A 107997-nucleotide genomic window follows, 5' to 3' on the forward strand; every position below is an offset into this window, starting at 1 on the left:
TAATCAAAATTTTTGTAGTGATATTGAAAATGGAATAGTATTTTGTTATATAGATGATATTGTTATTTGTTCTGCTGATTTTGAAACCCATTTAATTCTATTAAACAGAGTTCTGGATAAACTAAAAATGGCTCAACTATCCATAAATTTTGATAAATGTAATTTTTTTAGAAACTCTTTGAAATATTTAGGGTATATAGTGGACGAATTTGGTTTACGCACAGATCCTGGAAAAGTTGCCGCAGTTTTGAACTTTCCGACCCCAAAAACTGCACAGGAGGTAAAGATTTTCCTAGGCACTTGTTCTTGGTACAGGCGCTTTATTAGGAATTTTTCAACCATCGCTGCACCACTCAATAGACTAACGAGTAAAGGAAAGAACGCACCTAAATTTGAGTGGAGCGAACAGGCAGAGGTAGCATTTAATACATTGAAGAATGCGTTGGTAACCGCACCTGTTCTTGCGGTACCGAATTTTGAAAAACCATTCAAAATACATTGTGATGCTTCTGCATATGGTGTTGGCGGTATGCTAACGCAAGAAACCGATGGTTGCGATCATCCCATTGCGTATGTCAGTAGGAGCCTAAATAAAAACGAAAGGAATTACAGCGCGACGGAACGCGAGGCTCTAGCTGTGATTTTTGCAGTGGAGAAATTTCAGGCTTATTTTGGTTCCAAGCCAGTTACAATTATCACAGACCATGCATCCCTAAAGTGGTTCTTAAATTTAGAAAATCCCTCAGGACGACTCGCCAGATGGGGTTGTAGATTATCACAGTATAATTTTGTTATCGAACATAGGAAGGGTTGTGATAATGTAGTTCCGGATACCTTGTCGAGACTCATACACGTAGATGTAGTTGGTGATCGTAATGATAACTCTAGTCAACAAGTTTTGGTAGATGACTGGTATGACAAAACATTTAATGGCTGTAAAATCAATCCAGCAAATTTTCCGAATTTTTGTATTTTGAACGATAAACTATATCGTTACAGTAAATGTAAATACCAGCTTCTCAGTGAGTTCGACTGGAAAGAGGTAGTCCACAAGAACGACATCCTTAGAATTATGCAACAAAACCATGCAGATGCAACTGCAGGTCATTTTGGTGTGTTCAAAACTCATCGCAGATTATCCCTCAGATATTTTTGGCGTGGTATGTATAAGGACGTGGTTGAGTACGTTAAGAATTGTGATACTTGCTCTGCGTATAAACACACGACATCAGCCACTCCAGGTCTGCTAGGGAAGCCTAAAGTCTGCGAGAGACCTTTTCAGGTCATTTCGGCTGATTTAGTCGGACCTTTGCCTAGGTCTAAATCAGGATTTACATTTCTTTTTGTGGTGACGTGTTGTTTTTCGAAATATACAATGTTGTTTCCGTTACGGCGTGCCACAGGTGCCGCTGTTGTTAAAGCGCTAGAGAATTTTGTATTTTTGAACCATAGTGTTCCAGAGACTGTGATTGTGGACAATGGGTCCCAATTTACAGGATCTGAATTCCGTAATCTCATTAAGCGTTATAATATTCCGAAATTACACTACACACCACTGTACACTCCGCAAGTTAACCTTGTTGAGAGGTACAATAAGGTTGTTATGACTGCTGTAGCCGCTTTTGTGAAAGATAACCACAGGTCCTGGGACGAAAACCTGTACAAGGTCCAGTTCGCCATAAACAGTGCGGTTAATGAATCCACTGGATTCTCCCCGTTCTTCCTTGTCCACGCTAGAGAACCGGTTTTAAATGGTTCCTTCTATAAGGACACGGATAAGGAGTACGAGGCCGGAATTCCAAGGGAGGAATACGCAGGAAAGTTTGGAACTTTGGAGGACATATTTGGTCAGGTTAGGAGAAATTTGTTTCAGGCTCATGCAGAGTATGCAACGCATTACAACTTAAGGCGTAGGTCTGCAAGCTATTCTGTTGGGGATATAGTGTGGAAAAAGACCTATCCACAAAGCGACGCTACAAATTTTTTCACAGCTAAGCTGGCACCTAAGTATGAAAAGTGCGTTGTCAAGGTTTTGTCACCTTTGGTTTATGAACTAGTTAGAGTAGCTGACAACCACCCAATAGGCACTTGGCATATTAAGGATATTAAGAAGTAGATATTTGCCATTACTTAGTTTGGTCTAAACTGTTTGAATATTTAAGTTATCAATATTCAATTAGGAATTTGTATGAGTGTAGTGATGTACTGAGTTAACAGTTACATTACCATGGTTCAGTTGAGGATGAATGTAGTGGTTGTATGTAGGGATGAATATGTGATAATTGGAATGCTTGTGGTAGACCAACCGGATGAGAAAGTAAAAATGCAAATATCGTACTTTGGGGATAACAAAAAGGGGGGGGGTTTTGTGTTTTGTTTTCGTTTTCCTTCTAGATAATGGATCATTTCTGTTATTTTTCCGATTCTGTTCCGAGATCTATTTTCTAGGAGAGTTATTTCGTTTTTTTTTTTTCTCATATTCCGATTTTGATTCGGTTTTATTTTTCCGAATGGGATAGAGAACGGTTGCCATATCAGATGGACCCGTTCACAACCAGATTTTCCGTATTTGTTGAGTAACAAATATTAAGATGGTAGTTTAAAAGAGTGAACCACCGTAGGCCTAGACGCATTCTATCAGTCAGCTGAAGAATGATGCCAAGATGTTTCCACTCAAGTGTCTTAGACACCATGAAGTTTTTTTGTATATATTCTTTTTAGAAGTTAGGGTTGTGTAGTTAAGTATAATGTATAAAACCTTACACTGTTTTCAGTATATTTATTTTGTTAGACAATTTTCCTTGTTAGTAGTAGATGTGCGTTCACGCGTAACTTCTGTGTTTTTTTATTTTGTTTGTTTCAGGCAAATTGTTAGTAGTTGTTGGATGACGCTGAGGGCAGCGTGGTTCAACCTGTTGAACCTTTTCGTAGGAGGGCAAGTATTGTGACGTTGTAAATTTTGAACTACTAACTAGCGTCTCGCTTTTAATAAAAATCTATTTTGTTCAAAGTATGTTGGTGCCACCTAGCATCAAGGTGCAGAACTACGCGTGGGTCGATGTTCAGAGTTCATTCGAGCCACAATAGATGGCGTTTGCTTCGTTGTCAATTGTCGTAAAAATAAAACAAAATAATTAAATAAAACCATAATATCATTTGTTTATTGTTAAGTCATTAACAAAACGGTTCTTATAATATATCCTTAGGTTCCGCAAATATTCAAAAATGAATTGGCTTTATGATCAAACTAACTGAGAGCGGCCACACTCGGGTTGCGTCTGGCAACACCGATTGGTGAGATTTAGAATTTTTCTGGAGTCAACATGTGAAGACGAATTTTTTCGTTCCAGGAAAATCTCACTCTCTTTCGCCCATGGCTTCGCCTGGGAAAATACAATTGTTATAAATTTAGTCATCCTAACGTATTTCAATATTTCATCAGTTATGGTGAGTGAAAAATCAAGTAATGTGGATTCGACAAAATGGCGGTTTGGTTAGAGAAAATCCTAATTTCATGATTTCCTTTCAGTTCCAGTTATTTTACTTTCCCAAATAAATGAGGAAAATGGGTTGTGGGTGGACTCCTGAAAACCATTGGTGGCCAGGAGTTCAATAGGTGAGTTGTGTTTGATCGGAAAATTCCACGTGTCGAAATTTTCACACAGCACAAATTATAACCTTGTTTTCTTTGTTGCAGGGTTTTCGTTTTCGTTTTCGTTTCGTTTTTCCGTATTTATTTCTTTTCGTTTCTTTTGCGTTTTGCAATTTACGTTTTACGGTTTTGCACATTCACGTTGGCAACTTAATTTCTGTGGATAAGACTTGGTGAAAATCTTTGTAATGAAACATTTCGGTGGTGAAGAATCAAATAAATTGAGTTTTGGATCTTGGCCGATGCCGTCCAGCTACATTGCAGTCTTCGCACCTACAAGTAAGCAAATGTTTGTATCCTGGAACAGTTTAGTGAACCTTCTTAGTGTATGTGTACAGTAAGAACCCTGTCTTTACTACTGAGCTTTTATTTTGAAACAATTTTATGAAATTTACTGTGTCATTGTCTATTCCATGCCAATGGCATCTTAAATTTAAAACATAGATTTTATGTACTATCTACCTAAGGCATTCTAATGTATCTAAATTAAGTCTTGGCATTAAGCTAGAATAACTAAGCATTATTAGCCATCATTATGTATTAAGCGACCCCGGTAAAAGTTACATTAAAAACAATTTTGCCTAACATCTAGCAAATTTCATTTATAACACCTCATATACATTACAAGGGAGTCGAAGGCTAGCTTCTATTCTTTACTAGGTAGATAGATCAAGTAAAGTAAATTATTTTTTTTTCCTCTAATCTTTGTAAGGTGGTAGATTATTCCGTATCCGGGTATATTTCCATTCCGCCCAATTTACCACCCTTACACGGCCGGCAGGCTGAAGGCCTGGACGGTGCTGGATGCTACCGGAGTCTCTCAACCTCTTCACCCTGGCCGAGCAGCGAGAAATCACACCGGCCGCCGTGGGCGAAGGCGCTGAGAGACTGTCCTGGACTCGTGGACGTTGCCCTATTTATAGTCTGGGGGGCGTGGCCTACTCGGTGGTGTGATCGCTCGGCGGCGGTCGGCGGCGGTCGGTGGTGTGTTCGGTCGCGGCGCCTCCGAGATGCTTCCCCAGCGCGTTGTTCCCAGGCTGCCTGTGACTTCCTCGTCACACTCCCCTCCTCCGCTGGAAGATTTTTTCCTGTAAGGAAAAAATCCCTGAGTTAAAAAGAAAAGGACAAAGGAATGTGACTCCCTGTAACAAAAATCCTTTCTATCTTTTTGTACCCTTACTTTGCTTAAATGGGTTTTTTGTATTTGGGCAACCTAACTATGCCTTTTCTATGGTTGCCCAACCGTTTCCTTCCTCTCCGCCGCTTCCTTCTAGGCGGGGGTGAGGCTTCGGCTTGGGTCACGAACGCCTCGTATTCCCCCGACTGGATGTGGCCGTCGAGGTCGAGGCTTTCTTCTTCTCTTTTTCTCACCCTGTCCCCGGAGCCACCCACCGAAAGCATAATCTCACTGGCCCTTCCGTCCACCCTTGGGCCAGGTTGGTACGTCACTTGCTCCTTAATCCCGTCCAGGATTATTTTGTTACTAGTAATGTGCACTCTGTGCTCCATTTTTGCTTAATGTGACGTGTTTGGATGCGTTTCCGCTATTTATTGTGTTCCCGAAAAAAAAAACGATCCAATTGCGGGTAGGTCGTAGCATTTTGCTTTGTGCCTACCTGCTCCTTGATATTTCTTTTATGACGGGTTATTGATATGCGACCTGCTAAGATATGTTGGATACATTGTTTGAATCTTTCTTACGGTCCGATATTTCTTTAGTTGTCCCCTTTTCCTCTATTTTGTATTGTGTGGGGGTTGTTTTTGCTGCCGTTCTGATGTACTGTTTATCTATTGGACTCGATGTGTTGTTTTGTTTCTTTAGGTATCTGGTTACGTCATATCTTTGGTCGCTTGATATCAATGTCCTCGCTCGGTGTCGCACTCCGGCTGTTATTGTAGGTATCTGTGTTCGCTGTCTAACGCTAGTTATGTTGCTTGCTTAGCAATGGAATGTTTTTATACCTTTAATGTGTGCGGTGCACACTTTGCCACCTTGTACAGCTTGGAGTAGGTATATTACTGGCGATTTTTGTTCGATTATTTTATGCGGACCGGAGTACTTGGGGGCTAGTTTGGCACAAAACTGTTTGTTTGCATTCGAAAGTGGATATTCCCTTTTTAATACGAGATCGTTTATCTCTGGTCTCCAGTCCCGCCTTGACCTATCATAGTACTTCTTTTGTAGGGTTGATGCTAAATTTTGATTATTTCGTACTATTTCGTAAATTTCCTCGAGTTTTTGCTTCTCTCTTAGTGCTGGGGTGGGAAATTGGTTGTCGTCGCGGAAACTTCGCAGTTCTCTGCCAAATAGTAGGAACGCGGGGGTGTATTTAGTCGTTTCGTGAATCGATGTATTCAATGCCAAGTTGAATTCGCCTAGATACTCGTCCCATTTTTTGTGGTTTTTTTCTATATATGCGGATATCATGGTTTCTAACGTTCTATTTACTCGCTCGGTCGGGTTACACTGTGGGGTGTACGGTGCGGTGAACTTCTGTTCTATTCTATACTTTGCTAACATGTCCTTAAACATTTTGCTCGTAAATATTCTGGCGTTGTCGCTGAGTAACGTTTTAATTCCGCCATGTCTGGTTAATATGCACTCTTTGAGTGCACTCGCGACGGTATTGGCAGTCGCTGTTCGTAAGGGTTTTATTTCTGACCATTTGGTGAATTTGTCGTGAAATACGATTATCCACTGGTATCCCTTAGAAGATCGAGGGAGTGGGCCTATGAGGTCCGTTGTAACTACCTCCCATGGTTCTTCGGCGTTTTTTATGTGCATGAGTCCTGGTTTTTTTCCTTGAGACGGTTTATGTTTTTGACAGATTTCGCATTTATTCACGTACTTTGCTACATCCCTAAATATTCCTGGCCAGTAATAGCGTTGTGCTACCTTGTTAAACGTTTTTGACGTCCCTAGGTGGCCCGCGTCTGGTTCGTCGTGGTTTTTTTTGATAATATTTTCTTTTTCTGAGGTTCTCACGCATAATTTCCACTCTGTGGTGGGGTCGAGTTTTCCTCCATATTTTGGGTTAATTACTTTCTTATATAGTTTTCCGTCTTTTATACAATATTCCGGGTCTGTTTCCGGATTTTCACTTATTTTGTCAAGTTTCTTTGCGTACCACTCTTTACCCTCTGTCGTTGTGGTGTATACGGGGTTCCTCGACAGCTCGTCTGCTATAACATTTTGTTTTCCCGGTCTGTACACAATGTCAAAGCTATATTGTTGTAGTTCCAGTGCCCATCTCGCTAGTCTGCCTGAAGGGTTTTTTAAGGTGTTTAGCCATTTGAGCGCTTGATGGTCTGTTATAATGGTGAAGTGGTATCCTTCTAAAAATGGTCTCATTTTCCGTATACCCCATACCACCGCTAGACATTCTTTCTCTGTAGTTGTGTACCTGGTCTCCGGTGGTTGTAGCGTGCTGCTAGCGTACATTATTACTTTCTCTCTTCCTTCGTTTTCCTGCATTAAGACGGCTCCTAGGCCTGTATCACTTGCGTCTGTTTGTAAAATGAATGGTTTCGAGAAGTCTGCTCGGGTCAGGATTGGGTCTTGTATTAGCAATGTTTTTATTCTCTCAAAGTGTTGTTGTTGCCTCTCTCCCCAGTTGAATTTGGTATCCTTTTTTAGTAATTGTGCTAATGGTGCGGTTAATTCTGCGTAGTCTGGAATAAACTTCCTGTACCACGATGTCATTCCTATGAATCGCCTTATATCTTTGATATTTTCCGGTGGTTTGAGTTGTTTTATTGCTTGAATTTTCCCCTCGTTCATTTTGAGACCTTCTTTTGTTACTACGTGACCTAGGTATTCTACTTGATGTCGGGCGAATTCGCACTTTTCTTTGTTTATTCTGAGGCCTGCTTCGCGTATTCTTTTAAATATCTCCTTCAGGTGAGTTAAGTGTTCCTCGAACGTTTTGCTACACACTATTATGTCGTCCAAGTACACGTACGCGTTTGGTTCCAGATCTGGTCCTATTACTCTGTCGCTCGAGTGTAGTCCGAATGGCATCACTTTAAATTGGAATAGGCCTCTTCCCGGTACTGTGAACGCTGTGATTGGTTTACTTGCTTCGTCTAGCTTAACGTTCCAATATCCGTTTTTCAGGTCGAATTTCGAAAAATACTTACCTTTATTTAACTTTTCCAATGTGTCGTCTATTTGAGGTATCGGATACGCATCTTTTTCCGTTATTTCGTTTATTTTCCTAAAATCTATGCAGAATCTGTATTGCCCATTTTCCTTTCTAGCCATTACTATCGGTGAGCTGTATGGACTGCTTGATTTCTCAATGACTCCGTCTTCTAGCATCTTGTCCACGTGTTCATTGATTTTTTCTTGCATCTTTGGATTTCTCGGGTAGTACCTACCTTTGTTTGATTGGTTCTTTATGTGTTAATTTTATTATGTGTTTTACCCATGTATTTCCTTTCGGGCTTTTATCGGCTTTTTCAAACTCTTCGTTGAGAAAGGTTTGTAGCTGTTTTTCCTGTTCGGTTGTTAAGTTTTTTGTACTACTGGGTTCTTTTTCTAGTTTTCCTGTACTTGTTTGCTCACATGTTGTTTCTGTCCACCCTATGGATAATCCTATTCTTGTTAGTAAGTCCATTCCCATGATCATTACCGTCGTTGCTGGTAGGTATATGACTTGGTGTGTTAATTTCTTTCCGTTTGCTTCTATGTTAATATTGATTACTTTACTCGTTTTTGTTCGGGATCCGTCAGCTAGTTTTATTGTGTTTTGTTTTTCTGTGATTCCTTTAATATTTTCCTGAATTTGGTCCATGATCTCTTTGTTTATGTAGGTATTTGTTGACCCTGTGTCTACCAGTGCTCTGAATGTTTTTCCGTATATTTTGACGTTTATAAACATTCTGTTATCTCCCCTATTCTGGGCGTTCGTCGTGTAAGCTTGTGGTCTCCTTGTGTAACGGACCTCGCCTGTCTTTTTACAGCAGTCCCGTGTTAGCTTTCCCATTAATCTCGAGTTTTTTAACTCTTTAAATCTAGCATTACAGGAAATGGTCCTAATGCACTAGATTAAGCCTTAAATATTATCTAAATCTAATTAATATATTAAACTAAAAATTAAAAAAACTTATATTAAACCCCCACTATCGTAGCAGATAGTCCCCAATGCAACTCTTGTGAATTCACTCAGAGCACAACAAAACAGGTCAGTTTTCCCCGCTATGACGTTAAGGGTGCGAAGCGCGCGTGACAAATTTATATAAAGAGAGAGAGAAGTTAACACAGTGGGCTTTAATAGTGATGATAAATTAAATCCAATGATTACTAATGAAAGTTATCATTTATCAATTATTTGTCAGGTAAGGCCAAATACTAAGTAATTAAAAATCAAGCAAAGCATCTGCTGTATTATTTCAAAGTAAGAATCCTAATCATCTAAACAGGCTTCTATAATAATTAGAAGCTAACAACCTAGTGTTTACTTTTATCTCAATGTATAAAATAAATAGCACAAGAGGGTAGGTGATAAATAAAGAAGTAAAACCAACCAAGTCCAATAATAATTGAATTGTATTGTTCAGCATTGATCTATTTATATTAAAATGAATCTACCACCCATTTCGCTAAGGTGTTTAGTCATGGAGAAGAAAGGGCAAAGAAACTCCATAACACACATCTTTTAAAACATTAGAACGTTAAGTAAAGTAGTAGGTACATATTTGGTACACAGTTACAACAGGTAACCTATAAAAGGCAAATGATTACATTACATTATAATAAAATATAAGAATACTTAACTTCAGTAAGGTCCGCTGTGTTTGCTCTGGGCTGTCGATACAAGACTGTCCCCTCTCTGTCGAGGTAGGGTACTTTTATAACACTGCCATCGCAAACAAGGCGGATATCGACTATCACATGATCTTAATATTAATCATTATTTATTTTAGGTTTGTTGACAAAAGGTATGTTGACACACCCAATTTACAATAATAAAATCAGTGACATTGATGGTCTACGTATTAATAATTTACAATAATAATAAGCGACTTAAATTGTCAGTTTACACAACATTATTATTTCACATAATAGCTATTGCCAACTGTATGTTGACAATAGCTTAGTATAATGTCACTCTTAGTACATTGACAGTATTTAATTTACAATGAATAATTAGTTACCAGTATTGACAATTCACATAATATTATTTATCGTATTGTCACATTCCTAGATATTAAATTGGACAACAATTAAGAATATTTTTATATTCTTAATTGTTGTTGTGTTCACTATTAAATCATAATCCTTCGGGCTGGGTAACATTGACGTTGATATCCTGTCGCGGGATAACGATTCTGTTTAAATTATTACTACAAATATTTATTGTAGACTCCAAGTTTATGATTGGGTCAATTTTAGCATAATAATTTGGATATATTTTTATCCTGATATGACACGCGCGTCAGCGGCGCCTTGCTGAGCAGGCTGGTGCGCCCCACCGGTACCCACAGCAGCGGCGGCCTGCGTCTCCGACCCACGTATCCATCCGGGACTAGAAACCTGACTTGCCCTAAAACATCCGGGCTATGCAGCGCCCCTCTTATTACTTTAAAAATATATGTAACAAGTGCTAGTTCCCGCCTAACTCTCAGCTCATTGTACCCGACCATACCTAAAACAAATAACGTAGGATACATTAAGGGGTAGAACGGGTATACCCCATACAGCTTCAGGTAGAGGAACCTAGCAAATTTGTTTTGCACCCGCTCCAACATGAGTCTATATTTAGTCTCATGCGGAGACCAAATGACTGCGTTCCCTTCCAACTGACTCCTAACTAACGCATTATACAGTGCGACCACAGCGTTCATGTTGGTAAAGCCACCGACGGTACGAAGTAAGAAACCTAAATTTCTATAAGCTTTCTTGCAGCATTTCACAATATGCGTACGAAACGTTAGCTCCTTATTCAAATTAACCCCTAAGTCCCTAACTTCGGATACTCGAAGCATTGGCACCCCGTCAACCTTATACTCGTAATGGACAGGGGAGTGCGCCTTAGAAAAGGTGATCACTGCACATTTTGAGTGATTAAAGTCCAAAATGTTGTCCTTGCTCCATTTGACTACTCTGTCTATATCCTGTTGCAGCCTCACACAGTCACTCGTGTCGCGTATATCCAGAGATAGCTTGAGATCGTCCGCGAACAACAAACACTTAGCGTCCTTGACGACTTGTGGCAGGTCGTTAATCATCAAAATAAATTGCAGGGGTCCTAGGTTACTGCCTGCTGAGTTGTGTGGTTTCTCTTGCCGCATTTCCAGCAACATACTTGTGGGTCATAGTTGGCCTGTATTGGTTTTCTTTCAGTCTTGTGGTCCTCAGGCTTCGGGGCTCCGGAAGGTGTTCCTGTTGGGGTCGGCGGGTTTTCTTTCCGTTGATACGTGGGTCTTCTTGCTGTCTCTTTGAACCGTTCTGTGTTTATTTTTTCGTAATCTCCCGCTAACTGTATTAGTTCTTCGGTTGTACTGAAGTCTTTTCGTTTTATATAGTATTGGTAGTTTGGCTTCATGTTATCGTAGATTCTTTCTAGTTGTTGTTCTGGGGTTAGTTTTCCGTATCTCCTTAACAGCGTTTGCATGTCGGTTAGGTACTGTACGAAATTTTCCCGTAATTGCTGTCTCCTATTAATGATTGTTTCTAAAAGGTTTTTCTCATAGTTTCTAGGGTAATAAAATAATTTGAAGTTGTCTGTAAAGTCCTCCCAAGTTCTCCATCCTTGGCTATTATTTCTGTACCATAATGAGGCTTTGCCTGTTAGACATCTCGGTATTACATGAATAATTTTGTTTTTATTGACACCTAAAGTTTCGGCGAGTTCTTCTATTCGCTCTAGGAATTCGACCGCGTCGCCTGTCGTATCGAACTGTATTTTCCATCGGGAAATGGCTTTGTCAAACTCCTTTGTTTCGTTTTCGTTGGAAATTGTCTTATTTTGTATTGTTTTGTCTTCCTCTTTGATTATATGGGCTAGCTGTTTGCGTAAGTCGTCAACCGTACTTGTTATCGCAACCTGTATATTTCTCTTTTCTAACTCCTCATTCAATTCTTGTTTATTTAGGGTATAAATCCAAGCCGTGGGCATTGCCGTATTGGGTTGATTTATTTATTATATTTGTCGGAGAACAGGAGGATGGCTGATAATTATTATTCATCTTTAGCCGACATCAGAAGGTAGTAATTAATAAGTAGGTACTTTAATCCATGTTCTTTACAAATAGTTCTCAGTAACGTATCGCACATGGAATCCATCAACGTAACACAACCAGATCACCCTAACCTAACCCTACCTATGGTCGCCTCCAACCACCCCTCACAGCGACCCCTCACCTCACTCTAAACTAGCTAACCTAAGCTAAACACTACATCGTGTGATTAGGGCGCAATTGCTATTGCAACCTCTCAATCAAGTCACGACCTACTCCGTTATCTAATCATCTCAAGGTAATCAATCACAACTTCATGAACGCTCTTAAAAGGATCATTGCATCGACTCTCTTACGATCTAAACCAGATCTTATAATTGACTTCTCATTACTAATTCAGAATATCGCAATAGCTCTACCTTCTCCACTCTGTGCACATCTGCATACAGAACACCATAGCATCGTGCGCCACACGCGCCACGACTACTATATCCACCCAAATAAGCGATCACAACAGAAACCAGGTAGAATGTAAGCTATTCGATCTCATGGGCAACTCATTGTCTAATCCATTTCAACATTACACGAGAGTCATCAATGATTCTTTACCAACCGGGTTATACGATTCTAAAGCGGGTACCTACTATCAAAGTTAACTTCAAGTTACTATCACACTAAACTATCACATCAAACTAATCATTAGCTCAACTGCCGGTATATCTCCAATTACACTCTAAATCACTAGCGTCTGCAGAAATAACCTTAACGGATGTCCTTATAATAATCTATCCACTGAGCCAAACGTTAACTCACGAATTACTCTAATATTCACCAATAATTAGTATTCCATATTCGTCAAACAACTACGCGAACATTATTAATAGTGCTTTGCAAACAAAGTCACTATGTCATATGGATGGCACTAGATGTTACGATTTAACACAATGTACTTTAGCATCGAACAATTACTGTTCTAACTATATCACAATCACCGAATTAAATATCACGATTAAGAAACTACCTACCTATCTCAAAGAATAATAATTAGCTAAGCTATAATCTGATACTTAATTAATTTAACGCGAGAGAAAATTGTGAACGACAACAAAATTCGTGCGTGTCAAAGTCCAACTCTGACAACTAAAATAAAGATGGCTACCTTCCGTAGAGTAAAGCTCATACGTTTCTTTTCACGGAGTGTACATACAGTAAGAACTCTTTCAATATCGACCCTCCAATACGGCCATTCTGACATGCGACCGTCCTCGGGCGCTAGTATGTATCAAGCACAAACATTTTATAAACGTCAGAACATCCGCTCGTTCATCCTGACAATCAGCACAAGCACACAAACCACATATTCTAAAGCATGCATATCACAACCATTACAAATAAAACAAGCATGACACAACTAAAGCATAGCCCAACTTTATCCATAGTAGCAACTTCTAAAACACACTGCACCATTTGCCATAATAGACTCACCGCTCATAATTATGTCTCATAAAACCCGAACTCCAGCAGTACCCCGCTACTGATCCTATCACCTGTTCCAAATACCCACCACACTATACACCAAGCTAACTCCCCTCAGCTGAAACGGCCACGCCGCCGTCCATCCATCATCGGAACAGCCACCTCGCCGTTTATATCATCTAAATGGCCACCTCGCCTTTTAGACAACTCCCTTTTTTTCAAAACAGCCACCTCGCCGTTTATTATCTAAATGGCCACCTCGCCTTTTAGACAACTCCCTTTTTTTTCAAAACAGCCACCTCGCCGTTTATTATCTAAATGGCCACCTCGCCTTTTAGATAACCCCCTTTTTTTCAAAACAGCCACCTCGCCGTTTATCATCTAAATGGCCACCTCGCCGTTTAGACAACCCATTTTTATAAATCAAATACTCTTTAACGTCGCAATAGCACTTTTCCAAAAGCAATTCACTAAGCTCTTCCTTATACACATCCAAACTCATCCTTTTGAGGTCAATCGGCAGCTTATTGTTCATTTTTTTTTACAGCCATAGCGCAAATGCTTTTCATGCATGTACCACTGTGACATTCTGAAATGCATAGCTCGTTCGTGCATCCAACCGACCCACTCATCTTTACCTCATAATCTCGTTGGAAATATTTTTGACATCTCCTAATAAATACGCCCATATCCTCTATGCTCATACATCACAGTGGAAGGACCCCCCACGCATACACAAATTCGTCCAATTCAGCACACACACCTAATGTGCACCCTCAAATTAGAGTTCCTGTCGCAAATTATTCCCAAAAACTTTAACTCATCAACCCTCTCCATCGTCGCATGATCATGAACTGCATCATTTTAGTTTTATTTAAGCGCACTTCCAAGTCATTATTACTAATTCAATTAATTATCCTCCAAAGCGCCGTTCAATTCCCATTCCTACATTCCTTCAACATTATTCTATCATCTGCAAACAATACACAACGAACAATGGTCGCTATCGTAATGTCACCAATACAAGTTACAAAAAGAAAACAAATATTCCGGCGAATTTAAAAACCTCCTCCGTTTTTGAAGTCAGTTCAAACGGAAGGATTCTAATACACCACACATACCATACACTCTGAGGTACCCCCCGCTTATCACATTCCAGTGGAGATTCGTACACCCTTTGGTATTATTTTTTATTCTAGCAATCCCAGCGCACATTTTCAGTCCATTCAAATACGACTCTATCCATTCATAAGCTCTTCTTGCAACACCATATCCATCTAATTTATCCAATAATATTTTATGATTCACAAAGTCAAAAGCCTTAGTCACATCCAGAAAAATAATAGCAATAGGTACCCTGTCATTCAGGCTATCATTATCTATTCCACTTAAACAGAAACAATCCTCGACAGTGGAGCTGTCATTGCAAAAACCAAATCGTTCATCCACGAGCACACCATTGGCATCGAATTTTTTTTTTTGAGACGTTTCACCATTACCTTTCCAATCATTCCCGCTAATATTGGCACCAATGTTATAGGACGGTGCCACATCAATCGCCTTTTTTTTGAACACGGGCTACAGGAATGGTAACTATAGAAATTTTTAAGTTGCTAGGGAAAACCCTTTATTCAAACGACTAATTCACTATGTCTGCAAATACACTGCATAGGCGAATAGCGCACTCCTCTACAGAGCCAGTCCTCATCTCATCTTAGCCCAGCTTCAGTGTCACTCGGTGACTCTATTATACCAAAAATCCCTTCAGTCAACCATACCGTTTTATTATTACAATTATCCACTTTCACCTTCTTAGAGGGTAAACACAGCACATAGAAAAGTTATACAACATCATGAAAGGAATCAAATGCCTCGCCGACGCTTTCCGAATATTCGAAAATGTAAGAGACAAGATAAATTTCATGAATAAAATTATTTCGTACTATCCCCGTTGTAGTCCCTCCCATATTAAGACCATGCAGACCTATATCGCACTTTTTTTTCAACCCTTGCTGCCAATGCCCAAGTAGCATCATGATCTGAGAGTGCTAGATAGTCAATCTCAGCAGCTGAAAACATCAGACCACTAGCTATTAAATTAGTTGAAAACCGTGCTGGGACATCACACTCCCAATGCTATAACCATTTAGTAAGGAAACCAAGTAGTTTGGAACCCTCGTAGCCTTAGCTCCAAGCTTACGCAATTCACCATCACCACCATACCACATAACTCCAACAACTGACAGTCAAAATTGTAAATTAACTAAACTTAACTATTTTGAATAAATGATTCGAGTTTGAGTTTAACTCCATTAAATCACGGCCACTTTCACCACTCCTTAGCGCATCTCTACACAAAATAATCCTTCTTTCTTTCTCTTTTTATTCAAAACACACAAAAGTAAATCAAGCTTTTCAAGAAAGACCACGTGTGGGTATTAAAATTGAAAACATGTCTTGCACAAATAAATAAATAAAAAAAAAAAAAATCTTGTAACTTTTTTTTTTTTTTTTTAAACAAAGCTAGTGTTGCAATGATTTTCAAAAATGTGGGCATAAATCGTGTATCCCACTTCTGATGTCGGAGAACAGGAGGATGGCTGATAATTATTATTCATCTTTAGCCGACATCAGAAGGTAGTAATTAATAAGTAGGTACTTTAATCCATGTTCTTTACAAATAGTTCTCAGTAACGTATCGCACATGGAATCCATCAACGTAACACAACCAGATCACCCTAACCTAACCCTACCTATGGTCGCCTCCAACCACCCCTCACAGCGACCCCTCACCTCACTCTAAACTAGCTAACCTAAGCTAAACACTACATCGTGTGATTAGGGCGCAATTGCTATTGCAACCTCTCAATCAAGTCACGACCTACTCCGTTATCTAATCATCTCAAGGTAATCAATCACAACTTCATGAACGCTCTTAAAAGGATCATTGCATCGACTCTCTTACGATCTAAACCAGATCTTATAATTGACTTCTCATTACTAATTCAGAATATCGCAATAGCTCTACCTTCTCCACTCTGTGCACATCTGCATACAGAACACCATAGCATCGTGCGCCACACGCGCCACGACTACTATATCCACCCAAATAAGCGATCACAACAGAAACCAGGTAGAATGTAAGCTATTCGATCTCATGGGCAACTCATTGTCTAATCCATTTCAACATTACACGAGAGTCATCAATGATTCTTTACCAACCGGGTTATACGATTCTAAAGCGGGTACCTACTATCAAAGTTAACTTCAAGTTACTATCACACTAAACTATCACATCAAACTAATCATTAGCTCAACTGCCGGTATATCTCCAATTACACTCTAAATCACTAGCGTCTGCAGAAATAACCTTAACGGATGTCCTTATAATAATCTATCCACTGAGCCAAACGTTAACTCACGAATTACTCTAATATTCACCAATAATTAGTATTCCATATTCGTCAAACAACTACGCGAACATTATTAATAGTGCTTTGCAAACAAAGTCACTATGTCATATGGATGGCACTAGATGTTACGATTTAACACAATGTACTTTAGCATCGAACAATTACTGTTCTAACTATATCACAATCACCGAATTAAATATCACGATTAAGAAACTACCTACCTATCTCAAAGAATAATAATTAGCTAAGCTATAATCTGATACTTAATTAATTTAACGCGAGAGAAAATTGTGAACGACAACAAAATTCGTGCGTGTCAAAGTCCAACTCTGACAACTAAAATAAAGATGGCTACCTTCCGTAGAGTAAAGCTCATACGTTTCTTTTCACGGAGTGTACATACAGTAAGAACTCTTTCAATATCGACCCTCCAATATATTTATATATTATTTATTATTATATTGATTTTTTTTTTTTCGCCGGTAATCGGTTTATCTTATTATTATTATTTTTTTTAGACGGATTTTGATTTTCATTTGTTAGTCTTTTTTTTGTATTTTGGTTAACTGTGATTACTTGCAAAATCTGAGTCCCGGTTGGTCTGAATGACTTTGGTCCCTATGCGTTCCCCTTTGATCCCCTCGTGAGGTCGCGTTTCGACGTGAGTTCTTTGGTTATTGTGTATGTATCTCGAGTGTGCTTTGTCTTTTGTTTTGACGATGGGATGCTTACCCTTTGGCTTAATAGCTAAGAGTTAGCATCCATTTCGCGTTGTTCTTTATTCGTGTACTTAAAGTTTTCTTAGATATAACCGGATCAGATATTTGCACTCACAGTCGACACGAGGGTAACCGCACCGACTTACCTGCGAGGACTCGTATCTGTTTTGTTTTTCAACACCGCGGGTGTGTCTCTTATTCAATGTGGTGTGTTTTGCTATTGTGCGCGGGTCAGATATTCACTCTCCCATGCGAGCAGCGAGGGTAATCGCACCGCCTGTGAGGGTTTGTATCTGTAATATTTCGTAAAAATACGGTCTTGTGTTTGTGTGTGTTACACGCGGGTCAGATATTCACTCTCCCATGCGAGCAGCGAGGGTAATCGCACCGCCTGTTAGGGTTTGTATCTGTAATATTTCGTAAAAATATACGGGTGTAACAAAATCGTCAGGTTCCCTATGTCTTCGGTACGGATTTTTTTTTTTTTTTTTTTTTTTTTTTTTTTTTAATTTTATTTTACTTTTAACGGACGCGGCGTTTCTTTACGCGGCGTGGAACCCGGACGGTGGGTTATTTACGTGGGCGCCAATGTAACGTAGCAAGGAGGTTGGGGTTGGCAACGTCCTTACTACGTACATGAGATAGGAATTATACCTGACTTCGACTGATCGGGAGGTCTTTAAAGCAAACACGAATCGCACACAAAAACATAATCATTTATTTACTTCTAATTGTTAAGATTACCTTTTACAACAGTTAATCTACATGACCGCTTTTATTCGGCTACTAAGGAATGATGATTTATATAATTCTACAACATACAATTCTATATACGGAGGGAAGGTTTCTTAAACACGGACATCGGTACGCGGGTACCGGCGGCGGGTCTATAACGCGGATCGCGTCGCGGACGGCGGAGGGGAGCGAGACGCGCTGGGGGGAACGGACGGTAGCTGCGGCCGGCAGGCTGAAGGCCTGGACGGTGCTGGATGCTACCGGAGTCTCTCAACCTCTTCACCCTGGCCGAGCAGCGAGAAATCACACCGGCCGCCGTGGGCGAAGGCGCTGAGAGACTGTCCTGGACTCGTGGACGTTGCCCTATTTATAGTCTGGGGGGCGTGGCCTACTCGGTGGTGTGATCGCTCGGCGGCGGTCGGCGGCGGTCGGTGGTGTGTTCGGTCGCGGCGCCTCCGAGATGCTTCCCCAGCGCGTTGTTCCCAGGCTGCCTGTGACTTCCTCGTCACAAAGATAAGCGAGAGATAACAGTCTATTAATGTTCTGGAAATTCGTTTTGTCGTCTTTACAAAATATTCTAGTCTAAATTATTAAACTGTACAGATTTTATTATATTTGTCCTCGAACCTCGAACAATAATTTTAAATCTGTGTTGAATATGCTCGTAGGTGAATTACAACAGGTAGGTGTTATGGTAGCATTTGAAATTACTGTTAATTAGTGTACACCCCATAAGATAAGACCAAAAGTATCTAAGAGAACACTATCATCTATCTTTTTATTTAAAAAAATCTTTATCCTGTAATCATTTGAACCATGAATAAAATATGTCCAAAAATAAATCCGTAATTGTAATATTATGTTACAATTGGAAGCAAAAATAAATTTAGACAAAAAAATGTACATGAGGATTTAGAGTTTTGAAATTCCCGTTAGAACAGTTTGATTTTCTGGGATACAAAGTATCCTATGATTGGAGGACAGACCAACAAACAAATAAACAAACCAATAAACCAACAGTGATACATATTTAATATTATAATGTAAATTTTTGTATTGGTACACATTTATTACCAACACTTATTATTAATGTTATCCTAGTAATCATGTATTATTTCCTGATGATGTACCTAAGTGCTGTGTAAGTTGTTCTGTTATAATAACTTAGTGATATAAGTGTTCTGTTAGCTACCTTGATGTATCATATTTATGGAGTACCTATCTGTTATTAAATGTTTTAGTCAATGTTACTACAGCAAACACATAAATGAATCAGTAAAACTAAATAAAAACAGACATCTAATGTCGACTAGTGTTGTATTATTTACCTGTACCTACTATACTATACTTTCGAAATTGTAGACGAGTGACTTGATATATATTATATCAAGGACACTTTGCCACCGCTACAGCTCTGCCCACCGCTGTCGTCGAGACCATGGCTTATAATACCAGTTCTAGGTAATTTTTATACTATGTTATGGTGCATGGAAATAGAAAAAAAATTAATCAACTATCATGTAAATGAGTAAAATTTATTCATTGGCTTTGACATGGTTTTACAAAAATATGCTTTGCTAGAGACTCTTCTTTTATTCTATGATGCTTCCAGCTTCCTGGCAGTAAACTCCCTTATTTCGTAACGAACGGACGTGTATAAATCGCAAACCTGGCACGGTATTCCGATTCCACCACAATGGTAGTTGCGGACCCCTCCAGTGAGTATGATTATTAAAATAAATTTAAATGATTTTTTTCAATAATAATATTGCAGACAAAAAATAGTATGTTTGAACGAAGTTATATGGTTCGAATGGTCATATTTCATTTCCCATATAAATTTTTAATAGCCTCATAGCCTACTATGGGACTCGGGTCAGTCAGGGAACAAATTACCTGTGGTGTGTTACATATTTCGTAATTATTTTACGATCGAAGTCTTTTTTTAGTCCATTATGACCACTTTGCTCGAAATGTCCAGCCGACAGCAGTTATATCCGACTATAGCCATTGAAAGTAAATATCAAAAATAATATTAAAAGCGAGGAATAAACCATTGGACCTTATTGTTTTAATTATTATTTGCTTTTGTTTCTCTCAAGCAAATGATGATGCGGACTCGGAGTCCAAAACATGCGGAAAGATCCTGGTAGTATTATCCTGGATACTTGTCATCGCGACTATGCCGTTCTCACTCTTCGTATGCTTTAAGGTATGCTTCGTATAAAACAAGTAAACTTATAAGTACATTTGCTCTGCGAAATGAAATATATGGAACAAATTTACGCTTTGGTAAGCAGCAACTTATTTTTAAAGCCTTTTGTTGTAGACCTTTTTCGTGTCGAATGAAAAGTATGGCATTAACTTTCGAGTAGCATAGAATTCCTTAATCTCTCTTTCAATAACCTCATAATGGTCCCATTTTGGACGCTTTGCGATGATGAATAAAATTAATATCGTCTCATGCTATAAATTTTTAATTTTATTACTGCGAAAAGCTTAAATCGTACGGTATACGATTTTATTTTCCTAAAGCGAAATGCTCCAGGGAATTGCGCCAAATTTTTGATTCCAATTGAATATAAAGTAACAAAAACTAAGTAGGTATCTACGGATTATTATTTATTGTAATTTGTAATATTTATGACCCCATTATACAATTTGTTTATTATACCTACTCAATAAGCTGTAAGTAAACTCAACGAATTTTTAGATCACTAGTTTATTACATTATACTTAGGTTTTAAATCAAATAAAATCATTTATTTGGTTATTGTTAAGAAATAAAAATGTGTGTAGGTAGGTACCTTATGCTAAAAATGTATTTTAGATTACTATACCTATAGTAACCAACAAGCTGTGGTAGAGTTTAATTGTGCTTACACTAAGAGCTTACATAAAATAAATGATTTTAACTTTTCTATTTTGCAAGGCTATTTTCAGCCATCAGCTGAATTTAAATTGTGCTTTAATATTGTTTATGATATTATGTATGTTATTATAATCCGTGAGCTTTTAAAGAGAAATTTAAACATTTCCCACGCGATTTTTAAAACCTAATCCACGCAGACCAAGTCGCGGGCATCATCTAGTATACACATATATACATCTAGGCATACCAATATGTACTTACAACAAGAATTCATAAGTAGGTCGCAGTCACATTACCCTCCGGCAAAACTTTTAACAGAGATGTAGAGTCAAATAACTCTGGTTTATGGATTGCGAGTGTTATATTTTATACAAAATTTGGAATTTAATTCAACGAAGTCGTGAGTAAAAGCCTGTGGTAAAAGCTATCATAAATATTTACCAGGTCCCTTAGCTCCACCGGATAGCAGTCTTCCCAAACGAAATCTATTCTAATAATCTATTTAGGCTTTATTTACCACTAGCGACCCGCCCCGGCTTCGCATGGGTGCAACGTAGATACTAATGTGGTGTCATTGAGGTGTCATTGCCTCGGAAACTCTCAAATGAGAGGATTTCCGACCTAATTCACATTTTTTCAATTTTTCTAGGTACGTTACTTTTATTACGGAACAGTTATGAGCAAGAATAACTTTCCATTAAACAAAAAAAATCGTCTCGCGTAAAAGTTCCAAATTTTGTATAAAATATAACACTCGCAATCCATAAACCAGAGTTATTTGACTCTACATCTCTGTTAAAAGTTTTGCCGGAGGGTAATGTGACTACGACCTACTTATGAATTCTTGTTGTAAGTACATATTGGTATGCCTAGATGTATATATGTGTATACTAGATGATGCCCGCGACTTGGTCTGCGTGGATTAGGTTTTAAAAATCGCGTGGGAAATGTTTAAATTTCTCTTGAAAAGCTCACGGATTATAATAACATACATAATATCATAAACAATATTAAAGCACAATTTAAATTCAGCTGATGGCTGAAAATAGCCTTGCAAAATAGAAAAGTTAAAATCATTTATTTTATGTAAGCTCTTAGTGTAAGCACAATTAAACTCTACCACAGCTTGTTGGTTACTATAGGTATAGTAATCTAAAATACATTTTTAGCATAAGGTACCTACCTACACACATTTTTATTTCTTAACAATAACCAAATAAATGATTTTATTTGATTTAAAACCTAAGTATAATGTAATAAACTAGTGATCTAAAAATTCGTTGAGTTTACTTACAGCTTATTGAGTAGGTATAATAAACAAATTGTATAATGGGGCCATAAATATTACAAATTACAATAAATAATAATCCGTAGATACCTACTTAGTTTTTGTTACTTTATATTCAATTGGAATCAAAAATTTGGCGCAATTCCCTGGAGCATTTCGCTTTAGGAAAATAAAATCGTATACCGTACGATTTAAGCTTTTCGCAGTAATAAAATTAAAATTTATAGCATGAGACGATATTAATTTTATTCATCATCGCAAAGCGTCCAAAATGGGACCATTATGAGGTTATTGAAAGAGAGATTAAGGAATTCTATGCTACTCGAAAGTTAATGCCATACTTTTCATTCGACACGAAAAAGGTCTACAACAAAAGGCTTTAAAAATAAGTTGCTGCTTACCAAAGCGTAAATTTGTTCCATATATTTCATTTCGCAGAGCAAATGTACTTATAAGTTTACTTGTTTTATACGAAGCATACCTTAAAGCATACGAAGAGTGAGAACGGCATAGTCGCGATGACAAGTATCCAGGATAATACTACCAGGATCTTTCCGCATGTTTTGGACTCCGAGTCCGCATCATCATTTGCTTGAGAGAAACAAAAGCAAATAATAATTAAAACAATAAGGTCCAATGGTTTATTCCTCGCTTTTAATATTATTTTTGATATTTACTTCCAATGGCTATAGTCGGATATAACTGCTGTCGGCTGGACATTTCGAGCAAAGTGGTCATAATGGACTAAAAAAAGACTTCGATCGTAAAATAATTACGAAATATGTAACACACCACAGGTAATTTGTTGACGACTGACCCGAGTCCCATAGTAGGCTATGAGGCTATTACAAATTTATATGGGAAATGAAATATGACCATTCGAACCATATAACTTCGTTCAAACATACTATTTTTTGTCTGCAATATTATTATTGAAAAAAATCATTTAAATTTATTTTAATAATCATACTCACTGGAGGGTTCCGCAACTACCATTGTGGTGGAATCGGAATACCGTGCCAGGTTTGCGATTTATACACGTCCGTTCGTTACGAAATAAGGGAGTTTACTGCCAGGAAGCTGGAAGCATCATAGAATAAAAGAAGAGTCTCTAGCGAAGCATATTTTTGTAAAACCATGTCAAAGCCAATGAATAAATTTTACTCATTTACATGATAGTTGATTAATTTTTTTTCTATTTCCATGCACCATAACATAGTATAAAAATTACCTAGAACTGGTATTATAAGCCATGGTCTCGACGACAGCGGTGGGCAGAGCTGTAGCGGTGGCAAAGGCGGGGCGATTAGGTACAATACAAAACCCTTGCAAAATACCAGAGTGAACTAGTATAATATTATGACTTATTTCAATTTGCTGGCAGCGCGTGCGATCCAACTAGTACTTACTTACCAAACTAATTTTTAGTGAACTAAGTACTATTGTTTCTCACGCTTTTGAATCGGTGATTTTTTTTATAATTATTTAGAAACAAAATCATTTTTTATTTTTCCAATTTAATTCTATATTTCTTTATAAACAGTGGGAAAATTGTGCTGCTGCGAGAAGACAACCATTATTTCACGCTATATGGTGCTGCCCTGTCACAGTGAACTAGCACTTATGGATGTAGGAAGTAATAATTCTCTAGCTCTACCGCAGGATGGCACTACATCACTGCCCCGCTCTCGCTGTCGCTCCCTCCCCGTCCACCGCTTTTGTCGAAACCACGGCCTTACATTATTAATGTAAGTTGTAGGTACATAGCTCGCGTAATTCCATTGGGAATTCCGCGCGAATAGACAGCTTTATTTAATTAAAAAGAATAAACAAACTTCATACGTGCTTACTTAGCAGATCATTTACCCTTCCTATTTGTACTTATCACAAATATAATACTAAGACTTATATATTCACAATAAACATCAAAAAAGTAAAAAAAGATGGTGTAAGTTATTGAGTTTTATTTTTAGTATTTCATACCTACTGGAACTGGATGATAAACACTGGAAAACTTGTGGAGTTACCACAGCGTCTGGCTGTCTCAGACGTTTTATTAAGAAAATAAATTATTCAGAAAATATAGAAAAGTTTTGAAAACAAAGATATTTGCATTTTTAAAATCATTATAATATGAGAATTATAATTTTGGTTTACGGTGAGAAGTTTTTTATTATGGGATTCTGGAAAAGGTCTCAAAACTTACAATTGAAAATGTACATAATCTATATTAAAAATTTATCCGATTTAGTTCTGAGAGTAGAGTTTATCGTAAATTAATAATTACTACTAGGCACAATCTATTAATGACATACATTTTTTAATAACATGCGAAATAGTTAGGTATTTAAATAAAACATATTTGCTGTAAATGCAGATGAGAATTTAAATAGGTAGTTCATGGGTAGTTCTTAATTTAATAAGAAAAAGTTTTATAATATATCCACGAAAATGTTAGGTATATTTTTGGTTATGTAAATAATATTGCGCCAGAAATTTCTGTTTATTAAATAAGTAAATAAATAAAAATATGTTTAACTCAATTAAACTTTTATAAGTATTTTGAATCGTCAGATGCATCTAAGTATAACTATTACTTATTCTTTGACCTGTTTCGATTGTGATCCGCCCCATGCCAACGCGGAGTTTGGGCAAGTGATAACACCCTTATCTTCTTGGAAGGAACAATAGACCAAGTTTTACGTTCGAAAATACTAGGTATTTAAGCATATTCTGCACCAGAGTATTGTAATAGAATGCTGAAACTGAGTAGGTACCTACTTAATAACCTTTTGTGAATTCTCCCTAAGCTGGATATTGACTTGTAACATTTTGGTGTAATGTACCTATGTACTTATCGAGTTTTTGTAACTCAAATCAAAAACTGACTTGTAATGTTAGTTTGAATAAGTCCTGCAAATTGCTATTGCGCTGGAACCATGTCTCATTAATATCGAAATGACGTCATTTGACGTGTATTTATGTAAAAATATACCATCAGCTCGAAACTTCAGTCTAGTGCTGACGTCACTAAAATAGCGGCCACGCGCATTAGCAATTTGCGGGACTTACAATGTATCTCGCGGCAAGCGCCGCGTGCTCCACTCGACTGTCTCGACTCGAATTCAATTTGAGCGTTATGGTCTAAGAGTCAGCACGTGCCAGGCCTTCCTTATTTTATAAAAGCTGAAAGTTCGCTGAAAACTAATTATCTAAAATCGGATATAAGATAATTAATTTTAAATAATTAATTATGGATCATGGTGGTTTTGAGAGATAACAGGTAATAAATCTCACGTCGAAGTAGGTATAAAGTCTAATTTTTTACATTTCCTTTAGAAATCACGTCATGCATTGCCAGACACTTAGTATGGTTACAACCCACAGCCATTTTATACTTTGACGTAGGTAAGATTTTTACACCTTTACTACCTGTTATCCCCCAAAGCCACCATGATTCAAACAAACATCCGAAAAAAACGTTCCTCCTATTGTTGGGGACAGTACGCAGAGAAACTTTCAGCTTTTATAAAATAAGGAAGGTCTGGCACGCACTGGCTCTTAGGCCATAAGCTTAAATAGGAAATTTATAATGTGTGTTATTGCGATTATCACAGTGTTATAATGACGATTTCCGTGTTAGCCACGCTGTTATGGATACTGGCTATTTATCTATAGGTGTGGTCCATTCTTGACCTCGATAAACCTGGTTGTTATAAAATCGATGGACCTAATGACATCAAAGCTATATATCCACACAACTAGCATTATAACAGAGGTTGAAGTGTTTGTTTTTCGCAGCTAAACTATATTTACCTAGTAAGGTATTATTATTAAAACGTGTTTTAATGTAGTGCAAATTTCTTATAGGTAGGTCCAGTTATCCAAAACTATGGCAGAATCATTACCTACCAAATGACTGGAAAAATAGGAAATATATATTTTACCGGAAATATTTTACCGGAATTTTTATGCTAGGAACTGTATAAAAATCCGGGCCGATTTAAGCAGTGTGTATCTTTCCTAGGATTTATATACAACTAGCTGATTCCCGCGACTTCGTCCGATTTTTAAAAAACCCGTGGGAACTCTTTGATTTTCCGGGATAAAAAGTAGCCTATGACACTCTCCAAGTCTTTATCTATACCCATGCAAAAATCACGTCAATCCGTTGCACCGTTGCGACGTGATTGAAGGACAAACCAACAAACAAACACTTTCGCATTTATACTGAGGGTAAGTACTGATAAGGGTACTGATTCCTGAATCTTCTTCTTCTAGTGCCATCTACTATCGAAGATTTACAATCATAAAGGCTAACTGGATTTTGTTCACCGCTTGTCCTTAACATTGACCTTGTACCATGTTGAACCACTGCACTGGTGAAAGTTCTTCTGTCAGGATGTTCGTCTACGCCAGCGTTTCCCATTTGCCGGGTCGCGAGCCGGTACCGGACCATCAAAATAAAATCCCGGGTCGCAACATTCCTGCATTGTTTTAAAGAAATTACCAACTATCGATAATATTACCATTAATAAATGTGTATTATTTTACCTAATGAAACCAGCTTGGGTCAATAAATGTTAAGTGGGTCACGAAGGGGCAGTGTGAAAATTTTGTAGTAAAGGATTTTTTAAGATTTGGAGACCCCCTAGACCAGATACCCGAGGCCGACCGCTCCTCGCGCCATCCTAAATAATTCGCCACTGGGTATAGATACCTACCCTTATTTTACGACTGTATACGTAATTTATAACCCCGGCATGATATCGCGGGTAATTTACGCCGGGTTCCAGTGATCCATTATTTATCATTATTATTTATTTATTATTTAATTAGTACGGCCATAAAGCCAATTACACTAATTAAACTACGAGTACAAACTAACATAAACATACTTACAAAAATTGTTAAAATTATGAATTTGAAAATTAACCTTTGATGTTAATAATAATTTTTAATACAAAAATGGTTTAGATGATATTTTCGATTTGTAATTTTTATGTTCTAGAATAAGTTTGGTATTTTTAATTATAAATTTTAAAAAGCAAAATTATAAATTTTCACAGAAGTGCAAGATCTGACCCATGAGGTCAGCCCATTTGTCAGCAAATATGTCACAGCGAGGGGACTCCTTCAGCAGCGTGTTGAGCGCAGCCAAAGTGCGCGGTATGGGTGACCTGGAACGCGCTACCGTGCGACTAAACGGACTTACGAAAAATTTGGAGCGGTGGCGGAGATAGCTAGATAGATCCATAAAATACGAATAAAGGAATATGGGTCATTGCATTTTTATCATTCGATTTTAGAAAAGTTTCCAACTATTCCTTATCTCCCTTTATTATGACGCAGTTTTATCTGCCCCTAGAGTGTTTTTCTTAGAGATCCTGAATGAAGCGAGTCTACGAGGCCAAATAGAGCATAGGGGGAGGTGGCGAGAGACGCGAACCAGTAACCTCCACAACGAACCATAGTGAGATGAAGGTAGAGTAGATGAAGCTGAATGAAGGGGTGAAGAAACGAGTTTTCTGGTGTAGGCCATCTTTAATCATTATCATCACCATCATCTCACCATCATTATTACCATCATTACCAATAACATATAATCATTATTAAAATCATGATCATCATAATCGTGATTATGGTTATGGTGAGTATCATCAATCATCATCATAATCATCACGAGTATCAGTTCATCTGATTTATTTTTATACATTTCCTAGGAGCATTTAGAAATAATACAGGGCAAGATAAAAGGCGAAGACCAGTGTTTCCCAAACATTGTTCTGCCATGGCCCGGTAATTTTCACACTGCCCCTTCGTGACCCACTTAACATTTATTGACCCAAGCTGGTTTCATTAGGTAAAATAATACACATTTATTAATGGTAATATTATCGATAGTTGGTAATTTCTTTAAAACAATGCAGGAATGTTGCGACCCGGGATTTTATTTTGATGGTCCGGTACCGGCTCGCGACCCGGCAAATGGGAAACGCTGGCGTAGACGAACATCCTGACAGAAGAACTTTCACCAGTGCAGTGGTTCAACATGGTACAAGGTCAATGTTAAGGACAAGCGGTGAACAAAATCCAGTTAGCCTTTATGATTGTAAATCTTCGATAGTAGATGGCACTAGAAGAAGAAGATTCAGGAATCAGTACCCTTATCAGTACTTACCCTCAGTATAAATGCGAAAGTGTTTGTTTGTTGGTTTGTCCTTCAATCACGTCGCAACGGTGCAACGGATTGACGTGATTTTTGCATGGGTATAGATAAAGACTTGGAGAGTGTCATAGGCTACTTTTTATCCCGGAAAATCAAAGAGTTCCCACGGGTTTTTTAAAAATCGGACGAAGTCGCGGGAATCAGCTAGTTGTATATAAATCCTAGGAAAGATACACACTGCTTAAATCGGCCCGGATTTTTATACAGTTCCTAGCATAAAAATTCCGGTAAAATATTTCCGGTAAAATATATATTTCCTATTTTTCCAGTCATTTGGTAGGTAATGATTCTGCCATAGTTTTGGATAACTGGACCTACCTATAAGAAATTTGCACTACATTAAAACACGTTTTAATAATAATACCTTACTAGGTAAATATAGTTTAGCTGCGAAAAACAAACACTTCAACCTCTGTTATAATGCTAGTTGTGTGGATATATAGCTTTGATGTCATTAGGTCCATCGATTTTATAACAACCAGGTTTATCGAGGTCAAGAATGGACCACACCTATAGATAAATAGCCAGTATCCATAACAGCGTGGCTAACACGGAAATCGTCATTATAACACTGTGATAATCGCAATAACACACATTATAAATTTCCTATTTAAGCTTATGGCCTAAGAGCCAGTGCGTGCCAGACCTTCCTTATTTTATAAAAGCTGAAAGTTTCTCTGCGTACTGTCCCCAACAATAGGAGGAACGTTTTTTCGGATGTTTGTTTGAATCATGGTGGCTTTGGGGGATAACAGGTAGTAAAGGTGTAAAAAATCTTACCTACGTCAAAGTATAAAATGGCTGTGGGTTGTAACCATACTAAGTGTCTGGCAATGCATGACGTGATTTCTAAAGGAAATGTAAAAAATTAGACTTTATACCTACTTCGACGTGAGATTTATTACCTGTTATCTCTCAAAACCACCATGATCCATAATTAATTATTTAAAATTAATTATCTTATATCCGATTTTAGATAATTAGTTTTCAGCGAACTTTCAGCTTTTATAAAATAAGGAAGGCCTGGCACGTGCTGACTCTTAGACCATAACGCTCAAATTGAATTCGAGTCGAGACAGTCGAGTGGAGCACGCGGCGCTTGCCGCGAGATACATTGTAAGTCCCGCAAATTGCTAATGCGCGTGGCCGCTATTTTAGTGACGTCAGCACTAGACTGAAGTTTCGAGCTGATGGTATATTTTTACATAAATACACGTCAAATGACGTCATTTCGATATTAATGAGACATGGTTCCAGCGCAATAGCAATTTGCAGGACTTATTCAAACTAACATTACAAGTCAGTTTTTGATTTGAGTTACAAAAACTCGATAAGTACATAGGTACATTACACCAAAATGTTACAAGTCAATATCCAGCTTAGGGAGAATTCACAAAAGGTTATTAAGTAGGTACCTACTCAGTTTCAGCATTCTATTACAATACTCTGGTGCAGAATATGCTTAAATACCTAGTATTTTCGAACGTAAAACTTGGTCTATTGTTCCTTCCAAGAAGATAAGGGTGTTATCACTTGCCCAAACTCCGCGTTGGCATGGGGCGGATCACAATCGAAACAGGTCAAAGAATAAGTAATAGTTATACTTAGATGCATCTGACGATTCAAAATACTTATAAAAGTTTAATTGAGTTAAACATATTTTTATATATTTACTTATTTAATAAACAGAAATTTCTGGCGCAATATTATTTACATAACCAAAAATATACCTAACATTTTCGTGGATGTATTATAAAACTTTTTCTTATTAAATTAAGAACTACCCATGAACTACCTATTTAAATTCTCATCTGCATTTACAGCAAATATGTTTTATTTAAATACCTAACTATTTCGCATGTTATTAAAAAATGTATGTCATTAATAGATTGTGCCTAGTAGTAATTATTAATTTACGATAAACTCTACTCTCAGAACTAAATCGGATAAATTTTTAATATAGATTATGTACATTTTCAATTGTAAGTTTTGAGACCTTTTCCAGAATCCCATAATAAAAAACTTCTCACCGTAAACCAAAATTATAATTCTCATATTATAATGATTTTAAAAATGCAAATATCTTTGTTTTCAAAACTTTTCTATATTTTCTGAATAATTTATTTTCTTAATAAAACGTCTGAGACAGCCAGACGCTGTGGTAACTCCACAAGTTTTCCAGTGTTTATCATCCAGTTCCAGTAGGTATGAAATACTAAAAATAAAACTCAATAACTTACACCATCTTTTTTACTTTTTTGATGTTTATTGTGAATATATAAGTCTTAGTATTATATTTGTGATAAGTACAAATAGGAAGGGTAAATGATCTGCTAAGTAAGCACGTATGAAGTTTGTTTATTCTTTTTAATTAAATAAAGCTGTCTATTCGCGCGGAATTCCCAATGGAATTACGCGAGCTATGTACCTACAACTTACATTAATAATGTAAGGCCGTGGTTTCGACAAAAGCGGTGGACGGGGAGGGAGCGACAGCGAGAGCGGGGCAGTGATGTAGTGCCATCCTGCGGTAGAGCTAGAGAATTATTACTTCCTACATCCATAAGTGCTAGTTCACTGTGACAGGGCAGCACCATATAGCGTGAAATAATGGTTGTCTTCTCGCAGCAGCACAATTTTCCCACTGTTTATAAAGAAATATAGAATTAAATTGGAAAAATAAAAAATGATTTTGTTTCTAAATAATTATAAAAAAAATCACCGATTCAAAAGCGTGAGAAACAATAGTACTTAGTTCACTAAAAATTAGTTTGGTAAGTAAGTACTAGTTGGATCGCACGCGCTGCCAGCAAATTGAAATAAGTCATAATATTATACTAGTTCACTCTGGTATTTTGCAAGGGTTTTGTATTGTACCTAATCGCCCCGCCTTTGCCACCGCTACAGCTCTGCCCACCGCTGTCGTCGAGACCATGGCTTATAATACCAGTTCTAGGTAATTTTTATACTATGTTATGGTGCATGGAAATAGAAAAAAAATTAATCAACTATCATGTAAATGAGTAAAATTTATTCATTGGCTTTGACATGGTTTTACAAAAATATGCTTCGCTAGAGACTCTTCTTTTATTCTATGATGCTTCCAGCTTCCTGGCAGTAAACTCCAGGCCCTGTCAACTGAGGCCCATAAAAGATGCATCAGTCCATTTCTTTCGCACTTTCTATTCCTCTTTCGAAATCCACAGGACTATCTCGCTCCACTCACACAGTATTAAAGGCACATGTACATACAGCACACCTATGATATTTTTGCTTAAATCTTATTGGTCGGTGATTAGATCCAATCGGCTTTCATTACATAGAATTTCGAAATAAAAACATGTCGGTTTTGAGAGATTTTATAACCTAACCTAAAAAACTCAATTTTTCTAGTCCTTAATCCATTGCGAGAGTTTAAACCTTGAAGTGTGCTGCAGTTATAACAGGATATTCATTTTATATTTCTATTTTCAGTTTTTTATGTTTTTGTTTTAATTGAGAGATATAGTGATGTGCTCTTTAAACTTGCCTGCCTAATTTAGGCTTAGTAATAATTGTTAGTGTTTCTAAATACCTAGTATCCTTTTTATCTGATATGAGGCAGTGTAGTGTACCTAAGTGTAAAAGCACCCTACATTTACACGCCGTACCTTTTACCGACACAACTAGATGGAAAGCATGGTTGATTAACTGTACATATTTGCGTAAGTACTCCCTTAGGCAATTAAAAAATGTCAGGATTTGCGAATCCCATTTCTTACCTCGGTATATCGTAAATAATAGATTGACAAAAGATTCAATTCCCACGCTGAATTTGCATATTACACAGTCTTCTAAAAACCCTGGTATAGTACATTTTAAAATTGACAAATTTCTAGAGATATCCCCTTTACAGACTGGTAAACCCCTCGATGTTAACATAGTCGATATCCCATCGACTTCACAAACAGACAAACAAAGTAGGAATGAGCAAGCTTCTGTTATTTCAAGTCCTATATTTTAGAGCCAACAACTTCTATTACTCATTAGTCTCAACCACTGAGTCTTAAATATATCATATATATGATGTCCCACATTTACTGAAATGTTTCCACAATAATTTTCAGAAGAAGGACTTGCTCATCGGGAGTCAGCGTGCTCAGTGGGACTACATCGAGAAGCTGTTTGCTGTTGATGGTGTGGCAGGTGTTGGATGGTCTACCAAATTAACAGACAAGCATGTGAAACCAAATTGATATGACAAGTTGAAGGCAAGTAACTGAACATTTGTTTTGTAACAATAGCTTTGTGATAAAGTCCTTGCCATGGAAAAAATCCAATAAAACTATGGTGCGCAGACCTTAGTTATTGGTACTAAAACTTCTTGTTTTCGTGGTGTCTATGTTATCACGTTTTTGAAAGCACTGTCTCTGAAACTATGGGTTGTAGACCCTGTTGTTGGTCAATTTTAAGTTTCAGCTTACAAAAATCTCTTCACGTGATCACATAGACACCATAAAAACAAGAAGTACCAATAACCAGGGTCGGCGCCCAATAGTGTCGAAGATAATTATGAGCATACTAGGTGATGCCAGAGACTGCGTGGATTTTCATTTTTCAAAATCCCGCGGGAACTCTTTGATTTTCCGGGATAAAAAGCAGCCTATATGTTAATTCAGGGTATAATCTATCTCCATTCCAAATTTCATCCAAATCCGTTCAGCTGTTTTTTGTGATTGAGTAACAAACATCCAAACATCCACACTACTAATATTATAAATGTGAAAGTGTGTCTGTCTGTCTGTCTGCTAGCTTTTCACGGCTCAACCGTTCAACCGATTTTGACGAAATTTGGTACAGAGATAGCTTGCATCCCGGGGAAGGACATAGGCTACTTTTTATCCCGGAAAATTGAAGAGTTTCCACAGGATTCTTAAAAACCTAAATCCACGCGTACGAAGTCACGGGCATCGGCTAGTTTATAATATTAACATTAGGATTAGGATAATTAGGTTTAGGATAGTATAATTATGAGCATAAAAGATAATTTTTTGAACAAAAATTTGAATCCTAATGAATTTCCAAACTACTCATTTAAATTCTTTAATTATATTTTAAACCCAATGTGGCTGATTCCGTTGTACACAATCTCTTAACTTAACTAAAATGACACGTCTAAATATATTGCTATCCCTTTCATAATGTTACTTGCGGAAAAGGGTGGCACTAGATTTAGACCTGTTAATTTAGTTTAGTTTAGAGATTGTGTACAAGAGAATCGGCCTCAATGTGGCTAATTCCGTTGTACACGATCTCTAAACTAAACTAAAATGGCACGTCTAAATCTATTGCTATCCCTTTCATAATGTTGCTTGCGGAAAAGGATAGCACTAGATTTAGACCTGTTAATTTAGTTTAGTTTAGAGATTGTGTACAAGAGAATCGGCCCCAATGTCTACTTTAAATCTAAATTGCATTATCAAATTTAGTTTATTAACATAATTATCTATAAAAAATAACTATGCATTACAGGTGAAACTTGCTGCGCAAGTCTTCAGCAGAGATGTGGCCCACAGCTTAAGAATACAGATGAACACTTATCGTCAACTACAACTGGAACATGGTTATTGTCTATTCTTAATAAAGTTTTTATATTTTGATAAATTTGATTTTTTTTTGAAAAACTAAATTCCTTAATAAATTATTAGTAGGATTACCGATAAATACTGAAAATCGGTAATTAATAGCGAAACCGTTAAAATCTGTAAAAAGGACATCACTAAAAAGTTACGGTTTTCCTGCTGTCACGCCATCCCTAATTTACGACAATCCGGGCATATAATTGCTATATATTATATAAAGTTAGAAAGAGATGGTCCTGTGGATTCTCATAGTAAAAACCAATAAAATGTGAGACAGACGATCACTACAACAATGACAATTTGTTATATAAATTCCTTGCCTCCCACTTCCCCTTACTACTGAAACAAACATCGTCTATGGAGTTGGTGGTCTGTATCCTATATGTTATTGGTCCGTGGTAAACTCCCTTATTTCGTAACGAACGGACGTGTATAAATCGCAAACCTGGCACGGTATTCCGATTCCACCACAATGGTAGTTGCGGAACCCTCCAGTGAGTATGATTATTAAAATAAATTTAAATGATTTTTTTCAATAATAATATTGCAGACAAAAAATAGTATGTTTGAACGAAGTTATATGGTTCGAATGGTCATATTTCATTTCCCATATAAATTTGTAATAGCCTCATAGCCTACTATGGGACTCGGGTCAGTCGTCAACAAATTACCTGTGGTGTGTTACATATTTCGTAATTATTTTACGATCGAAGTCTTTTTTTAGTCCATTATGACCACTTTGCTCGAAATGTCCAGCCGACAGCAGTTATATCCGACTATAGCCATTGGAAGTAAATATCAAAAATAATATTAAAAGCGAGGAATAAACCATTGGACCTTATTGTTTTAATTATTATTTGCTTTTGTTTCTCTCAAGCAAATGATGATGCGGACTCGGAGTCCAAAACATGCGGAAAGATCCTGGTAGTATTATCCTGGATACTTGTCATCGCGACTATGCCGTTCTCACTCTTCGTATGCTTTAAGGTATGCTTCGTATAAAACAAGTAAACTTATAAGTACATTTGCTCTGCGAAATGAAATATATGGAACAAATTTACGCTTTGGTAAGCAGCAACTTATTTTTAAAGCCTTTTGTTGTAGACCTTTTTCGTGTCGAATGAAAAGTATGGCATTAACTTTCGAGTAGCATAGAATTCCTTAATCTCTCTTTCAATAACCTCATAATGGTCCCATTTTGGACGCTTTGCGATGATGAATAAAATTAATATCGTCTCATGCTATAAATTTTTAATTTTATTACTGCGAAAAGCTTAAATCGTACGGTATACGATTTTATTTTCCTAAAGCGAAATGCTCCAGGGAATTGCGCCAAATTTTTGATTCCAATTGAATATAAAGTAACAAAAACTAAGTAGGTATCTACGGATTATTATTTATTGTAATTTGTAATATTTATGACCCCATTATACAATTTGTTTATTATACCTACTCAATAAGCTGTAAGTAAACTCAACGAATTTATAGATCACTAGTTTATTACATTATACTTAGGTTTTAAATCAAATAAAATCATTTATTTGGTTATTGTTAAGAAATAAAAATGTGTGTAGGTAGGTACCTTATGCTAAAAATGTATTTTAGATTACTATACCTATAGTAACCAACAAGCTGTGGTAGAGTTTAATTGTGCTTACACTAAGAGCTTACATAAAATAAATGATTTTAACTTTTCTATTTTGCAAGGCTATTTTCAGCCATCAGCTGAATTTAAATTGTGCTTTAATATTGTTTATGATATTATGTATGTTATTATAATCCGTGAGCTTTTAAAGAGAAATTTAAACATTTCCCACGCGATTTTTAAAACCTAATCCACGCAGACCAAGTCGCGGGCATCATCTAGTATACACATATATACATCTAGGCATACCAATATGTACTTACAACAAGAATTCATAAGTAGGTCGCAGTCACATTACCCTCCGGCAAAACTTTTAACAGAGATGTAGAGTCAAATAACTCTGGTTTATGGATTGCGAGTGTTATATTTTATACAAAATTTGGAACTTTTACGCGAGACGATTTTTTTTGTTTAATGGAAAGTTATTCTTGCTCATAACTGTTCCGTAATAAAAGTAACGTACAAAATAGTTTTTTGCGGTTGGCTTCTTCTGTAACTATAGAATAGAGATGACCTACACAATCTTGATAAAATAAAAGCTTATAGGTACCTATCCCTCGATAATTGTAATAACTTTTCTTCGAATTTTATGTAGTTATCTTCTTTATAGGGAATGCTATAGTTAATATGACAAAATAGAACATATCCAGTAAGTAAAATTCATCGTACTTGCGGCTGACGTGCGGAAAACCATGCCATCGCATCCCTTAATAAACTTGACACAACGTCGTCTCTCCTATCTATTGTTGCGATAAGTTTTACTTGAAACATCGATTTTATTTAATAACATCTACTCCTAGCTAATTGGTTTTATTTATCTCTTCCTATTACTAGGTCGTGCAAGAATATGAGAGAGCTGTAATATTTCGTTTGGGAAGACTGCTATCCGGTGGAGCTAAGGGACCTGGTAAATATTTATGATAGCTTTTACCACAGGCTTTTACTCACGACTTCGTTGAATCTATTTAGGCTTTATTTACCACTAGCGACCCGCCCCGGCTTCGCATGGGTGCAACGTAGATACTAATGTGGTGTCATTGAGGTGTCATTGCCTCGGAAACTCTCAAATGAGAGGATTTCCGACCTAATTCACATTTTTTCAATTTCTCTAGGGATCTCTAATTTTTTGAGAATTAAACTATAACTATAAACCTTCCTCTTGAATCACTCTATCTATTGATGAAAACCGCATTAAAATCCGTTGCGTAGTTTAAAAGATCTACGCGTTCATACATACATACATACGTACAGACGCGGGAAGCGACTTTATTTTATACTATGTAGAGATGCATGAATCCCTTTTTTCGGGACAAAATTGTCTTATATCTTTTTCTAAGTAGTGTTTAAGCTTTGAGTCCCATATTGTTAAAATCAATTGCAAGCTGTTAAGTAAGGGTTGTTAAGAATTCTTTTGGGTCTATTAATTTACTAACTAACCCACCCTGGCTTCGCTTCAGTATAATTTAGGAAATTGGCGAGGCAATTTCCAAAAAATCCCGAAACACATTTATTCCCCTTTTTACACCAAAGGCCCAAATATCAATTTTCATGGAAATAAATTGAAAAATTACGGACTTTCATACAAACTTTCATCACCTATTTAATCCTTGGATGTAGAACTTCCAAAAATCTTTTCTTGCCTTCCTAAAGAGAACCTACACTGTCAAAATTTTAAGTTCTTATTTTAGTAGTAAGATTAGTAGATCATTCAGTCAGTCAGGAGACAATTTATATACTTATTTATATGTAATATGTATGGACTACGGATCTAAGATTAGTGTGGAATTAATATTTTCTTTTATGGCTTAACAGTGACATGATTTTTTTACATCACAAATTATATTTAAGTGCTCATTTTAGTAAAGATATTAGTATCTACCTACCTAGAACGAATCACTCAAAATTAGATCAAATCACTTATTTACATTTGCGGCAACAAGACGCGAACGCTCAATTTGTCTAGTACCTAAAGAATATGGCCGATATGCAATGAATTAGGAAATTAGGTGCGTATAGTACGATGTTGCTGTTAAAAAAATTAGAATAATACTTTTCGAGATATAAGGGTTGTCCAATTTAGGTAGTGGTCCAATATACCCCTAATATTATGTATCAACCTTTGTAAAAAGTCAATTGGTTTTCAGGCATTTTCTTCATTCTACCGTGCATTGACTCATACGCACGGGTAGATCTTCGAACTCGCACCTATGACGTCCCACCTCAAGAGGTAAGTAGCTGAAAAATACTATTTTGTAAATTACATAAAGTATGCTATTTTTCTAAGATCGAATATAGGTAATATTTAATAATTTATCTAGGACTAGCTCATCTGTAATTTATACTTTCCTTACGTCACAAACGTTTACAAGGTTCGATCGAAATAACGTACGACAACAGATTCACACATTGACTTATTGTTTGACCTCCCTGGCCCAGTGGTGAGTGCTGTGGTCTTATCAGTGGGAGGTCCCGGATCAGATTTCCAGCAGAGGAAATTGGGATTTTATGATTTAGTCTGGTGGGAGGCTTCGGCTGCGGCTAATTACCACACTACCAGCAAAACCATACCGCCAAGTGATTTAACGTTCTGGTACGATGCCGTGTAGAAACCAAAAGTGTCATGCTCCTACCAGGTTAGCCCGCTTCCGGCTTAGACTGCATCATCACTTACCACCAGATGAGATTGCATTTAAGGGCTAACTTGTATCTGCATAAATTAAAAAAAACTTATAGATGACGAACCTAGCCTAAGTGGTTCACTCGGCCCTACGTCACGTCAGTCAAACGCGTCGCTGACTAAGCTGAATTGGCAAAGCAAGCCTTTGGACGTGTCTACAGGTATTATAGGTGTTCCCATAATGACTATTACGACATGTTGTGAAATAAATTTTGCATCGTATGTAGGTTTTCTCTGTAAAAAATAAACACACATCAACGGATAGCTATTAGTTTCAGCAGACACATGATTAAGAAAAACGCAGGAACAAACTCTCTAAAGGTCTTGTGTATTGCTGGCGTTCCAAGCTAGTGAATTTTATGTCGATTATTCCCTGCAGCTGCACGGACAGAGTCTCGTCTGATTATTTTCTTTTATAGCGGGACTTGAGGGGTAAAAATTTTCAAGTGATGAAAAATTGCAAGCAAAGTCATTTTGAAGGCAAAGATTCTGCATATTTTTATAAAGGCATATATATATATATATATATATGTATATAATTATAGTGGAAAGCAAACTACTTATTGAAAAAAAACCGGCCAAGTGCGAATCAGGCTTGAACAACGAGGGTTCCGTGCAACAGTCGTATTTTTTCGATATTTTGCACGATAATTCAAAAACTATAATGCATAAAAATAAATAAAAATCTGTTTTAGACTGTGTGAAGACTTTTCATATGATACCCCACTTGATATAGTTATCTTACTTCGAAAATTGAAAATACTATTATTAGTTTATGACCACAAATGCCAGGTATAAGACCTACCTACCTGCCAAATTTCATGATTCTAGGTCAACGGGAAGTACCCTGTAGGTTTCTTGACAGACAGACGGACAGATAGACAGACAAACAACAAAGTGATCCTATAAGGGTTCCGTTTTTCCTTTTGAGGTACGGAACCCTAAAAAAATTGTCTCTATACAGTCTTATACATTGTTTCATTTCGTTTTCTTTACTAATTCATTCTGAGGCCTGGTTAGAACAGCGCACGGAGTGCTTCGCTAACTCAGTGTCCAACACTGAATAATAGACACCGAGCTGATTTGGCATACTTCTTTGGTTCTAAATTGCTGAAAATAAAATATTTTTTCGTAGAAAACCTACAATGGATTAAAAATAAAATGTCAAAGAGCTCGGTGGCTATCATTCAGTGTTAGACACTGAATTAGCGAATCCAGCAGGCAGATCATTATTAAGTGCGCGTTATCACGCGTTGTATTGAACGGATTTTCTTTTACAATTCTTTTTTGTTCTTAGGTGCTCACCAAGGACTCTGTGACGGTATCCGTCGATGCAGTTGTGTACTACCGAGTTCATAATGCTACGATTTCAATCGCCAACGTAGAAAACGCCCACCATTCAACCCGACTATTGGCCCAAACTACTCTGCGCAATACAATGGGAACACGGCCGCTCCACGAGATCCTAAGCGAGCGCGAGACTATCTCAGGGAATATGCAAATTTCTCTCGACGAAGCGACCGAGGCTTGGGGCATTAAAGTGGAGAGGGTGGAAATGTAAGTGACATTATAATTTTCACACAATTACTTGGCAAAATTTACTTTGTAGACTTTTGTAGAGGTATTTTGCGGTGTTTTTAGTGTTTGGGGTAGGTCGGCCATCAGAATTCTGTTTTTTACTTTGTTTTTGTTTAGTTAAATTAACGCAGTGGCTTTTGTCCATGGGAATATTGATGAAATGATCAATAATTACGCGCACGGCGTTTGTCCAGTGTGCCCGTGCGCTCGCTATAGCTGTCTTGCTACTGAGTCATCAAAATAATAGTGATGCAACACGTGACTATCGACATCTCTTCGATAGTTGTGAAGACGTTAGGATGGACAGGTTCTTAACAAGATCCTCTTCCTTCGGAAGTCTCAACACTAAGAGACCAGCCGATGATAGTATTGATGGATTTCGTACACCGAAGCGTTGTGCACCTCAAAAGAAACAGTCGAAGTTCGACGATAGTCGGAATCTGCCAACCAGCAACAAATACCAAGACCTTCCTGTGGATAATGTAAATGATTCGGGCAGCAAATACTACATTGAAGCAACAACTAAAGCTAAGAAGTCAGGGCATATCCCTCCGATAATCATTGATATCATAAACATGACCCACGAAAACATCAATGAAACTGTAAGTAAATTTTCTAAACAGTTCCACCTCCAGTACAAGAATGGCAACAAAGTAGCTGTTATATGCCATTCACCCCAAGCTCATCAAGCAGTTAAAGATGGGCTTCGAACGGAGAATGTATCATTTCTGACCTACACCCGAAAGGATGAAAAGACACCTAAAGTGGTAATTAAAGGCCTGCCTGCCTACGCAGAAAAGGATCTACCTGACGAGTTAGAAAAACTTGGGTTCAAAGGAGCTTCTGTGACCAAATTAAAATCAATAAACGAGCTTCCTTGTCCTCCATATTTAGTCCAACTTGCCGAAGGAGCTGACATTATTAAATTTCGTCAAATTAAATATCTTTTCAATTGTGTAATTACCATCCAAAAATTTAAACCCAATCGCAAATCAGGTACTCAGTGCTTCAGATGTCAAAATTTTGGGCATTCATCTAAAAATTGTAATATGCCACCGCGTTGTGTCAAATGTACCGAGATGCACCCAACATCCGAGTGCCCAAAGAAGGACCGAAAGGAACTTGCTCATTGTTGTAACTGTAATGAAGAACACCCTGCCAATTACAGTAAATGCAAAACCAGATTAGCTTACCTTGAACGTATACAACAAAATACTTACGTGCGAAAGCCACCGCCACTAATACATAAAATGTCTAAGCCTATATCGAAAACCAGGACTTGGGCAAATGTTGCTGCATCTACTACTACTGATGGAGGAGTAGGCGAAGACAAAGTTCCCCGCTTTACGAACCCGGTCGGCCCTGAAATGACCTTACCCACCTCTGAGGACGCTGCGACTAAGGAAATGTTTGAGATTTTGTTAGTTCTCCGAAAGCTTAAAACTCAGTTTATCACATGTACATCTCCCTTAGAGAAAGTTATGCTTGTATTCACACACCTCGGACAATACGTATAATAAGAATGAACTGCGCTTACTTTCATGGAACGCTGACGGCGTACGTGGTAAGATACACGAATTACTAGATTTTGCAGTGCATTCCGTATCTGTTGATATTCTTTTTATTTGTGAAACTCGCCTCACATCCAATATTTCTTTAATGACCCCCGGATATACTTGCTATCGACAAGATAGACACCATACCGGTCGAGGTCAGGGTGTAGCTATCTTAATTAAAAATAACATAAATCACTCTCTAATTACCATACCTAAAACTAAAAATATTGAGGCAATTGGTATTAGTGTTAAAATATCGGGTCATGAACATGTTTTAGTGTCTGTTTATCAATCTCCCAACTTGCCTCTTGTGCAGTGTGATTTGGACCTTTTGTTGAACCTTGGTACCCGTGTACTTATTGCCGGCGACTTGAATGCCAACCACACCTTTTGGCAAAGTAGTTACACTAATACACGTGGTAGAGTTCTATTTGGTCACATGTTGCACCATGACTATAACATTCTTGCTCCTGATATTCCAACACAAGTTAATTATTCTTCTGATTATAAAGCCACTAAACCTGACTTGGTTTTGGCACATAATAATATCTTAAACATCAGTGATGTCCATGCATTAGTGGCTTTATCATCTAACCACTATCCAATATACTTTACCATTGGAGGTAATCTGCATAGAAACTTGAAAACTCGTTATTATCGTTACCACAATGCTGATTGGAGAAATTATCGGGCTCAGCTAGATGAAAATATTCATCTTTCCTCTAATACATTTTCTTCAGTAGAAGAAATTGACTATGCTGTTGACCATCTGCACAGAACTATCCTAAGTGCTAGAGACGCATCTGTGCCCATGGGCACATTTAACAAAGATACTGTCATTAAATTGCCCCAGCATATAAAACGAATGATCAGATACAAGAATTACTTGCGTCGTTGTGACAATGGGCTACCTAAAGGAGCATTGAAGAGGTTTGTTCGTAGTTTAATAAATCGCCTTTGTAGCCTGATTAATCTTACTGCCCAAATGTACACAGATGACAGTTGGAACAAAAAACTATCCAAAATTGACAACCCTCGGGCCGATGTTTGGCGGGTATCCAGATCCTTGAAGCCAAAGTGCATCACGATACCTCCCCTTAAACTTACTGATGGCACCTTAACCACCAATACTACCCAGCAGTGCAATGCTCTTGCTACTGCATTTCTTGGCAATATGAGACTTACCTACAATTGGCCAAGCACAGACCTGGATGTTGCAGTTCAAAACTCTGTAGATATTATTCATAACTATACCATTTCTAATCTAACACATCCTGTTCGACCAGCAGAAATACGTACAGTACTAAAATCACTAAAACCCCGTAAGGCTCCTGGTGCCGACGACATTGTAAATACACTTCTAAAAAACTTGTCTCAAAAGGCTGTCGTTCTAATAACAAAAATCTTCAATGGTTGTCTATTCTTGGGCTACTTCCCTTCCGCCTGGAAAGTTGCCAAAGTAATTGCTTTAAAGAAACCAGGCAAGGACGATTCTGTACCGTCTAATTACAGACCCATTAGTTTACTGCCTTCATTGGGGAAATTGTTTGAGAAGATTATTTATTCTCGTCTCCATGCGGCTTCCGAACATTTGCTTATTAACGAGCAATTTGGTTTTCGTAAAGCACATTCTACAGCTCACCAACTGGCTAGAGTCTGTGAACATGTCTCCAACAATCTTAATCTTCACCAATCTACTGGTATGTTCCTATTAGACTTAGAAAAAGCCTTTGACAGCGTCTGGCACGAAGGCCTACTCCACAAATTAGCAGCTTTGGGTATTCCATTGTCACTAGTAAAACTAATTAAGTCTTATCTTTGTAATCGTAAATTCATGGTTCAAATTGGTGAAACCAAGTCAATGTGTCAGATGGTACCTGCTGGCGTCCCTCAAGGATCTATATTGGGTCCTTATTTGTTTTTGTTATATCTGAACGACATACCAATACAACCTAGAACCAGTCTAGCCTGTTTTGCAGATGATACCGCTTCTTACACATCATCTGATGACATTGATTTAATAATTTGTCGTTTGCAATTATCGATTGATCTACTTCACACTTTCTTCACTAAATGGAAGTTGAAGCTAAATGAGAATAAGACTGAAGCCATCTTATTTACACGACATCGCCAACCTCCTTTTAGAACACTGGAGATTGCCGGGCATAGAGTGGAATGGAGACATTCCGTGCGTTATCTTGGTGTAACTATGGATACTAAATTAAATTGGACTAAACACATTGCAAATCTTCGTGTCAAGGGCGCGCAAGCACTCGGTGCTCTGAGCCCAGTTTTAAATCGTAAGAGTAATCTTAGCCCTAAAACTAAACTTAAAATTTACAGTGTACTTGTCAGACCATCCATAACTTATGCATGCCCTATTTGGAGCAGCACTTGTGTTACTAATTACAAGCTTCTACAAGTTATACAAAACAAAGCATTAAAAATATCTTATAATACTCCTTTTAAGAGTAACTTAAACCACTTACACCACGAGATAAAATTTCCTACTTTACTTGATTTTATATTAAAATTGACATTAAAATTCTACAATATGAATAAAAACCATAAAAATCCTCTCATAAATAATATTTGTAAAACTAAGACCACAGATTTGCCGTATATCGATAAATACGGAACGTACAAATTGCCCCATCACTGCTTATTGTTTCCGCGGGCTGGTGTGAATGCATAGCGTAACTAATACCTACGACACGTGTGCATCATCTTGAATTCCCCGTTCTCGCCTGCCTACCGTACATGTGCGAGGGGCAGGGTAGCGCTGCACGCGGACCGTACACTGGCCAGTGTACCGGTTTCGTAATGCAAGCTGAGACAGTTTACTAATACGAGTAGGCATAACTTACCTAGTTGTACCCGCGTTTTTTTCAAACAAATAATAACTTTTTTTTTTTTTGTAAGCGAATATACCATTTAAGTATATTGCATTCAATTAATTCGTTTTGTGATATAAATGTAACTATCTATGATTAAACGTGTAAGATAATATTCCTTTATAAACTTTAAGAGGCGCGACTTAGCCTGTAAGTATTAATAATTTAAGTTAAACATTATAATATAACGTTATATATGTTTTGTAAAATATTTATTGATAATAAAGAATATAAAAAAAAAAAAAAAAAAAAAAAAAAAAAAAAAACTTTGTAGACTCGTTGCCAAAATTGCAGAAAACTTTGGATAAGTAGAGCATATAGTTAAGAATAAGAATAATATAATAAGAGTACCTTTATTTGGATAAATTATTTAATTTATCCAAATAATCTAAATATATTAAAGGAAAAGGTGACTAACTGACTGGCTGACTGACTGATCTATCAACGCACAGCTCAAACCACTGGACGGATCGGGCTGAAATTTGGCATGCAGATTGCAGATAGCTATTATATGACGACCTCCCTGGCGCAGTAGTAAGCGCTGTGGTCTTATTAGTGGGAGGTCCCGGGTTCGATTCCTGGCAGAGATTTAGAATTTTATAATTTCTAAACTTCTGGTCTGGTCTGATGGGAGGTTTTGGCCGTGGCTAGTTAACAAACACCCTTCCGGCAAAGCCATGTCAAGCGATTTAGCGTTCCGAAACGATGCCGTGTAGAAACCAAAGGGGCATGGGGGTTTATTAAAAACTTCCACTTAAAGTGAAGTAACTTCTTTAAATAGTAATTCTTACCCTGACAATTTTTATGTAGGGCAAGCAATTGGTAATGGAAGCTGCTTTTTTGACTCGTTCAGACAAAGTCTAGAACAACAGACAGGAGAGCAAGTTACTGTCGAAAAATTAAGAAATGATTGTAGGGAATTTGCGCAAAAGAATCCGCCAGAATGGTTTATAGATGCAATTGCCAATAGTTATGATAACAATGGCCAGCGCCGTAATGAGACTGTAAGTGATTATACAGCAAATATCATGAACAACAGTAGATGGGGTGATTCTGACATTGAAGGCAGAATACTTTGTGAAAAGTATGGTGTGAAATTGCATGTTGTAGAGAGTAACCCATTGCGTGCTATTGACATCCAACAAGATCGGTTTTTGCATCAATTAATAGACAATTCAGGTTCAAAAAATGCAGGTGAATACAATAAAGTTGATTATGATGGTAGTAGTATTGTGCATGTAATAAACAAAGGCGGATTGCATTTCGAACCGTTGCTTGATAGAAATAAAAGTTTAGCAAAACCATTACAAGAGGAAGCTAAACTTAAACAAGAGCAAGAACAAGAAGATTTCCTATTAGCAAAAAAACTTCAGGTAGACGAGATCTTAGAGTACTGTAACCTTTCAAAGGATATCTCTGAGAGAGCAGAGGTTGAGAAGAGATTTGATGAGTTATTGGCAGAAAATGCTAATGGAAAAATTTATGATGTTGTAGAGCAGTGCGTTAGTGATATAAAGCAGCGCATAAAGCGCTCTGAGAAGCAAAACCCTTCAAATTTACCAAGATGTGGTATGGAGGAACCAAGAATAGAAAAAGCATTTCATCAACAACCACACCTGTAAAATCTTTATAGCCCTATATATTTTTATATGGGGCTTTTTGCAAGCATTTCATATTGAACTTGCAGTACGTACTAACCTAAATGCAAGTTGACCATGAAACTAGTTTAATTATTGATGCCATAGAGGAATTTGGTGGTGAGGCTAGGCTTGTCGGCGGGTGTGTGAGAGACTCAATTTTGCAGCGTGATGTCCATGATATTGATCTCGCTACCAATTTGCTTCCTGATCAGGTGATGAAAGCGCTAAAACTCCGTAATATAAAAACTATTCCAACTGGCTTAAAACATGGGACTATAACTGCGGTTCTAAATCAAAGACCTTTTGAGATCACAACACTAAGGCATGATGTGAAATGTGATGGCAGGCATGCAAAAGTAGAATTTACTAATAATTGGCAAGCGGATGCTTCAAGGCGCGACTTTACATTTAACGCTCTATATGCAGATAAGCATGGCCATATATATGATTACTTTGGTGGTATCGAGGATTTAAAGGCGCGAAGGTTAAACTTTATAGGCAACGCTGAAGATAGAATTAAAGAAGACTATCTACGTATTTTAAGAGCATTTCGTTTTCATGCAAAAATATGTGTCGGAGATTTGAGTGATGAAATACTAAGCGTATGCAAAAAGCATTCGCATATGATCCAAAACCTCTCTGGAGAGAGAATAAGAGATGAAATACTTAAATTGCTGGAATGCAATGATCCTTTTCCAACACTTAAGAGCATGCAAGAATCTGATGTGTTACAAAAAATTATTCCAAAAGAAGTCAAATGCGAAATTCTGTCTTCGTCACTTCTTTTGGGCACTGATGCACTAGTAAAATTAGCGTTACTCCTTAGGACCACCAAAAATGACAGGCTAAGTCTTGGAGAATATGTAAGCAAATTTTTACGTCTTTCGAACAAGCAAAAGAAAAAGCTGCTATTTTTACTATCCAACGATATCAAAACAGAACTCTCAGAAAAAGAGCAAAAAAAATACATATCTTTATTTGGTAGAGAATTATATTGTGATTTAGCAAAAATTTGTGGTGTTGAGTCTGGAGAAAATGTTGATAAATACATTTCATTTGCTAACACATTCAATATTCCAAAATTTCCTTTATCTGGCGATGATTTAATAAGTATAGGTCACCAGCCAGGAAAAAGTTTAGGTAGGAGCTTGGAGTTGCTAAAACAACATTGGGAAGACAGCTCCTACACTTTAACAAAAGAGGAGCTGGTGCTTTATGTTAAGAGCCTACTCTAACTTGCTTTCCGACTGTTCAATGAATGTATGCTTACAGTATTAGTGTGACTCATCGAGGAATTAGGTGTGTATTCTTTTTTAGCTTTTTCTGTTAATTGGTATTCGTTTACTCCTCCTTGAGTTTGATTACACATTCCCTGATCTGTAGATAAAAATTTATCTCTTATGCTTGATGTCAGTTGTAACTCTTGAATCTTATCTAAAAAAAATCTCATTCTAGCTTCTACTAGCTCTTTCACAACAATTTCTTTAAGTAATTCTACTGAGTCGTTATTATTATTATTCTTGCTATTAAAGCTGTGCAAGATAGAGTCTACAATCTTATTTACCCCTTCTTGTTTGTTAAATTCTAATTTTTTTACGCATTTTCTAACAGAAGGTGACAACTTGGCTTTTAACGTGCCATCTCGTAGTTCTTTACCTACATTTTCTCCAATGTTACAATGTTTGTTGACAACTTCTTTAACCTTGGCTTCTATGATCTCCCTTGCGGATTGTTTTAAATTACTTTCTAATAATTTAAGTAATTCTTTACTTTCAAATTTTCCACTATTTTTATTTGATAGAGATTTTATGGTTTCATCAAGCACGTTATGGCAAAAGTGCTTTTCTTTAAATTCAGGAAAACCTTTTTTTAACTCCTCGTTTTTCCTAGATAAAAAGTTATTGAGATTCTTATCCCCAAAAAGCTTATTGGGCAAGTTCCGCAATTTTGAAAGGGTTGATCTACTAGAGCTAGTAGTTGATTTTCCAGTAGATACTGTGCTTACCAAACTCACTGCATCTGGCTTGTGAGCTTTTGTTTGTTCTTGTGATTTTTTAGTTTTTTCATCAATATCTTCTAATCTTTTATCAACATCCTTTAACTTTTCTTCCAACTTTTGTTGTTCTTGATTATTTAACAGTAGTTGTTCTAACTTAACTATTCTTAACTGTTCTTCCACAATTGACAAATTTCCCTTTAAGCTATCTATTTCAGTTAACTGATCCCTTTTTTCTTCCTGTAGTCTCTTAATATCAGCTTCCAATTGGCTTTCTACTTGCTTCTGTTCCTTTTTTAGCTGCTCAATCAACTTCTCTTGTTCTGCAAGCTTTTCTTGTAACGCTTCATCTGATTCTTTCTTTAATTCTGCCTTTAGTCTTTCTATTTCTTCAGCTTTATTCCCTTCTAAGATCTGCTTTTCTTCTTCAGTAGCATTTAGCTGACTGACTAAAATTTTTAATTTATCTTCTAAGTCAACTTCTTTTCCCTGTAGTCGTTGCTCTCGATTATTTATTAATAGCTCTTTTTCTAACATTCCTATCACATCCAAAAAAACTTTCTTTAAGCTATCATCTATTCCAGCTAACTCCCATTCTTTACTTCCTTCTAAGATCTGCACCTGTTTTTGTAATTTAGAAACCTCATTTTTTGAGTCTTCTCTCTCTTTTACTGCAGTTCTTAATTGACTATTTAAATCTTTCAATTTATCTTCTAAATCAATCTTTTCTTTCTCTAATTGTTGCTTAGATTCCTGAGTGCTTTTCAATTGTATTCTCAATTCCTCCATTCCAGCTAATTGATCATTCAATCTGTCTATATCTGATTTCTGCCTTCCTATTTCATGATCTAAATTCCCAACTTTGCCTTCTAATTCTGCATTTTTTTCTTGAGCTTGCTTTAATTCACCTGCTAGCTTGCTAATTTCTTCTTCCTTTTCCTGAAATAATACACTAAAAGTACTACCCAGTACAGATTCTGAATTTGTTAAAATATCAATAAATTCTTGTACCTTCTCTTTAAGAACTTCACTTTCCTGAGCAACCAAATTTTGTTCATTAAGAATTCCCTTATATCCATCTTTAATGGTACTTATTAACTGATCATGTGTACTATTTATGCCCTGTGCTCCGAACTTATCCATAAGCTTCTTTAGATCAGCGCCAAGGTGCTCATGTTCTTTTCCAATTTTACCTACCTCCAATAAAATGCTATCTATTTTTTCTACAGTACTATCACTTTCTGACAACACTGTAAAATTCTCTAAATATTCTTCATCTTCTTGAACCTCTCCATTCTCGCTTATTACTTCACTCTGGCTCCCTTTTTCTGCAACTTCAGATTCTAAATCAGCTTCAATATTTTTATCCGTTGTTTCAATGTATTCGGTCTGCATTGTCGTATCTTGAAATGTAGTTTCATCCTTACTTATTACTTCACTTTGACTCCCTTTTTCTGCAATCTCAGGTTCAATTTGAGCGCTTTCATCTGTTATTTCAGGATCATCAGTCCGAATTTCATTACTTCCAGTAGCTTTATCGTAATATAGAATATTTTCTGCCCATTTGTTCCATTTCTTTGGTAGTATTCGTCCAATTGTTTTTAAGTACAACCAAGCAAATACAGTAGACCAGCTGTATTTTTTTTCCTTTCGTTTAACATTAATTTTATAATTAACTGTATTATTAATATTTAGCATAAAATTACCTTATTTTTAACTTTAATTTACAGAAAATTTTAACAGTAATAAAGTTATATATATTAGTATAAATGTTAAATAAATACTAACGCAGGCGTCAAATTATGGTAAAGTCTTTGCCCGCCTAATACACTTTAAGCAGAAATACACATGTCTGTAAGTACAGCATTTGCTTTTCCTATCGCTCTTGCTAACATTTCCTGTTCATTGTTCTGATTTTTCACATTGATTACCTGAGCAGCCAAGTTTGCAGGAAAAGTGACCAGACTGACTTCCCATAATTCCACTTGTTTTAACACTCTAGCTCCGCTTTTATGATCAACATCATACTCTATAGGTATATAGCCGATGGAAAGTCCGTTAATTGCTCCAGTTTTGAGCATCAAATACACTTCTTCTGCTTTCTGAATACCCAAAAGTAAATGTGCAATTATATATAGACCAACATCATTCTCATAAATATCTATGATACTACCTATAGGTTCACCTGGATTGTGCTGCCAAAGGAGTTTTATTTTATTTCTGTTTAAATTTTCCTTAAATGCCCCAGGTAAGATCAGGTCATTTTGTTTATCAACTATATTAAAAACGCTAGCATAACCAGAAAATACACCGTTTTCTCCTATACTTTTTATTGACAATGGTGAATAGAGAAATTTCTTATTCATAAAGCCTCCTGTAGGTTATAGTATTGGGAATTTTGTTTGTATAATGCACTGCAATGTCAAATCTATTATATGCAGTTCTCTAAAAAGGGAAAGTATTTTTTTTAAGTAACAAAATAGCAAGGTTTTATGACTTGCTATTTTGTATACAGAAGGGTAGGGGAGAGCTATCTGTTCTGTCCTTGCATATTTGGTTGTTCAGTTGCAACATCTTCCAAATTTGTAGAGACAGGAGCAAGCGCCCTTCTCACCAAAGCCGTTGACAATGCAGCACCAATTCCTGCTCCGGCTGCAGCTATCAGACCAGATCTTAATGATTCTTGAAATCCCACATTTATTCCAATTGCTCTTCTAGTTATGCTGAAACCTAAAATTACCATGCCTCCTGCTAAAGCTGCTGATAATCCAGCCATTGGTTCACTTATTGAGTGTACTAACCTTTGTGCTATTTCTCTTGATGTGGTAATATCCATGGAGTCTGAGTATCTCAGTTGCCGTGATAATACAAGGTATGGTATGGACAGCAATCCTCCAAGTGTTGCCGTAACAATGTTACCTACTTCTGATTCTCCCAGACGAGTTTCTGGGTATGTCATTACAGCGGATATTGCAAGTACTCCACGACATATATCTATTCCTGACCATTGTCCTAAAATTCTATTTCGTCTTTCTTCTTGCATAGATGCTATAAGTTCTGCCCTAGACTCCATAATTTCTCTAAACAACATCGTAGCTTGTTCCTGTTGTGAAACCTCACGTACTCGCCCTAACTCTTGTGAAGTTTTCCCTCCGATACTTTTTACAGCATCTTCTAAGTCTAACAACGATCTGTTATTTAACCTTACACCATTTTGACTATCACAAGAGACAATGCAGTCTAAAATTGTCATTCTCAGATTATCATTAATTTCTATATCATCATTAATATGATCTCTTAATTCATCGATAATCTTAAATGCTCGATCTTGCATATTTCTTACTTCTTCTTCACTAGCTTCTGCAACTATGAGATAAATTATTCCAAGCAAATCTTGTTGTAAGTTTTTTAATTTTTCTAAGTCCATAATAATTACCATTAATATTTAAATATTTAGTTAAATAATATGGTACTATAGTTATCTAATCAAGATAAATAATTAATATTTTAAGGAATAAAATGCCAATTAGCATCAAAATAATATCCTTTGCTTAGCCACAAAATACAAAAATAGCGGAACACCCAGTGTCACAACACTGGGATAACGATAAAGGAGAAAGTAGGAAAGAGCTATATATTCTGTCCTTGCATATTTGGTTGTTCAGTGGCAACATTTTCCAAATTTGCAGGAACAACAGAACGATTAGCAAACGCTCTTCTAATAAAAGCCAATGACAATGCAGCACCAATTCCAGCTCCAGTCGCAGCTATAAGACTAGATCTTAATGATTCTCCAAATTCCATATTTGTTCCAGCTCTGCTTGTAAGTAATATTGTCATGCCTGCTCCTAAAGCTGCTGATAATCCAGCCATCGGTTCACTCATTGGGCGTATTATCTCTTGTGTTACTTTTCTTGATGTAATATGCCCTCCGCGTACAAATATTGATGCCAGTGCCGCTGGTAACATAACCGTTATTGGCATGGATAACAATCCTCCAAGTGTTGCCCCAATAATTTCACCTACTTCTGATTCTCCAAGATTAGCTCCTAAGAATGTTACACCGAATATTCCAATTGAGTTGATAATCCTTAAATTTCTCTCTTCTCTTTCTCTCATGTGCACCTGATATTGTGCTACAATTTCCGCTAATCCAAGATTATTCATTTGCCGTGGAATCTCACGTACTTGCCCTAACTCTTGTGAAGTTTTCCCTCCGATACTTTTTACAGCATCTTCTAAGTCTAACAAAGATCTGTTATTTAACCTTACACCATCGTGAATATCACAAAAGGCAATCCAGTCTAAAGTTGGCATTCTCAGATTATCATTCATTCCTATATTATCATTAATATGATCTCTTAATTCATCGATAATCTTAAATGCTCGATCTTGCATACTTCTTACTTCTTCTTCACTACTTTCTGCAGTTATGAGAAGAATTATTTCAAGCAACTCTTGTTGTAAGTTTTCTAAATCCATAATAATTACCATTAATATTTAAATATTTAGTTAAATAATATGGTACTATAGTTATCTAATCAAGATAAATAATTAATATATTAAGGAATAAAATGCCAATTAGCAGTCAAAAGAATAGAATGAAATATCAAGCGATATCCTCTATAATTAAATTTTTTGAATGAAGAGATGACGATTCGTGTAGGAATTAATGGTCTGGGTAGAATAGGAAGAAGTGTTCTGCGCGCTATCCATGAAGTGGAAAAATATAGCAAGCAGATAGAAGTTGTAGCAGTGAACGGATCGCTCGGTGCTGAGCAGCATGCACATTTGATTAAATATGATTCTGTTCATGGCAAATTCAGTGGTGATATTGATTTTAATGAGTCTCAAAATTGGCTATCTATAAACGGCAGAAAATTTTCTTTATATAGAGAACGGAGCCCTGAAAATATTCCTTGGAATGTTGATGTAATACTTGAATGTACTGGTGCATTTAACAAGCGTGAAGAAGCAATAAGGCACAATGCAGAGAAAGTAATTGTCTCTGCTCCAGTTCCGGATGCTGATGTCACTATAGTTTACGGTGTGAATAACGATATGCTCGAAAAAGAGCATAAAGTGATATCAGCAGGTTCTTGCACTACAAATTGCCTGGCTCTAATTGTGCAGGTTCTACACTCCAATCTAGGTATAAAAAGCGGTTTTATGACTACTATACATGCCTACACGAATGATCAAAATGTTCTTGATGGTAATCATAAAGATTTGCGCAGGGCAAGGGCTTGCGGACTATCTATGGTGCCAACTACAACCGGGGCAGCAAAAACAATCGGTTCTGTAATTCCTGAATTAAAGGGAAAGCTAGATGGCACTGCCGTCAGAGTTCCAGTTAGCAATGTTTCTATGGTTGATTTTACATTTACGACTGATAAGAAAGCGACCGTTAAAGAAATAAATGAAATGTTTAAGGATGCAGCAAGCAATGTGCTTTCTGTATGTGCGGAACCTTTAGTTTCAATAGACTTTGTGCATAACCCTTATAGTGCAATTGTGGATTCAACTGGTACATATGTTACAGGCAACATCTGTAGAGTTGCAGCGTGGTATGACAATGAGTGGGCTTTTTCGCTGAGAATGTTAGACATAGCATTATTGAGCCATAGTAAAGTATGAATGAAAACTCGAACAAATATGCCTCTTTTTATGAGCACTTTGCGGAACTCAGAAAAAGAGTTATCTTTTGCTTTCTATTTTTTTGCGTTGCTTTTGGTTTTTGTTACTACTTTAAGGAAAATATATACCGTTTTTTACTTGCACCTTTAATAGAAGCAACAAAAGGTAGCGAAGGTTTTTCTTTAATTTACACAGACTTAACAGAGGCATTTTTTGTGTATCTCCAAGTTGCAATAATGAGCGCACTTTTGTTTTCTTTTCCTGTGTTTGCATGGCAATTTTATATGTTCTTAGCACCTGGGTTATATAAAAGTGAAAGGGCAGTGTTGTTGCCATACTTAATTGCAACACCGGTTTTATTTGTAACGGGAGCTACTGTAGTCTATTACTATATATTTCCTTTAGCCTGGAAGTTTTTCATCACTTTTGAACATAGTGGGAAATCTTTCGGTATACCAATAGAGTTTATGCCATCAGTTAGCGAATATTTAGACCTCGTTCTCCAATTTATGTTTGCATTTGGCACTGCATTTCAAATTCCAGTAATACTCACATTGATGGTGAGAGTAGGGTTACTCACTACACAAAGTTTGTCAAATAAACGCAGAATTGCAATAGTGGTAATTTTTATTATTGCTGCAATCTTAACTCCACCTGATGTATTAAGCCAAGTAGGGCTTGCAATACCAATGCTGATTCTATATGAATTGTCCATTCTGATATGTAGGTATATTGAGAAGAGTGCTTAAAAAAACAAGAATATTAGTTGTTGAAAAAAAAGATGAATACCTGAGCGCCTTTTCTTGTTTGAGTGTATGTGATATGTGATGCCACTCCGGTTGATTTTTTTGTTAAAATATGGAATAATTAAGCTTAAGTTTTTATGTTAGGTAAGTATATGGTAAATCAAAGATTACAGAGAGTATACGAGCAGTTAAGGGAAATAATAGAGCAAGGCGAAGGCGAGAGTGTTAATGACCTTTTAAAGGGAAGATCAAGAGATGATTTTTTGACGATTTTTACTTGTGCAAATATACGTAAAAAGTGCCAAGATGGTGTGGAATATGCTGTACCGCCGCTTAGCTATGCTCTAGATTTTGCTGTACCGCCGCTTAGCTATCGTCTAGATTTTAATGAGAGGGAAGAAATAACTGAAGAGGTCTTACTTATAGTTAAAGAGCAAGGTATATTAAAAAAAGTTCTTACTTCTGCAAATATACGTAAAAAGTGCCCAGATGGTGTGGAGTATGATATAACACCGCTTGGCTATACTCTAGATTCTAATAATTGGAAAGAAAAAGCTGGAGTTCTTTTAGGTGCAGCTAAAGAGGAAGGTATATTAAAAAAAGTTCTTACTTCTGCAAATATATGTAAAAAGTATCCAGATAGTACGAAATATATGAAATATATAATACCGTTTACTTATGCTCTAGATTTTAATGATTGGAAAGAAAAAGCTGGAGTTCTTTTAGGTGCAGCTAAAAAGGAAGGTATATTAAAAGAGGTTCTTATTTGTGCAAATACGTATGCAACACCGATTGTCTATGCTCTAGGTTTTAATGATGGGGGAGAAAGAACTAAAACTATTTTAGATGCAGCTAAAGAGGAAGGTATATTAAAAGAAGTTCTTACTAGCATGGTAGAAAGTGATTATGAAAGATTAAAACGTTCTTTATGGGTAACTGAAAATCATGATTCTCTAAACGAAATTTATAAAATTGAGAAGAGTATGGCAATTGATATAGCAATGAAAGTTGGTGGTGCTTCTAGTATTATAGCTGGATTAATAGCTTTCGGTGGATGTTTTGCTGCTGGTGTTCAATTACCAATATTGGCTTTAGTTGGTATAGCTGTAGCTGCTGCGCTGGCAGTCGGGATTGTTGCTGGTGGCATTACATATGCAGTATTAAAACCTAGTAATAAACTAGATGGACCAGACCTCAAACAAAGTAGCGAGTGTTGCTCAGACAGTATCATAGTTTACGCGTTATGAGTACTTTTAAGATCTATAATAAATATGATCTCTAAATACTAATATATAATACTTAAAGAGATACTTTAACACTTCTTCTTAAGTGCTAATCTGGAGGTTCAACAAGTTGCTGTTTTAAAGGTTGGGAAATAGTTTTATTAGTATCGAAAATTACATAATATATATTATGGAAAGGCTGGATCCCAGTGTCGGAGCACTGGGATGACACCGTCTGTTGCGCAAATTACCTGCTAATTGCAATGTTCGTACAGCTGTGGATTCCGCTAACTAGTAGCGGAATGACGAATTTGTCGTTTTTCAAATTGTCGGTAAATCTAAGTCAGTTTAGCTATATAAAACATAGTATAAAAAGAGCTATTTCAGCAAAGTTTCAAACAAATAAAGTTCATTAGCCTCACAATTGGCACTTTACAAGTTAACGAATTATTATAACTTCTACCAAGATAATAATATAGTAAGGTTTGGTAGTGAGGTATCAAAATAGGAAAATACATCAACGCATGGTCTTATAAGAAGACTGACCATCACGATTGTGCAAACGATGGTACTTGTGGGCAATCTATAACGGATTTTAGGATTGGTAATTCTGACATTTCTTTCTACGATAACTATGGAAGAACGATCGCACAGATACCTAAGTTGCCTAACGGAAACTCTATTACATACTATAATAATTTATATAAAACTGCACAATCAAGAAACTTTGATGAGAATACAAAATACGCAGGATTACAAGATGTGCTGCCTAATCAATTCAACTATAGGTGTAAAGATCTAGATTTCACCATAAATTTTGATAGCCTATCACAACGCGAGCAAGATCAAGTAAAAATGGATATCCAAAGTGCTTATGATGCATATAAAGCAAAGTTTTGTATTGATAGACCAGGAGCTGTACAGATCTATATTTTTAATAATAAAGATGATTATAGAAAATATGGTGCTCTAATTCCGAGATTTGCTGGACATCAGAGTATGATTGATAATTCTGGGGGAATGGCATCTGAAGAAAGCCTGATGTGCTATAAAAATGCTTATATGGATAATGTTTTAGCCCATGAATTGGGTCACGTATTTCAATTCAAGTTTTCCCCAACAAAAGTAAGGGAATTGGACCAGGTAAATAGTCAGCTGATGGCAAATGCAATTGGGCTTGAGGTAGAAGAAAAAAATTATAAAGCTATTTGCAAGCAGATGGGTGTAGATGAATATAACGACCGTGGATGGATGTTTCAATTTAAATATAAAGGAACCAATTATGATATACAACACAATGGTTATCTTTCAGCAGAAGAAGAAAAACTTCAATTTATCAAAGACATTAAGAACTCTCATGAATCGCTCATTAATGAAGGGCAATTAAGTCAGAATACAACTGTAGTAATTTCTATTGATGAAAATAAGGAGATAAGTCAAATGTATTTTCATAATCCAGACAAGAATATGTCCGACTGGTTAGATAAGATACTTATAAGCAGAAGTAAACCTGAACAAGATGTGGATGAAGTAGATCATACAGAAGAAAAAGAACCCGAAGAGGATACTCAGCAACCCAGTAACTTCTTATCCAATATTTTTTCAGCAATTAAATCCATTATTGATTCTATCTCGTCATTCTTTTCATGGTTATTTGGGTCTAAAGAGGAAGAACAATCTGATGACAATCTTTCTTTGCTTAACTTATCAGAAGAACAATCCGATGACAATCTTTCTTTGCTTAAACCTGATGTGGATAAGTTAGGTCACGATGTTAGAGATCACTTATCAGATCATTATCACTCACCTGATGAGTTCATGTAGTGTAACTATTTTATAGCCACTCCCCTCCCCTTTTTAGTTGTTCAGCAAATATAGAGAGGCTAAAGGGAGTGGTATTACTTAGATAAAAAACCAGGCAGATCATTCTGAAATTCTTGCATTTTCTGTCTATAACTAACCCAAGAAAGGTTTCCCGCGATTCATTCGCGGTATCTCAGCCGCTAACAAGTAGCGGGATGACAGCAATTCTACGTCATACCGTCACGGTATCTCTAGATCCCGCTAACAAGCAGCGGGATGACGGTTGTCAGCTTCCCCTGTCATCCCAGTAGCTCCTTCGGTGTCATTCCAGTGCTTGACACTGGAATCCAGCTTTTTCATAATCATCAAAACGTTGTACTTTAGCATAAAACGGCTACTTTTATGCTTACCAACTTAATAAAATTCCTGGATCCCAGTGTCTGGGCACTGGGATGACAAAAAAAGGAGCACTGGGATGACACCATTTGTTGTGTTTAACAAAGTTCGTACTTAGCTTCATGTTAGCTATAAACGTTAAGAAATTTACCAAATAAAAAAAAAGGCAAAAGAAGCCCCGTGGTTATTATCCGCTTTAAAATATTGGCGTTTTTTATGTTTTTTAAACGCTTGACAAGCGAGATTCAGCTGCTTTTAATTGCAACTAACCTACGCTGCAAATGTTTAAGAAATTTACTAAGCAGAAAAAAAGACAAAGAATCCCCGAGTTAGCTAGTCTTTTACTATCTCTGTCGAGTATTGGCATTTTTTGATGTCTTGTAACGCTTTATAAGCGCGTTCAGCTTATTTAGATAAAAATCTAGATGTAGATGAAGTTTTGTAAAGGCATACAGTATCTATATACTGCAAAAAATTGAACATAAGACGCCGATACATTAAGTAATCCTTACCTTTTAATCTGCAGATTGGCGAAAGCAAATACAATAGCTTCAGTTTCATGATAAGGGCGCTGGCGGAGTTTGTCAAGGAAGTTTTTCGTTTCTGTGAGCCACCTGCTAACCGACAGCTAACATTAACTACCAATATCATATCTGAAGAAACCCCCTGGCCATTCTAAAAAATTTAATGCTGAGTACACCTTACTTTTGGCTTCCTCTATAGTGCTCCCTTCTGCTACTATATTTAGCACTCTTCCGCCATCTGAAACCCAATTACCACTCTCATCTAATTTAGTACCAGCATGAAACACCAATATACCAGGAATGCTTTCAATTTTATCTAATCCCTTAATTACTTCTCCCTTTTGACCAACCATACCTCTATGTCATAAGTCCTTTGTGCAGCAAAACCCATATCACCACTACACAGTAGCATTACTCTATACGATAATTCTAGTTTTTTTAATATCTCTTCAACAACACTCGTCATGCGCTTAAGTTCATCGTTTGATTGGTCTTCAGTTGTAATACTCACCAATTCCACTTTACCAAATTGGTGTTGCCTTATCATGCCTCTCGTGTCTCGCCCTGCGCTGCCTGCTTCTTTACGAAAACACTCTGAATACGCAGTAAAGCGAATAGGCAGTTCTTTTTTTTCTATTATTTTATCAGTAACCAAATTTGTCAGAACCACTTCACCTGTGGGAATCAGCCTTAATTCGTCGGTAGTTAGATATGAATCATTAGAAAATTTCGGTAGCTGACCAACGTTATACATAGCCTCGTTTTTCACCAAAGCTGGGTGATACACTTCAGTATAGCCAAATTCATTAACATGCATTTCAAGCATAAAATTTATTAGCGCTCGTCCAAGCTTAGCTAACTGTCCTTTTAATATCGCAAATCTTGATCCGGAAATTCTCACCGCTTGTTCGAAGTCCATTAAACCTAATTTTTCTCCGAGTTCATAATGAGATTCTGGTACAAAATCAAACTGTCTTTTTCCTCCATATCTTCTCACCTCTAAATTAGAGTTCTCATCTGCGCCTATTGGCACATCTTGCGCAGAAATATTTGGCAAGTTAGATAAAACATTCACTAACTTATCCTTTTCTGCTTGCTCTTTTAAGCTAATTGCCTCTATCTCATTCGTGATGTTTTTTGATGATTTTATTTGCTCTTCACAAGGGGTCTTGCTCATTTTAAGCTTCTTTATTTCCTCTGTGATTTCATTGCGCTGCCTATTTAAATCTTGCAATTTAGTGGTTAATGACCTTTTCTCGTGATCAATTTCTAATACCTCTTTTGCAGTAAACTCTCTTATCCCCCTGCTTTTCATTGCCTTTTCAAATCCTTTAGGGTTTTTGCGAATATATTCTATATCATGCATATATTGTGCTATTACTAACATTATTACTGTACTTCAAAAGCTCTTAATATTCAATATTTTCTCATACTACTAAAATTATTATGGTTGATTTTTTTGTTAGAATTTGTTAAAATTTAATTAACTTAGCGTTCATAGGATATAGTATGTTGGGCATCACAGAAAAATATAATCAATTTAAAGAGAGCACTTACTTTGCTGGTGGGAAATTTGTTATCTGCGCTACTTGTGTATGCCTAGCAGCCACATTCGCTGCTGGCTGTTTAGGAGCGGTAATAGGATCCCCTCTATTGACCTTTCCACTTGCTATGCTAATTTCTCATCCTGTGATTTGGATTATAATGGGAGTAGTTCTTACAACAGCATACAAATTAGCGAAGAACTATATTAATGGAAATGGAAAAGGAGCTTCAAAGGGGGAAAAGAGTGAATCAATGGACAGTGGGGTGGATACTATATCAAGAAAAACAGACGGTTCAGATGATACAGAGCGTAGAAGTTCTTCTACTTCGTTAGATAGTGGTTTGGGTGGTAAAGAGTTTCATGAAAATTTGGATACTCTTGTGCATCAGACAAATAGAGAAAATTATACCTATTGGCTACAACAACATGATATTGCTCATATTGCAAGAGCTGTATATAACTATTCAGAGAGTTCAGATGGCCATATATACTTTTGTATTCCTGGTAATCTTGAATCCTTGAATGAAAGATTGAGAGAATATAAAAATAAAGCAGAACAAGAGAATTTGAGAATATTTACCTCAGTTATTAATTTAGGTGGTAATCATTGGGTGACGCTAGTTATTGCATACAATCCAGATAGTAAAAAATTTAGAGCTTATTATTGCGATTCTTTTAGTGCTGATTTACCAAGTCCTGGTAGTCAACGTAAGAAAATAGAACTTGCAAATGAAATTAAAGACGAGTTATTTGCACCTCTTACTAACCAAGCCAGTGAATTAAATGCACAAGGAAAAAAAGAAATGGGTCAAGATGTCCGAAAAACAGCACAAACGTGTCGGGACAAGAAAAATGAATTAATTAATGTCCCAATAAATACTGATAATATAGTGAGCGCACTGGAAGCAGTTTTGGAAATAGAGAACTGTAATATAAGAAGCTCCGGAGCCAAACAACAAAGCGATGGACATAACTGTGGCATATTCGCACTAGAAAATGCTCATAAAATTACACAAATGCTCAACGAAGGCAAATCATTTGACGAAATTGACAAAGAGTTATCAGAATATAAATTTGATTTGAATGGGAAAAGAAGAGAGTTTACAAAAGCGCTTATGGAGGATGAAGGGTGGAAAGAGCATTTAAAAAACGGGCTTTTGTGCGATCTTCCACCAGGAACGGACACCTCTCTTACCTCAAGGGTGCAGAATACAGCTCAGGTTGCTATATAGTTTACAATGAAGAATTACCATTAACCTTATGCCCCTGCAAATAGGAAATCTAACGATTGATTCCCCGGTAATCTTAGCTCCAATGTCTGGGGTGACTGATTATCCGTTCAGAAGTATTGTAAAGAAACTTGGTGCAAGTTTGTTAGTTTCAGAGATGATTGCAAGCAGAGCTATGATTATGCAAACTCGCCAGAGTCTGCAAAAAGCAAAAGTCGATGAATTAACTGCTGTGCAGCTTGCTGGATGCGAGCCCGATGTTATGGCAGAAGCTGCAAAACTAAATGAGGATATGGGTGCAAAAATTATAGACATAAACTTTGGTTGCCCTGTTAAAAAAGTTGTAAACGGTTATGCAGGATCAGCGCTAATGCGTGATGAGAAAAAAGCTGCTGAAATTATTGAAGCTGTGGTCAATGCAGTAAATATACCAGTTACGGTGAAAATGCGCACTGGATGGAACGATGAAAATCGCAATGCTCCAAGTTTAGCAAAAATCGCAGAGGACTTAGGGGCAAAAATGATTACTGTGCATGGAAGGACAAGAGCGCAGCTCTATAACGGTCAAGCAGATTGGAAATTCGTTAGAAATGTTAAAGAACAAGTGAAAATTCCAGTTATAGTAAATGGCGATATTAAAAACTTGAGTGATATTCAAAGTGCTCTTAAAGAATCCGGAGCAGACGGAGTGATGATAGGTCGTGGTGCCTACGGTAAACCTTGGCTGATTAATCAAGCAATGCACTTTCTCAGTGGAAGTAAAACTTCTGAACCAACAGCTTCAGAGAGATTAAGCATCATACTTGAGCATTACGATAATATTCTTGAGTACTATGGAAATGACACGGGGATAAAGATGGCCCGCAAACACATAGGTTGGTACAGTAGCGGGCTTCAATGCTCATCTGAATTTCGTATGAGAGTAAATAACATGACAGATAGCACAGAAGTGAAAGAAAATATTATTGGCTTTTTTGGTCAAGAGACACACGTATCTGTTTAGGGGCGTGGCTAATGTGCAAATATTAAAGCAAAAGTGGTCAGTGCTTGACACTGGCTTTTTAAGTCATAAAAACCTACTTGACAAACTCCGCCAGCCCCCTTATCATGAAACTGAAGCTATTGTATTTGCTTTCGCCAATCTGCAGATTAAAAGGTAAGGATTACTTAATGTATCGGCGTCTTATGTTCAATTTTTTGCAGTATATAGATACTGTATGTCTTTACAAAACTTCATCTACATCTAGATTTTTATCTAAATAAGCTGAACGCGCTTATAAAGCGTTACAAGACATCAAAAAATGCCAATACTCGACAGAGATAGTAAAAGACTAGCTAACTCGGGGATTCTTTGTCTTTTTTTCTGCTTAGTAAATTTCTTAAACATTTGCAGCGTAGGTTAGTTGCAATTAAAAGCAGCTGAATCTCGCTTGTCAAGCGTTTAAAACATAAAAAACGCCAATATTTTAAAGCGGATAATAACCACGGGGCTTCTTTTGCCTTTTTTTTCACTTGGTAAATTTCTTAACGTTTGTAGCTAACATGAAGCTAAGTACGAACTTTGTTAAACACAACAAATGGTGTCATCCCAGTGCTTGACACTGGGATGGCTTTGTTGCATAGCACCTTAAGCAGTGATGGTTTACGACAAATTTATGTAATGATTTCAAATTTAGCCATACCAATATCAGTGAATTTGTTGAGCAAATAGCACTTAATTAGTAATTCTTTTTCACGATTTACTTCAGATTTATTCCTAAAGCTAAATCCAAATACTTGCTTCAACCTTGAGAAAAATCCTTCTATGTAAGATCTCTTTCCATAAATTGCTTCCTTTTTCCACTCTTTTACACCATCTTGTCCATATAATTTTATTAACCTAATAGCAGCATTTCTGTCAGACATATAATCTATTTTTGAATGTTCTGCTGCATCCTTTTTTGGTAGAACTTTTGTCTTTATATCGTATTTCTTACACAATTTATAAAGTTTGTGCCTATCGTATGCCCTATCTGCATATAATTTTGTGCTGAAAATTAACTTCTTCAAGCAAATCGCAAGCTCCATAGTGGTCAGAGTAGACGCCATTACTGTATCTTGCAGCTATAGCTTTTTTACTATTCACACTTAACATAACATGTAACTTTCTTACTTGCTCGTAGCTTCGGTACTTTCTATCTGCACTGTTTTCCTTACTGTGGCCAGGAGTGTTACTGTAAATGCTGATACTTGTGCTATCTATGATAATTTCAATATTTTCCATGTTGCTTTTATCAACCCTGCAATCATTTATCTTAATATTAAGTTTTTTAAACCTTCTTGATGCTTGTGAATAGCTGATAACTGCCAAATTTTTTCCTATTTGTTGCAGATATCCTTTTATAAACCCCACCGTTTGTCTTAAACCAATTCTAAAAAGATTGACAATTATATGCACCAAAATTACGACTTTATCACTGTAAATATAGTTGCCGCCCTGCATTTTTGGACTATTTTCATACCAATTTTCGATAGCTTCATCGATGTAACGAAAAATATTTCCCCTTTTTTCAAGGAATTTGTTATATTCGTTTTGGTTACTGACTTTCATTTTCTGTGGCATATTTTTTCTTCAACAGTTAAATGGTTATTTATAATGAATTTTGTCAGTAGCCACCAGATTTTTTCGGTTGCTATGCAACAAAGCCCACTGGGATCCAGTTGAGCTATTTCAACAAAAATACTGCATTTTGAGATGAACGTTCCAGACTTATTTACAAGTATAACAATTAAAGTCTGGATTCCAGTGTCAAGCACTGGAATGACACCGAAGGAGCTACTGGGATGACAGGAGAAGCTGACAACCGTCATCCCGCAGCGGGACTAGAGATACCGTGACGGTATGACGAGGGAGAACAGTAAGCGGCTGAGATACCGCGGCGGTATGACGTAGGACTGCTGTCATACAAGTAGCTGACACTGGCATCCAGTCTTTATTATGCAGCCACTTGGTTAGAATTAAGTTTTCTGGATCCCAGTGTCAGCTACTTGCATGACAGGAGAAAGAGGCTACTGGAATGACAGGAAAAGGGGCTACTTGGATGACAGGAAGAGAAGGCTATTTAGAAGACCCAAAAAGGGTGTCATTCCAGTGCTTGACACTGGAATCCAGCCTTGCCGTAATCTCATCAAGAACGTTGTAACCACTTTCCATGCTAGTTTGCTTGTGAACAAGCAAATTTTTCTGGATCCCAGTGTCTGGGCACTGCCCTTTTGGATGGAAACCAGTGTCAGCTACTTGGATGACAAGAGAATGATGTTATTCCAGACTGGAATGACACCATCTGTTGTAAACTCACTTTTACTTTATTGGTTATCTTATTATGCTACCTTGTCTACCTTATTTTGTCACTCTCCTGAACTGATACGAAACACACTAGCTGTACTCAATTCGACTGATCATATGCCACTACGCTCTCTTCCTCACCAGAGTGTAAATAACAACCATTATCCATCAACCATTTCTCGTCATAAGTTTCAATATCAAAATATTTTGCATATTCATCTATATTATCACAAAGTGAAAGTGCTCTGATCTTATTCATAATCAAACCTGTACCAGCAGGAATTAATCTTCCTACTATAACATTTTCTTTTAATCCACTTAAAGGATCACTCTTTCCGCAGAATGCTGCTTCTGTAAGTACCTTTGTTGTCTCTTGGAAAGAGGCAGCAGAAATAAAGGAGCTAGTTTCAAGACTTGCCCTAGTAATCCCCTGCAGAATAGGAAGATAATGAGTAGGCCGTTTGCCAGAGTTACTCATAGCATCATTTTCCCTATCAACTTCCAGCTTGTCAATGCTTTCGCCAACCAAGTACATAGTATCACCAGGATCAGTAATTTCCACTTTTTGTAGCATTTGTTTTAAGATCACCTCTAAATGCTTGTTGTCTATACGAACACCCTGCAATCTATAAACTTGCTGTATTTCAGAAATCATATAGTGTGCTAAAGCTTCTAACCCAAGCACACGTAAAATATCATGGAGATCAGGGTCACCATCCATCAATAGATCACCTTTACGTACAAAATCACCTTCATTGACTATTACATGCTTACTTCTTGATACCAAATATTCAACTGGAGAAATTTGTTCATCTACAGGTTTAATTAATATACTGCGTTTTCCTCTACGGTCTTTTTCAGAAAACGCTACATAGCCATCTATCTCACTAACAATAGCATGCTCTTTAGGACGACGTGCTTCAAATAACTCTATAACCCTCGGTAAACCACCAGTAATATCACGAGTTTTAACTGACTCTCTTGGTGTTCTTGTAATAACATCACCTGCATGAACCTTCTGGCCATCTTGTACATTGAGCACTGCCCCGATTGGTATAAAATAACATGCTTCAACGCCACTTGCGAGTGTCATTACTTTACCATTATCGTCAAGCAGCACAATACGAGGACGTAAATTAGCTCCACCAGAATGCGATTTCCAATCTATTACTACTTTGCTTGATATTCCTGTAGATTCATCCATCACTTCAGTGATCGAAACTCCATCTTTTAAGTCCTGATAAGACACTGTACCAGTCTTCTCCGTGATAATAGGCAATGTATAAGGATCCCATTCCGTAACTTTATCGCCAATTTTTACTGACCCACTCTCATCCACATAAAGTTTAGCACCGTAAGGTACACTATGCTTCAACTTTTCACTACCAAGGCTATCAATCAACACGACTTCACAGGAACGGCTTATCACAATTTTATTTCCGTTTCTATCTATAATTATATTACTATTGTTTAAATTTATTTTAGCATTAATAGAAGCTATAATATTCGAGGATTCAACGCCTCTAGTCATTACTCCACCTATATGGAAAGTACGCATCGTTAACTGAGTACCTGGCTCTCCAACAGATTGAGCAGCTATAACACCAACTGCTTCACCTATTGAAACAATTTTACCAGTTGCAAGGTCTCTTCCATAACATAAAGAACACACACCAGGACTTATTTCACAAGTTAAAGGCGATCTAATTTTTATAGCATCAAGACCTGCAATGCTGATTTGCTTTACTTTATCCTCATCAATTAATTCCCCTGCTTTTACTAATAATTCTTTTGTCACTGGGTTATATATATCATTTGCAGCTGTTCTACCCAGCACAACACTCTCTAGAGATGCAACTATAGTACTTCCTTCAACTGTAGCTCTCACAACAAGACCATTTTTTGTTTTACAGTCATGCTTTGTAACTATGCAATTTTGAGACACATCAACTAAACGAAAGCGCAGTGTCAGCTAAACCTTTACGTGCACCGTGAGTAGAATTAAAGTATTCAAATACGTTCAATCCTTCACGGAAATTAGAAATTATAGGTGTTTCTATAATCTCACCAGAAGGTTTGGTCATGAGCCCTCGCATTCCTGCTAGCTGTTTCATCTGTGAAGTAGAACCCCTTGCACCAGAGTTAACCATCATATACACTGAGTTGTACTTACTATTTTCATCATATATAGATATTGCTTTTAACATATCATTAGCTATCATATCCGTACACTTAGACCATTCATCTATAACCTTGTTATACCTCTCACTTCTAGTTATTAGCCCATCTTGATATTGCATAGAGAATTTCTTAATTTCACCCCTCGCGTGATCAACATGTGTAGCTTTAGTTTCAGGTATAACCATATCACAACGACCAAAAGAAACACCAGAAAATGTGGCATACTCAAAGCCAAGTACCATTAATTTATCAGAAAATGCCACTGTAGCACTTTGACCACAGTTACGATATACCAAATCAACTATACTAGTTATTTCCTTGACTGTTAATATCTGATTTATTAGATCGAAGCCTAGATTCTCATGCTTAGGAAAAATTTGCCATAATATTAAACGACCAGGAGTTGTACAAACAGTTTTATAGTGAGTTTCACCGCTGCTATTAATATACTCCATCCTATACTTTATACTAGAATGAATATGCAAAGTACCATCACTCAAAGAATGCTCAACTTCACAAAAAGCACCAAAAGATGGTATATTATCTTCCTTAGGTTCTTGTAAAGTCAGATAATATATACCAAGTACTATATCTTTACTAGGAACTATAATCGGTCTGCCATTAGAAGGACTTAAAACGTTATTAGTAGACATCATCAACACCCTAGCTTCAAGCTGAGCTTCCAATGAAATTGGCACATGCACTGCCATTTGATCACCATCAAAATCAGCATTAAACGCCGTACAGACAAGCGGATGAAGCTGTATTGCTTTGCCTTCAATAAGGATTGGCTCAAAAGCCTGAATACCAAGTCTATGTAGCGTAGGCGCTCTATTCAACAAAACAGGATGCTCTTTTATTACCTCTTCAAGCATATCCCAAACTTCTGGTTTTTCTGCTCTTATCAACTTACTAGCAAACTTAATAGTTGGAGCCATACCATACATCTTAAGCTTTGAGTAAACAAAAGGTTTGAATAGTTCAAGAGCCATTCTTTTTGGTAATCCACACTGATTTAGTTTCAAAGTTGGACCAACAACTATTACAGAACGTCCAGAGTAGTCTACCCTTTTTCCTAAGAGGTTCTGGCGAAAACGACCCTGTTTTCCTTTTAACATATCACTAATGGACTTTTTATATCCAACAGCACCAGCTTTATTTACCAAAGTACTACGACGACTATTATCAAAAAGAGAATCAACTGCTTCTTGTAACATTCTTTTTTCATTACGAATCATAATCTCAGGAGGATTTAAGCTCAACAATTTCCTCAACCTGTTATTTCTATTAATAATAGTCCTATAATGATGATTCAGATCAGAAACTGCAGGACGACCACTTTCAAGCGATACCAAAGGACGCAAATCAGGTGGTAAAATAGGTATAGTTGTAAGTATCATCCACTCAGGCCTATTTCCAGATTTAATGAAGTTTTCAACAATACGCAATCTATTTATAATTTTCTTTCTTCTTATCTCAGAAGCAACAGACTCTAATTCTAGTCTTAAATCCTTCCTAATTTCATGTAAATCAAGGCGCGTTAGCAACTCTCTTATAGCTTCAACACCTTGCATAGCTACAAAACTATCGATCCCATAGCTATCTTTAGCTTCATTATAAGCTTTTTCACTAATAATCTCACCTTTTTCAAAAGGCGAAACAAGAGGATCTATCACGATATAATTATCGCTATGTAAAATATTCTCAATATCTCTGAGAGACATATCCAATAATGCTCCAATTCTTGAAGGAAGCGATTTCAAAAACCATATATGAGCAACAGGAGATGCAAGCTCTATATGACCCATCCTTTCTCTTCTTACTTTAGAAGATGTAACTTCTACTCCGCATTTTTCGCATATGCGACCCCTGTGTCTTCTTTTTTTGTATTTTCCACATAAACACTCATCGTCATTGACAGGGCCAAAAACCTTAGGGCAAAATAATCCACCTTTCTCAACTTTGAACGTACGATAATTTGCAGTTGAAACATCTTCTATCTCACCACAAGATATACGCTTAATACTTTCAGGGCTAGCAATCGATATGCTAACCTCATTAAAAGGTTGTGCAATGTTAGTGTGAGATATATCTTCAATCACTACATCATTTTGCTTTAAATCTACATTTAAACATAAAGAACGTAGTTCTTTTATCATCACATTAAAGGATTCAGGAATTCCACATTCAAAATTACTGTCACCTTTTATTATCGACTCGTAAATCTTAACTCTACCATTAATATCATCAGACTTCACAGTTAACATATTTTCCTGCAAAGTATAAGCAGCACCATAGGCTTGTAATGCCCAACATTCCATTTCACCAAAACGCTGACCACCAAAATGAGATTTTCCTCCTAGAGGTTGTTGAGTAACCAAACTATAAGGCCCTACTGAACGCGCATGAATTTTACCATCAACTAAGTGGTGCAACTTAAGCATGTACATGTAACCAACTGTAACCTTGCGGTCGAATTTTTCACCACTGCAACCGTCATATAATACAGCTTGTCCAGAGTTATCCAAACCAGCAAGTTCAAATAATTTTGCTATTTGTTCATCTTTTGGACCCTCAAATACAGGTGCAGCAACAGGAACGCCATCACGTAATTTACGTGCAAATTCAATGAGATTATTATCACTAATATTACGAATATCATTACAGATAGATACGTTACTACCATAGCTATAAACCTCAATCAGGAAATTACGTAAATTGCTGTATGAACTTTTACAAGAGTTCAAATAGTTCTCTACTAACGCATTCAACTCGTCATTTAGTGCATTCTTATTAGGTGTATTTAAAACAGAAGCCATTATTTCATCATCATCAATATTTTCAATTTTTTTATTGTCAAGGTATGCTACTGCAAATTGTGTAAAATTATCATCGTTAAGGGACCTAATTCCCTTGCAAAAAGCACTTTTGATTTTATTGATCTCATCGAGAATATTACTTACCCTTTCCCCTAATTTTCTACAAGCCCAACCTACATGCGTTTCCAGTATTTGCCCTACATTCATTCGTGAAGGAACACCAAGAGGGTTAAGAATAATATCAACAGGAGTACCATCTTCCAAATAAGGCATATCTTCCACTGGCACAACTCGAGAAATCACACCTTTATTCCCATGTCTACCAGCCATTTTATCCCCTGGTTGCAGACTATGTTTCACAGCAATGAAAACTTTTACTGACATCGACACACCTTGAGGCAGGTCATAACCTTCATGTAATTTTTCTACTTTTCGCTTAAACTGTGCTATTGCATGTGATACTTTTTCATCAAAATCTTTTTTTAAGCTCTTAACTTGCTCAGAAATGGATTGGTTTTTTAATCCTATACCCCACCATTGCTCACGTTCAATAGAGTCAAATTTTTCTCGATCTTGAGAACCAGAATTAATAAGAAGTTTCTTCAGTTCATCATAGAAATATTCACTAGTAACATTGATTATATAATCTCGCTCTTCCTCAAAGTCATTTACCTCTTTTTGTTTGATGAGTAATGCCCTTTCATTTTCTTCAACCCCCCTGCGTGTAAAGACTTGTACATCAATTACTGTCCCTTCAACATCTGGAGATGTATATAAAGAGGAATCCGCACAATCGAATGACTTTTCACCAAAAATTGTCATTAATAACTTCGTTTCAGGAGGCAATGAAAGAGAAGGTTTAGGTGTAACTTTACCTACCAGAATATAGCCTGGACCAACTCTTGTACCAATTTTCACTATACCACTATCATCCAAGTGATATAGATTTTCTTCATTAACACCAGGTATAGCACGAGTTATTTTTTCTGATCCTAAAGGGGTATCATGTACAACACAGTCAAATTCTTCTATATGAATAGAAGTAAAGAGATCTTTTTTAACAACTTCACTAGAAATAATAATAGAGTCTTCAAAGTTATAACCTTGCCAAGACATAAAAGCGACTAGCAAATTTTTACCAAGCGCCAACTCACCACTGTTAATTGCAGGACCATCAGCTATTACATCACCCTTTTTAACATAATCACCTACGCACACTAGCGGTCTTTGATTAATACAAGTATTATGGTTAGAACGCTGAAATTTCCTTAGATGATAAATATCTACATCCAAGTAGTTAACCCTTTCTTTATCAAAAGCACGTATAACTATAGAGTTACTATCAGAACTATCAACTATGCCATCGCGTTTTGCTAAAACTACAGCACCAGAGCCAGAAGCTACAAAAGACTCCATACCAGTAGCAACCAGAGGAGCGGTAGGCTTCAATAAAGGTACGGCCTGACGTTGCATATTTGAGCCCATTAATGCTCTATTAGCATCATCATTTTCTAAAAATGGAATCAAGGAAGCTGCAACTGATATTACCTGCTTAGGAGATACATCAATGTAACTCACCTGATCACTACTTACCATAATGAAACTACCAGCATATCTACAGTATAGCATGTCATCAACAAAGCAATTATTTTCATCGAGCTTTACGCTGGTATCAGCTATATAATATAAACCTTCATCTATAGCAGACAGATACTCAATTTGATCAGTAACAACCCTATTAACTACTTTTCTATAAGGACTTTCAATGAAACCATATTTATTAATACGCGCGTATATAGCTAAGCTGTTGATTAACCCTATATTTTGCCCTTCAGGAGTCTCAATAGGGCAAATTCTTCCATAATGAGTTGGATGAACATCACGCACTTCAAATCCTGCCCGTTCTCTTGTTAAACCGCCAGGACCTAACGCGGACAACCTTCTTTTATGTGTTATTTCAGATAACGGATTAGTCTGATCCATAAATTGAGATAATTGAGAAGAATTGAAGAAATCTCTTAAGATATTAGTTAACACTTTTGGATTAATAAAATCAGATGGAGAAACTTTATCTAAACTAGAAGTGGACATAGAATCAACTATTGCGCGTTCCAATTTCAACAACCCAGTTCTAAATTGATTTTCTATAAACTCTCCAACTGATCTTACTCTTCTGTTTCCTAAATGATCAATATCATCTACAGATCCTTGACCGTCACGTAACAATACTATTTTTTTTACAATTTCAATAATATCTTCATATGTTAAAACAGTTAAATCCTCATCATAATTTAATCCAAGGTAAGAGTTAAGCTTCAACCTACCAATGTTAGACAAATCATAATATTCCGGACTGAAGAAAAGATTACGGAAAAACTCCTCTACTATCTCTAAAACAGGAACTTCACCAGGACGCAAAACTCTATATATTTCATATAGCGCATCCTGATAAGACATGTTTTCGTCTAAGAAAAGCGTATTTAATATATAAGGTCCAACAGATACATTATCTATGTTCAATACTGATATTTCATCCACAGACAATAACTCAAGCTTCTTTATGTCTTCCAGCTTTATAGATTCACCAGCAGATAAAATTTTCGTAGAGCTAGCACTATCCATTAAATCTTCTGCGAGGAATAAACCACATATAGAATTAAAAGGAACCAGATACTCTTTTAATTCATTATCATATAGCTTTTTAGCTAGTCTTGAGGTAATACGAACGTTAGCTTTAAGCAGCACATTACCTTCAATATCCATTAAGTCGAAAGGCAGCCTCACTCCTTTAAATTTATCAGGAACAAAAGGCACTTTCCAACCATCTTTATGTTTTACATACTTTATTTTCTGATAAAATCTATCGAGTATATCATTATTTGATAGACCCAACGCCTTTAATAAAACTGAGATTGGCAATTTTCTTTTTCTATCAACACAAAAATACAAATGGTCTTTAACATCAAATTCAATATCAAGCCAAGAACCCCTATAAGGAATAATTCTAGCAGAATAGATCAATTTACCAGAATTGTAAGTTATTCCCTTATCGCTATCAAAAAATACACCAGGAGACCTATGCATTTGTGAGACGATAACTTTTTCCACACCATTAATGATGAAAGTGCCCTTATCAGTCATCATAGGCAACCCACAAAAGTGGACTTTCTGCTCTTCTATAGATTTTACAACGGTTGCAAGTTTAGAATGATCTCCACTCTCTTTAATCGATTTATATTCATCAAGAGAAATACCATCCTGCATAACAACAAGACGTATAGAAGCAATAACCTGAGCAGAAAAAGTTACACCACGCTTTATACACTCAGATTCGTCATACTTAGGATCATCTACCTTACAACTTATAAACTCAATAGTAGCCCTACGCAAAGGATCATTTATTGGAAAGATTGTATGAAAGATAACTTCAAGTCTTTCATTACCCTTATTCTTAGGAGCAAATGAATCATACGATTCTTTTTTAACCTTAACCAAATCCAATAAAGAATCTTTTAAATCAATCGACCTAGAATAAGAAACTCTAGGAACAAAAGCACCAGAAGCGTACATATAAGAAGAATCAACCATTAAAATACCCCAAATTAATTAAAAGAGCTATATCAATATAAAATTAATACATTAAATATTATTCAAGCTCCACTTTAGTTGCTCCTGCTTCAATAAGTTTTTGCTTGATTTTGTCTGCTTCGTCTTTAGGAACATTAGCAGTCAAATCTTTAGGTAAAGATTCAACCAACTCTTTTGCTTCTTTTAAACCCAATGTAGAATTAACTTCTCTCACAGCTTTAATAACTCCTATTTTTTTACTCGCATCAATTTCTTTAATCACAACTTTATACTCAGCTTTTTCTTGAGCAGCAGGAGCAGCAGCATTATCACTAATAGGCGCCCCAGCACCAACAGCTCCACCAAGAAAAGAACCAGCAGGCAACCCTATTTTCTCTTCTAGAACTTTTACAAGTTCAGAAGCCTCTAATAGGTTTAAAGATAATATTTTATCAACCAAATCACTTGTTACATTACTCATAATTATCACGTTACTTAACAACAAATTTATTTTTTAGAACTATAATAATCCAAAACTCTCATAAGCCTCATAGAAGATGAATTAATAGACAACGCCAACCGGGCAGGAATATCATAAGATATTAAACGCATAATTTTAACACGCAATTCATCCAGAGAAGGCAACTTAGCCAGTTTATTAACATCTTCCACTGTTAACAATTCATTTAAATGAGCTGCGCAAATCACAGACATTTTTTCTTTGTTAGCATTAGTAAAATCAACTATTAATTTTGCAGCTTCTACTATGCCACTAGAGTATATAATAGCAACAGGACCAGAAAATTTGCCTGATAAATAAGAAAATTTACCAGTCCTTTCTAAAGCCAAGCGAGCTAGAGTATTTTTAACTACTAATACCCCACCTGCTATAGACTTCAGGCTATTTCTCAGAGTTAACGAATCATTAGCATTTATAGATTTAAAATTTACTAATATTAAGAAATCATTATTTACAAATACGTTTATTGTGCTCTGTATAAATTCATCCTTATTTTTACGCTTCACGGTAAGTAGCTATTCCGAGGCCTACCTAATGAATCTACCCTACCTCATATACTGATCTACCTAAAGAATACGCTTCCTATTTCATATCTTTTAGTGGCACGCGTATCATCTAACAGTAGAAACCTTTTAACATGTTGTGAACGCAATAACCCAAGGACGTTTAGAGTATCAGAAATAGTGAGTTCATCAGACCTAACGGACCTTACGGGGTATGAGTAGAGGAAGTGGGCATTCACGTATTGAATGCCCAAATGACTGTAGGTGTTCGGGCTTTGAAGGTATGTATTCACGCATAGAAACTAACACATTATTTTGGAACGTGCGTTCGTGTATAGGAGTTGTCTGGTCGATCATTCAGTTGTTCGCGTATTGAATACCAAATGTCTACCGTGTTCGGGTATAGAATTTAAACCATTGGGGTTTAAGATGTGGGTTCAGCAATTGAGACGTATTAAAAGAAGTGTAATAATATTAGTACCCATACTCAACGTGTGTAAACCTAAATGTAAGCTCTTCCTCCTACTGTAGGAAGAAGAAGCCCTGTGTAATGGCACCATTCACTCCAGTTCGTGTAAAAGGGGTTAGGAGTGAATGATGGTTGAAAGCTCCGCCGCGCCTTCAACGGTGAGCTTCTGCCTTCCCTTGGTATCCTATCACATTAAGAACATAAAATACCAACGAACACGAGCTCCCCCCCCCACTACGCGTCATCATTCAAGGGATAGCGCAATGTATGCAAGCATACTGTTAGGAGAGGTGCGTTCCTCTCATGAATTAGCACGGCGCATGCAAGCATACTTTATAGTGGCGTGTTCTACTGTAAATGGTTTGTGTAGTGTGGTGTGGTGTAGGTATATCGATCTCTTAGAGATCTAAAGGATGAGTGGCTTACTCTACGATACCGCCGAAGCGAGCTATAAACGCAGGCCTAACCTCAATCCTTTGTGTGTGAATGAGTGTAATGATCTTAGAGATCTCAAGGATGAGCGGCTTGCACTACGATACCGCTGAAGCAAGTTATAATCGCAGGCCTGACCTCAATCCATTGTGTGAAGGTATGTTGCATTTTATTATTTTTACTTGTAAGTGATAAAGTAGTCCATGCTAGAAATCACTCTAGCAAAAGATTCACAAGCACTGGGGCGCTAGGCTCTCCTTTAGGCAGGATGCACAAACACCAGAGCGCTATGGTCGTCTCTCGCATAGGTGTCTTCAAACGCTAATGTTGGGTTTTTGTATTTTACTTGTAAGTGATAAAGTACTCACGCTAGAAATCACTCTCTAGCAAAAGATTCACAAGCACTGGGGCGCTAGGCTCTCCTTTAGGCAGGATGCACAAACACCAGAGTGCTATGGTCCTCTTTCGCTTAAGTGCTCTCGAACGCTAAAGTTGCTTATGTATTATTTATAAATATCCATCAGAAGAATGCAACGCTCCAAGCAATATTAGGGTAACATAGAGATCAACAGACCTATCTGGTGTCTCTAGTCAATTCAATTCAATGTTTAGACACATGCGTAGCCCAATAGGTAAGGAACGTGTCCCTTTACACACATACCCTTGTAATTTAGCACTCAGAGTGCTCGGTCTCAAGTGATAAGTCATCACTTATTTGTGTACGCTAGAAATCACTATAGTAAAAGATTCACAAGCACTGGGCGCTAGGCTCTCCTTTAGGTAGGATGCACAAACACCAGAGTGCTATGTTCCTCTCTCGCTAAAGTGCTCTCGAACGCTAAAGTTGCTTTATGTATTATTTATAAATAGTCATCAGAAGAATGCAACGCTCCAAGCAATATTAGGGTAACATAGAGATCAACAGACCTATCTGGTGTCTCTAGTCAATTCAATTCAATGTTCAGACACATGCGTAGCCCAATAGGTAAGGAACGTGTCCCTTTACACACATACCCTTGTAATTTAGCACTCAGAGTGCTCGGTCTCAAGTGATAAGTCATCACTTATTTGTGTACGCTAAAAATCACTATAGTAAAAGATTCACAAGCACTGGGCGCTAGGCTCTCCTTTAGGTAGGATGCACAAACACCAGAGTGCTATGTTCCTCTCTCGCTAAAGTGCTCTCGAACGCTAAAGTTGCTTTATGTTATATGCGTGTATTCACTAACCACCATAAGGCGGTTAAGTATTCCAACGAATGTCAGAGTACAAACAGAACAGCAGTATTACCTGCCCTCTGTGATCGGTAGTTATTAAAGTATGCTAGAATCAGCTCAGCAAAGGATTCACAAAGCGCCAAGTGGCGCCATTAATGGCACTAGGGTTCTCCTTCGCATAATCATCTTCCAACGCACTCCAACGTATACCAGCAAATAGATCGAAAGTAAACACAGAGTACAACTCCGTCTGCCAGCTCAAGCAAGGATTTACCGAGTATCCTAAAGGACGCGCGGTTCACCTCGCCTAAGCAGCCACATTACCAGATCAATCATGAATCGCTTTTAGACTTTAGAAGTATCGCCCCTATAACATAAGAAAAGTATCCTTGTACTTAAAGTGGTCCCATTCTCAAATTTTCTTACTTGAGTATAAATCTTATGTGTCGTCCAGCACATAAGTTTAATTAGATAGATTATATTATCTATTTTTATAACGTCGGTTGAGTTATTACTCAATCCACAATCCGGACGTTATTACGTAACAATTTGCGAGCACACACACCGTTCCGACCGATGGGGTCGAAGCGATGCCGCACGCGCCTTCCAACGAAATATTGATATTTGGATAATATTTATAATTGCACCATCTATTTAAACTGGCTTGTAAGTAATAAGAGCTATGCTCTCAAGTTATAATATTCCAAACTTGGTTTACAATAGAGCCATGCTCCCATGTTTCCACCTACCATAGTGGTGTTCTAATAGACAGCACGTACGATCATGTGCATGCCTGCCCGCTCTTGCGTTCATTTTATAGCACCCTGCTTTGAGACTTTGTATTTACATAAGTGTATAACCTCTGGCTATGCCAGTAAATCCCTGTATTTTACCCCTTTTTTTCCACTTAGTGGTAGCATTCAATGTATGGCGCAGCGGACCCAACACGCGCAACACTGATTCGGCATTAGGACATTGACCGCTTGGTCGTTCCTTTCTTCCAATTATTCTCCTTTAGTGAAACAGCGATAGACATAGTGCAAGGTGTCACCGACAAGCACGTCTACCGTCTTAGACAACCTCACCTCCATATCATTCAACTAGTTGCACCTTAGGGAAAAAATAGCGATAGACATAGTGCAAAGTGCCACCGACAAGCACGTCTACCGTCTTAGACAACCTCACCTCCATATCATTCAACTATTTTATAATTCCACAGACCTGTTTAAATGAAGACTATGTCCTCTATAAGAACACTTAATGCAAGCACCCATTTCCACAAATATTTCCACCACACGAGCGCTAGACTGCACGCACCTTAGTGCGCGCATGTCCCGCCTCGCCTCTACTCATTATAGTTTCACAGACCTGTTTAATTGAAGACTATGTCTTCCTCCATAAGAGCACTTAATGCAAGCACCCATTTCCACAAATATTTCCACCACACGAGCGCTAGGCTGCACGCACCTTAGTGCGCGCATGTCCCGCCTCGCCTCTACTCATTATAGGTGTCTACCACTATGGTCCTCGTCAGCGTGTTAGAGTCTACGAACGTTAAGTGCTCGCACTTCCATTACACACACACACAAGAAGCCATATGGTCGACCACCAGTTAATTGCTCAGCCCTCGCGGACCACCCCTTGCAATGATAAGGGAATTTGTTCTTTCACATAAGTGTTCGAACTGTGGCCCAACGCAGTAGAGAAAACTAATGTCAAGTGTTTGATTTTGATTCTAACTCCCGCGACCGTCTGGTCCGCAGGCTCCAACCGACTAGAGACAGTTTTCCTCGATAGACTACATTGACTGGCGGCCGTATGAAAACCTAAATAAAAACCGAATTTCTCATGCACCGACTAGACTGACTGACTTACATTGATAAAAAAAAAAATTATATACATATTTTTTTTTTTTTTTTTTTTTTTTTAAGGTCCCTATGTTGTATGTAGGCTATGTTCGTTACATCCAACCCCCTAAATTTTTATGAAGCATTGCACCTCGCGGCATGCTGAATAAAATTTACCATTACGATGACCATTTACCTTTTCTTCTCAATTTTTAAGCGGGAAAAAAAAAAAGTCGGTTCGTGTTTTGATAGAACTAAACAAATTACTAACTAAACAATTGGCTTTACATGACAACTACAAAATTCATTGCTACAGTGGACTCCCGGCAATCCGACAAATTACGATTAAGGCGGTCTTAAATATCCATGTAATATCTTTGTCTTTAATTGTCGGTGTTTTGTGTAAACAGTACAAAATTAACACACGCTAGACCGCATCGCTATCTTCTTTAACTTTAATTTAACCTAAGCAATAAGAATCAAAACTACAACGAGTCGAGCACAATTATAGTGATGGTGCGTAAAAGTTATAACTCGTCCAATCTTGCATTAGCGAACATTGTCAAGTCGGTTTACTGGGCGTCCACCGTATTTTATTTTACAATATGAATATACATAGATATCTGTCTAGAAAATCAACTACTGTTACACCCACCCAATAATACAATACACACATAGTTGATTACACAATATTAATTATTAGTTATTACACATTGAATGACTTCTTAAATTGGAATTAACATTATCACTTAGTTCGAATTATAGCATTCATGGATTCCTTCCCTTTGATTACAATACATTTAACATCGAAGTTTCTAACAACCTACTTATTGAGTTACTACTTACAGAAAGTAATTTGAAAATTAAAATTGTTAATCAGTTTTAATCATATCTTCTCCTTTAATTTCAACACATTTTAACAATAGTGTTCCTAACTAAATATACTAAATATACTAATTCAGTCACTACTAACATTAAATAATTAAAAAAAAATTATTAATTAGTTTTAATTTTTACATTCATGAATTGCTTCCCTTTAACTACAATACATTTAACAATCAATAATAAAATAATAATTCAGTAATAGAACTTCACTTATCTCAATTATTAAATAGCTAATTTCACATAACTTTGTTGTCTTTACAGCTGAAATGCATAGACTTTACTTCTTATCGATTCAAGAATAATATTTTGATAAATGTATAGCATTGAATTTTCCCCGAATAATTGCCGTGTTTGGATACATCAAAACATATACATTTTTATATGGCACTGCTGCAACTACATACGGACCCTCATACAATAGGTCAAATTTACTTATTTCTTTCTTTTGAGCGCTAGATCGATTACATTTCTTTAGTTTGACTAAATCACCTATTTGAAATTCAATCAGATTATGACGTCTATCATATTTTTCGTTCCTTATTTTACTTGTTTCTTTTAACTTCTCTTTAACCCTCTTGCGTATATCCTCTACATTTAGCCTCTCATGTCCTTGATGGATTAAAGCATCAATTGTTAATCTAGTTCTTTCCCCATTCAAAACCTCGTATGGAGTATATCCTATACTATCGTGAATCGTGTTATTATACAACTCTTCAATTTTAGGCAAAAACCCTACCCAAGTTTTATGATTCTTATGACAATATGCTCTAAATAATCTACCTAGTTCTTTATTGACTCTTTCAGTGGTATTTGGTCGAGGATTCCGAATGGTAGTGTATATAGCTTTAATTCCGAGGGTTTTTAGACATTCCTTGTATTTTTTACTGATAAATTGAGAACCATTGTCGGTCATAATAGCTTTTATTTTTATAATATCATTAAACTGTTTTATTTTTGTTAAACAAGTTTGACTCGTAGCCTTCCGTAAAGCAAATAATTTAATAAATTTACTGAATGAATCCTGCACTACAAGTATGTAAGTAAAGCCGAATGCTCCTGCTGGTAGCGGTCCATATAAATCCGCCATTACTATTTCTCCAATGTCATTGGATATTATAGACTGACAAGGTCCAACATATTTTATATTATTACTTCTGGTGAGCTGACAAATATGGCATTTCCTTATAATAGATTTCACGTCTCTTGCTAAATTTCTCCAAAACATTCTATCTTTTACATATTTGATTATCTTATAAGCACCTTGATGACCCATTTCTTCATGTATCTGCTTTACCATTTCCTCCCGCACACAATTAGGTAGGTATATTCTATCTCCATAATTAGTTTTAAAATATACAATGCCGTCCTTTATTGAAATTCTGTCCCTATATCTTATCTCTCGTCCATTAACAAGACTCTGTATTTCTTCATCTTCTCTTTGCAATTGTGGTAGCATCTTAAGTTTTGAGGCCAGTAGTTTGTTTCCTTTGCATAAATAGTAGATGCCTGGCACCTTAGTTTTTTCTTCTTGTACTTTACGACTATCGGCCGGATATCTAGATAAGGTATCAGCAACTATATTTTCTTTACCGGAAATATGCTCCATCTCAAAATCAAATTGTTCTAAATATAACAACCAACGAGTTACTCTACTATTAAACATTTTCCAAGTTTTTACAAACAGCAAAGCTTTGTGATCCGTTCTTATAACGACCTTAGAGCCCCTCAAATAAGTTTCAAATTTCTTTAGACAACTAATGACTGCAAAAAACTCTTGTTCTGTAACAGTCCAATTAAATTCGGGTCCCTTTAAAGCTCTACTATAATAACTTAAAGGTTTAACTTCCCCACCATTTCCTATCTGGTATAGTACTCCAGCAAAACCCACCCCAGATGAATCCGTTTGCAAATAATATTTACTTCCAAAATCTGGGTGTTGCAATTCTATAGTATCAATGAATTGTTTCTTCGTTAAGTCAAATGCATCTTGTTCCTTTTCAGTCCATTTCCATCGTTTCTGCTTTTTAAGAAGTTCACACAACGGATAAATACAGTCTGCATAATTCGGTATAAATCTCCTATAGAAATTGCACAACCCCAGGAAAGCTCTTAAATGTTTAATTTTCTTGGGAGTAGGAAACTTTTGTATTGCTTCAACCTTCTCTGGGTCAGTTCGAATTCCTTTAGTGGAAATGATATACCCTAACATTTTTACTTCTTTACATAGGAATTCGCATTTCTCTATATTACATGTCATCCCAGCTTGTTCTAACTTCCTTAAGACTGTTGCAATACTACTTATGTGATCTTCTATAGAGCCCGTTGTGATGATAGCTAAGTCATCAAGATAATTAATACAAAATTGGCGTACTTCTGGGCCTAAAATCTTGTCCATTGCACGGCTAAAACTTCCTACCGCTGTCTTCAATCCTTGTGGTAATACGTTGTATACATAAGATTTTCCATTAAATGAAAATCCTGTATATTTTTTACTTTCCGAACTGATAGGTATTTGGAAATAAGCATTGTTTAAATCAAGTGTAGTTATAAAATTACAACCATGAAATGAGTTTAACACATCCAATTGCAATGGTGGTTTTTCCGTCTCAGCCACCATGTGTCTGTTTATCTCCCTAGCATCTAATAATACCCTAATTGATCCATCTCGTTTCAATGTAAATGTTAGGGGGCTATTGTAAGGCGTCGACGCCCTGGATATTATTTTCAACTTCTCCAATTCTTCTAACTTTTGTTCCATTTTTTGCCTATACGCATATGGTATAGGATATGATTTCTTCACTATGGGATCTTCATGGTTCATTTTTATAACATGCTCATAACATTTACACTTCCCTAATTCTTCTGTAAAAATAGCTTTAAAAAGCGTTAACATACCCAATAATTTAACCCTATCACCTTCCGTTATTTCAGTTCCGATTTTAATCTGAATCGTAAGATCAGTATCCCCTTGTATGCCAATTACTTCTTTTGTTTGAATGTCCAATGGCCCGTTAATAAATGGTATTACATACTTTTGATTATCTTTTTGAATAATTATGCACATTTTATCCTTCCTCAGATTTAAAACTATCTCATTATTCTTTATCCAATCAAACCCTAATATCACTGAATGAGTCAATCCAGGCACAATTAAATAACCAATATCTAAAGTTAAACTACCTATTTTGGTTGGCACTATAACCATTTGTTGGATTTTTATACTTTTTTGCCCTATAGCCCCTTTCAATTGTATAGTACGTGTAGGCATTAAAGGTAATTTCACAGCACATTGTTTTAATTGCAAATACATTGATTCTGATATACAAGTAATATCGCTACCGGTATCAAGTAAACAGTCAACTTCAAAATCTAATAACTTAATATGTATCTCAGATTTTATCTGATATAATGTCTCTAAAATTTCTTGTTCTTCATAAACATTTAAAATTTCACCGTCTAATACGTAAGTTTCTGCGTGGTGTGTCCGAAATTGTAGTAACTTAATTATTTCTTTACAATTTAATTCATTTAGGTATCCTAAACCAGTTTTGCCTGTTTGACCCTTGTGTTCTATTGGCGTGTACAACCCCCCTCCTTTGCCTATTCTCTGCCGTGGTCGCCATCCATATTTCAGCATAATTTTCAAAGCTTTGTCCCCTGTGTTAGTAGCTGTGTTGGGGACCGTTTCCACAGCCACCTTTAGTTTGATTGATGTGTATTACAACCTTGAATTTCATCCAAGTTTTCTCCATAATTTATGTCACCTACTTGTATAGCATTACATTGTTCATCTTGACCGTTATACTGCCGATTTATTGCGTTAAATGGCCTTCGCCAATTCCTGTTACCTTGCCTATTCTGATCTCTCTGTAAGGTCTTTTCCTTATAGGCATATCCATTTCGTGGTTTATCAATTGGCCCTGTATCTTCTTGTTTATTTATATCATCTTGTTTTCTTAGAAATTCTGTTGCTTCAAAAATGGTTTCTCCCTTCGTAATAATCCACATTTGTTGTATTGATTTTGGATATTGCTTCATCATATCAGACACTAATTGTTTTTCGGGTATTTCAAAGGACAACATCTTAACTTGTGAAGTTAATTTTAAAAAATGTCCAAGCATAGTTGGTTGTGTAGATCTATTCCACTTTGCACACACTATTTCTCTCCTTATTTTATTCTGTTCCGTTTCTCCCCAATAAGTTTGCAAAAAATCATATTTAAAATCATCCAAATTCTTCCATCTAGATTTATACAATCTAACCCAGTCCTTTGCCTCGCCTTGTAGGCATTCATAGGCCAATTCTAATTCTTTCCCTTTATTTGGAACCTTCCGAAGATATGCAGTCAAATCTTCTATAAATGTAACAGGGTGACTCTTACCATTATAAAATTTTGGTTTCTCGGTTGCTATATTCATTATATTACATGTTGCATAATCCTCTATCTTAGATGCTGTATTTTCTACAGGCTCTAATTGTACGGAAGTTACATTATCGGTGAGTTGTTGTTCCTGTGCTAAACGATTTTCTAATGTTTTGAATTTCTCTTCGATCATTCGTGTATTTCTGTTTATCAATTTGTATAACATTGAAAATTCTTTATTCCTTACACTAGAAGGCTTTGCTTTTACTAGTCTTCTGCGTTTGGGCGCTACTTCTACATCACCAGCAACATTTCTTCCCGGCATTGGCTGGTTAACATTTATATCATTTTCTGTTACTACATTCTCTGATTGTACTGGTGATTGCGCTTTCCTTTTCCTACCCCTCCTAGTTCTTTGCTCCATTTTTTTTTTTTCGTACACTTGTTACTAATTTATTTTTATTTTACTTTTATTAACTAAACTCAAGGAAGTCTCTTACGTGTTAACTTATTCAATGTGACGTTTAATTCTGTAAACAAAAAAAATTATTCGGTTGTGTGCTTTACCTAATTTCTCAACCCCCAGATCAGAAGTCATCCAGGCCATAATGAACTCAAGATCTCTTCTGACTCTCTCCACTTCACAAGCAACAATTGTAGGCTTTCGCCCAATTTATCCTACCTATATAATCTTTATACCATCTGTTTAGCCGTAATAACCCAGTTTCGAATCCTGGTCACGGCACCAATTGTAGCTATTCCGAGGCCTACCTAATGAATCTACCCTACCTCATATACTGATCTACCTAAAGAATACGCTTCCTATTTCATATCTTTTAGTGGCACGCGTATCATCTAACAGTAGAAACCTTTTAACATGTTGTGAACGCAATAACCCAAGGACGTTTAGAGTATCAGAAATAGTGAGTTCATCAGACCTAACGGACCTTACGGGGTATGAGCAGAGGAAGTGGGCATTCACGTATTGAATGCCCAAATGACTGTAGGTGTTCGGGCTTTGAAGGTATGTATTCACGCATAGAAACTAACACATTATTTTGGAACGTGCGTTCGTGTATAGGAGTTGTCTGGTCGATCATTCAGTTGTTCGCGTATTGAATACCAAATGTCTACCGTGTTCGGGTATAGAATTTAAACCATTGGGGTTTAAGATGTGGGTTCAGCAATTGAGACGTATTAAAAGAAGTGTAATAATATTAGTACCCATACTCAACGTGTGTAAACCAAAATGTAAGCTCTTCCTCCTACTGTAGGAAGAAGAAGCCCTGTGTAATGGCACCATTCACTCCAGTTCGTGTAAAAGGGGTTAGGAGTGAATGATGGTTGAAAGCTCCGCCGCGCCTTCAACGGTGAGCTTCTGCCTTCCCTTGGTATCCTATCACATTAAGAACATAAAATACCAACGAACACGAGCTCCCCCCCCCACTACGCGTCATCATTCAAGGGATAGCGCAATGTATGCAAGCATACTGTTAGGAGAGGTGCGTTCCTCTCATGAAATAGCACGGCGCATGCAAGCATACTTTATAGTGGCGTGTTCTACTGTAAATGGTTTGTGTAGTGTGGTGTGGTGTAGGTATATCGATCTCTTAGAGATCTAAAGGATGAGTGGCTTACTCTACGATACCGCCGAAGCGAGCTATAAACGCAGGCCTAACCTCAATCCTTTGTGTGTGAATGAGTGTAATGATCTTAGAGATCTCAAGGATGAGCGGCTTGCACTACGATACCGCTGAAGCAAGTTATAATCGCAGGCCTGACCTCAATCCATTGTGTGAAGGTATGTTGCATTTTATTATTTTTACTTGTAAGTGATAAAGTAGTCCATGCTAGAAATCACTCTAGCAAAAGATTCACAAGCACTGGGGCGCTAGGCTCTCCTTTAGGCAGGATGCACAAACACCAGAGCGCTATGGTCGTCTCTCGCATAGGTGTCTTCAAACGCTAATGTTGGGTTTTTGTATTTTACTTGTAAGTGATAAAGTACTCACGCTAGAAATCACTCTCTAGCAAAAGATTCACAAGCACTGGGGCGCTAGGCTCTCCTTTAGGCAGGATGCACAAACACCAGAGTGCTATGGTCCTCTTTCGCTTAAGTGCTCTCGAACGCTAAAGTTGCTTATGTATTATTTATAAATATCCATCAGAAGAATGCAACGCTCCAAGCAATATTAGGGTAACATAGAGATCAACAGACCTATCTGGTGTCTCTAGTCAATTCAATTCAATGTTTAGACACATGCGTAGCCCAATAGGTAAGGAACGTGTCCCTTTACACACATACCCTTGTAATTTAGCACTCAGAGTGCTCGGTCTCAAGTGATAAGTCATCACTTATTTGTGTACGCTAGAAATCACTATAGTAAAAGATTCACAAGCACTGGGCGCTAGGCTCTCCTTTAGGTAGGATGCACAAACACCAGAGTGCTATGTTCCTCTCTCGCTAAAGTGCTCTCGAACGCTAAAGTTGCTTTATGTATTATTTATAAATAGTCATCAGAAGAATGCAACGCTCCAAGCAATATTAGGGTAACATAGAGATCAACAGACCTATCTGGTGTCTCTAGTCAATTCAATTCAATGTTCAGACACATGCGTAGCCCAATAGGTAAGGAACGTGTCCCTTTACACACATACCCTTGTAATTTAGCACTCAGAGTGCTCGGTCTCAAGTGATAAGTCATCACTTATTTGTGTACGCTAAAAATCACTATAGTAAAAGATTCACAAGCACTGGGCGCTAGGCTCTCCTTTAGGTAGGATGCACAAACACCAGAGTGCTATGTTCCTCTCTCGCTAAAGTGCTCTCGAACGCTAAAGTTGCTTTATGTTATATGCGTGTATTCACTAACCACCATAAGGCGGTTAAGTATTCCAACGAATGTCAGAGTACAAACAGAACAGCAGTATTACCTGCCCTCTGTGATCGGTAGTTATTAAAGTATGCTAGAATCAGCTCAGCAAAGGATTCACAAAGCGCCAAGTGGCGCCATTAATGGCACTAGGGTTCTCCTTCGCATAATCATCTTCCAACGCACTCCAACGTATACCAGCAAATAGATCGAAAGTAAACACAGAGTACAACTCCGTCTGCCAGCTCAAGCAAGGATTTACCGAGTATCCTAAAGGACGCGCGGTTCACCTCGCCTAAGCAGCCACATTACCAGATCAATCATGAATCGCTTTTAGACTTTAGAAGTATCGCCCCTATAACATAAGAAAAGTATCCTTGTACTTAAAGTGGTCCCATTCTCAAATTTTCTTACTTGAGTATAAATCTTATGTGTCGTCCAGCACATAAGTTTAATTAGATAGATTATATTATCTATTTTTATAACGTCGGTTGAGTTATTACTCAATCCACAATCCGGACGTTATTACGTAACAATTTGCGAGCACACACACCGTTCCGACCGATGGGGTCGAAGCGATGCCGCACGCGCCTTCCAACGAAATATTGATATTTGGATAATATTTATAATTGCACCATCTATTTAAACTGGCTTGTAAGTAATAAGAGCTATGCTCTCAAGTTATAATATTCCAAACTTGGTTTACAATAGAGCCATGCTCCCATGTTTCCACCTACCATAGTGGTGTTCTAATAGACAGCACGTACGATCATGTGCATGCCTGCCCGCTCTTGCGTTCATTTTATAGCACCCTGCTTTGAGACTTTGTATTTACATAAGTGTATAACCTCTGGCTATGCCAGTAAATCCCTGTATTTTACCCCTTTTTTTCCACTTAGTGGTAGCATTCAATGTATGGCGCAGCGGACCCAACACGCGCAACACTGATTCGGCATTAGGACATTGACCGCTTGGTCGTTCCTTTCTTCCAATTATTCTCCTTTAGTGAAACAGCGATAGACATAGTGCAAGGTGTCACCGACAAGCACGTCTACCGTCTTAGACAACCTCACCTCCATATCATTCAACTAGTTGCACCTTAGGGAAAAAATAGCGATAGACATAGTGCAAAGTGCCACCGACAAGCACGTCTACCGTCTTAGACAACCTCACCTCCATATCATTCAACTATTTTATAATTCCACAGACCTGTTTAAATGAAGACTATGTCCTCTATAAGAACACTTAATGCAAGCACCCATTTCCACAAATATTTCCACCACACGAGCGCTAGACTGCACGCACCTTAGTGCGCGCATGTCCCGCCTCGCCTCTACTCATTATAGTTTCACAGACCTGTTTAATTGAAGACTATGTCTTCCTCCATAAGAGCACTTAATGCAAGCACCCATTTCCACAAATATTTCCACCACACGAGCGCTAGGCTGCACGCACCTTAGTGCGCGCATGTCCCGCCTCGCCTCTACTCATTATAGGTGTCTACCACTATGGTCCTCGTCAGCGTGTTAGAGTCTACGAACGTTAAGTGCTCGCACTTCCATTACACACACACACAAGAAGCCATATGGTCGACCACCAGTTAATTGCTCAGCCCTCGCGGACCACCCCTTGCAATGATAAGGGAATTTGTTCTTTCACATAAGTGTTCGAACTGTGGCCCAACGCAGTAGAGAAAACTAATGTCAAGTGTTTGATTTTGATTCTAACTCCCGCGACCGTCTGGTCCGCAGGCTCCAACCGACTAGAGACAGTTTTCCTCGATAGACTACATTGACTGGCGGCCGTATGAAAACCTAAATAAAAACCGAATTTCTCATGCACCGACTAGACTGACTGACTTACATTGATAAAAAAAAAAATTATATACATATTTTTTTTTTTTTTTTTTTTAAGGTCCCTATGTTGTATGTAGGCTATGTTCGTTACATCCAACCCCCTAAATTTTTATGAAGCATTGCACCTCGCGGCATGCTGAATAAAATTTACCATTACGATGACAATTTACCTTTTCTTCTCAATTTTTAAGCGGAAAAAAAAAAGTCGGTTCGTGTTTTGATAGAACTAAACAAATTACTAACTAAACAATTGGCTTTACATGACAACTACAAAATTCATTGCTACAGTGGACTCCCGGCAATCCGACAAATTACGATTAAGGCGGTCTTAAATATCCATGTAATATCTTTGTCTTTAATTGTCCCTATGTTGTATGTAGGCTATGTTCGTTACAGGTATCACTCCCTTAAATTACATCTTCCACTTTGCTTATCTTATAAGCTTTACCCATAGTTGAATTTAAAAAAACACCCTTAAAGTAAATTCCTTTCACAGAAATAGGTTTATTATCTTTAATTACTTTAAGAAAGGCTTTTAAATTTTCTAGCAAGTCATCAATATCAAATTTAATATTTCCTAATTTACCATGAATAACACCATTTTTATCTGTTCTAAATTTCACCTGACCAGACTTAATGGTTTTAATAGCTTCTGCAATGTTAGAAGTCACAGTACCAAATTTAGGGTTAGGCATCAGCCCTTTAGCACCCAATACTTTTGCAATAGGAGTGATTTTTGCCATAAAATCAGGAGTAGTAATGCACCAATCAACATCTAATTTTCTACCTTTTTTTATTTCTTCAACTAAATCCTCTCCTCCTGCAATATCAGCACCAGCTTTTTCAGCTTCTAATAAATGTTTATCTTGAGCGAAAACAGCTACTTTAATATTTTTCCCGATACCTTTAGGCAAAACTACTGTACCACGCACCTGCTCTTCAGATTTACGTGAATCTACGCCTAAATTGACTGCAATATCAACTGATTCATTAAATTTTGCTGAAGCAGACTCAACAATCTTCTTCAAACACTGCTTAGGATTATCATTATATGTATTCATTTACCTAACCTTCCACAACTTCTATACCCATAGATTTCGCAGTGCCTACAACCATTTTCACTGCTGAATCTTCATTATCCACCTTCATATCAACCATCTTGCACTTTGCCACTTTAATTATAGCAGACATAGGTAATTTAGCCACTAATTCTTTACCAGGATTACCAGAACTTTTACTTAATTTAGCCTCCTGCTTAAGTAAATAAGCCACAGGCGGACCGCTGACAGTAAAATCATGAGAGCGATCATCCTTTATGGAAATTCGCACTGTTACTAAATCGCCTACTTTATAATTAGCGTTAGCAGTGCTAGTAACTTTATTAAAAGCTTCACAAAACTTAGGAACAGGTATACCACGTGGACCAAGTACTGAAGCAATTTTCGGTCCTGGAACTGCTTTCCCAGCTTCCATAAGTAAGTTAATCTTAGCAACTATAACACTCATAATTAATCCTCTATTTTCTCTACTTGAGCCAGATCAAGCTCTATTATTGTCGGCTTACCTAAAATTGATACTTCCACATTAATAATTTTTTTCTCATCGTTTACCATATTTACCTTACCAGTAAAATTTTGAAAAAGACCATCATTAATTTTCACTTTTTCACCTTTTTCATAACCATAACCTAACTTCTTTGTCTCTTGAGCATCATTAAGTGCATTACACATTGAGTGAATCTCATCATCCAAAATCACCTTTGGAATATTACTATTTTTCAAAAATCCATAAACCTTAAGAGATTTTGGTATATTATTGATAAAATTCAATACTTCATCGCATAAATTCACGTATAAAAAGACATAACCAGGAAAGCATTTCCTTCGTGTAGCAATTTTCTTAGATTTCAACTCTACTTCACTTAGCTCTTCATATGGAATAAAAACTTCCTTAAAGTAATCATTAACACCCAATCTCATAGAATTTTCCAATATATGTTGGCGCACTTTCTCTTCACAATTGGAAGCAACTCTCAAGATATACCATTTATATCTATTAAATTCTTTACACTTTAAACTTATTTCATCATCTGAAATCATCTCAAAATCACCAGATTCGCCACTGCAGAATCCAGGCGTTTGATTCAAAATATTTTTGCTTTCATCACATAGATGCATATATACATACACTTCACATAACTCTTTTATATCAGACTTTGAATTACATACCGTTTGATAACATCATAAAATGCAACGTGTTCTACAGGAGAAAAACTTCCAACGTTTTCTCCATCCATTTTTTCTATATTTGCTTTATAATAGGATACATTTTTAATTTCTCCGCCCACTATTTCTTGACCAGTTGCTATAAAATCTCCTTTTGTAACTTGCAAAGCGTTAAGATGTTCCATTGCAGTTTCTGTATCATTCTCAGCAAGCCAACTTTTGAAGTCAGTATCGTGTCCTTTTATGTCTTTCAAGAAACTTTTTGACTCATCTGAGTTACCTTGACGTAAAGCATCTAGGTAGTCTCTTAATAAACTAGGATCTTTTTCCTGTAAGTACATTATCAACGCATGACCTGTTTTATAAACCAGGCTATTTGCTTCGCTGTCCTTTGAATATTCTAAACTTAAAATTTTATCTAAATCCAAATTTGCAGCTTCAGTTTTGTCGATACTTGATCCTTGAGAATTAAATTTATGATCTGAATGGTGCTCAAAGTAATCTGCAATTCCTTCCATTAATACTGTAGGTAGGTGCTTACCTCCTGTAGCCAAGTAAGTTAAACCATGTGCAAATTCATGCTGAAGGTTATGAACGCCACCTTGCTGATAGACATACATTTCAGCAAAAACATCAGCTTCCCCTTTGTAGTAACATTTACCACCCTCATCTCCAAGGTAAGAACCGAAATGCTTGCTTCCGCCAAGGTGAGTGTAATCATCCTTGTCATCAAACATATAAATTTTAAATGTTTGTTCTGAGTTGCTGTGTTCTAACTTGAATGTATCTTTAAAACTAGTAGCTGTTTCTCTTATCTCACTTTCAATTGTTGCAATTTTACTTGCTCTTAAATTATGAGAATAAACTTCTACTTTAATATTTAAATCTTTAACTTCTACAACATGTGGCGAATTAAACCCTTTGCCGTTATTGTTAAAGTATTCTTCTTTAGTTATATTTTTATTTATTTGTTGATTGATTGTCATAATTCTAACCTCTAATTTATTAACTCTTCAAATATAAGGTGATCTCTACTAAAAAAGTGTGAATTTTCATATTGGTATACTCTATATCTTAGTGAAAAAATATAAGTAATTAATTTAATATGAACAATATAAGATATAGCTATAACTAAAGCAATTTAGATTTACCGATAATTTGGTAAGCTATGAACTCGTCATTCCGCTACGTGTTAGCGGAATCTATGCTAAGATACCGCGAATGAATCGCGGTATGACGTAGGAAAACCTGACCTGCACTAGCTATAGGCTCTATAGCTTGACCACAAAAAAAATCTAGGTTCTAACGTGACATTAGGATAGGGTAAGAATTTAAAAGCAAATTGACTTTCATTCCACCAAAGCACTATACTAAAACCACGATGGGTAATTAGCTCAGTTGGTAGAGCACTTGCTTGACGTGCAAGCGGTCGCTGGTTCGAATCCAGTGTTACCCACGTTTTTGTTTATGAAAAAATTTTATATGACAGCAGTGCATAACGGTAAACACTCAGCAGCGCAGTCCAAGCGCTTAATCTATTCCATAATAATAGTTGCGATAACAATGTTTATGGAAATAGTAGGTGGAATAATTTCACATTCGCTTGCTCTATTATCAGATGCAGGGCATATGCTCACTGACCTCTTTGCCTTAGTTTTAAGCTGGTTAGCACACAAATTTTCAGCTAAGAAATCTGATTTGCAGAGATCATACGGGTATCATCGGTTGCAAATAATTGCAGCATTTGTTAATGGTTTAACTTTATTCTTCATTGCAGTAATTATTATAATTGAATCAATAAAGAGGTTTATTTTTCCAGTCAATGTTGAGTGGAAAGTAATGTTAATAATTGCTACACTCGGTCTTGTCTCTAACATAATAGTCTTTTTTATATTACATAGTAAATGCGAGAGCAATATAAACATAAAAAGTGCTGTACTACACGTTATAGGAGATATTTTAGGTTCTGTAGCTGCTATACTTGCATCCATAATTATCATGTTTACTGGATGGCAAATGGTGGATCCGATTTTATCGGTATTTGTCAGTGTAATCATTTTGAATAGTGGCTACAAAATTCTAAAGAATTCTTGCCACATACTTCTTGAAGGTACACCTGAAGGGATATCTACTGAGGAAATAAAAAGTAAGATCACATCAGAATTACCTGAAGTGATAGATGTGCACCACATACATGCATGGTCACTGTCTGATAATTATTTTATAATTACCATGCATGCCAAAGTAAAGCAAGATGCACAACACACTGATATTTTGTATGAGATAAAAAAAATACTACTAAATAGGTTCGAGATAGCACACTCTACAGTCGAGATCGAATACGATGAGTGTGCGGATAATAAAATACTTAAACATTGACGTTTTAAATTATTATGCTATTACTAGAGTGTAATGATGTCAAAGGTAGGCTATGATAGGCATTTCTCAAATACAATTTCCTTCAAAGGAATCTAGCAAGCTAAAGTTTGTTAGTTATTTTGCAACTTTTGTTTCTTTAAGCATTATCACTAATCCCGTTAATGTTCTTTTTTCTCTTGGTACTATATTCTTCAGGTCTGAAATTAAAACTCTTTATATCTACAAAGAAATAAAAACGGCAAAACAGCAAAAAATTAGCAAAAGAGAATATTGGGAAATATTTTTTAAGAACAATACAATCAAGGTAGCAGCCTTCCTCTTGTTTTCTGCTTTCATAACATATCTAACTTTCACTACCACTTTCTTGCTTATTTCGTTACTGGGAACTATACCACTTACAATGCTATTAATTTTATTGCAGAGTGAACTAAGGCCAAAAGATTTTAACCCATTTACGCTGCTTAAAGCTTCTATAAATTTCTTTTTGGAAGGTATAAAAGAGAATTTACGTGGTATGGTTAATAGTTTTGATGTTAAGCTCGAACATTTGCTTCCTCATCAATTAAATGATGGTATCAATAATAACGTTCACGAATTAAGACATAAGTATGGTGAAGAAGTATCCGAAGACGTTATTAATGATAGAGAATTTAAGCAATTTATTGAATATATAAATGATTTATATAAACTTAATTATCGTCAATTTAGTGATGAAGGTAAAGGAAGAGTAATTGCATTTTTAAATGACTTTTGCAAAGATGATCAAAAGCATAGCTCTGGTTTCACAGGTGGGCAGATTTTACTTCTAGTTCTGAGAGCCTGCAATGATGGAGAGAGAGAAGCTGTAAAAAATAAAAAAGACGCGTTAATTACAAATTTGCTTGATAGGCCAAACTTTCTCTAGACAAGAGCGTATTCCTAACACCTGCTTTACCGGTATTGTTTATAGGATGTTAAGTACATTAGAAGGTATTCATCCTGATCCAGAAATTAGATTTACTCCTCCAAGGCAAATATTACTTCCAGAAGCACAAAATGAAGCACGTAAGTTCATGTTAGACAGGTTAAAAAACAAGAAAAACAATAAAGAAATTTTTAATGCTTGGTATAAGGTTCAGAACAATCCTGGTGACAATGAAAGTCAAAAAATAGTTGATGATTTTATTTCAGAAGTAAGTATTCCTTTAATGAGAAAATTATTGAGTATTACTTCTCAATATAGTGAACAAATTGTGCTGACGTTAATGAAAAGCATTGGTTTTATGGAATTAAATATGCTAGAAGATTTTCTTCTTGACCATATAAGAAATAAGCTGAAGGAAAATAGTTTAGATAATCAAGAACATTTATTAAAAAACGTTAAAGAAAAAGTATTCTTAGGGCTATTAAATCGAGATCTACTCAAGACAGATTTTTCTCTCAAGGATTCATCTTTGGATGGAGCTAAAAGAATAGCTGACAAAATAATAATAGGAGAGGTTGGGAAATTTAGGTCAGAAGCTGCTGAAAAGGCTAGGGAAGTTAACCCTATAGAAGCTCAAATAGATGCTACATTGCAAAATCTGTCAGCCTTGCCACGAGAAAAGAAGTGTTGCATTGCATATAACAGACTAAGTAGCCAGTATAAAGGTGATGAAAGAAAGATAATGGAGGACATCTTACTAAAAAAATTAGAGATAACGAAAGAAGAAATGGATAAGATGCTAGAAGAGAATGATATACGTAAGCTAAAATTAGCACTTGATGATGCATGTAAGAAAAGTGGAAAAAGCATGGAAGAAATGATAAAAGAAGTAGAGGAAGTAGTCTCAAGTCGTTTCTCGCATGAAGTATCTGTTAGTAATATAGCAGCAGAGTCAGCACGCTTATAAAAATTTATTTTCCTTACCTTGCAGAAGATTCACAATATTTTTGTGGTGCTTTAAGAAAACTAGTGCTCCTATAATTAGTAATGTTAAGAACAAATTCCTCTGAAAAAAAAGGACCATGCTACAGCCGTTGAAGTAGCACTGAGTGAAGCAAGGGAAGAGTATCTAAAGGCAAGAAAAACTATTATCCAAATTATTACGAATACTAAAGTAATATCAATGTTAAATGCTATCAGTATCCCTAGAGTTGTTGCAACGCCCTTTCCTCCACTGAATTTTAGCCAAATAGGAAACATGTGTCCTAAAACTGCTAAAATTGCAGATATGTATATACAAAAATTATCATCAAACTGTAAAAAATTCTAATGGATAATTAGCTTTAAGGTAAGCTGTTTGATAAGATATAACCGCATATGCAGCTGCGTGAGATTTATTAAATCCATAACCAGCAAATTTTGCAACAAGGTCAAAGATATAACTTGCCCTGTCATAATCAACGCCATTCTTCGTTGCCCCTTGGACGAAAAGTGTACGTTGTTTATCCATCTCTTCCTTGATTTTCTTACCCATGGCACGTCTTAGCAAATCTGCTTCTGCGAGACTATATCCAGAGAGAATACGCGCTATTTCCATCACCTGTTCTTGGTAGATTATTACCCCAAACGTTTCTTTTAATATTCCCTCAAGTAATGGATGAATATAATCTGGCTTTTCAAGTCCATGTTTTCTTGCAACATAAGTTGGAATGTTATCCATAGGTCCTGGACGATAAAGAGAGATTAAAGCGATGATGTCCTCGATGCAGTCTGGTTTTAACTTGATTAAAGCTTCTCTCATTCCCGAACTTTCAAGCTGGAACACTCCAATTGAATCACCGCTAGAGAGCATCTCATAGGTTTTTTGATCATTCAAAGAAACTGAAGAAATATCGATCTTTTTTTCATCACGATTAATTAAACGACACACATGATCTATTAGCGTTAGCGTACCAAGTCCAAGAAAATCAAATTTTATTAGCCCAGCTTTCTCCACATATTTCATGCTGTATTGAGTGATTGGCAGAGCCGAATTTGGATCATAATACACGGGAACAAAATTTTCTAATTTTTGATCGCATATTACAATTCCAGCAGCATGAGTTTGTAACGAACATAGCCTACATACAACATAGGGACCTTAAAAAAAAAAAAAAAAAAAAAAAAAAAAAAAAAAAAAAAAAAAAAAAAAAAAAAAAAAAAAAAAAATTATGTATATAATTTTTTTTTTTTATCAATGTAAGTCAGTCAGTCTAGTCGGTGCATGAGAAATTCGGTTTTTATTTAGGTTTCCATACGGCCGCCAGTCAATGTAGTCTATCGAGGAAAACTGTCTCTAGTCGGTTGGAGCCTGCGGACCAGACGGTCGCGGGAGTTAGAATCAAAATCAAACACTTGACATTAGTTTTCTCTACTGCGTTGGGCCACAGTTCGAACACTTATGTGAAAGAACAAATTCCCTTATCATTGCAAGGGGTGGTCCGCGAGGGCTGAGCAATTAACTGGTGGTCGACCATATGGCTTCTTGTGTGTGAGTGTAATGGAAGTGCGAGCACTTAACGTTCGTAGACTCTAACACGCTGACGAGGACCATAGTGGTAGACACCTATAATGAGTAGAGGCGAGGCGGGACATGCGCGCACTAAGGTGCGTGCAGCCTAGCGCTCGTGTGGTGGAAATGGGTGCTTGCATTAAGTGCTCTTATGGAGGAAGACATAGTCTTCAATTAAACAGGTCTGTGAAACTATAATGAGTAGAGGCGAGGCGGGACATGCGCGCACTAAGGTGCGTGCAGTCTAGCGCTCGTGTGGTGGAAATATTTGTGGAAATGGGTGCTTGCATTAAGTGTTCTTATAGAGGACATAGTCTTCATTTAAACAGGTCTGTGGAATTATAAAATAGTTGAATGATATGGAGGTGAGGTTGTCTAAGACGGTAGACGTGCTTGTCGGTGGCACTTTGCACTATGTCTATCGCTATTTTTTCCCTAAGGTGCAACTAGTTGAATGATATGGAGGTGAGGTTGTCTAAGACGGTAGACGTGCTTGTCGGTGACACCTTGCACTATGTCTATCGCTGTTTCACTAAAGGAGAATAATTGGAAGAAAGGAACGACCAAGCGGTCAATGTCCTAATGCCGAATCAGTGTTGCGCGTGTTGGGTCCGCTGCGCCATACATTGAATGCTACCACTAAGTGGAAAAAAGGGGTAAAATACAGGGATTTACTGGCATAGCCAGAGGTTATACACTTATGTAAATACAAAGTCTCAAAGCAGGGTGCTATAAAATGAACGCAAGAGCGGGCAGGCATGCACATGATCGTACGTGCTGTCTATTAGAACACCACTATGGTAGGTGGAAACATGGGAGCATGGCTCTATTGTAAACCAAGTTTGGAATATTATAACTTGAGAGCATAGCTCTTATTACTTACAAGCCAGTTTAAATAGATGGTGCAATTATAAATATTATCCAAATATCAATATTTCGTTGGAAAGCGCGTGCGGCATCGCTTCGACCCCATCGGTCGGAACGGTGTGTGTGCTCGCAAATGGTTACGTAATAACGTCCGGATTGTGGATTGAGTAATAACTCAACCGACGTTATAAAAATAGATAATATAATCTATCTAATTAAACTTATGTGCTGGACGACACATAAGATTTATACTCAAGTAAGAAAATTTGAGAATGGGACCACTTTAAGTACAAGGATACTTTTCTTATGTTATAGGGGCGATACTTCTAAAGTCTAAAAGCGATTCATGATTGATCTGGTAATGTGGCTGCTTAGGCGAGGTGAACCGCGCGTCCTTTAGGATACTCGGTAAATCCTTGCTTGAGCTGGCAGACGAAGTTGTACTCTGTGTTTACTTTCGATCTATTTGCTGGTATACGTTGGAGTGCGTTGGAAGATGATTATGCGAAGGAGAACCCTAGTGCCATTAATGGCGCCACTTGGCGCTTTGTGAATCCTTTGCTGAGCTGATTCTAGCATACTTTAATAACTACCGATCACAGAGGGCAGGTAATACTGCTGTTCTGTTTGTACTCTGACATTCGTTGGAATACTTAACCGCCTTATGGTGGTTAGTGAATACACGCATAATACATAAAGCAACTTTAGCGTTCGAGAGCACTTTAGCGAGAGAGGAACATAGCACTCTGGTGTTTGTGCATCCTACCTAAAGGAGAGCCTAGCGCCCAGTGCTTGTGAATCTTTTACTATAGTGATTTTTAGCGTACACAAATAAGTGATGACTATCACTTGAGACCGAGCACTCTGAGTGCTAAATTACAAGGGTATGTGTGTAAAGGGACACGTTCCTTACCTATTGGGCTACGCATGTGTCTGAACATTGAATTGAATTGACTAGAGACACCAGATAGGTCTGTTGATCTCTATGTTACCCTAATATTGCTTGGAGCGTTGCATTCTTCTGATGGCTATTTATAAATAATACATAAAGCAACTTTAGCGTTCGAGAGCACTTTAGCGAGAGAGGAACATAGCACTCTGGTGTTTGTGCATCCTACCTAAAGGAGAGCCTAGCGCCCAGTGCTTGTGAATCTTTACTATAGTGATTTCTAGCGTACACAAATAAGTGATGACTTATCACTTGAGACCGAGCACTCTGAGTGCTAAATTACAAGGGTATGTGTGTAAAGGGACACGTTCCTTACCTATTGGGCTACGCATGTGTCTAAACATTGAATTGAATTGACTAGAGACACCAGATAGGTCTGTTGATCTCTATGTTACCCTAATATTGCTTGGAGCGTTGCATTCTTCTGATGGATATTTATAAATAATACATAAGCAACTTTAGCGTTCGAGAGCACTTAAGCGAAAGAGGACCATAGCACTCTGGTGTTTGTGCATCCTGCCTAAAGGAGAGCCTAGCGCCCCAGTGCTTGTGAATCTTTTGCTAGAGAGTGATTTCTAGCGTGAGTACTTTATCACTTACAAGTAAAATACAAAAACCCAGCATTAGCGTTTGAAGACACCTATGCGAGAGACGACCATAGCGCTCTGGTGTTTGTGCATCCTGCCTAAAGGAGAGCCTAGCGCCCCAGTGCTTGTGAATCTTTTGCTAGAGTGATTTCTAGCATGGACTACTTTATCACTTACAAGTAAAAATAATAAAATGCAACATACCTTCACACAATGGATTGAGGTCAGGCCTGCGATTATAACTTGCTTCGGCGGTATCGTAGTGCAAGCCGCTCATCCTTGAGATCTCTAAGATCATTACACTCATTCACACACAAAGGATTGAGGTTAGGCCTGCGTTTATAGCTTGCTTCGGCGGTATCGTAGAGTAAGCCACTCATCCTTTAGATCTCTAAGAGATCGATATACCTACACCATACCACACTACACAAACCATTTACAGTGGAACACGCCACTATAAAGTATGCTTGCATGCGCCGTGCTATCTCATGAGAGGAACGCACCTCTCCTAACAGTATGCTTGCATACATTGCGCTATCCCTTGAATGATGACGCGTAGTGGGGGGGGGAGCTCGTGTTCGTTGGTATTTTATGTTCTTAATGTGATAGGATACCAAGGGAAGGCAGAAGCTCACCGTTGAAGGCGCGGCGGAGCTTTCAACCATCATTCACTCCTAACCCCTTTTACACGAACTGGAGTGAATGGTGCCATTACACAGGGCTTCTTCTTCCTACAGTAGGAGGAAGAGCTTACATTTAGGTTTACACACGTTGAGTATGGGTACTAATATTATTACACTTCTTTTAATACGTCTCAATTGCTGAACCCACATCTTAAACCCCAATGGTTTAAATTCTATACCCGAACACGGTAGACATTTGGTATTCAATACGCGAACAACTGAATGATCGACCAGACAACTCCTATACACGAACGCACGTTCCAAAATAATGTGTTAATTTCTATGCGTGAATACATACCTTCAAAGCCCGAACACCTACAGTCATTTGAGCATTCAATACGTGAATGCCCACTTCCTCAGCTCATACCCCGTAAGGTCCGTTAGGTCTGATGAACTCACTATTTCTGATACTCTAAACGTCCTTGGGTTATTGCGTTCACAACATGTTAAAAGGTTTCTACTGTTAGATGATACGCGTGCCACTAAAAGATATGAAATAGGAAGCGTATTCTTTAGGTAGATCAGTATATGAGGTAGGGTAAATTCATTAGGTAGGCCTCGGTAAAGTTACAATTGGTGCCGTGACCAGGATTCGAACTGGTTATTACGGCTAAACAGATGGTATAAAGATTATATAGGTAGGATAAATTGGGCGAAAGCCTACAATTGTTGCTTGTGAAGTGGAGAGAGTCAGAAGAGATCTTGAGTTCATTATGGCCTGGATGACTTCTGATCTGGGGGTTGAGAAATTAGGTAAAGCACACAACCGAATAATTTTTTTTTTTGTTTACAGAATTAAACGTCACATTGAATAAGTTAACACGTAAGAGACTTCCTTGAGTTTAGTTAATAAAAGTAAAATAAAAATAAATTAGTAACAAGTGTACGGAAAAAAAAATGGAGCAAAGAACTAGGAGGGGTAGGAAAAGGAAAGCGCAATCACCAGTACAATCAGAGAATGTAGTAACAGAAAATGATATAAATGTTAACCAGCCAATGCCGGGAAGAAATGTTGCTGGTGATGTAGAAGTAGCGCCCAAACGCAGAAGACTAGTAAAAGCAAAGCCTTCTAGTGTAAGGAATAAAGAATTTTCAATGTTATACAAATTGATAAACAGAAATACACGAATGATCGAAGAGAAATTCAAACATTAGAAAATCGTTTAGCACAGGAACAACAACTCACCGATAATGTAACTTCCGTACAATTAGAGCCTGTAGAAAATACAGCATCTAAGATAGAGGATTATGCAACATGTAATATAATGAATATAGCAACCGAGAAACCAAATTTTATAATGGTAAGAGTCACCCTGTTACATTTATAGAAGATTTGACTGCATATCTTCGGAAGGTTCCAAATAAAGGGAAAGAATTAGAATTGGCCTATGAATGCCTACAAGGCGAGGCAAAGGACTGGGTTAGATTGTATAAATCTAGATGGAAGAATTTGGATGATTTTAAATATGATTTTTTGCAAACTTATTGGGGAGAAACGGAACAGAATAAAATAAGGAGAGAAATAGTGTGTGCAAAGTGGAATAGATCTACACAACCAACTATGCTTGGACATTTTTTAAAATTAACTTCACAAGTTAAGATGTTGTCCTTTGAAATACCCGAAAAACAATTAGTGTCTGATATGATGAAGCAATATCCAAAATCAATACAACAAATGTGGATTATTACGAAGGGAGAAACCATTTTTGAAGCAACAGAATTTCTAAGAAAACAAGATGATATAAATAAACAAGAAGATACAGGGCCAATTGATAAACCACGAAATGGATATGCCTATAAGGAAGAGACCTTACAGAGAGATCAGAATAGGCAAGGTAACAGGAATTGGCGAAGGCCATTTAACGCAATAAATCGGCAGTATAACGGTCAAGATGAACAATGTAATGCTATACAAGTAGGTGACATAAATTATGGAGAAAACTTGGATGAAATTCAAGGTTGTAATACACATCAATCAAACTAAAGGTGGCTGTGGAAACGGTCCCCAACACAGCTACTAACACAGGGGACAAAGCTTTGAAAATTATGCTGAATATGGATGGCGACCACGGCAGAGAATAGGCAAGGAGGGGGTTGTACACGCCAATAGAACACAAGGGTCAAACAGGCAAAACTGGTTTAGGATACCTAAATGAATTAAATTGTAAAGAAATAATTAAGTTACTACAATTTCGGACACACCACGCAGAAACTTACGTATTAGACGGTGAAATTTTAAATGTTTATGAAGAACAGAAATTTTAGAGACATTATATCAGATAAAATCTGAGATACATATTAAGTTATTAGATTTTGAAGTTGACTGTTTACTTGATACCGGTAGCGATATTACTTGTATATCAGAATCAATGTATTTGCAATTAAAACAATGTGCTGTGAAATTACCTTTAATGCCTACACGTACTATACAATTGAAAGGGGCTATAGGGCAAAAAAAAGTATAAAAATCCAACAAATGGTTATAGTGCCAACCAAAATAGGTAGTTTAACTTTAGATATTGGTTATTTAATTGTGCCTGGATTGACTCATTCAGTGATATTAGGGTTTGATTGGATAAAGAATAATGAGATACTTACATACTTGTAGTGCAGGATTCATTCAGTAAATTTATTAAATTATTTGCTTTACGGAAGGCTACGAGTCAAACTTGTTTAACAAAAATAAAACAGTTTAATGATATTATAAAAATAAAAGCTATTATGACCGACAATGGTTCTCAATTTATCAGTAAAAAAATACAAGGAATGTCTAAAAACCCTCGGAATTAAAGCTATATACACTACCATTCGGAATCCTCGACCAAATACCACTGAAAGAGTCAATAAAGAACTAGGTAGATTATTTAGAGCATATTGTCATAAGAATCATAAAACTTGGGTAGGGTTTTTGCCTAAAATTGAAGAGTTGTATAATAACACGATTCACGATAGTATAGGATATACTCCATACGAGGTTTTGAATGGGGAAAGAACTAGATTAACAATTGATGCTTTAATCCATCAAGGACATGAGAGGCTAAATGTAGAGGATATACGCAAGAGGGTTAAAGAGAAGTTAAAAGAAACAAGTAAAATAAGGAACGGAAAATATGATAGACGTCATAATCTGATTGAATTTCAAATAGGTGATTTAGTCAACTAAAGAAATGTAATCGATCTAGCGCTCAAAAGAAAGAAATAAGTAAATTTGACCTATTGTATGAGGGTCCGTATGTAGTTGCAGCAGTGCCATATAAAAATGTATATGTTTTGATGTATTCCAAACACGGCAATTATTCGGGGAAAATTCAATGCTATACATTTATCAAAATATTATTCTTGAATCGATAAGAAGTAAAGTCTATGCATTTCAGCTGTAAAGACAACAAAGTTATGTGAAATTAGCTATTTAATATTGAGATAAGTGAAGTTCTATTACTGAATTATTATTTTTATTATTGATTGTTAAATGTATTGTAGTTAAAGGGAAGCAATTCATGAATGTAAAATTAAAACTAATTAATAATTTTTTTTTTAATTATTTAATGTTAGTAGTGACTGAATTAGTATATTTAGTATATTTAGTTAGGAACACTATGTTAAAATGTGTTGAAATTAAAGGAGAAGATATGATTAAAACTGATTAACAATTTTAATTTTCAAATTACTTTCTGTAAGTAGTAACAGTAGGTTGTTAGAAACTTCGATGTTAAATGTATTGTAATCAAAGGGAAGGAATCCATGAATGCTATAATTCGAACTAAGTGATAATGTTAATTCCAATTTAAGAAGTCATTCAATGTGTAATAACTAATAATTAATGTTGTGTAATCAACTATGTGTGTATTGTATATTGGGTGGTGTAACAGTAGTTGATTTTCTAGACAGATATCTATGTATATTCATATTGTAAAATAAAATACGGTGGACGCCCAGTAAACCGACTTGACAATGTTCGCTAATGGCAAGATTGGACGAGTTGTAACTTTTACGCACCATCACTATAATTGTGCTCGACTCGTTGTAGTTTTGATTCTTATTGCTTAGGTTAAATTAAAGTTAAGAAGATAGCGATGCGGTCTAGCGTGTGTTAATTTGTACTGGTTACACAAACACCGACAATTAAAGACAAAGATATTACATGGATATTTAAGACCGCCTTAATCGTAATTTGTCGGATTGCCGGGAGTCCACTGTAGCAATGAATTTTGTAGTTGTTCATGTAAAGCCAATTGTTTAGTTAGTAATTTGTTTAGTTCTATCAAAACACGAACCGATTTTTTTTTTTCCCGCTTAAAATTGAGAAGAAAAGGTAAATTGTCATATGGTAAATTTTATTCAGCATGCCGCGAGGTGCAATGCTTCATAAAAATTTAGGGGTTTGGATGTAACGAAACATAGCCTACATACAACAAAGGGAACTTAAAAAAAAACAAAAAAAAAAAAAAAAAAAAAAAAAAAAAAAAAAAAAAAAAAAAAAAAAAAAAAAAAAAAAAAAAAAAAAAAAAAAAAAAAAAAAAAAAAAAAAAAAAAATTATGTATATAATTTTTTTTTTTTATCAATGTAAGTCAGTCAGTCCTAGTCGGTGCATGAGAAATTCGGTTTTTATTTAGGTTTCCATACGGCCGCCAGTCAATGTAGTCTATCGAGGAAAACTGTCTCTAGTCGGTTGGAGCCTGCGGACCAGACGGTCGCGGGAGTTAGAATCAAAATCAAACACTTGACATTAGTTTTCTCTACTGCGTTGGGCCACAGTTCGAACACTTATGTGAAAGAACAAATTCCCTTATCATTGCAAGGGGTGGTCCGCGAGGGCTGAGCAATTAACTGGTGGTCGACCATATGGCTTCTTGTGTGTGAGTGTAATGGAAGTGCGAGCACTTAACGTTCGTAGACTCTAACACGCTGACGAGGACCATAGTGGTAGACACCTATAATGAGTAGAGGCGAGGCGGGACATGCGCGCACTAAGGTGCGTGCAGCCTAGCGCTCGTGTGGTGGAAATGGGTGCTTGCATTAAGTGCTCTTATGGAGGAAGACATAGTCTTCAATTAAACAGGTCTGTGAAACTATAATGAGTAGAGGCGAGGCGGGACATGCGCGCACTAAGGTGCGTGCAGTCTAGCGCTCGTGTGGTGGAAATATTTGTGGAAATGGGTGCTTGCCATTAAAGTGTTCTTATAGAGGACATAGTCTTCATTTAAACAGGTCTGTGGAATATAAAATAGTTTGAATGATATGGAGGGTGAGGTTGTCTAAGACGGTAGGAGCTGCTGTCGGTGGCACTTTGCACTATGTCTATCGCTATTTTTTCCCTAGGTGCAACTAGTTGAATGATATGGAGGGTGAGGTTGTCTAGACGGTAGAGCTGCTTGTCGGTGACACCTTGCACTATGTCTATCGCTGTTTCACTAAAGGAGAATAATTGGAAGACAGGAACGACCAAGCGGTCAACTGTCCCTATGCCGAATCAGTGTTGCGCGTGGTTGGGCTCCGCCTGCGCCATACATTGAATGCTACCACTACGTGGAAAAAAAGGTGGGTAAAATACAGGGATTTACTGGCATAGCCCAGAGGTTGTATACACTTATGTAAATACAAAGTCTCAAAGCAGGGTGCTATAAAATGAACGCTAATGAGCGGCAGGCATGCACATGATGCGTAAGCGTGCGGTCTATTAGAACACCACTATGGTAGGTGGAAACATGGGAGCATTGCTCTATTGTAAACCAAGTTTGGAATATTATAACTTGAGAGCATAGGCTCTTATTAACTTACAAGCCAGTTTAAATAGATGGTTGCAATTATAAATATTATCCAAATCATATATTCGTTGGGAAAGCGCGTGCGGCATCGCTTCGACCCCATCGGTCGGAACGGTGTGTGTGCTCGCAAATGGTTACGTAATAACGTCCGGATTGTGGATTGAGTAATAACTCAACCGACGTTATAAAAATAGATAAATAAATCTATCTAATTAAACTTCTGTGCTGGACGACACATAAGATTTATACTCAAGTAAGAAAATTTGAGAATGGGACCACTTTAAGTACAAGGATACTTTCTTATGTTATAGGGGCGATACTTCTAAAGTACTAAAATGCGCTTCATGATTGATCTGGTAATGTGGCTGCTTAGGCGAGGTGAACCGCGCGTCCCTTTAGGATACTCGGTCAAATCCTTGCTTGAGCTGGCAGACGAAGTTGTACTCTGTGTTTCACTTTCGATCTATTTGCTGTATACGTTGGAGTGCGTTGGAAGATGATTATGCGAAGGAGAAACCCTAGTGCCATTAATGGCGCCACTTGCGCTTTGTGATATCCTTTGCTGAGCTGATTCTAGCATACTTTAATAACTACCGATCACAGAGGGCAGGTAATACTGCGTGTTCTGTTTGTACTCTGACATTCGTTGGAATACTTAACCGCCTTATGGTGGTTTAGTGAAGACAACGCATAATACTAAAGCAACTTAGCGTTCGAGAGCACTTTAGCGAGAGAGAACATAGCACTCTGTTGTTTGTGCATCCTACCTAAAGGAAGCCTAGCGCCCAGTGCTTGTGAATCTTTACTATAGTATTTTAGCGTACACAAATAAGTGATGACTATCACTTGAGACCGAGCACTCTGAGTGCTAAATTACAAGGGTAGTGGTAAAGGGACACGTTTTCCTTACTATTTGGCTACGCATGTGTCTGAACATTGAATTAGAATTGACTAGAGACACCAGATAGGTCCTGTTGATCTCTATGTTACCCTAATATTGCTTGGAGCCGTTGCATTCTTCTGATGGCTATTTATAAATAATACATAAAGCAACTTTAGCGTTCGAGAGCACTTTAGCGAGTAGAGGAACATAGCACTATGGTGTTTGTGCATCCTACCTAAAGGAGAGCTAGCGCCCAGTGCTTGTGAATCTTTACTATAGTGATTTCTAGCGTACACAAATAAGTGATGACTTATCACTTGAGACCGAGCACTCTGAGTGCTAAATTACAAGGGTATGTGTGTAAAGGGACACGTTCCTTACCTAATTGGGCTAGCATGTGTCTAAACATTGAATTGAATTGACATAGAGACACCAGATCGGTCGTGTTGATCTCTATGTTACCCTAATATTGCTTGGAGCGGTTGCATTCTTCTGATGGATATTTATAATAATACATAAGCAACTTTAGCGTTCGAGAGCACTTAAGCGAAAGAGGACCATAGCACCTTGGTGTTTGTGCATCCTGCCTAAAGGAGAGCCTAGCGCCCCAGTGCTTGTGAATCTTTTGCTGAGAGTGATTTCTAGCGTGAGTACTTTATCACTTACAAGTAAAATACAAAAACCCAGCATTAGCGTTTGAAGGAACACCTATGCGAGAGACGACCATAGCGCTCTGGTGTTTGTGCATCCTGCCTAAAGGAGAGCCTAGCGCCCCAGTGCTTGTGAATCTTTGCTAGAGTGATTTCTAGCATGGACTACTTTATCACTTAAAGTAAAAATAATAAAATGCAACATACCTTCACACAATGGATTGAGGTCAGGCCTGCGATTATAACTTGCTTCGGCGGTATCGTAGTGCAAGCCGCTCATCCTTGAGATCTCTAAGATCATTACACTCATTCACAACACAAAGGATTGAGGTTAGGCCTGCGTTTATAGCTTGCTTCGGCGGTATCGTAGAGTAAGCCACTCATCCTTTAGATCTCTAAGAGATCGATATACCTACACCATACCACACTACACAAAACCATTTACAGTGGAACACGCCACTATAAGTATGCTTGCATGCCCGTGCTATCTCTGAGAGGAACGACTCTCCTAACAGTATGCTTGCATACATGCGCTATCCCTTGAATGATGCGCTGTAGTGGGGGGGGGGGGCTCGTGTTCGTTGGTATTTTTTTATGTTCTTCATGTGATAGGATACCAAGGGAAGGCCGAAGCTCCCGTTGAAGGCGCGGCGGAGGCTTTCAACCTCATTCACTCCTAACCCCTTTACACGAACTGGATGTGAATGGTGCATTACACAGGGCTTCTTCTTCTACAGTAGGAGGAAGAGCTACATTTTAGGTTTACACACGTTGAGTATGGGTACTAATATTATTACACTTCTTTTAATACGTCTCAATTGCTGAACCCACATCTTAAACCCAATGGTTTAAATTCTATACCCGAACACGGTAGACATTTGGTATTCAATCCGCGAACAACTGAATGATCGACAGACAACTCCTATACACGACGCACGTTCCAAATAATGTGTTAGTTTCTATGCGTGAATACATACCTTCAAGCCCGAAACACCTACAGTCATTTGAGGCATTCAATACGTGAATGCCCACTTCCTCAGCTCTACCCGTAAGGTCCGTTAGGTCTGATGAACTCACTATTTCTGATACTCTAAACGTCCTTGGGTTATTGCGTTCACAACATGTTAAAAGGTTTCTACTGTTAGATGATACGCGTGCCACTAAAAGATATGAAATAGGAAGCGTATTCTTTAGTAGTAGATCAGTATATGAGGTAGGGTAAATTCATTAGGTAGGCCTCGGTAGAGTTACAGCAGTTACAAAAATAGCTGATTATTTAAGTAAAACAATAAATATTTTGATTGGCTCTGTTTTTTTGTATTCAAGACAAATTTTGTTTATTGTTTTCCAAGGTATATTTGTTATTTTTTGTTGAAATAGGCACAAATTGGTGAAATAACATTTTGGTTATTACTT

The 107997-nt window shown here is 37.0% G+C and overlaps 3 protein-coding genes, 1 long non-coding RNA gene and 1 other non-coding gene across 6 annotated transcripts; 3 read left to right on the forward strand and 2 right to left on the reverse strand.

Annotated features, from left to right (window-relative positions):
• Window positions 1-10045: 10045 nt before the first annotated feature.
• On the reverse strand, window positions 10046-10885 carry LOC117995946 (uncharacterized). The gene has a single exon (XM_034983961.2). The coding sequence runs from the start codon at window positions 10883-10885 to the stop codon at window positions 10046-10048; it is 840 nt and encodes a 279-aa protein (XP_034839852.2).
• Window positions 10886-31981: 21096 nt separating this feature from the next.
• On the forward strand, window positions 31982-34216 carry LOC138404595 (uncharacterized). Its single transcript, XR_011238484.1, has 3 exons — window positions 31982-32272; window positions 32675-32818; window positions 34080-34216. It is a non-coding gene; the product is annotated as an uncharacterized lncRNA (long non-coding RNA).
• Window positions 34217-34617: 401 nt separating this feature from the next.
• On the forward strand, window positions 34618-40072 carry LOC117995944 (band 7 protein AAEL010189-like). 2 transcript variants are annotated; one of them, XM_034983960.2, is made up of 5 exons: window positions 34618-34683; window positions 35067-35176; window positions 36669-36741; window positions 37979-38061; window positions 39809-40072. In XM_034983960.2, the coding sequence occupies exons 1-5, from the start codon at window positions 34662-34664 to the stop codon at window positions 40070-40072; spliced, it is 552 nt and encodes a 183-aa protein (XP_034839851.1). In that variant the 5' UTR covers window positions 34618-34661. The 2 variants fall into 2 exon arrangements, with proteins under 2 accessions (XP_034839851.1, XP_034839850.1); XM_034983959.2 differs by lacking the exon at window positions 34618-34683 and adding an exon at window positions 34871-34980.
• Window positions 40073-47410: 7338 nt separating this feature from the next.
• LOC138404596 (uncharacterized) lies at window positions 47411-83832 on the reverse strand. The gene is made up of 3 exons (XM_069509163.1): window positions 83308-83832; window positions 82893-83034; window positions 47411-49731 (listed from the first exon to the last, which is right to left on the reverse strand). The coding sequence occupies exons 1-3, from the start codon at window positions 83830-83832 to the stop codon at window positions 47411-47413; spliced, it is 2988 nt and encodes a 995-aa protein (XP_069365264.1).
• A 7913-nt stretch (window positions 83833-91745) lies between these two features.
• On the forward strand, window positions 91746-91818 carry TRNAV-GAC (transfer RNA valine (anticodon GAC)). The gene has a single exon. It is a non-coding gene; the product is annotated as a tRNA-Val (tRNA).
• Window positions 91819-107997: the final 16179 nt, after the last annotated feature.

The sequence above is a fragment of the Maniola hyperantus genome, unplaced genomic scaffold, assembly GCF_902806685.2.
Source record: "Maniola hyperantus unplaced genomic scaffold, iAphHyp1.2, whole genome shotgun sequence".
Classification (NCBI taxonomy): domain Eukaryota; kingdom Metazoa; phylum Arthropoda; class Insecta; order Lepidoptera; family Nymphalidae; genus Maniola; species Maniola hyperantus.

What these genes read in the sequence shown, in the direction of transcription:
- LOC138404596 (XM_069509163.1), bottom strand. Translation starts at nt 83,832, where the DNA reads ATGGAGCAAAGAACTAGGAGGGGTAGGAAAAGGAAAGCGCAATCACCA. An exon ending in AAGGCGAGGCAAAGGACTGG is followed by an intron (nt 83,035 to 83,307) that starts GTTAGATTGTAT and finishes ATTATTACGAAG; the next exon opens with GGAGAAACCATTTTTGAAGC. An exon ending in GAGAGATCAGAATAGGCAAG is followed by an intron (nt 49,732 to 82,892) that starts GTAACAGGAATT and finishes ACAAATGGGCAG; the next exon opens with AAAATATTCTATATTACGAT.
- LOC117995944 (XM_034983959.2), top strand. Translation starts at nt 34,920, where the DNA reads ATGACCACTTTGCTCGAAATGTCCAGCCGACAGCAGTTATATCCGACT. An exon ending in TCCGACTATAGCCATTGGAA is followed by an intron (nt 34,981 to 35,066) that starts GTAAATATCAAA and finishes GTTTCTCTCAAG; the next exon opens with CAAATGATGATGCGGACTCG. An exon ending in CGGTGGAGCTAAGGGACCTG is followed by an intron (nt 36,742 to 37,978) that starts GTAAATATTTAT and finishes ATTGGTTTTCAG; the next exon opens with GCATTTTCTTCATTCTACCG.
- LOC117995946 (XM_034983961.2), bottom strand. Translation starts at nt 10,885, where the DNA reads ATGATTAACGACCTGCCACAAGTCGTCAAGGACGCTAAGTGTTTGTTG.